Source organism: Musa acuminata, chromosome BXJ3-6 (assembly GCF_036884655.1).
Source record: "Musa acuminata AAA Group cultivar baxijiao chromosome BXJ3-6, Cavendish_Baxijiao_AAA, whole genome shotgun sequence".
Lineage (NCBI taxonomy): Eukaryota > Viridiplantae > Streptophyta > Magnoliopsida > Zingiberales > Musaceae > Musa > Musa acuminata.
In genome coordinates this window covers 30,005,785-30,149,185 of record NC_088354.1, presented here as the reverse complement: position 1 = coordinate 30,149,185, position 143,401 = coordinate 30,005,785, and the positions used below count along the sequence as shown (strand labels likewise).

At 38.1% G+C, this 143,401-nt stretch overlaps 12 protein-coding genes, 1 long non-coding RNA gene, 1 other non-coding gene and 2 pseudogenes across 20 annotated transcripts; 4 read left to right on the top strand and 12 right to left on the bottom strand.

The window, feature by feature from the left end:
• Window positions 1–264: 264 nt before the first annotated feature.
• On the bottom strand, window positions 265–2,187 carry LOC103974445 (protein PHYTOCHROME KINASE SUBSTRATE 4-like). Its single transcript, XM_009389284.3, has one exon. It carries the CDS (start codon window positions 1,801–1,803, stop codon window positions 406–408), a length of 1,398 nt encoding a protein of 465 aa, XP_009387559.2. The 5' UTR covers window positions 1,804–2,187; the 3' UTR covers window positions 265–405.
• Window positions 2,188–5,962: 3,775 nt separating this feature from the next.
• LOC135639837 (uncharacterized) lies at window positions 5,963–11,292 on the bottom strand. Of its 2 annotated transcripts, none has more exons than XM_065153793.1 (9): window positions 11,042–11,292; window positions 10,442–10,556; window positions 10,221–10,341; window positions 10,083–10,138; window positions 9,461–9,508; window positions 9,271–9,368; window positions 8,194–8,263; window positions 7,133–7,243; window positions 5,963–6,259 (listed from the first exon to the last, which is right to left on the bottom strand). In XM_065153793.1, the coding sequence occupies exons 1-9, from the start codon at window positions 11,275–11,277 to the stop codon at window positions 6,200–6,202; spliced, it is 915 nt and encodes a 304-aa protein (XP_065009865.1). In that variant the 5' UTR covers window positions 11,278–11,292; the 3' UTR covers window positions 5,963–6,199. The 2 variants fall into 2 exon arrangements, with proteins under 2 accessions (XP_065009865.1, XP_065009866.1); XM_065153794.1 differs by having other exon boundaries at window positions 11,060–11,292.
• A 553-nt stretch (window positions 11,293–11,845) lies between these two features.
• On the top strand, window positions 11,846–16,564 carry LOC135641533 (transcription factor Pur-alpha 1-like). Its single transcript, XM_065156928.1, has 5 exons — window positions 11,846–12,375; window positions 12,464–12,511; window positions 15,576–15,719; window positions 15,818–16,060; window positions 16,124–16,564. The coding sequence occupies exons 1-5, from the start codon at window positions 12,118–12,120 to the stop codon at window positions 16,274–16,276; spliced, it is 846 nt and encodes a 281-aa protein (XP_065013000.1). The 5' UTR covers window positions 11,846–12,117; the 3' UTR covers window positions 16,277–16,564.
• A 1,145-nt stretch (window positions 16,565–17,709) lies between these two features.
• Window positions 17,710–22,152, bottom strand: LOC135641534 (large ribosomal subunit protein uL16-like; annotated as a pseudogene).
• Window positions 22,153–24,806: 2,654 nt separating this feature from the next.
• LOC103974450 (uroporphyrinogen decarboxylase) lies at window positions 24,807–31,231 on the top strand. Its single transcript, XM_009389287.3, has 6 exons — window positions 24,807–25,039; window positions 25,849–25,970; window positions 27,915–28,025; window positions 28,472–28,660; window positions 28,768–28,893; window positions 30,564–31,231. Exons 1-6 carry the CDS (start codon window positions 24,925–24,927, stop codon window positions 31,077–31,079), a joined length of 1,179 nt encoding a protein of 392 aa, XP_009387562.2. The 5' UTR covers window positions 24,807–24,924; the 3' UTR covers window positions 31,080–31,231.
• Window positions 31,232–39,159: 7,928 nt separating this feature from the next.
• Window positions 39,160–45,873, bottom strand: LOC135641681 (uncharacterized). The gene is made up of 2 exons (XM_065157296.1): window positions 44,775–45,873; window positions 39,160–39,600 (listed from the first exon to the last, which is right to left on the bottom strand). Exons 1-2 carry the CDS (start codon window positions 45,528–45,530, stop codon window positions 39,403–39,405), a joined length of 954 nt encoding a protein of 317 aa, XP_065013368.1. The 5' UTR covers window positions 45,531–45,873; the 3' UTR covers window positions 39,160–39,402.
• Window positions 45,874–47,462: 1,589 nt separating this feature from the next.
• On the bottom strand, window positions 47,463–50,189 carry LOC108952006 (uncharacterized). Its single transcript, XR_001976602.2, has 2 exons — window positions 49,975–50,189; window positions 47,463–47,766 (listed from the first exon to the last, which is right to left on the bottom strand). It is a non-coding gene; the product is annotated as an uncharacterized LOC108952006 (long non-coding RNA).
• A 1,388-nt stretch (window positions 50,190–51,577) lies between these two features.
• On the top strand, window positions 51,578–52,598 carry LOC135640438 (uncharacterized protein At5g39865-like). Its single transcript, XM_065154867.1, has one exon. It carries the CDS (start codon window positions 51,741–51,743, stop codon window positions 52,536–52,538), a length of 798 nt encoding a protein of 265 aa, XP_065010939.1. The 5' UTR covers window positions 51,578–51,740; the 3' UTR covers window positions 52,539–52,598.
• A 432-nt stretch (window positions 52,599–53,030) lies between these two features.
• On the bottom strand, window positions 53,031–53,102 carry TRNAH-GUG (transfer RNA histidin (anticodon GUG)). The gene has a single exon. It is a non-coding gene; the product is annotated as a tRNA-His (tRNA).
• Window positions 53,103–53,922: 820 nt separating this feature from the next.
• On the bottom strand, window positions 53,923–56,151 carry LOC103988877 (large ribosomal subunit protein uL13w). Its single transcript, XM_009407547.3, has 4 exons — window positions 55,806–56,151; window positions 55,508–55,624; window positions 55,330–55,417; window positions 53,923–54,261 (listed from the first exon to the last, which is right to left on the bottom strand). The coding sequence occupies exons 1-4, from the start codon at window positions 56,075–56,077 to the stop codon at window positions 54,118–54,120; spliced, it is 621 nt and encodes a 206-aa protein (XP_009405822.2). The 5' UTR covers window positions 56,078–56,151; the 3' UTR covers window positions 53,923–54,117.
• Window positions 56,152–60,061: 3,910 nt separating this feature from the next.
• LOC103988878 (uncharacterized) lies at window positions 60,062–73,238 on the bottom strand. 2 transcript variants are annotated; one of them, XM_009407548.3, is made up of 11 exons: window positions 72,735–73,238; window positions 70,580–70,620; window positions 68,916–69,021; window positions 67,735–67,802; window positions 67,569–67,646; window positions 66,654–66,718; window positions 65,085–65,151; window positions 64,776–64,958; window positions 62,288–62,344; window positions 62,035–62,130; window positions 60,062–60,487 (listed from the first exon to the last, which is right to left on the bottom strand). In XM_009407548.3, exons 1-11 carry the CDS (start codon window positions 73,153–73,155, stop codon window positions 60,314–60,316), a joined length of 1,356 nt encoding a protein of 451 aa, XP_009405823.1. In that variant the 5' UTR covers window positions 73,156–73,238; the 3' UTR covers window positions 60,062–60,313. The 2 variants fall into 2 exon arrangements, with proteins under 2 accessions (XP_009405823.1, XP_065011537.1); XM_065155465.1 differs by having other exon boundaries at window positions 60,062–60,409; window positions 72,735–73,235.
• A 696-nt stretch (window positions 73,239–73,934) lies between these two features.
• LOC135640393 (small ribosomal subunit protein eS26y-like) lies at window positions 73,935–76,714 on the bottom strand. The gene is made up of 5 exons (XM_065154781.1): window positions 76,636–76,714; window positions 76,441–76,533; window positions 76,101–76,185; window positions 75,884–76,014; window positions 73,935–74,216 (listed from the first exon to the last, which is right to left on the bottom strand). Exons 1-5 carry the CDS (start codon window positions 76,636–76,638, stop codon window positions 74,151–74,153), a joined length of 378 nt encoding a protein of 125 aa, XP_065010853.1. The 5' UTR covers window positions 76,639–76,714; the 3' UTR covers window positions 73,935–74,150.
• A 26,161-nt stretch (window positions 76,715–102,875) lies between these two features.
• On the bottom strand, window positions 102,876–106,657 carry LOC135640915 (elongation factor 1-alpha-like). 3 transcript variants are annotated; one of them, XM_065155786.1, is made up of 4 exons: window positions 106,547–106,591; window positions 105,367–105,467; window positions 104,273–104,761; window positions 102,876–104,011 (listed from the first exon to the last, which is right to left on the bottom strand). In XM_065155786.1, exons 3-4 carry the CDS (start codon window positions 104,732–104,734, stop codon window positions 103,130–103,132), a joined length of 1,344 nt encoding a protein of 447 aa, XP_065011858.1. In that variant the 5' UTR covers window positions 104,735–104,761; window positions 105,367–105,467; window positions 106,547–106,591; the 3' UTR covers window positions 102,876–103,129. The 3 variants fall into 3 exon arrangements, with proteins under 3 accessions (XP_065011858.1, XP_065011859.1, XP_065011857.1); XM_065155787.1 differs by having other exon boundaries at window positions 105,373–105,467; XM_065155785.1 differs by lacking the exon at window positions 105,367–105,467 and having other exon boundaries at window positions 106,547–106,657.
• A 1,323-nt stretch (window positions 106,658–107,980) lies between these two features.
• LOC135641417 (uncharacterized) lies at window positions 107,981–111,665 on the top strand (annotated as a pseudogene).
• A 1,638-nt stretch (window positions 111,666–113,303) lies between these two features.
• LOC108953188 (tetraspanin-3-like) lies at window positions 113,304–117,968 on the bottom strand. Its single transcript, XM_065155928.1, has 5 exons — window positions 117,830–117,968; window positions 117,435–117,758; window positions 116,799–116,919; window positions 116,010–116,597; window positions 113,304–113,931 (listed from the first exon to the last, which is right to left on the bottom strand). The coding sequence occupies exons 4-5, from the start codon at window positions 116,541–116,543 to the stop codon at window positions 113,587–113,589; spliced, it is 879 nt and encodes a 292-aa protein (XP_065012000.1). The 5' UTR covers window positions 116,544–116,597; window positions 116,799–116,919; window positions 117,435–117,758; window positions 117,830–117,968; the 3' UTR covers window positions 113,304–113,586.
• Window positions 117,969–118,042: 74 nt separating this feature from the next.
• On the bottom strand, window positions 118,043–125,571 carry LOC103988883 (protein RETARDED ROOT GROWTH-LIKE). 3 transcript variants are annotated; one of them, XR_010497515.1, is made up of 8 exons: window positions 125,030–125,571; window positions 124,818–124,929; window positions 124,016–124,178; window positions 121,657–121,805; window positions 121,425–121,576; window positions 119,057–119,171; window positions 118,312–118,970; window positions 118,043–118,071 (listed from the first exon to the last, which is right to left on the bottom strand). XR_010497515.1 is itself a non-coding variant. In XM_009407553.3 (7 exons), exons 1-7 carry the CDS (start codon window positions 125,464–125,466, stop codon window positions 118,773–118,775), a joined length of 1,326 nt encoding a protein of 441 aa, XP_009405828.1. In that variant the 5' UTR covers window positions 125,467–125,571; the 3' UTR covers window positions 118,117–118,772. The 3 variants fall into 3 exon arrangements, 1 of the variants encoding a protein (XP_009405828.1); XR_001978717.2 differs by lacking the exon at window positions 118,043–118,071 and having other exon boundaries at window positions 118,117–118,599; window positions 118,687–118,970; window positions 125,030–125,559; XM_009407553.3 differs by lacking the exon at window positions 118,043–118,071 and having other exon boundaries at window positions 118,117–118,970.
• Between the last annotated feature and the right edge of the window lie 17,830 nt (window positions 125,572–143,401).

Here is a 143,401-nt window from a genome sequence, read left to right as displayed (position 1 = left end):
CGAGGAATATGATACGAGAACTAATAATGAGATTATTTCGATATGTATTAGTTTGTAATCCATAATAATAATAATAGATCTTGATAAAATAATATATATATATATATATATATATATATATATATATATTCTTTTACGATTAAAATCACTAACATAAGAAGGATATGTCCACATATATATATATATATATATATATATATATATATATATATATATATATATTCATGATGAGCGGATATTGCTTGAGTACAAACAAAAATAACCTGCAGGTAAATATTTTAGATATAATATAAATATAAATATATAAAATCAAAATGTTTGACACAGAAACGAACAACAAATTATTTTCTAGAGCACAAAAAAACACAGGAGACGTTAAAGACTTCTGAACCAACCATAACCTGTCTATTTCGTCCGAACCGCGTGGCTCATCGCCCGACGAACGTGGTGGGGTCGAACCGATGGTGCTAACCGGACCGGGTTTGGCCCGACGCTCACCGCTTTCTCGTTCCCGCAGCTGAGAAGACCGTTACACTTCCGCCTCCTGCCGCCTGCGGGTGCTCCGCCCGTCGCCGCCGAGAAGCGGAGCTCCCCGAAGTCGGATGCGGAGGTCGAGAAGTTGGCGAGGCTCGCGCGGTCGAACCCTTCCGCGGTGGTGACGCTCCACTCCACGCTCACCTCGCTCGGGGGGTAGCACTCGCTCGGCGCGATGGACGGCGGCAGCGGCATCTCCTCGAGGTCCCGCCGTAGCCGCTCGTGCGGGTCGAGCGAGTCACCACCAGGGCGGTACGTCGTCTGGGTGGAGAAGCTCTCGATCTCGAAAAGGTCCGAGCTTGCGTCGCTGGCCGCGTCGTCCTCGGGCGGGGACTTCAAGATTGCCCGATATGCGAATCCCGGGGGGTCTCCGGCAGTCTCCTTCGTCGGCCGGAAGACCTCGAGAGATTCCCGTGGCGGCTCTTCGGCGGAGGTCAAAGAGGTTGGGTTCAAGATGGGGAAGGAGAACCCACCGGAATCGCCGAATAGGATCCCAGAGTTCAGCATTGGGCGACCGATCTCGGCTGGAAATCGCCTCTCTGGCAAGAATTGGATGGAATTACGGAAAAAGCTGGGATTTTTGTGGCGATTTCCAGGATTTATCTTCACCTTTATCATCTCCTCGACACCGAAACCGTTCTTGATCTCTTCCGGCATCGCGCTCTCTCTCTCCGGGTAGCTGCTTAGACCCACTTCCCCTGTCCTAAGGCGGAGACTCTTAGCAGTAGAAGAGGTGTTCATATCCAAACCGGAGCACTTGTCTTCGACGTCGACGGACTTCCCGCCGGAGCACGGGCACCTCCGCGCGAAGAAGCGGCGGGCGGCGGACGACGGCGACTTCCTGGGTTCCTTCGAAGGCAAGGCTCTCATCGCGACAGAAACAGAGCCCGGCGAACAGGATAGGAGGCCGCACTGGCTGTTCCAGCTGGCCTCCGACGAGGCGGTCAGCGTCGAGGAGGACGAGCCGACGGTCGAGGCGACGAAGGAGCCTATCCGGCGGGTCAAAAGGTCGCGCCTTTCGGCGGCGCCGTTGAGACTTGTGGTCCGATCGATGGGGTCGTGGCCATCGTTGAAGTAGCGCTCGGCGTCGAAGATGCTGATCTCGGTGTCGTCAACGCAGCGGCTGACGCGGCGGGCGATGCCGGCGGCAGCGGGGCGGAGGTAGGAGGAGGCGGGCGGGAGGGAGACGAAAGAGGGGGTTGTTTGGAAGCTGGTCGGTCTCTGAGGGAGATCTTCATGAAAACTTGCTGTTACTCTGTACCTCTCCATCAACACTGTATCTGTGAAGCTTCTCAGGGGGACGCAAGACGATAGTGAGTTCAGAAGAAGAGAGGAAGTGAAGAGAGTTCCATTGGATTGAAAGTGAAGCTACCGAAGATGAGGTATATGTAAGAGTCTCACAGTTTTCAGCACATTCCACTGAGCACACACAGGAGCTTAGAACTTTTCTTTTTTCTTTTATCTTTTATCTTTTTTTTTAAGGTGTATGATTGATGAATGCTGAGTTATTTCTACTTACCTTATCTGAATAGTGATTTAGATTAAGGATGTTCATACATTCAGAATATTAGTGTGGCTTTGAAACCTTATCTGATAAATTTGACAGCTGATGGTATATCAATGATAAATTTTTAATTTTGACTAGTGATATCAATATCTTATGATGGAATCTCCATTTTTGTAAAAAGAAAAAAGAAAAATCACTATGATAAAAGAAAATTATAAACTTTATAACTTTATATAGACATACTAACCTTTACATATTCTTTTACTAAGATTGCAGGTGGAGATTATGTCAGATCCTCATGTGGATGTGAATCAGTAAACCAGGATGGAGGTGAAGACAGGATCCAACTACATTGCTCTCAAGGGATTTTTGGTGACAGTGGTCTTAATTGTTAATGAGGCAAGTTTGTCTTCTTTGTCTTACAACAACAGTGAACCACTGGTCCCAAGTATCAAACATTGGATACATAAATCCTCATCTGATATTATGCTGAAATAATACTTATATCAATTCTTTTTTACTTAGCAAGTTTTATTAGTGTAAGTAAAGTTGATATAGTCAATCAATTTTCCGTATGTTATTGTGTGTGGAAGAAAAAAAAAAAAGTTTTATCGATTGGGGAGAATTTTATTTCACTTGTAGGTGAAAAATGTTCATATTTCATCACTAATATCTATGCTGATGTAATTCGAGGGTAAAGGATTTTCATATCTCATATCTTATTTTTTATTTTTATAAAAGACTACCCTAGGGATATTTTTGATAAGAAATTGTTAACGATCAAGTCTACTTTTGATTTGTTTATTATGATTAAATAGAGTATCAAATTTATAATCATCGTTTTAACAAATAATTATTCACTTTTAAGTATCATTGTATGTCAAATAGGCTCTTTGTTATCTTCGGAACCCGACATAGTATACCCGATTGATACCATATGTGACGTTTTGATTGATTGAAAATAATGATTATATCGAAAGTATTATGATGATTTTAAGAAAATTAACAGTTTTTTATTTATGACATTATCTAAATACAAGTTTTTCCTTACCTCAGCTTGTCTGACTTTATTCCTTAATTTCTGGCTACATTTCCTCCATGTAGACTGTGCCTTCACTTATTTGATTTGTCCCCCTGCCTTTCAGCACAAAATCTGAGCCTCTGTTTTGCTGGGCACTCACACAATGTTGTTGATGTTGCTTAAGCTGAACATGATAGTTACTGCACACACCTGTTGTCTTTTTTTTCTTGCCTACCTGAAAAATTGCAGATTATTTATTGTGGGCTCAGAAATACTCAAATTGCATGTTTCAAAAGTGTCAATTATCTTCCTTTTGATATGGAGAATCTAACACTTGAAGAACATTAGGAGGCCAAGTTATTGTCAGTCCAAAACCTAAGTCGAATAGCTTATCAGTCTTATGTGTCAACATTAAGTGAGAAACAATCTCAGCACACCACACTAATTGATGTGTCTTGACGGCTTATCCAATTATTGGATAATCGGATATGATCTCGACTTAATTTTTATCGATTATTCACTCGATCAAGTCAACTTTAAATCCGTTGACACTAAGCTTGTGTAGAACAACCAAGATCGATGTTGACATTTTTCAGTTTACTTTCTTGAAACCTTGCAAGTAGCATACCTGGTTTTATCTTTTTCACTAAATGTTCATATGAACCAGTGGACAAGTATCTGCCACAAGGAAACTACAGCCAGTGTGTTGTTCTCATCCACAAAACTGATAAGGGACTCACTTGAGCTCTTTATAAGATTACACTCAATCCTAGAATAATCTTATCTAATTGCTCAAAACAAATTCTTGGCCCCCTCCCCCTCTCTTAGCCAGAGTAGCACAGCTGTTCCTGGGTGTGCCATCAGAAAACTACAAGGCTTTACACTGTCTTATTCCAGTGTTTGCTTGCACTACTCTTCAATATCCCTCATGCCTGTGTAGGACCTAAAGAAGTAGCATGCATAGAGATTTGCTGATAAATATCATCTATAGCTTGTCTGAGTCAAGCCAACATGTAATGTCAGAGGATTTTATGCTTCAAGCAATGAACAACATGGAAAAGAGATTTCAAAACATCACATGCCTAAAATGTGAGGTTGCTGAAGCAGTCACCAGAATGCATACAAGCAAATCCCTTGATAAAAAGAACTACATTGTGTATATTCCAATAACCCAAATATTGCAACACAATGATTGATGGGTTAGGAAGAATAGGTTGGTATGTCATTGATGGCATCCACAATGCCATGATCAGCCTAACAACAGGAGTCTTTGTGGGATAATATAGAACAGAAGAATAAATGCATTCTCCTGCCTGTGATTTTTATTGCAACTTCTACTACAACATTTTGCTGAAAGCAAAAGGTAAAGCATCTAAAGTTCTCATTTATCCTACACACTGAGAAGCCCGGATTTTAGGACATGTATTGAGACACTCGAATCATCCAAAAGCAGATAAAAAATGAGAGAGAATTTGAGGTTTTTGTATAAAGCTTAAATTTGTTACACAAATATTAAGTAAAAATTGGATGAAAATGATGAAATAGAGAATGACATATAGATTTCCAAATCAGGATCTGCTCTGGTACCAAGATAAAGATGCTGATCTGATGATCAAGGATTCCAAAAAATTAAAACTATTAGGAAATATGTTTATGAGATTTTTAACATGCAGCAGGGGAGAAATTGATCAGCATAACTGCTGAGTTCAAACTTATTTTCTTCTTTAAAAGAACATGGTGGAGGAGGAGAATAGGTGGGCTATTTAGATCTGAAAGATAGCCTAAAGAATAAGATAAACCACCTCTCAGGGAAAGCAAAAAAAATATTTTGGAATTAGAGAGCAGTTTTGATATGTTGCAACCAAAAAAAACAAAAGTGAGGAACTATTGAATTCATAAATGTTGACTCAATAAAATAATTTTAATCTAATCCTATATCAGAAGTAAGGAACTATTGAATTCATATATGTTGACTCAATGAAATAATTTTATCGAATGATATTAGAACCAACTTAATAATGATGGGCTAAAAGAATAAACCAATAATCAATCTGATTCAGCCTCATATGCACAAGTTATATTAGTCCTTAATGAAGACAGATATTGAAAATGATATAAATACATCAGATTATTAGTTTAGTTATAATTATCTCATCCAACCGACTCATGACAACTACTCTTTGAGAAAGAACAAGTACATTTGTTCTTTGATAAAGATACTCTCAACCATATTCCTGGGAACCAAATTGCCCCATAGACCAAAGGCAGTATTTGCATGGCAGTTATAATTCTCCATGCATAATCCAAAGGCAATAAATGCTTTAGGTTCACATATACCATCACTACAGCAACACAGCACATTTAATTTGGCTTTCAGCCACTTGTGCTTCATCACCATTCTAGTATCAGAAAAAGGACATATACCCACAGTGGAACCACAATTTGCCACCTAAAACACAATGTTTCTAATTGGTAGCTGGACAAGCATTTCAATCAATTGCTATCATCAAAAACTGTTTGGGCAGATCCATGACAAGTAGTGGATGGTGGCAGCTACAAACATTCATCACAGATGAGTAACCAAAATAGCAGAAGCATTTGTTCTTGTCAATTGATCAAGTTAACATATTTGAAACACGAGGCTTCACAAGGACAAACAAAACACCACGAATTTTATTGGTCACATATCAGCTAACTGAATCCAAGCTTGCCATAATCATGAAATAAATGCCCAGCCCGCTAACTTCAACATGACCTGTTGATCCAATTCTTTTAGAATCAATGTCTAACCAGAAACAGTATGTGACAACTTCGATCAGTTAGTATATAAGCCAACTTGTGCCACTTGCCTGCTTCTCTCGAAAGGCATGGTTTCAATTCTCAAAAAAATGATACTGATATGATATCCATACTAAATGTTATTTCAGTCATAATACTGGATAGCTCAATCCAAGTCAAGTGTAATACAAAATCCAATTACACAGCACTTACATGATTATGATGTGAAGACCAAAATTCGAGATTAGCAAGCAGCTGCAAGCAACAAATTCATATCCAAAGCCATAAAGCAAACTTGGACAAAGTACTTAACACCGTCCTCAGGTAAGTTGATAGTCGCTGCCTTCCTACGTGTAAACTTACTCTTCTTCTTCTTCGTCAAACTTAATTTTCTTAGCAGCAGGCTGAATGAGACCAACCTGAAATGAAGGAAAAGAAAAACAAGATTCAAGAATAAGAAATTAAGTTGTTTACACTTCAAAAAAGAACCATGTAACTGACACCCTGAAAAGCCTGAATAAAATGCCATGGTTTCAGCTTGCACTAATGAAGGAAAACCATTTAAGATGGCATTGACATGCCTAAAGAACACCCTTTGTGATGGGAGGTGCAATAACAGGAAAAGGAAGACGTTGAGAAATTGTAAATGAAGAACAAAAAGAAATTTGATTCCTCTCATGAGCTAACTAGTAATATTTTCATCTTATAACGCAATGGAGGAAAATCAGGAAAAAATTAATTGGAGGAAAAGAACCATGTAACTGACACCCAAAAGTTGGGAGCTTAGAGGGATAATAACAATGCCAATACATAGACCTGCAGCAGAAATACAGTCAACACTAGACGACAAGTGAGCTGTTTTAAACAAAGAAGTTAATCCGAGTTATATGGAACAAGGTTTTCTTGGCAATCCAAATTTGTGATATATTTAATTGAAGACCATCTTTATCTAGAAGGCAAACTCCAAGTCAGCTGCAAGCTTGACCTTTGAATGTTTATAAAGCCACAAAAGAACACCAGCAAACAATAAGGGGTAGAAAAAACTTTAAATGAGACTCTGTGACGACAAGTGAAAATGCAGAGTACCTGGAAATGACTGAAACAAAACATTGTTTTACTATTGCTTTTAGGTAGAAGACATGGAAACTGATGGGTTAAGAATGCAAACTCTAGCATACAAAGAGAGTTGGAATAATTTTGCTTTCTTTACTTAACCTGCACTATTTGACTTATAAAAGATAGCATAAATTGAACTCAATCAACAAAGTTTGAAAAGAAACATTTTCACTTACGAAATCCGGGCACTCATAATCAATACCAGCAGCCTTGATTCTGTTACGCCGCTTCTTATCTCGTTTTTGAATCCCCTGAATCATCTGTTGTTGTTCTTCAACTGTTCTATCCTGAACATATATCAGAAGAAAAAATATCATGAAAAAAATTGAAACTTATCAGACAATTGATGTGATCTCGGCTGATCCCATCAAGAGGTCATTCCAATTAGGTCAAATTTGGATAAAAAGTTTGGTGTAAATTCAAGGTCTGATTAGATTAGCAATAGATGCCATAGACAATGATATATACAATCCTTTATAACCTGATCTGCAACTAGATGCAATTGAACTAAAGGTGGTTAATCTATACATGCATGGGTGGCTTTGGCCATCAATTATATTATCCTCTATGACTTGATCTGTGACTATATGTGACATACAGCACTTATGCCCAAAAAACATATGCACCATAACAACAACTAAGCAATTGACCCAAAGGTTGTCAGTCTATACAAACATTCACCCACACAATAGTCCCCCCTCCATCCCACTCATACAAAACAAAAAGAGAGATAAAGAAAAAGCAAAACACCTTTTATGCTTTCTATGCCCTTTTATACCTCGACTCTTACATCATCAATCAGCAAAAAAAATGCCTGGGCCATAGCATCCCGCATGTGCCAGGAACTACCATCCTGCCTGGCATCTTATTACCGATCATTATGAAGCTTGACATTTTTCTAGGATACAAGTTTGACAACATTAATACATAAACCATGATGATGGAATCTTTAAAAGCAGAATTTCCTTTTTTACAGACAATAAAACATCTGGAGATAAATGCATATAGGTTCAAAATTTAGCTAGATCAGTTTGGGCTCCCCCAAGGACATTGATATCCAATTTATCACAGATCCAAATATTGATGAAGCTTCTCGATCCATATATTCTCAGACAAAATAAGATCAGTTTTCTTCGTAAGGTAAGAATGGATTGAAACAGACCTTGAAACATCTCTTTACAGGCCTTACCTAGAAAAAATAAATAAATCGAGTGAAGAGCTATTTTCACAGGCTTACCTTGTTATGCTGCTTTCTTGCGATTTCTGTCCAATTCAATGGTTTGTATCTCCAATTTACACCTCTCCATCTGCAGCAAAAATTAAATATAGGGCAAAAAGAACATTTACATATAACTGCAGGTCCAAAAGTAATAAATAGAAACAGATTATATAATGACAAAGATGCAGCCAAATTTCACTTCCACGATATGTCACACATCCCTCATTTCAGGTATCAATCTTAAAGAAGACCAGGACACATGGACTGGAATTTTATTTAATAATTACATTAAATATCAGACACTACTACTACCTGCTGACTTTTCCAGATTTGCAGTCTTATTAAAATTATAAGCCTTTATCCAAAAGCCACCAAATATATGGTCACTAACAGAGATTATGTTGGAGGAACCTGACATATAATCAGGTATACTTGAAGATTCAAATTTACATATCTTTCAACAAAAAGATGCAAAATAATTTGACTATTGTCTGCACTGCTGAAAATGGAATGGTTAGAAACCTACACAACATCTTTTTCCATGTACCTAAGGCTTTATCATGCACAGTATATCTACCAAAATTGGATCCTAGTCACTATTCAATCGACCGTTATCTCTCTACATGTATCTATAACATGATTATCTAAGAACTTATCTATAATATGCACAATTAAGAGGAAACTAGCAAGAAATAGAGACAGGGAAGAGAAAGTTACCAAAAAACATGAACAACAATTTAATCTATGAAGCTGCCATATGTCAAAGGGACAGGTACCACTACTGGGAAAGAAAAGAAAACCTAAATAATGAAAGGAGGATTGACTTTAAATTGCAGCAAACAACAACATAAATATTCAGCCCATCCATTTTCTAGTCCTTGTTTGTGAATGATAAATTTCTCATATTTGTGCACCAACTTTAAGCAATTTATCCCATTTTTTTTCCCAAAATTAGACATCTATGACCATATAAAAAATCAAATAAATATATCATAATGTTCAAGGAAAAGAAGCTGTGATTACATATGGGGAGATTGTCTCCAACTTAAACCTAAACAATTGAAAAGATGCCATCAACTTGAGACAGAAGCTTACAACTTTGGATGAACACGCTCTGGTAGGATAAGATGAATCTGAAGGTTGTGTTCAAATAGTAGATAATTATGAATCTCATCAGCCACAACTTTGGCCACCTGCAATTATCAACATGTATTACGTGATATATACATATAGTTTGCCTGGCTGATGTAGAAAAGTTTGACAATTTTCAAGGAAAGAAAATCACCTCTGGGTTCTCAAATTCAAGGAATCCATAATGCTTAGATTTTCCTGTCTATAACATGTCACATTATAATTAAAACCAATAGATTAAATAGAGTGCTAGCTAAATGAAATATAAAAAGGTGGCCAATATAATCTAAATATGCTATCCATCAAAAAAAATAAAAGTCTAAAATGTCAAAATGAAAACAAGTGGTCTTCATAACCTAGAATATCGATCATACCAACAATCATCCTTAATGAGAAAAGAGAAGCTGCAAAACTGAAAAATGACTTAAGAATTCTTTTCTTCAGAAAATAATCAAGAAATAAAACGATGTAAAAGTACTTGGATCAAAATATAAATTTAAGATTCAACTACAGGAATTCTATTTAAAATGATTAGTTAATTAAATACACTGGCACCAGTTAAGTTTCTCCTTAAGGATGACCACAGTTCGAAGCACATTTTCTGTAACCGCTTTGCTCACAGAGATAATACTTCGTATATTCAGCCTTCCTAAACCCAATGAGGTATTTTCATGCACTAGGCACCATCCTTTAGTAGGTAAGATACTTAAAAAGAGAAAAAAATGCATTAAAATTCTTCACCAACTGAACAACAAGCAACTGAAGAAGAATTGAACCTTCCTGTTCCGAGCAATCCTCAACCGCTTGATTTTCCCAAATTGCTTAAAGAATCCTATCATGGTCAAAATTGCAAGTACTGTATCAATCTAAGTCGCAAACAAATTGACTCCTAGTAAAGCATAAAGGATCCTCACCTTCCATTTGTTCTTCATAAAATCCATGAGGAATATGGCCAATGTAAAGTACAGTTGCAATATTTTTTATGGGCTCATCTTCCTCTTGAGTAATTTTCATCCCTGGACCCCCTTCTAAAGGCTGTATGGTAAAAGTAACAAATTTGTCAATACAGGATGGCCAAAAAAACAAAAATACAACAACAAAAATGAGGCATCAACCACGAACATAAAAATCTCACCAAGAAATCAGAAGATTCATTTCTGCTACGAGAAATTGATAGCTGAGAAGAGTTCGTCTTCTTCAGCTTCTTTTTCAAAGCCTTCTTTGCCTTTACGCCCATTTCACTTGAATTCCTACGCATAAATCATCCAGGAGTTAAAAACAACGAATCCTTTTTCCCACCCTTTGATTAAGTACAGACAACTCAACGCTGAGGACCAGGAGGCAAGCTGCAGCAGCCTCGTGTAGATCCCCTGAAGTTTGGCTGGAAGTGGCGATAAGGTTGGCTAGGGATTTAAGAAAGGTAGAGACTAGCGTCACAGTAAATGGATCTCTCCAACTCGATTCAATCAAATTACATCCGATCAAACACGCCAAAAAACAATAAGCAATATACATCTAAGACCCAAACCCGAGCTCGAAAACCCCTTTTTTGGGTTCCAAGTACATCATCTCGTTCCAAAATCCGATTTTTGGGTACCAACATCCCCCGAAACAGCAAAAACCAATTCACAAATCAGAAAAAAAGAAAAATAGAGATCAAGATTCATCTATTCTGGCAACAACACAAAAAAGCCGACGTCAAGTTATCTTCCCTAACAAAATCTGAAGAACTTACAAAAGCGAAGATGAAAACCTTGACGATTCCTTCTCCTCGAATGCAGTCGGAAGAGTTGGCAATGTCGCGGCGGCCCGGCGGTGATGGTGCGAAGAAGATACCCGGATCGAGGAGGGACTCGAAGGGAGGCCGAGTAGAAGCGCACGGGGTGGGAGTATGGTATTATTTAGGTTTAGGGTATCTTTTATGGATTCGGGTGACGAATTAGCAAACGGGTAATCGGGTTCGATCAGCATAATGCATCGAAACTGACGGGTTCGGATCCACCGTACACGTGTTCAAGGGCCACGGACCAGCAGTCACAATCGTTTCGGATAAAACGATTTCGGATATAAAGACGTAACGGCCGTTTCCTGCCACCTTTTATGTTCTTCTCCCCCATGCAACAATCATTATGCTATTCGAATCAAATACTTATATAGATAATTGGATGTGATGATGCCTAGTCACGATCATTTATCGAGCTAAATTATTTGTGTAGAATACTAGTCAACAGCCAAATCAACGAAAAGATATATGAAGAATATATTATCGTTAACTTGGATTCAAACATTTTAATTTAGCACCCACCCACCCCAAACTCTTATCCGTTAGATCACATAGTTTGCTATTTATGAAGCATAACATTTAAATATTTTTAAAAGCTATAATAAATATTAAAGCAATTAATATATATTATAATAATTTATATAATGATATACCTAAATTGAATTTGATTAAAGATATAATAAAAATGTTATTTAGTCGATCCCGAATGATTGCGATATTATGTTTAATTTTGATTTGGTAACTGTGCTCGGCGAACAAACAACAGAGCCACGGTCAAGAAGAAGCGTGAAAGTGAAACAAACCCCCTTGCTCTCGACCTGTTCGAGGGCGAGGGCGAGGTCAAACCCCAAACCCTAATCTTACCCCACTTCCAACAATACCTCATCGCTCCCTACCCCTCCTTGCTTTCGATCCGGATTCCTTCCTGGATTAGGGTTCTTCCACCAGCCTGAGACCTCGATTCTTCGTCCACGGATAGTTAAATTGGGAGAGATTTGGGGTTTGGGGCGTTGGGGAGGTGCGGAGCGATGGAAGGGGGAGCGGGCGGTGGGAACGACGTGGAGTTGGTCTCCAAGACGCTGCAGTTCGAGCATAAGCTGTTCTACTTCGATCTGAAGGAGAATCCACGGGGGAGGTACCTCAAGATCTCCGAGAAGACGTCGGCCACCAGGTCCACCATCATCGTCCCCGTCGACGGCATCGTCTGGTTCCTCGAGTTGTTCGGCTACTACATCAGCACGGACGAGCAGGACGTGTTCAGCAAGGAGCTCAAGCTTGATTCCAAGGTGGCTGCTTTGATGACCTTTTCTCTTAGTTTTGTAAAGGTTGGGTCTTTGAATCTTTCTGCTGATGTTTTTGTTGTTTTTCCTAAAGGCGTTTTATTTTGACTTTGGTGAGAACAAAAGGGGGCGCTTTCTCAAGGTACACGTCATTACTACGAACTCAAAAAGTTTTGTTCATTTATTAGGCATAATTGAATGCATCATGCAAAAGAATCGACTTCTTGATCTTTTGTGGTCATTGGGGTTTGGAATTATTTCATATGTTGCAAGTATGATGATGAATACCTCAGCTTTTCTTATTGAAGACCTGGAGACCTGTGGTCAATTTGTTACTAGCTAGTAGTGGATTAGCTAGTTGGAGCTTAATATAAATTTGGAATTGGAAAGACAACAAACTTACGAATAGGTGCCAGACTTGGGTTGGAAGTAGTGCTTTTGGAGAACAAGCGAGCAAACCCACAAAACAAAAAAAGTCAAAAAGTACAGGTGCATCCGAAAACTTCAGCATTTGCTTTTGCGGCAACATATTAGTTTCTGTTACACAGTGATGGGAGGAATTGTGGTTCCCATGTTTTGGCTGGTGTACAATTTTCTTGCCTCTCCAGAATTTTTTTCCCTGGGTCATCCACTCAAGAGAAGTTACATTGAAGCTGTGTGATATGAAGCGGTGTCTTTTGGGCTTAGAGGATCATGCATGTCTATGACAGTATCATATGTTCCGTGGTGGTCATAAGCTAGTGCACCTAAACTATGAGGGGAAGAAGAAATTAAGAAGATACTAATAGTGACAGTGTTCAATATTAAAAACATATGATAGACTTCAGAAGCAGCACTACAGAGAACAGATAACTGGTAAATATGCAAAGGGTATATTATTTTCTAAATGATAGACTTCTATTTTTTGTGAAGCAAAAAAAATTAGTTTTTCACCTTTACATTGTACCCAAGGTGATATAAAAAATGGTTCGAACGATGAATTGAGTCACTGTATTAGAATTTACTAGGTAGTATGAAAGAATCTAAAGCCGAAAATACCCAAGGTGATATAGAGAATTTGATTCCATTAGTGTATTAGAATTTGCTGGAAAGTACTAAAGGACATAAAGGCACGAACTTGAATGATTGTGCAAAAAGTGGAAGATAAAAATTTATTGGATCCAAAATATTTGGTGATGCTCTAAGTTCTATTCTTCTGGTTGTGTATTACTTCTAGCATATTGACAGAAATTTTGGGCATGTTAATTTTACACTGACCATGCCATCAGAGAACTTATGTTGAGCAGCTATCCTACTGCACCTCTAACACTCATGATCACACTTTATCGCCTTCATGAAGCTTGCAGCATAAAACAAGAATCTTTGGTAGATGCAGTTTGATAGATATTAGATCAAGGTTTGAGCCAAGGGGGTGCAACAACTGCCTGATATGGATGTTATTTTGAAGTATCTTAATTCAGAGTAGTTATTCATCAATATTTTGAATATAATTATTCTAATATCTGTTTGTGGGTGTGGTAGATTAAATTAACTTAGACAAGCCTTGCAACTTTTAGTTTATCTATACCACTTTCTGTTGAGAATTTTGTTGTAACTTCTTTAAGATTTTTTCTTTCATGAGTGGATTGGGCCCAGGATCATTCAAGACTGGTACACCTTGTCCATTTTTGTCCATGATCTGTTGTTTCTTAGTTTTCTCTTATTTTGATGCAATCCAGCTTGCTTGAGTATGATGCTAGTTGAATTAACCAATATAAAATTTCAACAGGTTGATCTTGATTTTTGATGCTTTTTTCAAAGCCATTGTGTGTATTTCACTTTCAGAATGCAAAATAACATTTAATATTAATTAGTTACAAACTTTAGTAACTCAATATTATCAATTCAGCAAGTAAGTACTTGCTCATCATTCCCCATGTCTGTAGAAGAAAACGTGATAACTAAAGATTGATGTTATAACTTTTGTCTAGTTTCATCTTTTATTGATGCACCTTTTATGTGCTTATATCTATCATTTGTAATCAAGGTTTCTTTCAAATTAATTGTTGTAGTTTTGATAAAACTTCCAAATGGGTGCAAATATATGACTTGACATATGGGGGACCTAAACTAAAATATATTTATCCTTGTCACGACCTGGCCAGGTCAGCCCACTAACCTAGTAACTCATGTAGAATGGACCTTGACCATCCACGTCCATTGTGGTCCCGATTATGAGCGATTGCACTTCCCTTCTCAGCCCTGTTTATTAAATAGTTTATCCTTTGTTACATTCGTCAGCAATGTTAACTCTCTCTATTCTCTAACAACAAAGCATGCAATATATTCCGGAACATGCAAATAGACTATCCTGTTTCTCTGTAATCTCAGCATTACTGCTGTCAGCAATCAGCTTCTCCTACCACCTCCTCTCTATATATTTGATCTCTACTAGATTGTGTGTTAGATTGATAAACTATTTGAACTTGCTTTTAATGAAAAACTTATGAAAGTTGTAGAATTGCCTGGCATATCAGAATTTGATTGTGATTACCTGTTAGAGACTGTCAAAAAATCAACCAGAGACAACTAGGAAGATGGCTATATACTTAAGTTCCTACTATTTGGATGGTATAGATGTAAATACAAGCTTCTCAAATATATAAACACAAAAATACTTGATATTTTAGAGGCTACTTAGACAAATACAAATTTTTGAGGGGCATGTACATGAATAATCATATATCTCTAGGGGTATATATCCAAAAGCAGAGCTTTACCTTATCCTTGTTTTGCTAAATATTCTCAACTCAAGTATCATATACTCAACTATTAAATTCATTTTCTTATATGCCAATGTGGATATGGAAAACAAATGCATCTGCTTCATCGACAATTTTGTTTGCTTGCAGATACACTGTATATTAAGCTAGATAATGTGCCTGTACTTGAAGGACAGAGAAAGCACCTCAAGTTGCATTTGAATTATCATGTGGAACTCCTAGCTTTAGGTGTCATAAATGGTTCTCATTTTGTTCTTGACATGCTCATGTCAGGAACAAACAATTGTACTGTTCAATTTTTTCATGTTAACCACATAAAAATCTTTGTCCTCCTCAATGTCAATCTGCCAAGATCATGAGCAACAAATATATTATGCACCTTGAGCTTAAGTGGTTTTGCATGACGGTGTGTGTAATAACCGATGTAACTGTGTTTTTAAATAGATCTCAGAAGCATCTGTCAACAGAAACCGGAGTACAATCATTGTTCCTGCAGGAAATTCTGGCGAAGAAGGATGGACAGCATTTAGGAATGTTTTACAAGAGATACATGAAGAGGCTTCTCGACTGTTCATGGTACCCAATCAGGTAAAAGTTTGATGGACTGGTACACTAAGATTTGGTGGGTGATAGTTACCTTAAGCATGTCAATAATTTTTTTCCCTGCTGTGTTGTAACACAAACAGCAACACATGGAACCTCCGGAACATCTTCCAGGACTTTCAGATGATGTTGGGGCTGGATTCATATCTGGCCACAGTGCCCAATCAGCCTCTGGCACAGAATTGAATGCTGATAGAATGGTTGATATGCACACACATGATGATATGGGAGGCATGGGGATGTCTAAAGTAATCAGGGCAGATCAGAAGAGGTTTTTCTTTGATCTGGGAAGCAACAACAGGGGACACTTCTTGAGGATATCCGAGGTACATGGAGTACACGTAGTGTTATTAGTTTATTGTTAATCCCTAAGTGCATTCCATATGCAGGTTGCTGGAGCTGATCGTTCATCAATCATCCTCCCCCTGTCTGGTCTGAAACAGTTCCATGAGATGATTGGCCACTTTGTGGAGATAACCAAGGATAGGCTCGAAGGAATGGTTGGTGCAAATGTCCGGACACTGGAACCTGCTCAAAGATAATCAGTTTGGTGTGTCGTCATTCACGCTGTCTTTAGCTTTCAATTAGATCACCTCGCTGCGTGAATTTAGATCTTGCACTTGGCAGACGATGGTCTTTTTCTTATTCGTTTGTGGTGGACAATAATCTATGTCTGGTATTCCATGGTGGAGGGTTAGATGTGCTTCGAATCCTTCTTTGGGTGAATAACAACATGGACATGATTGTAGCTTGAGCATCCAGTGGCAAAACTGCTGCTTTGCATGTCTTTGAATTAATAATTAAGTTCTTGGTATTGTGCTTGCCTTGCAGTTCTGATCTCTGCAGTAGTTTGGTGTCTCGGAAGCCATGTAACGACTTAGTTGGGTGAAACTGATGCCTTTGTTAATTAGCATGAATGCCTGCATCCCTATCAGCCAATCTTGCTCGGTAACAGCCTCAGACTTTTGCCTCCCTTTTCTTTTCTTTTTTTTTCATCTTCTCAGATTGCAGATGTCTTGGTATCAATCAGTATTGGAAGTCTTCTGGATCATGCAGTCTATGAACAAAGAGTATGCATGACAAATTGCTACATCTACAGTGCATGGTGACTCTTCCTTTTGCTGTAATTTTCTTTTTTTTGGATTATACTGCGGTTGTTCCAATACTGCTGCTGAGAGAATCTTTCTGGCCAGATGTAAGAATGGATGTCGGATACAAGTGGGTGTGTTCTTTGTTGCACCAAGTTCTTAAAGAATAAAGAATAGATGTGAATATGAATATGAATATTGACTCAAATTTGTTCATTTGATTACTACAGCAATGTCGGAGTGGGACGATTATGCAAAACATCTCCTAACATTGATCATATCAATCTCACTTGGCAACAAAAGATACTAAAATGTGCAATGAGTCCATCAATGAACCAACTGGTCACCTCTACCTCTATATAAGAAACTCTACTACACCCCCAGAAGGAAAGCCATTGTTCTCTTTCTTCTGCCAGGATAAAGCAAATCTCCTCAAGTCCATCGGAGAGAGCCTACGAAGAATCTCCCAAATGGAATCGACTCCGAGAAGGTGGTGAACATGAAGAACCTTCAAGTCTATTTTACTACAAATATCTCTCTTTCTTTTTATGGGTAGCTCATGTTTCCCAGCGATATCCTTCGAACTTAGATCAGAAGAGGATTGCAAATCAACCCCCAACACCTCTTCTCTACCGTATTGTGGACAAATATCACGTTTGTGTGGAAGCAAGGCGAGATCAGAACCCCCCATTGTCGAGGCGGCTGTGGATTGATCAACAGAACCCGGAAACATCAGAATAGCCATGGCAGCTTCGTCCATAACATGGACAAACGACAGATAACGCATCCCTGACAAACTCTCAACATCCATCCATCCATCCATTCATCCATCAAATATGTAATGCAATAATTTGCTGCTGATTCCACACAAGTTCAACAAATTAATATGAAAACAGCATGAAGTCGGTGAATTGCCACATGATCGGAGTTATCACAAAGAAAACAATCGATGCAGATTATTGGGAGAATTATTCTGCAAAAACAGTCACACAGGTCTTCAAAACAGAAGCCACTAAATCGGCTGTTATGAACACTCTGTTGTATCATCCTTCAGACGACCAAATCCAAATCTACGCAGACTCTATTGTAGAGGATGGTAAAGAGCCTTCCCAGGTTGGCGATTTGCAAGCAGACCATGGCAGCCAAGCAACTGCACAATTAGACATGTTATTTCTTCATCAGCAATGTAAAAGTTTTAAGATACATGTGATGTGGTTCACAACAACTGTTGCTTCACACCAGCATTGTATGTCATTTATTACTGACAAATATCTTTTCTATTCCGCTATAATAGGCAGAACAATGTATTATACTGACAGTTCCCTTAGCTGAGATATAGAAGACAAAGAGAAAAGAAAAACAAGCAAAATTTGGCTGGATAATTATAAAAAAACTAATAATGATGTCATACAATCAACCAAGGGAGTAGTAGACCACTTTCCCTCTAGAGAAAACACTGCAACTTTAAACCTCCGAATGATTTCAACAACTATCACAGAACCAAAGGGATATTAAATTAATGGAATTTGAACATAGATAGAATATACTAAAATAGAGCCACTTTTTGGTTTACTATAACCATCAAAGTGTTTGTTTCTTAGGCATTCCATCTTCTGAAACCAACACTCTTGTACTTTCATGCACTATTTCCATACTCAGCACGGTTGATGATATCAGCCCAAATGTTAAACGACACACAGCCCTAACTGTCAACTACCAAATGGTTGAAATTGTAGGTGGTACTAGCAAATTTAAGGAACTCGGATGTTGCATCAAAGGACAAAAACATCATATTGGGTTACTTTTTTTATCCATATACAAGAATCTTTGATGCAACATCTGAGTTCCTTAAATTTGCCTTCCCAACCATCCCCTATTCATTTATTTTCAGGTCTGGATTAACATATGCATACAAGTAAAACTGTGTGATGCAAAGCCTGGAATGAGTGCTTATATAATGCTATCTGACACCTCCATTACTTAACACTAGCTGAGTACATGCCCCTTACCAGTAACAAAGTACAGTCGACGGTAACAGCAGATTGACAAGTTAAATATGTGTAGGAAAATTCAAATAGGACACAGGTAACACATGAAAGGTCATCCAAACAGTTAATTATTAGGCACTATAATAATATTTCTAAAACAGAACAAACCTTTGCCATTGACTCCATCTGTAATGATTCTGCCCTCACTCTTCCACTTCACATAGTCATTGTGGCTAAACTTGGTAAGGTAAAGCCCCTGAAATCAGTTTGTTGTGTCAGGAGCCATAGAAGCAAATAGGAGATAGGTCTCTAGTGACCAAATATCATATTATGCTCGTTGGGATCTTATTAAACTCAAGATGAGAAATAGTAATTTCTAGTAAGGTTGGATTTGGTAATAATAATGTTATGTAATGCATTTGGTTGATCTGTTAGACAATTTCCTTTTCTGGTGCTTACAATTTTCCACTAACAATAATCTTCTGGCGGCCGGGGAACTTGAATTTGGCTCGTCGTAAGGCTTCTTGGGCATGATTGCTATTGCTATCTTTGCAGCGAATTGACAGAAGGACCTGACCAATGCTTAACCTGGCTAGCACAAGTGGAGCCTATCTATCAGCTCCAGCACAAGAAAGCATCTTGTTGATACGTAAAACATGGAATGGGTGGACTCTCGCTCGTAGGTGGAAAGCATCCTTTCCAGCATACTTTGTCATGTACTTGTTGCAAGCTATACGAGCAGCCTCAAGAGCCTCACTGGAAACATTCTCCTTTTTCCCAGCTAACCAGATGAACATGAACACACAAGGGAAATTCATCCACTCCTTTTTTCTGCATTCCAACTTCATAGATCCTAATCTTAGGATCAGGAACACCACGGCAGTAACGTGATTTCGGATACGGCTTGTTCTTAATCTGACGATAACATCTTGCAGGTCCTGCAGGAAGCATAGCCAAATCACAATTCATCCAAAGCCTAATGAAGAAATTTTGAAAAATGCATAAATGGATTTTTAAATAAAATCAGAAAATAAGCAGAAGAAGTATGATCATAAGATAACCATGCTCTACGATCCAAAATTCTTTGTCCAGATACAAAAGTCCATTGCATTTACCTTTCTCAGAAAATGCACTTATTATGTGCAGAGCCAAAGAATTAGAATAATGGTCTTTAACCAACGAGAAATTCCATCTGAAGAGAATTATATAGCATTTCATTTGACAAGTTAGTTATCCCAGGACACTTATCACAAACAAGACTTTGAATTCAGGACTGGCTCCCTAAAATGGGTTTAAGTAGACCCTAACCCATATTAGATGAAAAATCAACAGTGACAGGGCTGTGATACAGTATCTCATGTTGGAGGAGCTTGTTTGTCCACTCAGTAATGGTTGGTTAGCATTTGACTGCATGCAAGGGCCTTGGCCATATAAGCTGTCTCATTTCCTTTGGTAAGAGCCCAAGGAAAGTTGAGTAGGAGCTACCAACCTCAGACTAAGAGTGATATGTTGTTGGTCATCATCAACCTTATGAACAAGAATATTATTAATTCCAACTGCTATGTCCTGTAAATTTCTTTTATTTTGCTAATGCATGTACATAAGCAAATCTAGTTGTGGGCTGCTCAGCCAAGTGGTGTTTATAAACCTTCTCTTCTCTTCTCTTCATCATAGCCGGTTGAGGTTCTTGATTTCTGTAACAGGGACTTCTTCTGCAAGCCGGTTCATTAAAAAAGAGTTGGGTGATCTGCCTCCACGCTACCTTTCATACCCCCAAAGTATCTACTCGACAGCCAAAAACAACATAAATCACAACATAAGAAGGCTAAGTGTCTGTTCTTCTCCTCATTATTTCAGCAAAGAATGACATGAAACACATGTGGTCGATCAAAAAAAGAAAAAAAAAAAAAAAAAGAGGAGGCAACATTGCTCGACTGGGTTTGTCAATCACGACTTATTCCAACCCCCCAAAACACCAAATAGCATATGCCACTATTTAATCAAAAACACTAATTTCAATTTCGACTTATTTTTGAGTTATCACAATCGCATACATATCCATAACATGTAGATGAGAAAAAGAACAATTTGCACAAGGAAAGCAAAGTACAAACTGGAACAACCCCAATCAACCAACGCAAACTTTGACCTATACGAATCCACCGAGTGCAAAGCGAAGAATCATCCAGATACATCCGATCTCACTCTAAGCAGGCTGAAAAAGATATCTTTACGCCAATCAAGCCTCATCAAATCCAACCAGATTCGGAACAGAAATGTCTTAGATCAAATCCAACCAATCACAAAGATATTATCACATCGATCGAACAAGAGAACGGCGATCTAAGACTACGATAATGATGCAGAAATGGAGCGACTTACGCCTCCCCATCGGTGAAACGAGGGCAGAGGACGAGATCTTCGCAGCCAGCCAACCCGAGAGAAGCGACCCCGACGTCGCGTCATGTGTGAAAGGAAGCCCTCGTGCCAAATTCGGCCGTTCTCTGTGGCCCAAAAACCCTGGAATGCTTGATGTATGATCTTCCTTTTGCAAAGAAATCTAAGAATTGATCCAATTCATTTTTTGGCTATAAGGAATCATATAAATATCAATTCTTCAGTTCAAATCTTATTCGAGTCCACCACATCAAAGATTCTACGGATTAATGAGTTTGACTTGGCCACTGCAGACAGGTGACGGGTTGACTTTGTTGACTTCCATGATACCAAAATACCACACAGTCAAAAGTATTCTCTGCCTATCCAAACAAATAGGCAGAAGGAACACCAAAATCCATGTATTTTATAGCATTTGATGCATATAAAGATGCATTCCAATCCATTTACCGGAAAGAAATTAGCACGAGTATGTACATGTTTATATCCCAAAGCATCAAGTACACACATCAAAATCAAACAGAAAACCTATCGATCTCTCGTCTTCTGACGTCTACATCTCTGAATTCTGCATCTGTATGTATGAAAACTGCATCAGGAAATGCCGATCAAACAAAAGAATACGTATATTTGTTCTTCTTCCACTTAATTCTTGTTGCCGTTGATGCCATCGCTCGGACCGGATGGCGGCGTAGGTCCTCTTGGAAGCATGACGAAGACCATCTTCTGCGTTGTCCTCGGGACAGAGACGGTCGCCGTCGTCTCCGTCGACCTAACGACGGAGCTTTCCTTCGAAGTCCCGAACTTAAGACCCCGCGCCGCAGCAGACTGGTGGAAGGAGAGGAGGAGGAGGAGGACGGAAAGAAGCATGACAGGTTTTGTGTTGACAGCCATGCCGGAGGAGGAGGAGGAGGAGGCGGCGGTAAGTCTGTGAAGGAAGGAAGAGAAAGCTTGGGTATGAGAGAGAAGAGAGGAAGAGCCGTGCGCTGGTTATATCGAGCACCGAGGCAGCCCATGGTTGATGGATTCATAAAGATACGTGGAATGTGTCTTCGTTTTGACTTCCGCGTTGAATTGATAGTGCGGTACGTATGTATGTATTGGATGCATGCAGAGTCAACTGAAAGATGTGCAAAGAGTTCAACGAATGATGGAGAAAGTTCAAAGTCGTGTGGTGATTTAGAGTCAGATGTAGTAGTAGTAGTAGGTTCATGGGAACGCATTGACGCATGTATTAATAATGCATATACAACATAAATATAATATAGTTTGGCGATCGTATACGTACGTGACTACTCACTACTTATCTCGAGAACCCTTAAGCCGAATACATATTTTAAATCCTGTGATTTTTTATTAGTTTAATTATCAAAAGTATTTTGTTGTTGGGTATATCATGATTCAGTTTTTATAAGGTCTCCTACGGATCGAATCTTTTAGCTTTCTAACAGCTTAACATAAGATAGATTTGGAGATGAATCTTGATTGATTTTGAACTTGATTTATGTAATTTCATAATTTTCAAACATCAAAATTAGGAGGGCGTAGAGCTCGACAAACAACATTTAACACTCCAAGTATATAAGTATTATAGGGGTGGTTGATGACGGTCAAAAACTCCAAGAAATCTGTGTTAGATTTGCACTTGCAAATGGGTACAACTATAATATCCAAATATTGATGGAGTGGAGTGGGTAGGTCAACGTAAGAGAAAGCAGCACACCAGCCAAATATTGACTCTTTGTGGGAATGCAAAGAGTCAAAGGTCGACGACTTGCGTTAAGCAGCCTCTTGACGAGTGAAGACTAATTCTTGGGGTGGCAAAGGTGGTTGACTTGTTGCGTTAAGCAGCCAGCCAGTTTGACGAGTTACGAGCCCATGGCCATGGCTACATGACTAATTAAAAGTACACTACATCGTGGATCACTACTATGTGAAGGGGGACATTATTCATCAAGCTAGATTTGAGAGTTGGATTTGGTCATAGATGATAGATCACTACTACTGCCTTTCCATATACCGTGTGATTGGTCAAACTCCATGTTAGGAGAAGAAGCATGCATGTTTTGAGGAAGACTAATATGTTGGCTGTGTAGCATTTAAAATTTGCATTAGAGGTGCAAGTTGTTATTGTCAACAAAAATATTTATATCTCATCGAAGGTAGTGAGTGAACGACTTGTGCAATTTGGTCTGCATCTTAAAGACTTACTTGGCTTTCAAGAGTTGCTTTTGTATTTGATTTCCAATCCATGACAGGGATGTTGAAGAACATGAGTTGGAAGACCCAAACGACTGTTGTTTTAGAAAGGAAACCAAGTATCAAGACTGTGTTCCTACTTTGAAAGGCAACTCATTTGGCTATTGTGAAAGATTAATTACCTGCCGAAATCATGTTTTTGCTTCTTTTTCCATCTTCCAAGCTGTTTCTCTCTCTCTCTCTCTTAATCATGTAAAGATTGATTCTAGTCAGTAACAGTTTGATTTAAGAGAAGAAGCATTCACAGGTTGTATTCATCCTCTATCATCACTTGCACATGTTCTTCAGCAATCTTGTAGCCTCGTAACATACTGTAAGAGATGATCTGTTCTTCAACTGTTTCTTCGAAAAACAAGTATTTGTTCCTCAAAAATCTGCTAAAAGTTTTGAACTTTTATCACAGAATTAGATCTACTTCTTTTTTGTGCACATGAATCATATATGATCTTTCAATAGTTCATGGAGTTTGGGGCATTACTGATACTGCATCTGCTGGTAGCTTTTTCTGTGCCTTGATTCAAGCTCAATGGATCTGATGCAAATTCTACTCTCTTTTGTTTTTTTTTCCAGATGAATAATGCACCCGAAATTAATCTATATAATCAATCAACCTGCTTTATATGACAACAATTATAATTTACATGGAACAGATCACAGGCCTGAATCTATGAATGCAAGTTTAAGTTGCTGCAGACAAATAAGCTTTTCTATCATCAGCTCAATGCTCAACACAAATATTTCCATCTCCAGAATTTACAATGAGATTTAGTCAAACAAAAAACAAATATTAATCTTGAAAAAAAAATAGTAACACAAAGCCAAAGGTCCTAAATTCAAAATTTATCTCTGCCACACCCAAATTAATATAAATCAAAAAAATAAATGAAAGTCATGTCTCATGTGATGATATTGATTAAAAAATAAATAAAGTGATCTATAAATTCTTGATTAATCCTGAATCAATTTGACTGTGGAGTGAAAAAAAAGTAGACAAATTGGTGAAGTAAATGGAGAGAATTATGTTTTACTTCCAAGAAGAAAGGAGGTGATAGCAACATTTGGAGATTTTTGCATTAAAATTAAAAGGAAAATATTTGTCAAAGGTTGTTAGTGGACAGCGTTATCCGCAACACTATACTCTCGAATCTAATTGGTCGTTTGGGAGGACGAGCTAGATAGAGCGATAACAAATTACCTATAATACCCTCGTTAAGATGAAGATTTCCGATCCTATGCGAGCTCGTTAATGCTTTCCCGCCGCTGCATGAAAGGGTATTTTAGGTATTTAATGAATAGAATTTATTTGGTCGTTAATGTCCTCTATTTATCCTCTCTCTCGTCGGCCAATTTTTGTTGCAGGCGAAGAGGTAAATGCGAGCGCGGGGGAGAGCAGCGGCTACCAAATCTTCTAGAGAAGAGACTTGAATCTTGTTTTTGGGTAATTTTAGTCTCCGGAAGATGTCGTGCATTAGTTGCCCGATTTCCCTTTACTCGCCAGCCTCTGTTGCTCGGAATTCGGCCATTAGTTCTCGGTCCAAATCGAAGCCCTTCGCGATCCGATGCACCGTCGGAGGTACCAAATTGCTCGTTCTTCCTTAATTCCATCTTTTTTCTGTCTTCCTTTTTACGTTAATTTGTACGAGCTCAGTCAACCAGTTGAGCTAGGGCTTCAAATTCCTTTGTCGTATTGTTATTGGCGATAGTTTTTCTGGAAAAAAAAGGAAGTTGTTTAGATTCTCATCTTGATGACCTCTAGAAATCGAGAAGACTATAGGGATTAAAAGGACTTGAAATGTTGGGGTTTTTTGCCTTGGTGGTAATCCCATGCCATCATTGCTGGTACCTAGTAGATTCATATGTATTTGTCAATGTCAATTCTTCAAACAATTATTTTCTTGATGTTGGGATTTGTTTTCTTTTTCGAAGAATTCAGCATCTGCGAATTGAATGTATTATCAAGCGTATTGTAGATCTCGGCAATGTTAAAGAGGCAGAGGAATTGTACAGATGGCTAGACATCCGTTGGCACGATGCTGTTAGCAGTTAGCAGCTAGCAGAAGGATGTCAAAAGAGAAAACATGGTGAGATTAAATAGAGAGTGAGTGATGGTGCTCATGACAGTTAGATGGCTATCGATGAGGATTATATATATTATGACAAATAGTGGCAACTAACTCGTCCATTGAGTCGGGGATCGAATCTAAGCATCTGGTTGTACCTCGTCGCAGTAAATTGACAATAAAATGTGATCCTTTAGAATTCAAAATTCTAGTTGCAAAAGGATTGAACAAAAAGATCCAAGATAATATGCTGATCTAAATTTATATTGTTGCTTCTTTGTCTTTCAGGTTTTAACTTTTCAGTTTTTATTCTATGTTTCAGAGTATATAGAAGCACCAAAAGTTGCTAGTGTAACTGAACCACTCCTATTGAATGCTGTTCGTGGTGAAAAAGTTGAAAGACCCCCAGTTTGGCTTATGAGGCAAGCCGGGAGGTACATGAAGGCAGGTCTAATGCATTCTTTGTTTCCAGCTGTGGCCTGCAGAGCTTGTGTTTAGTTCTCTCAAAGCCATTGAATTTATTTGTACATCTCAAACTTTAGATATCACGGTTTAATTTCATGTACACTTACAAATAGTCAATACAAATAAATTTTGATACACAAATTATGGAATTAAAATGCAGCAGAAAGTTTAGTATTTACAGGTTCTTGAATTACTATTCAGTGGCTGTACCAAATGTCAATATGCTTTTCTTTTTTTGTCGAACAATGGTAGGATGTTGCTACAACTAAGATGCTAGCATATAGATAGTCTAGATTGTGAGATGTTTCATTAATTTATTCACCTGTTATGAATTAATTGATATGGCAACTACATGACATGCATTTGAATATCATTTTCTGATTGGGTATGGCCTCAACCATGCTGCACACTTTTTTTAAAACTTATATGGAATCATGAGTCAATATCGTCTGCTATGATATAGTCTCCTCTAGGTCTTTGTTGGGTGAGACATCATAGAATGACTCGTTAAACTTGCAGTTAGTTTGGTAATTAATTGCTCATTCGAGTTCATTTTGGTGTTTTCAAAAGGTGCTCGGGCACCCACCTACGCGCTCGGGCAAGGCAAGGCCCGAGCGCCTCGCAAAACCTCTGGGCAAGACGTTTCGATGAAGCGCTCGCTTGAGCTAGACGCCGGGCACCTTGGGCGAGTGCCCAAGTGAAGTTGGGTTGGGACCCGACTCAATGGGACAAACCCGAAGTGAAACCTATGTCCGCCGCTATCGCCTTTGTCCATCCCTGCAGCTTCCTTTGTCGCCTTGGTTCATAGCTTCATCCACCTCCTCTACCTTTGTTCGTCGCCGGTGCCTTCGTCTGTAGCTTTGTCCACCACCACCGTCTTCGTACATAGCTTTGTTCGCTATCCTCTCCTTCCCTCACCTTCATCTATAGCCATCGGTTACTCCTCTTCTCAGTTCCCTCTTTAGAACTAGTTAACATTGGTTAGAACCGTTTACCACCATATTGATCCACTCTTTAGAACTGTTTGGCACCATATTGGTCTACTCTTTAGAACTATTTAGCACTGGTTAGAAACTTGTTTAACATAAGTCTCTATTAGTCGAAACCATATTGTATCATTTTATTTTTATGATCATATTAATCTATCGTAATATATATTTCTTTAATTTTAATATTATGTAGCTTGGGCGGGCACCTTGGCGAGTGCCTAGTACCTTGGGCGTTTTGAGACCTTGGCGCGTAACACTTTTAAAAACACTGGTTCATTTCAAGGATATAGTCGGTGCATGAGATTGACCAAGAACTTGATTGTGCAGAAAGCTTACATTTATGCTTTGCAACTTGTTATCTTGAGGTTCGCTTAATTAGTATAATGTGTAACTGAAAATGGATATCTGTGGCATAAGTTATATTTACTTAAACTAGTTTAGCATCTATTATAGACTCGAGATCATGTCATAGCTGTTCAGGTGTGTCTAACATGAATTCAATATATATGAAGGTGTTTGTCTACATATTTAATGTGCAATGACGTACTTATACAATCTTTGTTGGATGTGGCAAAACATTCAAATAAACATCCTGATGTTTAAATTCTAGCCTTGCCTATTAGTTTGTTTCAGTGAGAATATTTAATATTGCGGATCATTTTAAATAAAATGTTAAGACTTTCTTCCTCTTTCATTGACAATAATGTATTATAAGGATTCAATTGCAACTGTTAACTTACTTCATAAACTTAATGTATTTTTTAATCTTCTTGATGTGCTGCCCTTAATACTTTCCTGTCACCAGTAATGCACCAAAATTGATTACTTATATCAAATTAATTGCTGTTCATGCAGATCATATTGAAGTATCATGACTATAAATTGAGAGTGTTTGCAATATTACTTATTTCTTTACCTTTTCTCTTCCAAACAGAGTTATCAGCTGCTCTGTGAAAAATATCCTTCTTTTCGTGAAAGATCAGAAAACGTTGATCTTGTGGTTGAAATCTCTCTGCAACCTTGGAAGGTTTTCAGGCCTGATGGGGTAAGAGACTTTATGTGGAAAACTTTATCTTTCCTTTCTGCCCTTCTATTTGTAAGACCATATTAGATCTGTCTTATGACTGCTGGTTGAAATCTGTAGTGAAATCCTTAATTTATTTGCTCTGTGGGTTCTGATTTTTCTGTTCTACTTGCCTAATATATTTGTTGTACATTTATGCAACCATGGTGTATATGCTAAGGTGAACCATGGTCATTAAATGGTAAAATTAATTGTGTATTTTAGGCCAAAGTTGGAGGCTTTATGTTACTTATGAAATAGGATAAGAGCTTGTTTGAACAATGCTGTTATAATAATTCTTTTGTCATTTAACCATTACAAATTTGTAACTGGCTTTTCTTTACTGAATGCATGATGGGGTAAAATAACATTTCCATGTACTTGTTTAGTTCTTTCTGATTTCAGTTATTGCATTTGTTTTCTGGCAGGTTATATTGTTTTCAGATATCCTTACCCCACTTCCTGGGATGAATATACCATTTGACATTGTTAAAGGAAAAGGTCCAGTAATATACAGTCCTATTAGAACAGCTGATGATGTAGCTCAAGTCAGAGAGTTTGTTCCTGAGGAGTCGGCTCCATACGTTGGTGAAGCATTGACAACACTCCGGGAAGAGGTCAGTTTGCTATCTTTTCTAATTTTCTTCATGGTGTCATCAGTCCATGCTCGTAAACTGTTAATACTTTAGCATTTTGCATTATCAAAGTTTTGTTGCTTTTGCAGGTTAAAAGTGATGCAGCTGTTCTGGGCTTTGTTGGAGCTCCATTCACCCTGGCATCTTATGTCGTTGAAGGTGGTTCATCTAAGCATTTCACGAAGATAAAAAGGCTGGCTTTTTCTCAACCACAGGTATCTACGATCAAGTGATATAATTTGAAGCAAACAATAAGAGAAGTCTTTTCATCAATTTAATTAGATTAGTACTACTTTAATAGTCAATCGCTTTTCAATAGGTTGATATGCAGCCTGTCCATTGAAATAGTGGTATTCTTATGCATTATAAACCAGAAGAAGCTTCTGACACGTTGATTTTATATTTCTTTTTGAGGTGTACATTTTATTAGCGGAAAATATGTTTGAATTTTGTGCATCTAAGCACATTTTTTATTGGATATATTCTCAGAAAACAGTTTTTGACATTATTCTGAAGATTGTTTCTTGAAAGTAGTTGTCTTATTTGGATAGTTGTTTTCACAATGGGAGACAGGATATAATTAGAGAGGAGATAATATCATTATACTGTTATATAAAATTTATTATTTTTCATAGTTATTTTATGATAAATTAATTTTCTTTTGCTACTGTATTTATATTCTAAAATTATTAAGTTATTATATTGAATTAGTGATGATGTTATATCCCATGACATATTTGATGAGGTACTGTTAAATCATTTTGTATTTATGCACATATTTTATGATGTTATATCCCATGACATATTTTCAGGGATGTTGTTTAAGTCATCCATTTTATAGAACTCTATGTGTCAGGGTTTATGATGACAGTGATGGGCTTTCATCAGCTCTTAAGTGACTCAATTTCCAGATGTAGCACAAAGAGTAATTCCATAAGACAGAATTTGTCAAGTTAGTGGGGTTCAGTGCTAGATATGCTGTGAAAACTTGTAGCTCTTTGCCTAAGTATTATATTCTTAAACTGCATCCTACTTAAAGTGATTGGCCTTCACTTGGTGACTGACTTCTTTCAGCAAGCCATCACCGGAAACCTTTTCCAGAACATCGAGAGATAATGTTGAATATCACTAAGTAGTAAATACTGTCAGTTGCCATTTTGGGAATTATTATTTTAAATGCTTAACATGTTGAAGGAAATAAGTGCTAATAACTTTAAGAGTAACTTGTACCTGAATGCTCATTAGGCTATAATTAGGACATGGAGTCTTAGACAAAAGTCAAGTTACATGAAGTTGGGATGTCAAACATTTGGAGGCTCCATAGAGGTCATGAAATAAAATAGTCTTCAACTTAATTGACAATAGGACATTAATGAGGCATATTTTTAGCACCTGGAGGTCTTGGAAGTGCTGCTGGATGTGGCAGAATTGACGAGCAAGACAAGTATCCATGCAGTAGAATTGATACAATCTAACACTTTGTGGTGTCAATCAATGTGACCAGAAAGAAACCATCCTGAAAAGGAGGGGGTTGAGGTTGAAGTAGCCTAACGTCAAAGGCGTGATGCCATGTGATGTGGGTAGCAAAATATCGGATCACTAGAAACAATTTCACCAGTCCTTTGTTAGATCATAATAGCCTAACATAATTTGTCAGCGTTGTTGCATCTATCAAATAACTTGTAAAGTGAGTTTAAGGTGCTGGATATTTGCTTGCAAACTAAACAGTTGAGATAATTTTACCTTGTTAGTTCTTTATAAAAGATACTCGAAAACATGTTGAATAGCTACCTCTTGATCCATTAGTTCTTTGTTTCAGATGCTAGCTCCATAAGCATGTCTTTAATTTTAGTGGTCCTTATTGGACACCATGTTTCTTTTGTAGGTTCTACATTCACTGTTACAGAAATTTACAAATTCTATGGCCGAGTACATCAAGTATCAAGCTGACAATGGGGCACAAGCTGTCCAGATTTTTGATTCTTGGGCGACCGAACTAAGTCCCGTGGACTTTGAAGAATTTAGTTTGCCTTATTTGAAACAAATTGTGGATTCAGTGAAGAAGACACACCCTGATCTACCATTGATTCTTTATGCAAGTGGTTCAGGAGGCTTGCTCGAGAGACTTCCATCGACAGGCGTCGATGTTGTCAGCTTGGACTGGACAGTAGACATGGCTGAAGGTAGGAGAAGACTGGGATCCGATATCGCAGTCCAGGGAAATGTCGACCCTGGTGTTCTTTTTGGATCAACGGAGTTTATAACCGAGCGAATTAATGATACAGTAAGAAAGGCAGGTAGCAGCAAGCATATATTGAACCTCGGTCATGGCATTGTAGTGGGAACCCCCGAGGAAAATGTTGCGCACTTTTTTGAAGTGGCAAAAGGGATCAGATACTAAAATTTTTCGTCAATTAAATTCTCTCTTTGATTATCATTTTGATAAAATTGATGTCGAATGCAAGTGGAATTCCATAGGAGTGATGTTTTCAGTATAAGTTTGACTCATATAACTTGTATACTAATAAATTCTAGCTGTCATCCTTGTTGCTACTACCGTGTTGTTCTAGTGATTTCATCATAGGGGGTGGGGTGATTCTCTTCTCAATGAAATTTTTTTTGTTCTCGATTATATTGACAATCAAAATTTAAGATAGACATCAATCTAAGTGAAAGACTAGTTTGACAATCAAGATGTACACTTGTATAACCTATTTCATTATGATGGAAACAATGAAAGTGGTGATTTTGAAAATAAACGAGCCCAAGAAAGAGAAGTGACTGAATGTGATTTTAATCTAAATGTTTATTCCAAATACTGTTTATGAGTGATTTGTTTTCAACGAGGATATGGTATGATAAAAATATTGAAGAAACAAGCATGCTAGCTAGTTGAATTAATAGAGTAGTTTGATATATTAAATGTCTTTATTTATTATGTTGAAGATGATAAATTTACATTAAATTTGACCGAGTAAGGTTAATGCCATTATTCAATGATTTTTTCCTTGTTCATATATATATATATATATATATATAGTTTTTAAATAATATTAAAATTAATAAGTAGGTTATGTTGGTGAACCTGTACGCTGTGGTCGATGAGTCAACCCGGCTCAGTCTGACTACTGATGTCCAGTATCGTCTCGGTGATCAAGCCTTGGTCGGGAATTGGCTAAGCTCGTGATCAATTCCGAATGTGCCTCTTTAGTAGGTACGTTCTGTTTCGTTGCTATCGGGTTCTTGCATGTTGGGCTGATGGCCCATATTCAGCCCATGTGGGCTTTATCAGCCCACAGCACACACCCCCTCTTAACCTAACCCTAATTAAGATTAGGGGGGTGTGGTGGCTGCGTTTTAGATGCAGATTAAAGCTATAAAAAGGCAGCAACGAGGCAGATCTTGGTAGCCACGAGATTCCAAAGAGAAGAAGGAGAACAAGGCAGAAAAGGAAGAGAAAAAAAGGGAAGAAGACAAGGACAACGCAGAGAGACTGTTCTCAATCATCTAGCAGTGTTCTCATCTCAGGTTAGATCAAATCTATAGTAGGCTCTTGCTATGATTACTTGGGAGGTTTTAGATATTGTGGGCAGTGACGTGATCCTTGTATCCCAGTTATTCTCTTGTGGTTGTTGCTAGGGTTTTGGGCAAGAGATTAAGATTTGTATATTCATTATTCTCATAGTGGATTATCTCTAGTTTGCCCCGTGGTTTTTACCCTTCACATTGAAGGGGTTTTCCACGTATATCTTGGTGTTCTATTTGATTGTGTTTCCATTTTATTCCGCTGCGTATTTTGGTCTTCTAGTATTTGTTCCTATACAAAGGTTATTCCAGTTTATATCCCCATCAACTGGTATCAGAGCGGGGTTTTGGTGATTTAATTTTTGTATTTGAACATGGAGGCCAGTAATATTTCTCGCATGATTAGTTTGAATGGAAATAATTGGATGATATGGAAATCAAGAATGTAAAATCTCTTGTATTGCAAAGATTTGTATGGACCTTTGCAGGGGGATAGTGCAAAACCTACAACTATGACAAATGATGAGTGGAAGAGGTTAGATCGAAAAACAATTGGGTTTATTAGACAGTGGCTTGATGATAGTGTCTTTCACCATGTTTCTACTGAAATTTCTGCATATTCTCTTTGGAAAAAATTGGAAAGTCTCTATGAAAGAAAAACAACTGGCAACAAAGCTTTTTTGATCAGAAAACTTGTGAACCTAAAATATAGAGAGGGTGTTTCTATTGCTGAGCATTTGAATGAAATGCAGAGTATTACTAACCAGTTATCCTCTATGAAAATGTCTCTTGATAATGAGTTGCAGACATTGTTACTTCTCAGTTCATTACCAGAAAGTTGGGAGACACTGGTGATTTCCCTCAGTAATTCTGCACCAGATGGTATTGTCACTATGAGTCAAGTAACAAGCAGTTTGTTGAATGAGGAGTTGAGAAGAAAGAGTTCAGCAACATCTCAGAATGATTCACAGGCACTTATCTCAGAGAATAGAGGAAGGTCAAAGTCTAGAAGCAGTTCATGTATGGGTAGGAGCAAGTCAAGATCAAGAAAAGATATTGTTTGCTATAACTGTGATGAGAAAGGACATTACAAGAACCAATGTAAGCAACCTAAGAAGAACAAGAAAAAGGGAAAAGAAGTGGAGTCTACAAAGTCAAAGGATAATACTACAACTACAGTGTAGGGTGGTGATTATTTGATTTTGTCTCCTTCTGATGATATTTTTTCTTGTGTGTGTCAGGATCTTGAGTGGGTGATTGACACAGGTGCTTCTTATCATGCTACACCTCGGAGAGAGTTTTTTGCTACATACAGGTCTGGAAACTTTGGTGTTGTCAAGATGGGCAACTATGGCACAGCAGACATCATTGGCATGGGTGATATCCATTTAAAGACCAACCTTGGCTGCAAGTTGGTACTTAAGGATGTGAGGCATGTGATTGACTTGAAGCTGAATTTAATTTCAGTTGGAAGACTAGATGATGAAGACTATGAAAGCAGATTTCACAGAGGGCAATGGAAGCTCAGTAAGGGTTCTCTTGTTATAGCTAGTGGAAAGAAATGTCATACTTTGTACAGGTTGCAGGCTAAAGCTTATGGTGAGCAGTTAAATGCTACAGAGAAAGACTTCAGTATGGAGTTGTGGCATAGGCGATTGGGACACATGAGCGAGAAGGGGCTGCAAGCTCTTTCCAAGAGAGAGGTATTATCAGATCTCAGAGGTATACATCTGAACCCTTGTATTGATTGTTTGGCTGGTAAACAACATAGAGTTTCATTTGCTAGTGCTGCTTTGTCTAGAAAAATGCATGCCTTAGACCGTGTTTATACAGATGTATGTGGTCCTTTGAGGACAAAAACTCCTGGTGGATCTGTTGATGTTCTTGGTATAAGTGGTGCACTTTATTTTGTCACTTTTATAGATGATTTTTCCAGGAAAGTTTGGGCTTATGCTTTGAAAACCAAAGATCAGGTTATTAATGTCTTCAAAGAGTTTCATGCCAGGGTTGAAAGGGAGACAGAAAGGAAATTGAAATGCATAAGATCAGATAATGGTGGCGAGTATACGGGATTGTTTAATGACTATTGCAGGTCACATGGAATCCAACATGAGATGACAGTTCCTGGTACACCTCAGCATAATGCAATTGCAGAGAGGATGAACCGCACCATCATGGAAAAGATCAGATGTATGCTTTCACAGGCCAAGCTACCCAAAAGGTTTTGGGATGAGGCTTTGAGGACTGCAGTTGATGTGATCAACTTATCACCATGTACAACCCTAGATGGTGATGTTGCAGAGCATGTATGGTCAGGGAAAGATGTTTCCTACAGGCATTTAAGAGTGTTTGGTTGTCGCGCATTTGCACATATTCCAGACAATGAGAGGTCCAAGCTGGATGGTAAGTCTAAAGAATGTATTTTTCTTGGTTACTCACATGATTAGTTTGGTTACAGGCTTTGGGATCCAGAAAAGCAGAAGGTGTTCAGGAGCAGAGATGTGGTCTTCTTTGGGGATCAAACCTTTGAAGATTTGAAGAAGAAGGCACCAGCCAAGACTTCTGCAGAAGGATTAGCAGATTGTGACCCAGTTATTCCTCCAGTATATCATGGTGATGGGGGAGATGTGCAGGAAAATAGTGTAGAGCCTGATGTTGATTTACCTGTAGGACATGTTGAGCAAGAAGAAGTAGGAGAGCAAGTTCCGCAGAACCTCAGTTGAGAAGATCTTCTAGACAACGTCAACCTTCCAGAAGATACTCTACAGATGAGTATGTGATGCTTACTGATGCAGGTGAACCAGAGAGTTACCAGGAAGCAGTTGAGAGTGAGCAGAAAGAGAAGTGGTTAATTGCTATGCAGGAAGAGATGAATGCTCTTCAGAAGAACCACACTTATGATTTGGTGCTGCTACCAAATGGAATGAAGGCCTTGAAGAACAAGTGGGTTTTTAGGTTGAAGACTCAAGAATATTGTTCTCAACCAAAGTACAAAGCTAGATTGGTTGTGAAAGGCTTTGGTCAAAAGAAATGTATTAACTTTGAAGAGATATTTTCTCCTGTTGTTAAAATGTCTTCTATTTGTGTTGCTCTTGGTATTGCTGCTAGCCAGGACTTGGAGGTTGAGCAGTTAGATGTGAAGACAGCTTTCCTTCATGGTGATTTAGAGGAGGAAATTTATATGGAGCAACCAGAAGGCTTCAAAGTCAAAGGTAAAGATAATTTTGTCTGCAAGTTGAAGAAGAGCTTGTATGGGCTAAAGCAAGCTCCAAGACAGTGGTACAGAAAGTTTGATTCATTTATGACAGAAAATGGATACAAAAGAACGGCTTCAGATCATTGTGTGTACATCAAATGGTTTGGTGAGGATTTTATTATTCTCTTACTTTATGTTGATGACATGCTTATTTTTGGGAAAGATATGTCTAAAATTGACAGGTTGAAGAAGGAACTGAGTGAGTCTTTTGCAATGAAGGACATGGGGCCAGCAAAGCAAATACTAGGCATGCAGATTTCCCGTGACAGGAAAAACAAGAAGATTTGGTTGTCACAGGAGAAATACATCGAGAAGGTATTGGAAAGATTTAGTATGAGCAATGCTAAGCCAGTTGGATCTCCTCTTGCAGGTCACTTCAAGTTGTGCTCAGAACAGAGTCCGTCAAGTGATGAGGAGAAGGAGAAAATGCAAAAGGTTCCTTATGCTTCAGCAGTTGGAAGTTTAATGTATGCAATGGTATGTACGAGGCCAGACATCGCATATGCAGTGGGTGTTACTAGCAGATTTCTTGCAAATCCAGGCAAAGAGCACTGGGCAGCAGTGAAGTGGATTTTTAGATATCTCAGAGGGAGCTCTAAGGTTTGTTTAAGCTTTGGAGGTGGACCACCTGTGTTAACAGGTTACACAGATGCAGATATGGCAAGAGATATAGATACGAGGAAGTCTACTTCAGGTTATGTACTTACTTTTGCAGGGGGAGCTGTGTCATGGCAATCCAGGTTGCAAAGGTGTATTGCTCTCTCTACCACAGAAGCAGAATATATTGCTGCTACAGAGGTATGCAAAGAAATGTTATGGATGAAAGAATTCTTACAAGAATTGGGGCTGAAACAGGAAAATTATGTGGTGCATTGTGACAGCCAAAGTGCCATCCATTTGTGTAAGAACCCAATGTTTCATTCCAAGTCAAAGCATATAGATGTCAGATACCACTGGATTCGAAATGTATTTGAAGAGAAGTAGTTGCAGCTTCAGAAAATTCATACAGATGACAACGGAGCAGACATGTTGACGAAGACCTTACCAAAAGAAAGACAGGAGATATGTCGACAGCTGGTCGGCATGGCTTCACATTGAGAAGTCATGGGACAGCCTCCCTTGTGGGCTGAAGGGGGAGGTTGTTGGGCTGATGGCCCATATTCAGCCCATGTGGGCTTTATCAGCCCACAGCCCACACCCCCTCTTAACCTAACCCTAATTAAGATTAGGGGGGTATGGTGGCTGCGTTTTAGATGCAGATTAAAGCTATAAAAAGGCAGCAACGAGGCAGATCTTGGTAGCCACGAGATTCCAAAGAGAAGAAGGAGAACAAGGCAGAAAAGGAAGAGAAAGAAAGGGAAGAAGACAAGGACAACGCAGAGAGACTGTTCTCAATCATCTAGCAGTGTTCTCATCTCAGGTTAGATCAAATCTATAGTAGGCTCTTGCTGTGATTACTTGGGAGGTTTTAGATATTGTGGGCAGTGACGTGATCCTTGTATCCCAGTTATTGTCTTGTGGTTGTTGCTAGGGTTTTGGGCAAGAGATTGAGATTTGTATATTCATTATTCTCATAGTTCTAGTTTGCCCCGTGGTTTTTACCCTTCACATTGAAGGGGTTTTCCATATATATCTTGGTGTTCTATTTGATTGTGTTTCCATTTTATTCCGCTGCGTATTTTGGTCTTCTAGTATTTGTTCCTATACAAAGGTTATTCCAGTTTATATCCCCATCATTGCACACTGGCCTAGGTCAAGAGGGGATGAGTTTCTCGACTTAGGCCCCTCCAAAAATTAAGTCAGTGGACTTTTGTAGAAAGCTTGCGCCACCTTACCAGATGCTTGTTAAGGGCTTTTATTCTAGTACCCGAGGTTCGGCCATACACAATCTGCATGCGACGGTTGACTCTCCGAGTGACGAGTTCGTACTTTCAGGACGATCGCCACCCGATATGTGCGGAACGATGTCACGCGACATCGTCTCGAGCTTTCCGGAGCGGCCCTTGTTGGGACGACGCTAGCTCGTGTGGCTCTAGACAACGTGAGAGAGGGGGGCAACCATCATCCCGAGTCCGTGGTGACACGTGTGATGTGGGGGCGACCATGTTGCCCTGTCAGGCTATATTGAATATGCCCTATCAGGCTATTCAATATGCCCTATCATGCTATATTGAATATATTATAATATTTAGCACAATTTGAACTTTCTATAAGTATTTTTAGATAAAAATATTTTAAAAATCTCAAAAGGGTATGGTTTGAAGAAAACTAGAAGTTATAAGATGAAGGCCAATGTGTAGCTCCATATCACGGATCGATGATAGTAACTTGTAATAGAACCACCGGTAGTTTTAGAATTGCAAAGTTCTCTAAAGAACATCAACCTAGTTTGACAAAATTAAATGGCGATCATATAGAATGACTATACAGTGCTTTTATTGTTGAAGAAAAAAAAAATTAAAGATGATGTTTTGTTTTGATAAACGAAATATGATTCTTATATATATTCAAAAATTATTTCAATCCCTTTGTATCTTACATGAAAAGTTAATCTCATATGAGATTAACTTAACCAAGTTTGCGATGATCTTCAACACTCATATAGTTTCATTTATAAGGAAGTTAAAAGATCTATGACGCTACCATTCAGATGATAGGAATCCTTTTCGCCATGAAGAAGATCTTCCTGCAAGTAAATCATGATTAATCTTTCCAAAGTTCTTGTAACTGATGTGTGAGATACATCAGTTTTCTAAGATGCTGCTAAAGCTATTGCTATCTATAAGTTAAATGACTGAATGCAGAAGATTATTAAAAGGTTTTCAGATATTTGATGTTGAGAAGGAGAAATAGAGACTTGAAATTATTGGGTATAAAAATTATAATCTCTATTTATTTTGTAAAGAATATTATACGACTGTAAACTATAAAAGACTTGAAATTTTCTGATTGATATCTATAGACCAAAAGCCACAACTTCTCACTGTGTTCGGGTTGATATCAAAAGAATCAAAGACCTAAATATCCTGAGAGATCATAAATCCATTTTTCCCACAGGATTGAAGAAAATAAGGATGCATGAAATTTTCAGGTTTCTTGAAGATGGTAAATTAGATTGCCAATGGGATGTTGTCATCATGTCTTCTTTACACCCTAACTTTGTTTTTGTATGTCATTATTATACAAATTTTCCTACTATTGTTCTTGATCGACAAGAATTAATTATCGGAGACAAACAGACCTACAAAACGATCACAGATACAGTTCTCAATTTAAAAATTCAAAATTTATTCTCATAGTAAAAGATATTGGATTTCTATTCACAACATATTAGTCGAAACAAATTAAAATTATATGGAGCATCTCACTTGATTTCCTCTTCAGACTTACTTGGCAGAACTTTGAACCCACTTTGGATCACAGAGGAGAGGCGAGAGCAACGGTGCCACCAAATGGTTGTCCTCTTGAGAGTGTTGTCTCATGTTGGATTCTGAAATCACAAAAACAAACAAGTCAAATGTATCACAGGCTTGGGAAGCAAAGTAACATCATCTGTTAGCTCATGTTGGATTAGTCTGGCAGACAGATACAACAAAAACCCACGCTTCTTGCAAACATGCTTTCTCAACAAATTTAAGCCCTTCCTATTTGGCACAAGTTTATGAGATCATAAAACGATATTCCATATCGGATCCCCACCTTGAAACATGATTTGCACTTATTTTTAACAGCAAGAAAATTTATGCTGCAACAATTTTCAAACAGGATTGGGAATAAATCCACATCGATAGCAACAGCTACCATAGCATGCATTATGGATGATGGCTTTTATCGGGCGACGATGCATCTCTCTCTCTGTATAAGATTAAGAACTATCTGGAAGAAAAATTAACAAGACGAGAAAAAAAAAAAAGAAGCCCTGTGAGATCTTCAGATGATTTGATCACTTTTGGTCATTCCGCTTTTGAAAAAATGACTTTGTTGCTTCATATGTAGACCAGCAAATGGCTGCTGCTGGTGCATGAAATAGCATTCTAGGTTTCCAACCCCTCATCAGGCCAACATATCCATCGCGCCTTATTATAGCCCGTATAACCTCACTTGTAGAGCTGCTTGAGAATCGATCACAACCGCAAACACCCTGCTCAAGGAAAACAAAGGAACCAACTAGAACTTTAAATAACAAAAAACCAATGCTGAATATGTGAATGCATCATCCGCTACTTTTAAAATATCATAGAGCACTCGATGGAGTTGAAAAGAAGCACATAAAGGCAGTATCAGATGAGTCAAGAAAATCATCAGGACTTGAAACACAAGTCCAGAGGTACAGTATGCAAGAAAAGGACTGATAATAATATCCTGACAACTTTTCTTGTAAAAGAGCAAATGCAAGACATATCACATCAGAAAGATGGGGAATATCATTGGATAAAATCCCAAAGTGAAGCTTTGCCAATTTTCCTTTTTCCATGAATGAAGCTTCCTGTGATATATCTTTTGATATCATAGCAATCCAGCTAACAATAATCATCAGCTCTGCCAGGAACAGATACTCTTCAACCTTTAGGAGCTACAGAGCTCTGCATATGATGCAGAACCATAGATTGACCTAGTTTCAGATACAGATAAAAGTTATCCTCGAAATCAAGCTTTGCAAAGAAGGACAATGCTACAGTCATGCTTTGTGGCCCTTTTTAATCATATGCAATTAGTTATGAACATTAGGGAATTAGAGAAGTGCCGACCTGATTTAACAAGAAAAGTGATGAAATTTAACAAACAAGAATTTGGTGGTTTCTGCAGGATGAGAAAATTTGTAAGGATGTTTGGTTGAAGAGCTGAAGGGAAATAAGGAAAAGTGTGGACCCAGCTAAAAATTCCATTCAAGAGCAATCCATGAAGTTCCACATGTTGATTGGTCAAAAGCTGTACCACATATACCATATATGGTGGCAACATGCAGGTATCGGCACATTGGATGGGGTGGCATTAACTAGAAACAAAAACAAAAACAAAAAGTCACACCATGACGTACAAGAACTACTCGAAGTGTCAATACGACCCTCGTTGGATACAGTATGGCCAATATAAACAAGTTAAATTTTTTTCAAGGAACAAATTTGAAGCAAAATACAAGCCAAAACCCTAACTTTTACAACTCCCTAGATGCATCACCAAGGTTCTAAAAAACATATCAATAAAGCAAAAGATAAGCTAGTGTATCTCTAAGCACCAAAGTGTCACGGACTTAGCTGGAATTGCCTAAGTCGTGAGGCACCCTTGCGTTAACCGTCTGCAAAAGGTTAACATAGTTGCAACCTCACTTAAATTCCGAAGGACCTATCAAGAGCAAATTGATTAATTCTGAAAACGAACGATGTACAAGTCTCAATGTCTCGCAAAAGGGACAGTTTAACAAGCATTTCAACAAACAATTGGTGTACAAGAGAGAAAAGAGAAAACAAGGACTTTAGAAGGCAAACGAACAACCGCAAGTCCATAAATGGCTGCTCATCAGGTATCATGAACAATGGCAAGTCCTTGTAGACTTTACGTGCAAACTTGTAAATTCTATCAATGCCCTAATACTACCCCAAACCCCCATCCAGCCTTGTGCCACCTGGGTGATTCTAGGGTGCTGAGATGGCTGATGTTTTATACTATATCGTAGCCAGCAAAAAACAAGTCGAGACACACAAAATGTAGACCATTCTGGGGTAGTTTTGCCCAGTCTGGTGAGTGATTACTCTACCGCCCTACAAACTATTCTGGCTCATAGTTTTCAAATAAAAACACACAGAAACAAAACAAAACAAAACAAAACACACTGCCAAACATATGTACAAGTAAACAAAAGCGACAAACGGTCCGTTAAGGGTGTGCAACGATCGACAAGTTGTAGAAGAATTGGACTATGTCCAACAACTTCACCCAATCCTGTTGATTGACACTCATGTAGTACCAAAGATATTACTCAATGAACAAATTTATTATTTTAGTCTGGCCATCCATCTAAGGGTGGAGACTTGAGAAGCATAACTTAGACCCTAGCACTTTGAACAACTCAATCCAAAACCATCCCAAGAACCGTGAGTCTCGATCGCTGATGATATTATGTTGAACTCCTTAATACTTCACCACATTCTTCATTATCAACTTAGTCGCCTCCTCCGTTGAGCAGTGTATGGGTGCAACAATGAATGTTGTATACTTTGAAAACTGATCGACCACCATGAGTATTGATCTAAGTCCCCCGACTGCCGACAAGCTTGATATGAAGTCCAAGAAAATATCCTTCCATGATCTTTCTGGTATGAGCAATGGCTCCAAAAATCTCATTGGCTTCCGCTACCCTTATCTTGTTGGCAAGTAAGGAATGTTCGAACATATTCCTCCACATCAATCCTCATTTTCGGCCAATAGAAAGCCCTTTCTACGAGAGCCAACGTTCGGTAAATACCCGCATGTCCTGCTCAAGGGGAATTGTAATACTCTCTAAAGAGTTCATGCCTCAAATTGTCCACCTGGGGAGCCTAAACTCTATTCCCTTTGGTGTAGATGAATCCCTCCTGGAACCAAAGTCATCGTGCCTTACCTTCTTTGATTAGTTGCACCAGAGTTATTGCTTGGGGATCACTGTATAGTTCATCCCTGATCCTGGAAAGGAAGTTGGAGTGCAACTAACTTGCTTGGCCTCCGTCTTTCAGTTGCACGACATTCACCAGCTCTACTTTCTTACTCAATATATCGGCCATGACATTTGCTCTTCGAGGCTTGTACTTCACTACCATATCAAATTCATCCAGGAAGTCCTGCCACTATGCTTGCTTTAAGAAGAGCTTCATTTGAGTTTGGAAGTAACTCAATGCGATATTGTCCATCCTTAGCACAAATCGTGTTCCGAGAAGGTAGTACCGCCATACTCATAGACAGTGGACTACTGTTGTCATCTCCTTCTCGTGCACTGGATACCGTTGCTCAGTCTCGTTGTGTTTGCAACTATTATAAACCACCAGGTGACCCTCCTACATAAGTACTCCAATAGCGAAGTCGAAAACATCTGTGTGGACTTCGAAAGGCTTACCATAGTATAATTTAAGTACTAGTTCTTCTAATAATAGTCTTTAGGTCTTGGAATGTCGCTTCACATTTGTCTGACCATCGCCAAGGCTACTCCTTCAGCAACTCCGTTAGTGGAGCTACGCGCTTCAAGTATCCAACAATGAAGCACCGATAATAGTTGACAAAACCAATGAAGGATCTTAGCTCCAATACCTTCTTTGGTATTTGCTACACCGCCAAAGCCTGCACCTTCAATTTATCCATTTGAATGGATTCTCCATCGCAAGTCCACAAATAATTGCTCATTGGGTGTCGGGCATATTAGCAAGTCCTCATATATCTTACTTGTGAACTTGTGAATTTAATCAACACCCAACACTACCCAAAACCCTCATTTAGCCTTGTGCCACCCGGTGGGTTCTAGGGTGCTAAGATGGCTAACGTTTCACACCGCACCATAATATGCAAAAACAGGTCATGACACACAAAAATTAGGCCATTATGGGGCAATTTTACCCATTATGGTGAGTGGTCGCTCTGCAGCCTTGCAAATTATTTCTGCTCATATTTTTCAAGCAAAAACACACAAAAACAAGGGAAAACACGTCGCCAAACATGTGTACAAGTAAACAAAAGCGATAAATGGTCCGTTGACAAAGGTGTTGCAAGTGCACGACGACCGTCTGTGAGTGAAGGGACAAATACCTTTACATGACTATATTATACTAATAATACTAATGGAGCAACAAAATCTTTCCTTGTATTTTTTTTTCTATAGGACACTAGAAATTTTTAATATGATTGAGGATAAGAAAAGATCTAGGCTTGGCATCTCTTTGATCCACACTAGGAAACCCTTTAATCTCTTTATCATAGACAAAGATTATTGATCCAGGATATCAAATTGTACACAAAGATAGGATGTCAATCAACTCTTGCAGTTGCATGTAATGATCCTATTAAAAGAACAAGGACCTAAAGAAAATAATGGCCGAGAGTGTTATGTTGAAACCAAAACACTCCAGCATTATTTAACACTCATGCTTGTCCCAAAATCTCGATATATTTTTCTTTTAAAAGATTTATGAGTATTATAGTCCGTTTCTTGTTGCAAAAACTGATACTGCAGTTGTAATTCGAGCTCCAGCAAAGTGTTGTATACAAGGAACTACAATTTATATGTACTGGCTGCCGGCTGGCATACATTTCTTAGTCTGAACACCATTTAACTCCCTTTCTTTTCTATTGGGAGGTATTGCCAGTTAAACCTGCAGGGAAAGGGAAAGTTGTCATGAAATTCACTGTAGTGATTAATGGCATAGCCTTCTCATGTCAGAAACTGGCTAGTAAAGATTGGTGTAGTTATGCGGTGTGCGCTTTTTTCTGTTGACTTCCCCTATACTGCATACTTTGTTGCTGTTGTCTTTCCTACCGACATCCTCTTTTAACACATAATGCAATCATCACTTCATATCAGCTGACATAAAAATTCAGTTCTTCCTGTTTTAATTCAGAATTCTCTGTTGGTGGCACTAAAAAAGCATATTTGCTTTCAGGCTGAGAATAAGAATCTAGTCATCTTGTTCACTTCCATCTATAAAAATATCCATGAGAAGGATGCATTTACAATGACATATGGCATGGAAGGCATAACGGAAGCTCGTACTGAGATATTGCTTGCAACGATTAACTCCACATAATGTGTATCCTTAAGGCAGACGAAAATTTATGTAACACACTACATGACCCTTGAAGAGCCTATGATGCAACCAAATATAAGAAAATCTTTCACGAGCTAACATCGTCTTCCATAACTTTTTTTAAACCATAATCACAGCCAAAGACTTGTACAAGTCATAGACAATAATGCCTCCTTTTAGTGGCTGTCTCTGCAAGGAATCTTAAACTTTCATTAGTAATAATACAACACTTCTGCCCCTTGTATCTAATTTGTCATCTTACATGAAGATATAGTCAGTCTAAATGATTCCCAGAGCATTCTCATCCGATTATCTGCATAATCTAATGCATCAGGTGATATTTTGAATCTATGTGAAGTACAAGCAAAAACACAATGATATCAACTACTTTGTTGGCAAAATCAAGTGCCTCAGTATTGGGGACACAACAGTGGTTCAGAGATTAAGCACAACTAGATGGAACAAACAATCAAGATGAGAACTGCATATACTTAGAACCAAAATGCTACCTTTAAGATACTAATTACATAGATTGGCTTAGACGCTTTACCTGACACTGCAACTGTGTCTTGACCACATCAAGAGGTGTGGTGACAGCCGCTGCCAAGGCACCTGCAGCAGCGCCAGCAGTGGCATGCACCACCAGACGCTCGTCAGTCGCACTCTCAGGCGAGATCTCCATCAGCGCCCTCTTTGCCGCCTCATAAGTTGCAAAATGCACCGCAGTGTAGGGGGCGTTCATGATCACGGTAGTCTTATACGACGCGTAGAACGCCCTGATCCCCTCCTCCGTCAGAACCCTGGAGACGCAGTCCACGACCCCTTTGTACGGGCTACCCTTCAGCTGCAGCCGTTGCTTCACGGTGTCCATGGGCGTGAATACGGCGTCGCTTGCGATGGTAGCGAGAACCCCGGAGGCGGCGTGGACGGCCGGATTGTTGGGGTTCTCTCTGGACAGGGATTCCTTGGATAGCTCGTAGACGGAGAAGTAGACGGCGTGGGCGGGGCCGGCGCCAAGGCCCATGGCGCCGACGCCGCGGTAGAGACCGAGGGGACCCTCGGCGCTAACGACGGCGCGGAGTGTCTGGCGGAGGCCGACCAGCGGCTGGCAGGGGGGCGACCCCGCCTGCATCCGGGTCTTGAGTGTGTCGACGGGGAACATGGCGGTGTGCTCGACGAGACCGGCGACGGATCCGGCAACCATGAACTGCCAGAAGCGGAGGCCGTCGTGCTGCACGACGCCGAGGTCGCCGGCAGCAGGGAGGAGGTCCGACGAGCGGAACTTAGCGGGGGCGTCGGCGGCCATGGAGGGGAACGGGGGGGCAAACAAAGATCAAATTTTGGGGGCTAGGGTTGATTGAACGAGGAGGGAATCAAGATCAAAAGGGATTAGCGTTCGGGCAGGAGGAATCGTCACATCGAATCTAAAGGGGAGGAAGGGAAGAGGTATATGGGCGGCGCTGGCGCTGTCTTCGCCTCACTTGATGGAGATTTCGATTCGCTTTGGTTGTCCTCTCTCTCTCGATCGTATACGGTTTCCCTTTGAGTGTGTCGATTTTTCCTGTCTGTGCTATGGTTTCTCTTCCGCCGTGCGCTCCAAGTCGTCGGCGTCGTCTTCAATGGAAAGGGACAGCGAAACGGAGGAGAAAGGGGAAGTGCCGTCAGTTGCCGTTTGATGCTCAACAAAAGAAAGACAGCAGCCGTCTTTTCAGTGGTCAAACAGTTTGTATCCTGTCCGGCAAGAGACAGCCCGGACTCTAAGTCTCGGCCTCCCCGACTCCTTCGGTCAGGTTCACATCTCTCGCATCTTACACCGTTCATCCTTCCTCTACTAACATCCTAACCGTCCATTGAGATCGGTGAGAACCAAAGCAGGTTAAGGCTCCTGGAAATGGACGGTTAAGATGTAAGGTTAGAAGCGATAGACGGTCGTGATGTGAGAGTTGAACTCCAGCCTTTCCGTGACAGCCAAAGAATAATAAATAGAGTTGGTGTTGACAGCCCGGAGTCAGACTTGTATTTAATGATTAATGGTAAGATAACGAGAGAAGATGTCGTTTTATAAGATGGCACAATTCAATTTCGTTTTGTCCATCCAAGTAAACAATTAATATATATATATATATATATATATATATAATAATAATAATAATAATAATAATACAAATATCGATAATAGTAAATAGAAGAAGTAGAAGGTTCAAATCAGAATTGTACCGATATAATATAGTTACCAATGTTGAGACGCATATGATGAAAATTAACATATATAACCACAGGAACCATATCACATCAACACAAAATGATATAGTGGTGATTGCATACACTGTTCTCTAAGATCACCCTTGTTGAAGCTCTTTTCACCTTTTTTTTTTGCATTTATATATTTTTTATATCAAATCTACACATTAAAATATGAGCATGTGTGATTATTCAAAAACTAATATTTTGTGTAAAATTTCTATTAAAGAAAGTACATAGATAACCCAAGACATAAGCAAATGTTTTTATATATGTCCCACAAAAATAATTTATTAAATATCAATGTATTATAAAAAATGAATTACAAATCTGTGATTGCTAGGTAGAATCAGTAACAGATTTTGAAGAAGTATGTAAAAAAGGTGAAAGTTAGATGAAAGAAACATTGGAATATTCCATTTTGAGTGATTTGGAAAATCATTATCTCAATGAAATGTTCTATACATATGTTGTTTCTGTATTTCTTTTTCTTCTTTTCGAATGATAAATATTTGTCATGCAGGAAATAATCTAACTCAACAACAGGAAAAATATACACATAGTATAACAAGCTTTGGTTAAATAATACTAAAATATACTAATATAAAAGTTTAACAAACAGTTAACTGACCATCATAATAAACTTCTAAAAGAAACTTATATAAACTAAAGTTCTAACATTCAATTAACTTATGGTAACTGAAATAGAATAATCATACATATTGCATATTAAAAATTTTAGATTCAGAAGGCATATATATATATAACACTAAACTTTAATTTAGATAAAGAAAACTAAAATCAATAATTTTTTGGCACATAATGCAAATTTGCCAAAATATTTCTTGTTTAATTGTCAATAAACAAACACACCAAGAAGTCAGCCTCATGCCAAAGGAATGACCATTTGGTGGATGGATCACAAGTCCTTAGCATCTGCCTGACCAGATAAAGGTGAAGAAAACAAACACTAATGAAAAGTCGGCAAGAATCGATATCGACAACAAGAGAACACTTCATTTCACAAGATATTATTTCCACATCCATTAAAAAAAACTTAAGCTACATTAGCTCAAATGAAATCCAGTACAGTAGGCATGGAAAGAACTAAAAGTATTGAAACCAAGTAACCAAAGTAAACTTCTATGGCAAAAGACCATAGAAGAACTTACAGATTGGTGGCATATCATTGATTATTTGAGGATCATGGGGCAGCAATCTCCCACGGTTATTATGCCTCCTCAAATACTTCCTGCTCTTTGCTGCATAAGTCAAACTCATTGGCGTGGAACTCTTTCAGCCTACAAGAAATTGATCTTTAGTTGACTGAAGTTTAATTACCAACCAACTCATTAAAGAAAGTTGATGAAGAACAAGTTACAAGTTAATGGTTAGAGAGATAAAAGAACTTGTTGCGGGAACTTCATTTGACCACTTGTAAACTCCTAATATATAAATGACTAAATAGTAATGGAAAAGACATGTACAATACTTCAACTCATGAAGATATTTGATGCTAAATGATAGACAGCTAAAGTTTTCGCAACACATCTACAGTAGTTTATGTAAGCCAATTGTAAGCCAAAAATGAAGCAGGCCAAATTGCAAATAAAATTGCACAAGTGACTACAATTTTCTAGTATAAATGGAAACATGCGACCAACGTTGTGGAACATTTAGATCAATGAGGCTGACAGAACAACATTCCCTTTCAGCTTGTAGTTACAGAAGTCCTCTGCTTGGATAACAAAAAAGATGACAAAATCTTTCCTAGTACTAGCTCCTGACTCCTTGGATGGTGGGTCCATAGGATACACAAACCATGTTTCTCATGACTCTCTTCACCTCTTACATGGCTGTCTCCCTCCTTTTCTCTGTCTAGCATCATGTTAAGATCAGTTTTCAGCGAGTTTGTTGAAATTTTATAAAACTGTATAAGAAAATATATTTGTAGATAAGTTAATCACCCATATATATTTCAAAAACAGGAAATAGATAAGTTTTTTGGTTCTTTATTTCTTTTTTCTCTATTTTCTTTCTTAGTCTTTCTTTTCTTTTTCCCATATTTTTAACTTTTCCTTTTCCTTTTTCACCTTCCACTTTATTCTTCTTCATTTTTTTTCTTGTTCTTCTCTCTAATTTCCTTCTCTTCTGTGGTGATGGTGGGCCTAGGTGGGGCATCTATCAACACAGTCGAGCATTAACATTTTTAGATTCCTCCTTCCTCTTCTCCTCCTCTCCTATTTTCTATGTCAGCTTCCATTTTTTCGACAGTGGGCAAAGCACCAATAACAGTATGATCAAAGTGAGGACTCGCGATTGAGAGCATTAGAGACTAGAGAGGATGATCACAGAGCGAATTGGCCAGTCTGGTTTGCATGGTTCAACAAAAGGCAACGCAGATCACATCATCCTGTCTGGTTTCATTGCATATGCAATTGAAAACAAGTACTGAATTAGATAGTGGTCTGTTTCCCGGTTTTTCCTATCAAGCAAGACCAGTTTGATACTGGTGGCCATGTTGGTGAATATTTGTAACTATTATCCACATGCCCAAAGGCAGTCAGTTGTTTCCAGACATAAGTTGACTCACATCACTTGACCATCCAAACCACTTCATCACCCATGCAATAATTACTTCATATAGGTCGAGTGAGATCTAAGGTAACAATTTACATTCACGAGTTTATCACACATGCACAAAAAACAATAGCAAGTAAAACTCCCAAAGTGAAGAATAGACCAGTCACAACTGTATCAAAAAATTCACAAGGACTTTTGATTAATATATGCATGGATACCCTTCTTTAAAGCATCATCCAAAGCTAACATTGCCCTTACATGGTAGTACAACAGCATGGCAAGATACTAGAACCCCTTTACTTCAAAGAAAGGGCATTTGCCTAAGGAACACTGCTAGCTTGCAAAGTATCTCAAATACTGCTCCAGAATTGCAAATATCCCATATATTCCTCTAGAGTTTAAAGTCCATGCAAGTAACTCAATCATGATCAATATAGGAGTTAATTGTTGTCTCCAACATCCATTTATCGATCACTGTGTCCAAGATTAGTTTTTCTCTGAATAGTTGAAAAGTAAAACAAGATGTCAAAATGACAACATCTGTACAAGATTAATCACTCATTTTGCCCAATTGGCCTAGGTGGAATAGTTGCAGAAAGTATGTATTTCGTCCACTGATGGTAATAAAATCGTGAAAAGTCTATTGATCACAAGTCCTCGTGAAAAGTTTATGCATTGGAGTGATCTGTATTTTAGAATGTAGAGAGGGTATAAACACTTGAAGATTATTAAATCGTATTGAGGTAGAATGAAGCTGGCAATTTAACCTAATCTGTTCTTGTACATGCATCAAAATCCCCCCCCATTTTTTTTCTGCATATCGCTCCCACAAATTAGTCCTCCAAGAGAGAACACAAATGCAGATAGACTGACAAATAAATGTACTAGAAAGGCAGATTATTGTACTTAACGCATGGAATCCTTACAGGCTTAGGACGAAGCTCGTGACCAGGCGGTCCTTATCGAGGCATTTCTCCGGGAACGGGTCCTTCTTGCACCTAATGAAGCAACTTCCTCGGCCCGGCAGCGCACGGCGATGTGCTTGGCGGCCGACGTCGGGATCGCCGCCTATCACCGCCCAGTCGACCTCCGAACCCGGGGATGGAGCCGGTCCGAATCGTGGCTCTCGCCGCGGGTCAACTTCATTTGATCCCAAAAAAGAAGTCTTCCATCTTGGATCATAGAATAGATTGAAGGCCCTAATCACCGTTCATTTGCCCTTTTTCCAATACAAAAGTAGATATCACTTTATTTTGTATCCAATTGGAACTATTGGCATGACACACAAATTAATATTATTTAAAATCAAATTTTGGCTGAAAATTTTAATTATTTATCATGCAACAGTTACTTAAATTTAATTTTTTTAAAATTTATAAATGAATTATTGATTCTTATATTCTCCATGCAATGCTACTCATAAAAACTTATGATTAGCTTGAAATATATATATATATATATATATATATATATATATATATATATATATATATGTATATGCATATATATATATATATATATATATATATATGTATATGCATATATATATATATATATATATATATATATATATATATATATATATATATGCATATACATATATATATATATATGCATATACATATATATATGTATATATATATACATATATACATATATATATATATACATATATATATATATACATACATATATATATATATATGTATATATACATATATATATATATACATATATATATATATATACATATATATATATATACATATATATATATACATATATATACATATATATATATATATATATATATGTATATATATATATATGTATATATATACATATGTATATATATATATATATATGTATATATATATATATGTATATATATATATATGTATATATATATATATATATATGTATATATATATATATGTATATATATATATATGTATATATATATATATGTATATATATATATATGTATATATATATATATGTATATATATATATATGTATATATATATATATGTATATATATATATATATGTATATATATATATATGTATATATATATATATGTATATATATATGTATATATATATATGTATATATATATATATATGTATATATATATATATATACATATATATATATACATATATATATATATATACATATATATATATATATATATATATATATATATGTATATATATATATATATATATATATATATATATATATATATAAAGAAGGGGAGTAATGCAAACTTATGTATATGCCCCTGCAAATACACACCTATTAGCACCCATTCATAGAAATTGATTCAACTTAGATATGATGAGAGAAATAATAAATCATTCAAAATATATTATATAATTATCTAATTCCTGAAATGGATTGTGTATTAGATGCTATTCTAAGAACAGCCTTTGGATCGAACTAAAATTAGCAGCCCTCTCATTACTTCACATATAACCTCAACTCCAACCTTCTAAACTTAACCATCATTGTAGAGAACTTTAATTAAGTTTGCTTTGCATCTCCCCCTTCTCCATCTTTTCCTCCGCTTCCCTCGTTTCCCAACTCGCCCAATTAAATGCCATGACTTCTTCCGCCTCCTCCTCCCATTCCTCCTCTTCTTCCTCTTTCTCCATCGTTCTCCTCGGTCTATCGCCACCCTCGCTTCATGTGGTCTCCATGGAGAAAGCTCCGCCTCCCTCGTCGCGGAGCCGCCTCCCCCACGCCCCCGCCCCCGCTGCTGCCGCCGCCCCCTTCCTCCTTCTTGCGCTCCTCCTCCTCCTTCAAGGACGTCCGCTCCCTCCTCGGCGATGACGACACCGACGACCCATCCACGACACCCTACTGGGCGTCTCTGTCCCCATCCCCGTCACCATCCCCATCACCGTCTCCGATGCTATCGCCGGCGCCGGTATTTCACCGCGTGCGGTCTGCCTCCTCCGCCTTCCGCACGTGGTGCACCCCGCCGGAGGACCTCTTCGGCCTGCCCCCCGGCGAGGAGAAGCGGATCGTCCTCTACTACACCTCCCTCCGCGTCGTCCGCCAGACCTTCGACGACTGCGCCGACGTCCGGACCATCCTCCGCGGGCTCCGCGTCGCCGTCGACGAGCGCGACGTCTCCCTCGACGCCGCGTTCATGCGGGAGCTAAAGGGCATCCTCGGCGGCCGCCGCAAGCCGCTCGGCCTCCCTCAGGTGTTCATCGGGGGGCGCCACTTCGGCGGGGCCGAGGAGATCCGGCGGCTTTACGAGACCGGGGAGCTGAAGCGGTATGTGGAGGGGGCGGCGCCGGCGGTCGTAGGGGTATGCGAGGGCTGCGGCGACTTCCGCTTCGTACTCTGTCGGAGCTGCAGCGGATCCCGCCGGTGCTACTCCGAGAAGGGCGGCAGGGGATTCCGGACATGCACCGCCTGCAACGAGAACGGCCTCGTGAGGTGCCCACTCTGCTGCGCCCATACCGCCGTCTGATCACGATCGGAGGGTCCAGAAGAAGAGGGCTTGGTTCTTTACCATGCAATCGTTAGTATACATAGCTTTTCCTTTTATTGTTTTTTGTGTCAAACAAATTCGTTACATTTTCTTATATATATAAATATATATAAAGGGAAAACGAGGGATAGAGAGAGAGAGAGAGAGGTGGGAAAGGGATTTCCGATTCCTATTTCTCTTATTCCGATGATGGAATGAGAGGAATCCTCAAAATTTTTATTTTGGTGCTGTTAATTGTAATGATACATGGAGGAGGAATAATGTTTTAGGTAAAATATAAATAAAGATTAATGGTGATTATATATTTGACTTTTCATTCATTCGACTATGAATAATTTTCATATTTCATATATACCTAAAATTCATTTCACTGGTCAATATTATGTGTATTTCGACATGATCGATGCTAATTGCGGATAAAAAAATTAGTTTATTTTAGCCAAAATGTGGAAACTAAATTTGTTCTCCTTTTGTGGCTGCTGGGATTCGAGCCCAGGTCTCTACGGCCACAACGTAGAATTCTAACCACTAAACTACAGCCACGTTGTTATTACTTATCCTGAAAATATAATTTATTTATTTAAACTTTCACTATGATGTCAATTCATTTCACGAAGCAAGAAAATGATGATAGATTCTCACACGGTCAAAGGTGATACTGTCAAGTACTTTGACCTAATTGATAATCTATAAATCTTCACTTGTTGAATTGGTGATATTTGACTTCTCCACTGTAGTTGTTGACTGCCCACCATGATCAATGCTCAACGTCCTAATACTTGTCGAGTGTTATGAATGAGGAACTTTGCTCAAACAATCTTAGTGACTTGGGCCTAGTTGAATGAATTGTGTTGATCAAGCTCGAGGATAACAAATCAATGCTCGCATATTATTTACATATTCACTTGTCAACAATTAAAGATTCAAAGTCTCATCTGAAATTTTCGGATATGTCGACCAATTTTGACTAATGATAACGAAATCCGAAATCTCCTCCTCATCATTTATTCTTTGAAAAAGAATGTTAATTTGAGATCAGCTCAAATCATAATCTCACACAAAGCACAGAATACCACTAATAAGAATGTAATCATTGAACCAAGGATTAGAAAAGCCATGATCTTAGTGGAATCTACAATGGTGTTCCACCATTCACCAAGCAAGTCCAGGAACAAAGTAGACAATCTGCTATTTATCAACACCTGAACCTGGTTAGATTCTCTTGTAGTAATATTTCAAATTTGTTTCACAACAAAAAAGTAAAACTATAGACTCATAAAGCTTTCTTAATTACTGATCCTCGACAACAAGTACAATACTTATCATAAGGGAATTAAAGAGAATATTTTCTTCATCTTCTGTATGCAACAATTAAGACCTGTTATCGCATAATAAACCATAATGCTTGATGTTTTTAACAATGTCTTCCATAATAAGCTTAATTTCAAGAAATCCCATGTTGCATGTTTCACAAACAAACAACGGTAAACTCGGTCTGGCAACAAACATGACAAAAAGGCCTAACCATATCGTTCTGGCAAAAGCAATGAAATCGAACTCAGTAATTCAACGGCGATAGGATGTCAAGCTGGGAACCAAGCTTCTCCTCTGCAGCCTTTTCTGCCTTCAACCTAAGCTTTGTGAGCTGCTTTCTCCTTTCATAAGCCACCTTGGCCCTCTCTTTCCTCTTTGCCTCCAGCTCCTGAGAAGGCAGCATTTACATGTTTCATCAGTTAAAAGCACCATATCCTATCTCGTTTTAGCACATTAATCAAACAAATGATAGCTCAGCACATGACAAGTTCAAACATGAAAGTGAATCACTTGACAAACTGAAAAAATAGAAGAAACAGATCACAGAAGACTATGTACAGGAATGGAGAAGGCTTGTGATACTCTCAATTCACTATTGGAAGCAATAACTTCTTGATTAGTCTTGCCATACAGAGTCAGAGAAAAAGTTTTATGTTTGCTAGAGTACGCAGGAAAATGGAAAAAGCAGCTCATGCTCTATCTATGACACCATTCAATTGCTGACCTTGAAAGAAGACACAAATCACAAAAGAATATGTTAAGGGATAGAGAAGACATGGTATACTGTAATCAATGTCAACAAAACCATACAAAGGTTGTGGAGATGAAAATACATAAAAACACAATGATGTGGATAACAATGAACTAGAGAAATTGTTCAATTATGCTATTTGTTGGCAATGCGCTCGCGAAATAAACAAACAAAATATTCCTAATGAAACAAATTCAGTATGCAAATATTTGCACCCAACAACTAGTACAAATTATTCAAAGCAATAATATACTCTCAATTATTTCTTGATTGCTCTTGCCATGATGACAGAGAAAAAGTTGAAGTATGGAAAAGATCCAGGAAAGAAGAAAAAGCAGCCAATACCCCATCTATGAGAACCTTCAATGTTGACATTGAAAAAAGATACACATTGATGTGTGTAATTGATGACAGAGAAGGAATGTGGTCCTGTAATTGATGTCTAGAAAACAGTGCAAGCGATGTGCAGATTAAAATGCAAAAGAACACAATAATATGGATAACGATGACCCAGAAAAACTGTTCAACTGTGTTAATTGTTAGCATTGCACCAGCAAAGCAAATAACTCCAATATACCTAACAAACAAATTCAGTACGCAGGTAATTATTACTGAAGAACTAGTATAAATGATTCAAAGCAGCTAAGAGACAATATATATCATACGTTTGAAATTGGACTAAACATAGAGCTACCGTGATCTCACCTTAACAGTATCATAGTAATTCCATCCAACCTCCGATGACAGCCGACCCAGCAAGCAGTATCTATGCCCGGGCTGAAGCCTCAGGACCCTAAAAAAGACACGTCCAGCAGTTCATCAAACAAACTAGACAACATTTAACACAACTGTACCTGAAATCATTTGGGCAAGAACCCCATACTTGAGTGCATCAGGAATAACCATCCTCTTAATCTTATCATAAGGTGGTGGAACGCCCTCGTACGCCTTGAGCCTTGCCAGCGCCGCCGCCCCACGTTTCGTCTTGTGAGGTATCATCCTTGAGGAGGAAAAAAAATCAAGAAAATAGATCCATTTCTTAACTACCGAGACCATCAAACCAAATGCTTTTGCAAGATTGGAATTTTTATCATACTACTATCATATTTAGATCTCTTCTAACCAAGATTTGATCTCTAGCATGGCATGGCACTGTGGAGCTAAGGTGACAGATTGATTACCCACGGATGGTGCGCCAGAGGATCTTGGCGGGGGCACGGAAGTGGATGGGGCCGTGGGAAGGCTTGGTGTTCATGCGCTTGCGGAGGAAGCGTAGGTACTTCATCTTCTGGCGGACGAGCCCGCCGGAGAGGCAGATCTCCTCGCAGCGGACGACCACCACGCGCTGCCCGTTGAGGAGCTCCTTGGCCAGGATGGACGCCAGCCGGCCCAGCATGTGGTGGCGTGCGTCCACCACCACACACCTCGCGCAAAGCCCCGACCCCGACACCATGGCTGCACTCCTCGATCGATCCTTCGTCCGTGCTTCGGAGAGCCGACGGCGTTCGCTTATATATGGATTGGCGGCTAGGGTTTTCCTCCACTTCTCACTGCATTACGGTCGGGACGGACGGGATCGAATCTAACCCGTTCGGTTCGGTTTGGATCGGACAAAATTAACTCCCATAAGACAATCGTATAACAATTGACCCACTATGACTCTTTATCGGATCGGATCCCATCGTGTAACAGTTAACCCAATACGACTCGGCTTGGTTCAGTCAAACGAGTTTAAATACGAGTGTGGAGAGCAGGTAAAGCACTACGGGAAGATCCAAAGGTGCTCTCCATTTGGTACTCCGTCGTCGTCTCGTGGAAATACGTCGTCGCTTCCTTCCTCGATATTGTCCTCCGGAGATCAGATTCGAGTGCGGTGAGTGCAGATCTACTTTGTTTCCCCCTTTTCCGATCGGATTAGGGCTTCCTTTCTGTGGAATTCTTACGAATTGTTGCGTCCAGGGAACGGAACCAGGCGCCTTCTGGTAGGATCGATCGCCATGGACGAACAGTTTCCGGATGCAGCTGTAAGACTCCGTTTGCTTCTTCTCTCTTTCACTTCTAATTCCAAATTGGTGCGCAGATTTCATCGGGGCGTCGTTTCATGTATAATTAATCACCAGATCTGACATGAGGCATTTAAGAGAATAGCCTTTTTTCCTTGTATCATCTCGTTAGGGCGAATGATCAGACCAATATGATCGATTCGAGATGTGATTCAACGTTTGATTTCGTTGGATGGCTAACCGGACTTGTGGCTCGCGCCTATGTCACCGATATCAATCCATCGTACTCCCAGTTGTGCACGATGGTTGGATACTATCCTTGGTTGCCGTGCAGAAACTGCTACTGTGTACTCCTCTACATTTGATATGTTTGCCAGGAGGAGTCCTTTTTCTCCTCTTGTTTGATCAGATGATATAGTGGCAGTTGTTTCCATCTGTGCACATTTACTACCTATGCTTCTTCCTGCATAGATGTAATGGACAACCAAACATATTAAGATGTCTGTTTTAATATTTGGACAGTAACATTAAGATGATTGTATGTAAGATTATTTGGTTATGATGAACCATGCTAGAACCTCAAAGTGCGCATTCGGGCTACATATCATTTTTCTCCGTCTTGGGTTTTTTATATAAAAATTAGAGTTACTTGTAGGTGGGATTTTCTTGGAATTCGATTGTAATTCTAATAGTAATATTGTGTTACTGTAGTATTTTTTGCTGAAGAACTGAAGCTAATGTATTAAGAAAAAACACGTGCCACTGCTAGCTTTCTTAATTTAGTGATCAAGTCTATGGCATCAAACTGCAACTTAGTAATTTTGCTGAAGAACTGAAGCTAATGTATTAAGAAAAAACACGTGCCACTGCTAGCTTTCTTAATTTAGTGATAAAGTCTATGGCATCAAACTGCAACTTAGTAATTTTGCTGAAGAACTGAAGCTAATGTATTAAGAAAAAACACCTGCCACTGCTAGCTTTCTTAATTTATTGATCAAGTCTATGGCATCAAACTACAACTTAGTATTTTTGCTGAAGAACTGAAGCTAATGTATTAAGAAAAAACACATGCCACTACTAGCTTTCTTAATTTATTGATCAAGTCTATGGCATCAAACTGCAACATTCTTGATCATTCCACAATGTTAATATATTGGTAGTTTGTTAATTTATTGATCAAGTCTATGGCATCAAATTGCAACATTCTTGATCATTCCACAATGATATATATTGTTAGTTTGGAACACCCTTCGTAGATCTGTTAAACTCTATTGTTTTTTAAACCATTCTAATTCCCTGTTTTGTACTAACTGGATATCAGTGCATAATGATGACTAGTTCTGTGTTAGCACTCCAATGAATAACATAGGTGTCCTTTTTTTTTGTCTTTAATGACTACCGTAAATGTGAGAGTGAGATTGTATTGGCTTTGTTGGAGTTTTCCATATAAAATTTTATCAAGGTCATTTCTTTCTCTGATGTATACTCTGCATCTGTAACTAACAAAAGAGCTGGTAAGTTTCATCAAAGCACTCTGAGAAGTTTGCAACAAACTTGAATGCAACAACAGCAATGTAATCTGCAAAGTTCATTTTCTTCATATGGTTTATGAGCCTGATGGGTACATTTCTCTTTTAGCAAGAAAACCTTGTGAAGATTGCGTTTGGATTCACTGAAGCATTTTCTACTAAGAACCATTATTTATGCGTAGATGTTATGTAAAAGAGGCTGAACACATGTTGACTTGCTAACAAAGTTTATAAGGATCTAATGACATGAAGGTTTAGGATCGTAAAGTTGCCAAAACATGTTAGCAGCCAAATTTCTGTTTAACTGATTTTCTCAATAGATATGCCCATTCACTAGTCCTATGGATGTGTATGATTATGAGGTCTTGTTATCGCTAGAGCTCAATCGAAGATCAGAAAAACAGACTGATTAAGGTTTTTTGATTGACCAACTTCTGACACTGCATCCTAGAATTTTCTATTTGAACAGTAGATCTACAGTTACACTTTGAATTATTAAATATTGTGTCAATTGTGTAGAATGTCAAAAGTTTCTATTCCTTTGTTTCACATTTGCACCCAAAGTGGTGCTGGTTGTGTTCCGTGAATCGGATATGTCGAGATGCTTTAAAGATTTTCCATATGAATTGGGGTTGTACTGATTCAACAATAGCACCGACCTACCATGATGATATTTGAATATGGCTTAATACTTAATTCCAATGGTCCCTCTATTTGAAGTGGGCTAACTTTTGATATCAACAGGGAAACGTGATTAAGGAGGAGACACCTAAAGGGTTCAACCCAGGTTTGGTGGTTTTGATTGTTGTGGGGGGACTCTTACTGCTCTTCCTCATCGGAAACTATGCTCTCTATACGTATGCACAAAAGACGGTTCCACCAAAAAAGAAGAAGCCAGTCTCCAAAAAGAAGATGAAAAGGGAAAGGCTCAAGCAAGGAATTTCTGCACCGGGAGAGTAAACACGGAGCTCCTACCAAAACAAATAAAAGAATCTTGATGGTAAGTTTGCTTCTTATATATTTTGTATCTCAGGATGACAACAAATATTGCTTTGCAGTTGTGGTTATTGGGGTCTTTTGGTATGCAGAAGACTGAGAGTTAGGAAGTCAAGGATGGTCGAAGTTCCTAAAAGAGCTAATTGGATGATGTGCAGTGGTATCCATGCATTTGGGTGATCAAATCTACTCAATACACCTCTAGCGGGTTGCTTCAGGCTACTGAACATCACATTATAGGTCAGACTTTGCTAGTTCTTCAGCTAAATTTTGTAGATTGATGGTGACCTTGGTCCTGATCTTTTTTATGTGTTTTGGATGTGTGAATGAACTTTGTAAGAATCCTCGCTCGGTCTTAATCTGGTTCTTGTTATTATATTTCCTTTTTCGCCTTTTACTTTTTTGTGTGTTTTGCTGAATGTGCTCAGGCAATGCTGTTTTTACCTATTGAATTTTCTGATATATTGTCGTCTCTTCTAAAGTTGGTTGCTGATGCTAAAGAAGGTTGAGGTGTTGAGGAGGATCCAAACTGGAAAGACGGTTGTCGATGTGAAAAATGAAGCTTCCAAGTGAAGTGATAAAAAAGGGTTCCAAGAGTGAGGAGAGAAATAGTCGTCGAGATTAAGGTTCCAAGTGAAGTGATAAATAAGGGTTCCAAGAGTGAGGAGAGAAATAGTCGAGAGTTTCTACGGCTGTTAACATGATGAATCGGGTGGTTGATTGATATGTTATAATGAACATGATGAAGCCAGTGGGTTTACTTCACAATCTTATCAATCTCTGCCGATGCTAGTAAGCATTAGCCTATCCACCAGTCAAACAACAACAAGAAACAACCAATGCAGAGGTAAAAGAAAGAGAGGTTGTAATGCAATGCACTGACAACAAAGACAACACAGTTAATCAAGATACATAATCCAAACCCCCTCAGGTTTACCTTTCATATAACTTGAAAGATTTACCACATGCAGTTCGAAGATGTTAAAGGAAGCAACAATTCACCAATGGCAATTGCTTGCTTCGTTCCGACATAACATAACAGTAACATTTCAAGCGCAAAAAAGACAAATACAACAGGGAGAAAAGGGGTGTGGTAAGTGGTACCCTCTTTTCTCACCTTTGTAATCTTGAGAGTGGGAATGATCAAGATTTCTTCACTTGTCAGGAGGAGTCTTCGTTCGACAGAGTTACTTGGAGAGCAGCAGCAACAGCAACAGGATCCGAGGTGGCCTTAACCAAGTTGTGTTTTCTCTCCGCCTGCAGAGATCGGCATAGAGATTCAAGCTTTTCCTTTTGATTCTTCACCTTTTCTAGCTGTTTCTTCATCACCTCACGCTTTCATAACAGTAGGGCAAAGGAAATTAATAATGAGAACAACATGTCCATAAACAGAAGAGTTGGATAAACAATAACAAAGAACTTCTGGTAAACACATCGCAGAGTTTGGACATGATGATAGGTCATGACACTAAATTAACATCAATTTTGATTGATGAAAAGGCAGATATGATTCATATATGTTGATGACTGGCTCCAACAATAATCACCAAAGGATAAACTTAGTGGTTACCTTAAAACTGCAAAAGAATGATCCTCCTAATAAACAATAAAACTTTGAAGTTATAAAATCTCTATTGTAAAAGACGAGTGATAATTCTGCAATAATATGCTGCATTTTTTTTATAATCATATCTTGATTAACCTGTGTCATTGTGGGGGACCTTACGGTGGTTTCTTCAGCTTGACAATTTGTTGCATTATTCAATATAAAAATTTTCATGAGTGGAAGCTGTCAAAACATAAAGGGCTTTCTCTTGTCATAACTTGCAAATCATAACCGGAGTTGTTTTCCTAAATTACCAAAATTATTATTATCTGCCAGTACCAAAATTATTATTATCTGAGTTTGGTCAAATATGCAAGAAGTTTATTATGATTTAAAATCATAACAAAAAGAACAGAAATATTGAGGTGTGTCATGACCAAGGATTTAAGCTTCAGCTGAAAGAGGGATTCTCATGCTGAGTCATTAAAATCCTGTTGTTGTGGTATCAAATACTAATCAGTATTCACTAGAGATAAGTAAACTTTTAAACATGTTTTGGCTAGTAAAGAAGACATGCCAAACCACATGCTAGCAACATGCCAAAACCCATTATCATCAATATTTATGACCTTGCTCATATCAACTGATTTCATATGGTAGATAGAGCCAAGGATAATTAAACCCTTATAAAGCAGCAAAACAAGCCACTTAAGTTCAGCCAATCCTACAGTTCTACGACACTATCTAATGCATCAGTTTGCTCAATCATAAAATCTGTAGATAATGTACTAGAAGAGACCAGCATATAAACACAAGAAGCCTGTGAGACACCATGAGTTAAATACTGAGATACTTTAAGTAGTAAAAGGATCTAGAATATCTGCCCCAAGTAAGAAACTTAAAATTGAGGAAATCAAATTCAGATTTTTATCAAATGGACAGATGTCGTTTTGGAGTTCTTCACATGTTTAAAACATCTGATAACTGGAAGATTGTTCTCATCTAAAAGAGTTTGCTGGAAAAATAACAAAAAGCAGCATTTGTTCAGCAATAAGGTATGGGAATGATGACAGTCAAGATGACTCGTATAGGAGTCCCAGTGATATGTAGTAATAAATAGTTTAGGCTTTTGCTTATGATCTTACATTCAGGAAGAACTAGTATGACCAAAAGAATGGCTTCATCTCAAGGCATGCTATCAACAAGAATAAAAAAAACTTTTTAACAGTTTGTTAACTTGGAACTTATGATACTGATCAACAAAACAATACGACCTTGTAAAGAACATTGGTGTAAGTCTAGCGAAATGTTGATATAATTTGCCTGCTCAGCTTACCTCCTCAATGAGCTTCACGAGTGCAATATCAGACTTCTCACACTTGCTCTTCAAAAATTCATTTTCTTTCTTAAGTTCCTTTACCAATTTTGCCATCTGATTAAAATTCAAGTCACAAAGAGTAAATTATAATGAATTTACTTAATTCATATATGAAGATAACAAGAGTAAATATACTGTAAAATCATATATTCAGAAAAGCAGAGGGTTCATGTTCCATATCAACATGCAATGCCTACGAAGTCATTCTTACCTTTTCCATGTCCTGCTTAAATGCTTCAAAGACCTCGTTACTTTTTGACAAAGCATCCTGAGGCAGCGTTAAGTAACTTATTACTGTATAATACTGTCGACTATCATCTACGTAAAATTTATATTAAGTGAACAAGAAACGAGAATTGAAAGATAAAGGCCTTAGATATAAAAATAAACCTGAACTCGAAGAAAATTCAATCTGTTGACTAACAAAGGAAGAGCAAGAGCTACAATAATCCCTTGTCCCATAAAAAATCCAATAAGAAGAAGCTGTCATTCTTTAACACTCATTCAGTCATTGCCTCTCATGGTGAGGACATAATTTATCACACTACCAAACTTTATAAATCCTACCTTTCTCAGATAAAATCTTAGCAACAAAAAATTTTAGATCCATAACATAAGAAACAGGTAGATGAGAATGCTAGGTGATACATACAATAAGTACTAGGGAATTCAGACATGAAGGTAAGCAACCTACATTTTAATAGAATATAAAAAATGAATATCTAGTTGAGGTGTTTTGCTATTGCATTGTTGAAAGAAGATAAAGCTGTGAGGTTCTGGTGAGGACATAACTTATTACACTACCAAACTTTATAAATCCTACCTTTCTCAGATAAAATCTTAGCAACAAAAAAATTTAGGTCCACAACATAAGAAACAGGTAGATGAGAATGCTAGGTGATAGATACAATAAGTACTAGGGAATTCAGACGTGAAGGTAAGCAACCTACATTTTAATAGAATATAAAAAATGAATATCTAGTTGTGGTGTTTTGCTATTGCATTGTCGAAAGAAGATAAAGCTACGAGGTTCTGGTTGGAACATAGAGATGGCATGTCCTGTGCTGTAAACAATACACCATTATACCAATGGGAAAGACATCTACCAAATGTCTTATGGAGGCAGAGGTAATTAGTTCAAGTCACTAATCATGTAAATTATGACATTCACCATCACAATGGGAAACATCCCATGATTATGACCACATGAATTTGATCAAATCTATTGCTATCCAATTTTACATGCTGCACAAAGTATGTCAACATCTAAAACTATTGTTCTGAAAAGAAAGAAAAGAATTATTATCCACTTAAACAAAACAAATATGTAAACAGTTTATTCAACTCCCAGTGATAGATGAAAAGGTGGATAACTGGCACAAAAAGAAAAACTGAAGCAACAGAAACAAATCTGAATGAGGGGGAGAGGCTAAATGTTGAAACAAAGTTTGATGTTGCAATTTTTGAAAAGCTATAAAAGGTTTGACATTCCATAAATGATGGTCTTGAGTTTTGGTGAGTTTTACACTTACAATTATGACATACCACCTCAACATGAAAATAGAAACATCAGCCCTTGTCATGACAAGGATGTGCCAAAACACCTTTTTACACGTCAGTGGCTTGTGTCATGTACCATGTATTGTATACAGCTCATCACCATCATGACTCATGAGATGCTGGACAAAGTTAAATCCATTCTACCAATATGGATTATTCAGTTAAGCCTGATTATTAATGTCTCAGGCTCTCAGCTTCTCTTGCAGTATCCATGGTGACCAGATGTAACAGTGTACAGGGACACCATACACAGAAGAACAATAAGAGGATTAGGATCTTAAATTTGGTCAGAATAATGACAAATCTGACAGAAAGCAGTAAGGTTTGATGGTGGGTTAAGAGAAAACAATCAGACTAATGCTTTATTCTGGAAATGACATCAGAAGATCAAGTTGCTATAGACACAGAGAGAAAGAAAATGATGTACTAAAAATAGAGAAAAATGAGAAAGTAAAGAGATGTAAACTGATAGCTCAAACCTAACAGAATCAATAGTAGAAACAGAAGAAAATATGACAAACAAGATCACAGAAGGGGCAGAGAGAGAGATGTCTGCTCATTGATAAAAATACATGTATCTATCAATCATGCATTACAAGACCAATCACAAATAGTTGCATGGCCCATTATGTATAAACCTTTGCGAACTCTCTAAACGTAGAAAAAAAGTGAAAACAAAAATCCACATAAAAATATGCAAAAGTCTCTGTTGAGACCTCTGGATTGGTTATTACTGCAATATTCCACTAGTGATAGGTTTCTGCTTCGAGTCCAAGTATGAGTGTCATGTATGTTATTTGATGTAATAAAAATTTCTTCTAGTTTTGCATGAAAAAAGAAAAGCTAAACCTCAGACTTGACTTACTCTCAGACTAGGCTCAACTAAGATAGTAAGCAAAATCCTGCATTAAAAAAACATGGCATGAGTATGTCTCTTGCTATTTCGAGACATTATTTATGATCTCTAAGACATTATACCAGTTCAGGTACTAATACTATTATGTAGATTTTTCTTGGGCAGTGTCCTTTGCCAAAATCGAAACTAAGTTTGACCTTAACAGATAATTAACAATTGATTTATGCCTAACACATTATTATTTAAACACTTTCTACATAAACTTCAAATTTAATTCAGATACTTGGAATTGCTGAAATCTCTCTTCATCAGCTGCTAGCTGTAGACGCAAACTCTTCTCAGTGGCCAAAAGCTGTGAAACCTGTTCAGCATACAATTGCATCTGGGTTTGTTCCTTAGCAGACTTCCGTTCCTGTTGCTGAAGTTTTAGATCAGCAAGCTGAAGTTCTAGCGTCTTCTGCTGTAACTGTAGACACAGTTTATATGGAAAGGGCAAAACACTAGTGAGCCTCAAAGTCAAAGTTATGGTTTATCTAAAATCAGAACTTGCATCACAGAAATTCAGAAGATACAAAATCCTTGAAGACCTTACCTTTTGGGCAAAATGTTGTTCAGAGAGAGAGTATTGGTCAGCAAGGAGTTTTATCTTATTTCTCAACCTAAAAGAAAGCAAGTAATTTGTCTGTAAAGAATAGTAGCTCAATAATATAAAAGAGAAAGGGCCATCATCTGACATCAGGAAAGAATAAGCAACATAATGCTATGTAAGTTGAATATAACATATCATTATTACATTACCTAGGAACACTTCTTAGGTGCATAACCAAAAACTTAGCAGCTGTAACATACCCATGCTTATTTGGAACATAATATTTGTCACATAAATTAATGAAAATTAATGAAAACCAAGTGATCATCAGCAATCATTAGTAATCATAAACATCAGGAACAACAACATATTAACAAACACAGAGATGAACATGTAAGTTTCAACATCGTGTAAAAATTCCATTTAAGAAAGATAATAGCCTAAATAAAGGGTGAACTAACATATATCTTTTTGCACATAACAGGAAGAAAATTTCTAACAGATGTGATGACGTGGACAATGGGCATCAAGACTTTCATCTGATAAGTAAGATATTTGTGAAATGGTAAACATCTCATACCAGTCACCCCAACTTCGGAGGTTATTCTTACTGCTGAGAGCAGATACTGCATGTGTGCATGTTTGCACAAATATCATCATCATGTTTAGATAGAAAGCCAAATGAAAGGTAAGGGAAGTTACAATGTTTCATGTATTTCACAAGCACAACTTGGAAAAACATGTAATCTTTAAGAAGGTTGGCTCCAGACTTCCAGATATGCACTCCAATGTTTTAATTAATGAAGAACTTATGAATAAAGAAACCAATTGTCATCTCCCTTTCCACAAAAAAAAAAGAGTTGGTAAAACAATATTCATGTTCAAGTATCTTGTTCCAGTGATAATCTACACTATCTAGGTTTCCGTAAGATATGTAAAACAGTAGATGAGGGACAATGAATTCATCACACATGCAGAGTCATTACAGCATGTGCCAACACCTGCCAACAAAGAGCAGGCTGTGGTTATTGGTACAGCTCTATATAATCCAGAAAACCTGCATTTAATGGCTAGCATTGTTTGGCATGTGATTCAATATGTGATTGGCAACTGATTTAAAAAAGACAAGGCAAAAATGAAGTCATAACAAATGCAAGTACACGGACAAGCTATAAAGGCTATTAATAACACTGCTTATAGAAGAATATTCATGACCTATGCCATCCCTGTAACTTGCTCCTAAATGTATTTAACATCTTGTAAGAAAGCATTATATGGCAGTTTGACTGATATCTTTGTTGCATAATTACTATGCCTTCATATTGAGCCTTATCTACAACTGCCTGATGGAGTGTTATCTATCATGTCATTCTTAATTCCTCTTTATCTTGATAATTCCTCTTTATCTTGATATAAGTATCAGTTTAATCAAGAAATTTTCAAATATCATACTCACAATTGGCGGAAATTAGATGATAAGGATATAATCCAGAAAAATAAACCTATTTTAAAGTTTCTTCGTGTAAAGATATCTTGTTGCAATCAATATAAAAAGAACTCCAGGAACCCTACATCTCATTTTCATTGAGCTGAGAAAGGCATTCATCTTTTTGCACCTCAAGTTTATTGGTGATATCCTACAACACAAAAGCCATTGATTAACAAATTTTAGTAGTGGAAACAGAAAAAGGGACACACCCCACTACAAAACCAATAACCATAAGACATGTAAAAGGAATAATTCTAGAAACAAATTTTGGGATACAGTAAAAAATCGTGGAAGGAATATGATGTATTTAATGTGTCAACACATAAACAAGTACCTGTCTCGTGATATGGCCACACATAGACAAGTAGATTCCCATGCGTCACTGTCCTATTTAATGTAGTTTTATGACTAATCCTAGCCTTAATATAATTTACTTATTGTGCAGCCCATCCATCATATCTCCAATTTGTCTCAAAGGTCATTTCAGTTGGTCCAAGAAACTTTCAATTCTCGGTTTCTGGAAACACATGCACTCTGTTGCATGGTTTTCCAACAGTTCCTTTTTGCTGCTTTATAATTCATATCCAGTAAATTCGGTGCTGTACTTTGCTCTTCATCATAACACTAGGCCAATGATGCCATGTTCAACCAGTTCACTGTTTCAGGGCACTAAAAAAAATTCAAGCAAAAAAGTGTGAAGAGATGTAGAAACGTCAAAGAAAATCTATATACTATACAACTATAGTTCACCATGGATTTCTCTATACATTCTCATCATTTAAGTCTTAGTCTTGGAGTGTGGCATAGATCATCAGTATAAATCACTAGTAGAACAGAAATTAGTTACTTCACAAGCAGATGTTTGATAGAAGTTATGTTCTTAATGTCTTAACTTTAAGATAACAACTTGATTTTAAAAATATTAAAAAAAAATTGTATATGTATTAGAGGACAAGAAAAAAAACCAAACACTTAAGATATATTGTCTTAGTTCTTACCTTAATTACATCATTAAACTTTGTAGACAAATCGAGTCTCATATTTTGTCCTTCTGTAGATACTCTTTGACATTCATCCTGCACAAGTCATATCAGGCTGAAGCAAGGTTGCATATGTCAACATAGCAATAAAGATACATTCAACCTCTCAATTTGGAAAATGTACCATAAGCATTTTATTCTGACGTTGCAGCTCCCTGCAAAGTGACTCAAGTTTCTCACGAACAGCAACAGCTTCCAGAAGCAAGCAAATTCACAGGAAATTATAAGCAACATGAGGAGAATCAGAAAAAAAAAATTGCTATTTATAAGTATGAACAATGAGGTCATAAAAGTATTCTACTGCTTCAAAGACCTACTCGATATCTGTTTTATTGGCCATCCCTAATATATGATTAACCTTTAAAATTCAAAACTAAAATTGGCTAGAAGGAGAAAAACTTGTTTTAAGTTGGCTGATGAATGTGACGTTTCAAAACACAATTGGAGATTATACTGGCTCCTCCCTTTGATAAAAATAAATTACACAGCCATGGAGGACAGAAGTGGACGTAAATGCAAGAGCAAGCTACCATCAAGCAGGCAAATAAACAAATGGATCTCACATAAATCAGGAAAGATTGACAAAGCAGCATAGGTGAGCATCTCGAAGCTTAGATCCAATTCATGTGAGACATTAACTTATTCACCAACCTATCCAGAATGGACAAATATTTTTTGTTACCATCTATTTATGATTAAATTTTTCTATGAGACGCTGTCTTTAAAGTGGAAAATTTTACCACACAAGTTGCTCCTATTTCCCAACTTAACATATGAAATTAATTTGCTAGCCTACTATTTAGGTTCATTTACAACTTAAATCAATTTTATAAAATTTCATTTTAGCCATTCACCTAGATGAGCACCCTAGTTAGTTCAAGAACCCATTATATTTCAGTAATTTTGAGTGCTCTATCCACATCATAAAGCATCATTATTTGTATTGCTTCTAATAAATGCAATTTTCAAAAATTTCCATCTCCTCAATTTTTTCCCTTAACCGAGTCCAACATTGATCCATATCACAGTAAAAGAATCTCTTTATGCAATTTTGCTCAAGTTCTTTATTTTCACATTCCTTACAAGAAATATATAGATGACTCATACAAATTGGTATAAAACAGATTATAGCTAGTAAAAGTTTTGATGTGAATTAAAAGACAAAACAAACATACATCAAAGTGCATTCTAGTTTAAGAATTGATAGCCAACCTTTTCATGGCAGTTTCAAAGTGGCGAACAACCACAATGCACATTGTATGAATCTAAACATTCCATTGTATACAATTAATTTTTATCACTAACCTGCATCTCTCTCTAACATTACTTTTTGATATTTCAAAGTATATTCTAGCAGCTCCTCTGACTTTGTGTTGCGCTTTGTAACTTTTTGTTTTGCTTCAACTCCTTCCTGAAAGACCATTAAATAATAGAAGCTATTTAATATTTTACACGATCAAAGAAGTGCTTAAAATGCTTAGAAAAATCCACTTAAATTATCAAAAGCAAAAAAATAATTTAGTTCTGCAAGCTAAATTATGCAGGATACATGTTGCAAGTAATGGAGTGTAGCTGATTTTTGTAATTCAATACAATCTTGTTTGCAAGCTACAGATATCTATGGAATTTGCTAAAATCACCAGATGACACAATGAACCAACTAAAGAAGTTTGATCATCATACCTACATAACTAGAAGCATGTGGGAACATAGAATATTGAACCATTAGACAAACTACAAGAAGTATAAGACTACATATTATCACAGAAACAGAAATGAACTCTAAAAGTAATTAAATTTAATTTTTAAAAATATGTATTTTCTAGATGATCTCAAATTATAATGTGATTCCATACAATGTTCCAGAACACCATGGAGCAAAACTTTGACCATTAAATAAGAGAAGATATTTAATATTTTACATGATCAAAGAAGTGTTTAAAACGCTTAGAATAAATCCACTTAAATTATCAAAAGCAAAAATATAATCTTTCTTATAGTTCTGCAAGCTAAATTATGCAAGATACATGTTGCAAGTAATGAAGTGTAGCTGATTTTTGTAATTCAATACAATCTTGTTTGCAAGCTACAGATATCTATGGAATTTGCTCAAATCACAAGATGACATAATGAACCAACTAAAGAAGTATGTTTGATCATCATACCTACATAACTAGAAGCATGTGGGAACATAGAATATTGAACTATTAGACAAACTACAAAAAGTATAAGACTACATATTCTCACAGAAACAGAAATGAACTCTAAAAGTAATTAAATTTAATTTTAAAAAATATGTATTCTCTGGATGATCTCAAATTATAATGTGATTCCATACAATGTTACAGAACACCATAGAGCAAAACTTTGATAAGGATGACTTTACAGAATAAAGATTGATTTTTAAGTCCTTTTGACCATTGATAAATAGAAGTTACAGCAAAAAATATATATATTATTTTAAACAAGTTGGACTGAGATTATTTACAAAGCTGCAAAACATTTGATCAGAAAACTAACAAAGCAACTTAAGATTCATTTATAGATCGACCATATTAATATATGTGTCATTCCTTTTCCTGTAAGAATTATTGTTACTCTTTAAAGAAACAATTGAAAGGAGCAACACAGTAGGATGGTAGAGGACCCAACCAGCTTCATTGTGACAAGAGAAATCACATGCACATAAAAATGGTTCGAGTGAAAAGGAGCCAAACAAATTTTCCAATGATAAAGAAAGCCTTATAAAAGTAGCACATCTGAAAGCCAAAAATAAATAAAAGAACTGTGTTTATCACAAATAGATCCCTGAACAAAAGGTAAATTATCTGTGAGATCAACCTGAACAAGCTGAAGATATGGAGAATTGATGTGCGGGTAGTTAACATGATAATTGACTTAATGCGTCAAGCTTTTTGTAATCCACAAATCACTTTGAACATTCAGCATATCCTGCGGTACAATCTTACCTTTAGATTGATGGCATTTAATTCCAACTGGCCTTTTGTTTCTGCAAAATCCATAGGGAAAATTAATTCATCGTCATTTTCTTTATATTGCCAGGACTACTTGCTTTCAGAATATTAAAGACAACAAGTGTATATGTGGCATGCATGACCAGGCAGCAGAGACAACAAGGAAATTCACAAAGCCATTATTGTGGACATCACTACTGCAAATATGCAGCTTGCAGCATTCAACTCCAAATATTGTCACTAAAGATTTTAGGGAGGTCCTTGTCTCACATAACATCCTTAAATTTGAACTAAAGGCTATAGTTGAAGCAAAAACAATTTTTATGTCAATCATATTATGGACAATGTTCACAGATACCATCAAAATGCAAACTAAGCATTAGCACAATTTCTTTCACTTGTCCGCTATATATTTGTGTTTCGAAGTACTTGGATATCTTCACGCAAGGTCACAGTCTCTAGTTCTCTTTTGAAACTATGTTAAAGCACCTTCTTCAGGACCTTCTCATGCTTAGGTACATCAGGTAAAAGCTTAAATGATAATATCAAGGTTCGTAATTTCATACCATACCGGAATATCGAGCTCAGCTCGATACGGTACGGTACGAGTATACCGAGCAATACGCTTTGGTGTATCGCTCGATATATATATATATATATATATATATATATATATATATCACCAAAGCTTCTTCTTCCCGCACGGATGAGGAGAAGTCACCAACAACGTCGAGGCCTCGTCGCCTCAAATGAGGAGGAGGCGACATCTCATCTGCAATGTCCGACGAGGGAGGACGGCGACGGATCGGGATCGTCGAAGGAGAGCAATGTCGGATCTCCAGGTTCTCCCGTTTCATCTCCCTCTTATTCCTTCTCCCTCAGCTAATACCGTCCCGTAGCGAGCAGCGACGGTCGAAATCGATCGTCATCGACCGATTTCACGTGGTAACGAGGCGAAAATAGTCTCAATCAATGGTAGCGAACGGTCTGCATACTGGTCTGCTGGCGAACCGATACGTAACGCCCGGTATGGACGATATCATTCGAAATTAAAAACCTTATGAAATTGATTGCTCACTAGTTGGTTTCCAATAATAAAAATATCTAATCATATTGAAGGCTTGTTTAAGCAATCTTTATCATCATGATAATATAATATATTTGTATCCTAATTGATTGCTTTTGCATCATTATATACATGTGGTGGCTTATGAAATTTCTTGGTATCAAAAAGATTTACTATCACAATTTGTTAATGCACATTACATGGCAGTCAAGATACCATCTTAATTACATTTAGTTTATGCAAATTTATTTTTCATTCACTGATTCAATTCATTTGTGATCACCTCCAAAGATGAAACACTTAGTAAAATTAGTAGATTAAAGTGGTAACTAGTCCTGCTGGTCCATCCACCCAACAACCAGGCCCCTCACAAAAAAGAGCATAAAATAAACTAAGTACATCAAAAAATCATCTGGTTTCACTAAATTAACCTGAACATCAGGATTCACCTGAAAATTCCCATCACTTCTTGCAGGCTATATTCACAATTGTAAATCCTAAAAAACACAACAAATGCCGGAGAAACAATCCTATAACAGGGAATGACTAGGATAGACCTCACTCATATCCACTTAAGGTAGTTAGTTTTTTCAGAACTAAAATTATAGTAAAAAATTTGTCAATTTTGCACCCAACTACATCATAATGCGGACACTACCTTAAGCTCCTTTTCTTAAATAAAGATTGTATATTTTCTTTTTTGTTGTGCACTCCAATTACTATATGTTCATTCATGTCACTGCAGCTTATTCATTAGAATTCATTTTCTTCTTGTTGCATGTTTCAATGATCTCCTTGTTCGAAAATATTATGTAATTGACTATGATGTGCCCTTTTCCATCAACTGTTGGCCCTCAACGGGATATTCTTTTAGCTACCGCTGATTACTACAAGCTTCTCATGTAACCTGACTAGATTTCTTTCAACTGCAATAGTTATATGTTTTGATCCCGACATCACAAACATTATCTCTCATATTTGCACGAAACGTGATAACGAGAAGAACTAGCAAGGCAACCTAACGTAAACAGGAAGATAGATACCGTAGACAGATGACAAGGGGAAAAAAGAAAGATCTTTAACCTGTTTCGGAACTCTGGCAGTCTCCTTGGCTACTTCGTCCCGCAGATGAACCTATCAAGATCTCATTCGGGGTTCTACTCATCTCCTTCGAGGCATCATCACCAGGCTTCGACTCCGAGATGCCATCTCGCGCCACCGAGTCGGAGCAATCGCCGACGCCATCCTCTCTCGTCAAGAAGTCGGTCGAGAAAACAAACTTCTCCGTCCCATCCACCAGACAATCCGGAGTTAGGGTCCCCTCCGCTGCTTCCGAGGGCGGGGGCGACGGGTCGACGAGCCGTTGGCCCGAGAAATGAAGATCGAGCAAGGCGTCCTTGTAGTCGGACGACGCCGGCCGAGGCGGGGGGTCGGCAGACACCTCGACGAACCCATCGGGCAAGGAGTCGGCTTCCGGGAGACAGTTCGCCGGGGAAGTCGCCATTGGTAAAGCGAAGAGGAGGAGGAGGAGAAGGTGGGGGCGGGAGGGAGAAGGGCGAGTCGTAGGCTGCAACGGAGAGTGAGGAAGGGTTGGGCGTTTGATGGGCAGACGTACACACTGCCATCTTTTATATTGTTTTAGGGATTCATCATTATTAAATCAAAGATAAGATAAATAAATAAGAAGAAAAATAATTGTTAATCATTTTAAATTCTCAATAATTAAAAGTAATTTTATATTTAATAATCTCCTGACACTTTTTTGGTTTTTTCAGGGCCGAGCAATTTAGAATCTTTTACACATATTGATAAAAACCAAAGTATAGATAAATAGATATAAAAGAAATGGGAAAAAAAATATGTTGCATACAAACAAAAAATAAAATTTTTCAATGACTTCAATTTTATTATTAGTGTAACATTTAACTAAGTATTATCTTGGCTTTCTAAAATCAATTGATAATTTATTTTTAAAATCATACCATTTGATACGCCTTTGGAATCTCATTAATGATATAAATAGTTCTAATGGTATTTTAAATCTTTTCAGAAATGGCGGTGATTTAATTGGAACATACTTAGATATTATGAGACTCACGTAACTAAGTATTATAAACACTCTATCAAGTTATCCTAATTATATTAAATATGTAGTCCTCGTAATGATTATAACATCTTATCAAAGTTCAATTGTTTAATTGACGTAAGCTCATCAGAAATTAATTCAAATTTAATGATATTTTAGTAACAGTACTAAAATCATACATAATATATGAACACCTATTGAAAAGAGTGCTAGCAAAGCACATACTTGGATAACATCATTAATAACTAGTTTGCCAATAACATATTTCTATTCGAAACAAGAAAATGAAACCATTACTACAAATTAAGGTTCTAATTGATTTCCCATAAACAAGTCACTTGGTACTTGATACTAGTCGTAGGATCTAGTCTAAAAGAAAAACTACTTTAATGTCGCATAAGATAATTCTTGCATCATGGCCGAGGTGGATTTCCAGCTCCGGCCGGACGAGGTCCTTGCCCAGGCCTCGGCAGATCATCCTGCATCACAAGTAATAATGAAATCAATCCATCAATCAGAAGCAGGTAAATTCAAAACATCAGAAGCAGGTAAATTCAAAACATGGTTTCTGTTCGATGGCAATACAAACAAATGCATACTATCTGAAACATATCAGCAACAAACTATAAAAATAGGCCATATCCCTAGAACACCTACTGCAATGGTTCATCGCTCTATTCCTATATACTTACTGGTTGCTGTTAATATTCCTTCCAACATTTTCCCAAAGGCAAAACCCATAAAGCAGATGGATGCAATCGATTAACACAAACTCTAGATTACCACTCTTAATCTAGTTAACATGTCTTGCTTGGTAAATTACGATTAATTCTTCCAGCTTAGTGAATTTCCATCACATCGACCAGATAAGGTTTTTCTTGGATACAAAGGTGACAAGATGCACCAAGACAATTGACAGTTTTTGTGAAACAATATATGATGAATAACACTTGCCACTAGAAAGTTAAACAGAATTGTAGAATCTTCTGATACACTATCCTCCTTAGGCTCCCTATTGATGGGAGCCTTCTGCGCCACCCTCTTCATCCTTTTCTTTTTTTAATCAGGGGCTTGTGAATCCTTTTTTTTTCCGAAACAATCCATCCCATTAGTAGAATTCTCAGGCTATAGTAAGACTCCACAGTAATGCCATCTAGGTGATCCAATTAAACAGCTAATTGAAATCATCATTGGACTTCAGATCTTCTGACATTACAAGAACAAGGCATCATCAAAACCTCAATTCAGACTACATAATGATATATAACCCCATTTTCTGATGCAATTCAATCCACTGACTCAAGAAAAATGGACAGAATTGATTTCACAAGTAAACCATGATACCTGACTTGTAGGTCCATCCCTTTGTTACCACCAAAACATAAATTATATATATCAAATATTATGAGAAATTGATATTTCAAAATCACTTGATTCCATGGATATCTGCTTTTGCCTAATACAAATTATACCATTGAGACTTATAATCACAATAAATGATAGCAAAAAGTTCACTTTAATCTGATAATTCTAAAGAAAAATACTGTTGCTGCAAAAGATTCAACAGTTGAAGCACTATCAAGAGTATGATCAAGCAAGCCAAGTTAACAATAAAAAGTTTGACAGCCATAAGCTCGACATGGAGAATTTATGTACTTTTTAGTCATAATAAATGCTAATTTGTTATAGAACAGATGTCCTAAAGTTGTCACCTATGGTGAGAATTAATCAGATTGTACAAAAAATATCATTTACAAAAGGTTACAGATTAGATCTGCAACATGGTACCATAAACAACCAAAACAACTAGCAGTCTTGACAATAAAAGAAGCTCCTCAGCTTCAAAAGTTATTTACACTAGGATTATCAACTTCAAAAGTTAACAACATCAGTGCAAAACATCAACAAAATATCAAGTTGATCCAACTTCTTTTTTGTCCTTCCAAATTTCAAATTTTAACATACTAGCATTGCACAAATTAACAATCTGCAATCTCTTGTTCTAAGCAGGAACTAAGCCATTCACATATACAAGAAACACAAAACTGGGAAAAAATAGCAAAACAAAATGAATAGCATTACAAACATATTCACCAAGATACACTAGACAAGACTTGAAGATAAGTGTAAAATCTGGGACAAGTACCCGGCGTCTGAAGCGCTGTGGTGGCTCACGGTTTCTCCTGTCAGTGCGAGACCTCACCCTCACAACCTTGGAGTGGATTGCACAAGAGACACAGTGCTGCATCTTGATATATAGCTTTGGCAGAGTGTACCCTTAAGTATTTGAAAGTTTTGAGTATATTCCAACAAACAACCAAGTTTCAATTAAGACAAGAACTAGCAACAAGTTTGGGGCTCACCATCATAGGCACAGGCCTCCTGCACATCCCTCACGGCAGCCTGCTCCACTATATTCCTCACAAGAAACCTCTTGATGGCCTTGTCCTTCAAGATAAAATTAATATAGGTAAGTTGCATTATTGACCGTAAGAATACATGGAAAGAGATCGAACTAGAGATATAAATAGGGAAAAAAGGAAGAAAGATCAATATTTTTCTTGTGTAACGGAATGTGATTCAGAAACTGCAATCGGACCAAGACCGAGAGATAAATCCAAGTTCCAAATATTTTAGTACAGAAACTCTCAAGCAAAATGCTAAATCAAATATAATTAATCGTTCAATCTCAAAAGGTGGTACCTTGGGGCAGCACTTGCCGCAGTTGGAGCAGCGGATGAAGTTAACGTGGCCGCGGCCATGCTTGTTGCGTCCACCATTCCTGCGCTTGAAAGTCTGCAACGCAGACGAACAAATCGAGGTCAGACCTGTGCAGGAGAAGAAAGACAGAAGATAGAAAAAAGGGAAGGAGGAGGAGAGATAGAGTTCGATCGCCACCATCGTCGCCGCCCACTCGGACCTCGTTAGGGTTTGGGAGAATGCGAGACGGGGCACGTCGCAAGGAGGAGAATATATATATTGCTGCCGTGTTGACATATCGACCGTCCATCATACATCGGACGAAAGATAGCATAATTCTCGAGGTTATGAGCAACGTCATGTTCGAAGATCCTGTCCAATTTTACTTTTAATCTGAACATCCGATTCTCGCATCAGAACCGTCTATTACGAGAACCCGCGGAATTCAATGGGTCTTATTATTACAACAATAGAATATGTTCTTACTATTTAGAGTTGGGTAAATAGATATTTTGCTAAGCTTAAAAAAAAGATATATCTTAAATTAAATCAAAAACATTTAAATTTATATTTGTAGTTTCGAATAATTTTTTAATATCTATCTCTACTTTTTTTAATCACTAATATTAATAATTTTACATTATCTAATTACACCATAAGTCTAATTAATTAATAAAAAAGGCATATTTGATATACCAAATATTCTTCTTCATTTAGTTGTTGATCTTGTCACCTAAAATGACAATGAGTCAACCATGATTCGAATAAAAAATTTTCAAAAGATATTTTTTGTTTCAAGAAATATTTTCCTAAGTTAAGAACTTATTGATTATAAAAATAAACATATACACAATTTTAAAGATCAAATTCTTTCATTCTATCCTCTCCTACTCATTTCGAGATACAAACTTAAATGTTGGATGAATAATGTTAAGAATTGCTTTGGACATTGATTTTCATATAGTTATGTGATTTATAAGGTTAACTTACGTAGAAATATATTTAACATTATGCAACTATTCTTATCTCGAATCGAATGCAAGACCAGAAGAAAGGAGACATAAAAATAAGATGATAATAAGAATCGGATCCAACCTGATTCTTGTTGTCACTTTATTTTTATTCTATAGGAATTCAACTTAGAGATTTCTTATTGAGCCATTGCTAGTATTAGTCATTTATTCTATAATAAATGGGCACATTTATTATTAGTGGAAGATGCATTCAAGGATACTTTATTGATCCATATTCAATGTTAACGATACTGTTGTTGATATGCAGCTCAGTACTTTAACGTTGATACTTTTATACATTTATTAAAACATGTTTTTTCTGTAAATAATATTTCGATTGTATTGTTGTTGACCTTTTGATCTGTTCCTTCTCCCCTATAAATCACAATTCCTTGTGGCTTTCTGTTGTATATATTTGATCTTCTATGCACTTTATGTTTCAGTTATATTGTTTTGACCTTTTGATCCGTTCCTCTCCATGAAAGCATATTTTCTTTTGAATTTTAGACGAAGCAGTATACGAAAAAACTTTGCTGTTTTGATCAGTGTTCTTACAAAGTATCTCTTTCTTATGATAGGAGGACGGAAACACTATACTGAAGAGGATAAGTTGAGTTTTTGATTTTATATGATTAACGATGATGAATTATTTGATCGATCGATCGTTGGTGCAGCTCATAGGTTCGTGAAAAAATTATTCACTTACTCGTTGGTGCAACTCATAGTTTCGTAAAGAAATTATACAATTTTATCCTTTCGAAACTTATGAGCTTCTTTATTTTGATCATTTACGAAATGATCTTTATATGTTTGCCATATTAAATCATTGTGTGAGTACTTATATGTAGTCGATAAGAGGAGTTTCGAGTGTGGCTATTCCAGCACGTGAATGCTCATATCTTTGAACTTACCTGTGTTGCAATTAGCCGATGATCTGACCGATTACCAAGTGTAGCCAATACCTCTAAGCAAGTCAGGTTGATGATACCAATGCGGATGCTTCGTTTCTGTCTTCATCATGCCGTCCCCTCCCCACCCCTCGTACGATGCGAACATAATCTCATGGCCGTCGCTGCTGCTGCGCTGGTGGCTTCGTCTTCCTCGTCAACCCACCCTTGCTTGGGTCTGAATCCTCCATCCCCACCCTTTTCAGTAAAATCCAGCATCTTTTTCCTTCTGCTCCACCTTGAACTTGGTCCGGAACCGCTTCTTCTGGCTGCTCGCCGGCGTCGGCAACCAGGCATTCATCCGTTCCCCGCTGGACGACAAGTTCTCAGCTGCGGCGGTCGCTTTGGAATCACTCGGCGCAGTTCCACCGGTGACTGTAGAAGCTGGATCTGAGTTCCTTACACAAGACTGATAATAAAAGGTGTGAGTAAACAGTGACTGAGCTCAATTACTGTGATATAATCGATTTAAAAATATTCTATGTTTTGAGATAAATATTTCCTGACATTTTATATTTGGGGAGATGCTGACATGGCATGGTTGCTGATTGGGATCCTCAGTCTCCATGTGTTGAATGCATCATCAAGTGTTAGAGGTCTAATTGGTGGTAAGCGTTCCCCTATCAATTGATTCTTGTATTCCAGAAATCCAAACCTCTCTCAATCTCTTCAGAACCAATAAACTCTTTAATTTTTGAAAGAATTTTTATTATCTTCCGAACTTGGATCTTTTGATTCTGCTACGAATAGAATTATCTCCTATCGATTTCACCGCTAAAATACTTTAAATTTTCTTTTAAGAAAAAAATTAGAGAGAGAGAGAGAGAGAGAGGAACGAGGAATCGCAAGGGAATAAGAGGGAGTCGTCTCGGTATTTGGTTTCTTGCCATCCACTCTAATACAGGATTTAAATATTTATTTGATGGCTATATAATTATCCTTTCGAACATCAAAGTCTTCCTTAATTGCTTACGAGGTTAATTGATCATCCGTCGACTAAATTATGACCACGTAATATAGATCCATATATTTTTAAGCTTATCTAACTTTATTTAATCGACGCATCAACATTCTCTAACCTGGATTAACTAATTAAGATAGTTTTTCTCGTCAAACACTTCATGCACCATGTAAAATTAGTGGGTCCGAATGTGATGGACCGTGTAAAATTAATGGGTCTGAATGTCAGCTTTATCATAGCTTTCGGAATTGTTAGTCATATGTGTTTCGTAAATCAATCATGTGAGTGATGACACATGTGACTTAATACAATCTTTTTTTTTATTATATTTTGATATTTATTATTTTATATTAATTGTTACATATATAAATATATATTGTGATATCCTTGGGATTTGTGCAATGAGAATCAAATCATGATGAGATCACGATAATGAAGATCGATTCACTTTTAAACACATATCTTGAATAATCCCAATCATAGGTTACTCAAGAGGAACATCGAGATAACCGAACAGACTAGTGTATTGTATACCCGTCTAAATGATGGATGCAGTTAGTCTCATAGATGCTCGTGTGGGGACACTAGCGATACAATACAGGTGCTCATTAGGGAATGAGTTCATTGATTAACCCACTTACGAAATGCTAAATGATTGATGATACCTTATTGTTAGACAACGATTCCGTAGTCTCAGTGGTGTTTCTGGTCCTTAGACTTGAAACACTAAGGATGTTCTGTATGAATACTCCACTCTTTGATACCAGACTTATAAGTTTGGATGTCCCAGATCTAGCACAACCGGTCATCGAGAGTGGTAGTCAACCTTACGAGAGTTATTGAGTGTCGATAGAGGATCATCCACTCTCGGTGTCATGAGAGAAATTATTAGGATCAAGAGCGGCACTAAGAGGGGGGGGGGATGAATTAGTGCAGCGAAAAACTTTCTCGATTTCAAAAATCTTTGTTTCGATTAAAATCGATTCCGACGAAAATGGTTTCGATTCAATCCGTTTCGAAGAGAATTTGAACTTAAAAGCTTTCGTAAAATTACAAGAGAAGATTAAGGAGATTTGTAGTAATGTAAATTGCATAAATGAAAAGCAAACCAGAATTTACAATGGTTCGGTTAATGTGACCTACATCCATTTTCGGATTCCTCCTCCGACGAGATCACCAGCATCCATTAAAGGTCTTCCTTCAACAAGCGAAGGCCAATCACCTTTTACAACTCTTTCTCCTTTTGCCAGGTTTAGGAGACAACTCTTACAAGTCTCACTCCTCTTTCTTGGATGGTTATAAGACTAAGATATGAAGGAGGAGAACTCTTCTCACTTTTACAATACTTTAAGACTTAAGAACTTAAGATTATACCAATGCTTTCATATCCTTTCATGCAAAAAATTGTGGGGTTTTTGTAGGCCTCAATGGCTTCAAAATTGAAGTAAAAAAATGTCTCATCCCAGATTTTCGGGGTACTAGTGGTACCATCGCCATTATTGGGTGGTACCACTGCTTGACACCTGACACTAGGTGGTACCACCGCTTGACAAGGGTGGTACCATCGCTGGCAGCATTAACTGCCAATGGTACCATCACCCAGATAACCTGGGGCATAGCTTTCCAAGCAGTGCCACCGTCGGCCAAGAATTTAGGGGTTGAATGGGCTGCTCAATTCAGCCCAATTCAATCCTGTTAAGGGCCTAATTGGCCCCTAATTAAGTTAGTGGGATTACCTCCCAATCTTAACTTAATTTATGATCTAACTATGATAATTAAGATATAATCATAGCACTTTTTGTTCCGGTGCGTCAATTGCTTTTCTAGCGTGCTTCCAGCGAACATCCGACGAACTCTAGGCAATGCTCCGACGGACTCCCGGTAAGATCCTGGACTTTACGACGATCTTCTTGGCGAGTTCTGATGAGCTTCTTTGGCAAGTTCCTGGACTTTACGATTGGTTCTGGTAGAACCTCCGACGAACTCTTAAACTCCCAACGAGATCTTAATCTTAATTCTGGCACAACACTTGCTTTATGTCTTACTACTATCGTAGTTAATCCTACACACTTTTCTCAACATATAAATTGGATTAAATAATTTACAATTGACTTCATCATCAAAATCCGAGATTCAACAATCTTCCCCTTTTTGATGATGACAATCAATTGATGACGGAGTTAACCTTAACTCTCCCTATCTATATGCCATACTTGAGAAAAGACATTCTTGAATTCAAGGCATTTGAATTCAAGAAACAAACTGATAAGATAAGCTCACTAAACTTATCAACATGCATATCATGATTCCTATCATGGTCTAATATACGATTCCAAGTTTTTATCAAAATGATGTCAAGGCATGACATCCATTTTCAAGCATGATATCTCAAATATAAAAGTTGACAAAGATAGCAATTCATCATTATATGGCAAGATATTAATTGTAAAATAGCAAGTTAAGCTCTCGATATCTTATCATAATGAAAGAAATTTATCAAGCAAATATTTTAAGTATATATGATGAAATACATTGCATACATTTGTCATCAATTTATCATATTTTGGAATTATTTCTCCCCCTTTATCATCAACAACAAGAAGAACAATTCAACAATGCAAGTGTGGTAAAAAACATTCAAACAAGTTTTACACTCAAAAGTTCTCATTATTAAATATTATCAATATTAAAGCGATAGATTCCAACAACTTCTCCCCCTTTGTCATCACAATTTTGCATGAAAAAGAGAAAAGAAGATAAGGAGGGAATCCATTAGGAACTAAATTTATGAAATGATTTAAATTAAGTCAAAAATGATAAATAAGTTTTCGTTAAAATATGCTTTTATTTTGACAAAGAGAATGGATTCATGAAATGGATCGAGATATTTATATAAAATCAAATCTCCAATCTTGCAAATAATTATCACACACGAAAATTCATCTTTCAAGGATTAAGATATCTATTAGAATTCATAAAATTCATCTTTCATGAGAAGAATAAGGAAGAATTCATGGGAAAGGAGTATCACATGAAGGAGAAATTCACTAATAAAACTTCATAGTGAGAAGAGCATTGCATCAAATCCATTTCTCATTAAAAATTCACAAAAGTGAAATCCGTTAGAGATACATTTCTCAGTGATTTCCATGTATCAAACATAAAGAAATTTAAATGCACAATCACTTTATGCATGATAAAATATTTCGACATAGCCTTTTATCACTATTTGCATGAAATATCATTATTATTGCATTATAGCATTCAAAAGTTCATAATATTAAGAATTCGATAATACATCATTTGTATGATAAAGAGATCACAACATCATAAAATTTCCAGTATAGAGTTTTGACATCAAAGTAAGAGTTATAACATCTAAGTAAGCATCTTATTCACATCATAAGAGGAGAAGATTCATACTCAAATATCATATAAAACTTATATAGGAAAATGCATATGGCTCATTGCGCATATTATAAGATCACGATTTAAGTGAGTGATCCAAGGAATTAAGAAAGTCCGAAAATAAAATTTAATAAATTCATGCATTCAGACAAATTAACATTCCTAGTTCTCTTCTAATAAAATCAAATTGTTCTTCACTTAAAGGCTTTGTAAAATATCAGCTAATTAATGTTTCGTATCAATAAACTCTAAAATTACATCATGATTATTAACATGATCTCATATAAAGTGATGCATAATATCAATATGTTTAGTTCTAGAGTGTTGAATGAGATTTTTTGTTAAACATATTACACTTGTGTTATCACATTTTATGGGAATGTTTTAAGATAAATCTTATAATCCTCTAAAGTGTTTTTCATCCACACAACTTGTGCACAACATTCACTAGCTGCAATGTACTCAGTTTCGGTTGTAGATAGTGCAACTGAGTTTTGTTTCTTGGAAGATCAAGAAACAAGTGCGTGTCCTAAAAATTGACATATTCTGGATGTGCTTTTTCTATCTAATCTACATCTAGCAAAATCCGCATCAGCATAAGTAATTAGTTCAAAGTTCTCAGATTTTGGATACCATAATACTAGATTAGTGGTACCTTAAAGATATCTAAGAATTCTCTTAATTACTTTAAGATGAGATATCTTATTATTAAATTGAAACCTATCATAAAGTCGTACACTAAACATGATATCCGGTCTAATTACGGTAAGGTATAGTAAACTTCCTATCATACCCCTATAAGCTTTTTGATCAAATCTTTCTCCACTTTCATCAATGTCTAACTTAGTGGAGGTACTCATAGGAGTATTGATAGTATTTGAGTTATCCATATTAAACCTTTTTAGCAAATCTAAAGTATATTTTGTTTGACTAAGAAATATACCATTACTTAGTTGTTTGATTTGTAAGCCTAAAAAGAAAGTTAATTCCCCCATCAAACTCATTTCAAATTCAAGACTTATACTTTTAGCAAATGATTCACATAGAGATTCATTCGTAGAACCAAAAATAATATTATCAAAATAAATTTGAACAATAAGAAAATTATTTTTAAATTTTTTGATAAACAATGTAATATCGACCTTGCCTTTAGAGAAATTATTTTCGATAAGAAATGAGCTAAGTCTCTTATACCATGCCCTTGGGATTTGTTTCAATCTATAAAGAGCTTTAGTCAATTTAAATACATGATTAGGGAGATTATCATTCTCAAATACAGGAGGTTGTTCAACATAAACTTCTTCGGAAATAAAGTCACTAAGAAAAGCACTTTTAACATTCATTTAAAATAACTTAAAATAATTACTACTAGCATAGACAATGAGCATCCTTATGGCTTCTAATCGTGCCACAAGAGCGAAGGTCTCTTGATAATCGATACATTCTTCTTAGTTGAAACATATAGCCACTGATCTAGTATTGTTTCTAACCACGAATCCAAGTTTATCTTGCTTATTTCTAGTGACCCATTTAGTACCAATAACTAAATAGTTATTTGGCCTCGGAACAAGCTTCCACACCTCATTTCTCTCAAATTGATTTAACTCATCTTGCATTACGATCACCCATGAATCAACTTTCAATGTCTTGTCAATGCATTTAGGTTCAATTTGGGAGATAAAAGTGGCGTTTGCATAAAAATTCTTAAGAGAGGAACGAGTTTGAACCCCTTTAGATGTGTTTCCTATGATTAGCTCCTTAGGATGAGCATCTACATACTTCCATTCCTTATGTAAGGATGTTTCGGAAGAAGATGCATCTAAGTTATTATGGAATTCATTTAAATTTAAAGTATCAAAATTAATATCACCATCGAAATTATTTTTCTTAACTTTGGAAACTTCATTAAAAACCACATGAATTGATTCTTCTATAACCAAAGTTCTTTTGTTAAAGATACGAAAAGCTTTAGAAATGAAAGAATAATTAAGAAAAATTTCTTCATCGGATTTTGCATCAAACTTTCCTAAGGTATCTTTTTCATTCAATATAAAGCATTTACATCCGAAAACTTTAAAATATGAAACATTGGGTTTTTTGTTGTTCCACAACTCATAAATAGTTTTGGAAAGTAATGGTCTTACTAGAACCCCATTCATGACATAGCATGTCATATTTACGGCTTCGACCCAAAAATATTTGGGGAGGCTATGTTAATTTAATATAGTTCAGCCATTTCTTGTAAGTTTCTATTCTTTCTTTCTACTACTTCATTTTGTTAAGGATTTCTTAGAGTAGAGAAGTTGGGGTTGTATCCATTAGATTCGCAAAATTCTTGAAAATCACGGTTTTGAAATTCACCACCATTATCACTTCGTATTGACGAAATCATAAAACCCTTTTCATTTTGAACTAGTTTACAAAACATAGAGAAATACCTAAAGCAATCACTTTTGTATGCCAAAAAGTAAGTCCATGTGTATCTACCAAAATCATCTACAATGACGAATGCGTATTCGCTACCTCTAAGGCTTGATGTAGCAATTAGTCCGAACAAGTCCATATGGATCAATTGTAAAGGTCTAAATGTTCTTATTTGGTTCTTAGGTTTGAAGCTACCTTTTATTTGTTTTTCTAGTTGACATGCATGAAATATATTATCTTTGACAAACTTGATATGAAGAATTCCTCTTATAAGTTCTTTAGATTAAATTTAAGAGATTAGTTTCATGCTAGCATGATCTAATCTCCTATGCCAAAGCCAAGTATCGTCATTCAAAACCGAAAAGCATATTTCATAACATAGATCATTAATGTCGATAGTGTATACATAATTTTATTTTAAGGCAATCGTAGATGTATTTTTGTGTCATTTTTCAATAATGTAAGTATTGGATTCAAATTTAATGCTTAAGAGATTATGCTTTAAGCCATCAACCAATAACACATCTTCAATAAAGATGTTGGATTTGTTACCTATGGTTCCTTTGCCAATAATTTTACTCTTGTTATTGTCTCCGAAGGTAACATATCCTTCGTCTATGCTAGTGAGCTTAGAGAATTGAGATGGATCTCCGGTCATATGTCTTGAGCATCCACTATCAAGGTACCTTCTCTTGCTCCTAGCTTGTGATAATACATTTTTCTACAAATGGTGATTTTTAGGTACCCATTTGACCTTGGGTGCCTTAGAAATCGATCTACATAGCTTATCATGTTGCATTGAGTCATTTGAGGTTCATTTAGGAACCCAAATCAATTTATATGGACTACATTTCTTGAATGGACAATGATAAGCTACATGCCCAAATTTGTAATAAAAGTTGTATTTGTTTCGGGATGAAACATGCAAAGTAGGGCATTTAACAAAGGTGGTTGGATTTTGATGAGAGCTACTCACAAATCCGATTCCGCTTTTTCTATGAACGTGACTCTTGTTGGCAAGGATCATGTTCAAGGACTTGCTACCAACCTCAAATTTTTCTAAGGTTTCTTTGAGTAGCAAGTTTTCCTTTCTAAGTGTTTCTAGCTCATCACATTTTGTACATGGAGCTAAACTATCATTGTGCTCAACTTTTAATCTATCAAAATCACTAACAAGATAAGCATGCTTCTTTTTTAATAATTTATATTTTTTACTAATTAATTTGTATTCATCAAATAAATCATGAAAAACATTTAATAGTTTATCAAAAGATAAATTTGCATCAAATGAACTACTCACCTCATCTCCAATGGCCATTAGTGCATAGTGAGAAACATGCTCGGTGATAGTAGGCTCCTCTTCTTCGGATGTACTTGAGTCATCTCATGTTACTTTAAGAGCCTTCTTATTTGGTTGCCTCTTCTTGGCTAGGGGACATTCGCTCTTGTGATGTTCCGGCTTCTTACATTCGTAGCATATTACTTGATCTTTTTTGGGTTCAAATTTATTTTTAGTGTCATTTTTAAATTTATTTATTTTTATAAATTTTTTGAATTTCCTTATTAAGAGTGCCAAGTCTTCATCAAGGTCCTTATCACTTGAGTTTTCTTTCAAGTGGTCTTCTAGGGTTTTTAATGTCATATCCTTCCTGTTCTTTGGATCTAATGAACTTGTTACCTCATCTCCAATAGCCATTAGTGCACTAAAAAGCTCATCGAAAGATAAATTTGCATCTAATGAACTTGTTACCTCATCTCTAATAGCCATTAGTGCGTAGTGAGCAACTTGCTCAGTGTTAATTGGCTCCTCTTCTTCAGATGCACTTGAGTCATCCCATGTTGCTTTAAGAGTCTTCTTCTTCTTTGGTTACTTATTCTTTGCTAGGGGAAATTCGCTCTTGTAATGTCCCGGCTTCTTGCATTCGTAACATATCACTTGATTTTTCTTGGGTTCAAATTTATTTTTAGTATCATTTTTAAATTTATTCCTTTTTATAAATTTTTTAAACTTTCTTGTCAAGAGTGCCAAGTCATCATCAAATTCCTCAATCACTTGAATTTTCTTTCTAAGTGGTCTTCTTGAGTTCTTAGTGTCATATCTTTCCTATTCTTTGGAAGGTTGTTATCAAGCCCTTCATGAGCATTACAAGTCATCTCATAGGTCATTAGTGACCTGATTAGTTATTCAAGAGGAAAGTTATTTAAGTCCTTGACCTCTTGAATGACCGTTATTTTAGGGTCCCAACTCTTTGGAAGAGATCTTAAAATTTTATTAACAAGTTCAAAATTTGAGAAACTTTTATCAGTCCTTTTAGACCATTGACGACATTCGTAAATTGGGTATACATGTCTCTTATGATCTCACTCGGTTTCATCCGAAACAACTCATAAGTGTGCACTAAAAGATTAATTTTTGACTCATTCACTCTACTAGTGTTTTCATGAGTCACTTCAAGTGTGTGCCAAATATCAAAAGCATTTTTACAAATAGACACATAATTGAACTCGTTTTTATCTAAAGTACAAAACAAGGCATTTATAGCCTTGGTGTTTAAAGCAAAAGTCTTATTCTCCAACTCATTGCAATCATTCATTGGAAGAGAAAACTTTTGAAACCTATTTTCTATAATATTTCATAATTCGAAATCCATTGAAATTAGGAAGATTCTCATTCTAGACTTCCAATATGTGTAATCCGTCCCATTGAACATGGGCGGACATATGATTGAATGACCCTCTAGATTGTCGGCAAATGTCATCTCTCTTGGGTTTTAAACCAAATGAGAGTGAATCTTGCTCTGATACTAATTGTTAGGATCAAGAGCGGCATTAAGAGGGGGTGTGAATTACTGTAGCAGAAACTTTCTCGATTTCAAAAGTCTTTGTTTCGATTAAAACCGATTCCGATGAAAATGGTTTCGATTCAATCCGTTTCGAAGAGAATTTGAACTTGAAAGCTTTCGTAAAAGTACAAGAGAAGATTAAGGAGATTTGTAGTAATGTAAATTGCACAAATGAAAAGCAAACCAGAATTTAGAGTGGTTCGGTTAATATGACCTACATCCACTTTCGGATTCATCCTCTAACGAGATTACCGACGTCCACTAAAGGTCTTCCTTCAACAGGCGAAGGCTAACCACCTTTTATAGCTCTATCTCCTTTTGTCGAGTTTAGGAGACAACCCTTATAAGTCTCACTCCTCTTTCTTGGATGGTTATAAGGTTAAGAGATGAATGGGGAGAATCACTTTTACAATACTTTAAGACACAAGAACTCAAGATTATGCCAATGCTTTCATGTCCTTTCATGCAGAAAATGGTGGGGTTTTTATAGGCCCCAATGACTTCAAAATTGGAGCAAAAAAGTATCTCATCCTGGATTTCCGGGATACTGGCGGTACCACCACCATTACTGGGCTGTACCACCACCTGACACCTGACACTGGGCGGTACCACCGCCTAGTCTAGGCAGTACCACCGCCTAACAAAGCTCGGAGACCGAGCTCTGGCGGTACCACCACTTGATAGGGGCGATACCATCGATGGCAGCATTAATTGCCAACGATACCACCACCGGCCAAGAATTTAGAGGCTAAATAGGCTGCTCAATTCAGCCCAATTCAGCCCTGTTAAGGGCCCAGTTGACTCCTAATTAAGTTATTGGGATTACCTCCAAAGCAGTGCCCCAGATAACATAGGGCACTGCTTTCTAGGCGGTACCACCACCGGCCAAGAATTCAAGGGCTGAATGGGCTGCTCAATTCAGCTCAATTCAACCCTATTAAGGGCCTAGTTGGCCCCTAATTAAGTTAGTGGGATTAACTCCAAATCTTAATTTAATTTATGATCTAACTATGACAATTAAGATATAATTATAGCACTTTTTGTTCCAATGCGTCAATTGCTCTTCCGACGAGCTTCCAGTGAATTTTCGGCGAACATCCGATGAACTCTCGGCAATGCTCCGGCAGACTCCCGGTAAGCTCTTGGACTTTATGATGATGTTCTTAGTGAGTTATAATGAGTTTCTTTGGCAAGCTCTTGGTCTTCTCAGTTGGTTCTGATAGAACTTCCAATGAACATCCGGACTTCCGACGAACTCTTGAACTCCCAACAAGATCTCGATCTTGATTCCAGCACAACACCTGCTTTATGTCTTACTGCTATAGTAGTTAATCCTGCACACTTTTCTCAACATATAGATTAGATCAAACAATTTACAATTGATTTCATCATCAAAATCTGAGATTCAATAGGAATATCCAATGTGTTCTTGCTCAAACAAATCTCTGGCCAGGGTCATTCGGATTGAGAGATAAAGGGTTCTCTGGGAGAATCCGATTAGAGTAAGACTCGAGTATAAATCGTATAAGTCTAACAACACCATGCTCGGTATATGGTCTTTGGAATATTAGATAGATGAGAGACTATAGGTACATGGTAACTGAGGACAGACATATCCAATAGATTAGATTTCTTTGTATCGTTTGGAGACTGCGACGTAGTAGCCTAGTACATCCATAGTTGATGAGTCGAGTGAATTATTATGGAGATAATAATTCACTGAGCTAGAAGGAGTTTTGATAGGTATGACTCATGGCCAGCTCGATATTGGGTATAGATGGTCACATACATATGGTAGGCATTACGATGATTAGAGGTACGGATATAAGATATCCGTCGGAGCCCCTATCTTATTGGATATCCAATAAGCCCCTGAATTATTGGATCCTATGAATGAGATCCAATAAGAGCCCATGATAAATTATTAAATAGAGATATACTAATTTAAAGAGGCTTAGGTAGTTAGATGGAGATCCAATACCCAATAGGGTAGGATCCATTATGGTTAAGTTGACAAAGGACCTCTATAAATAGGAGAGAACTAGTGGTTCATAGGCTAAAGCTTTTTGCTTCCTCTCCTATTCTCCTCCCTCTCTCCACTTCAGAGCAGGTCTAGAGTTTTGAGGAGCATTAGCATAGCCTTGATGTGTGGATCACCGCTAAAGAGGAGGACGCTTGACCTCCTTCACCCTCTCCTAGAGATCTGTATGGATTCAAGGATACATGATCTCCCTATGTAACACAATCTATCTCACACGTGGTTTTCTATTTCACGAATTTTTATGCACTAATCTTCGCAAGACAACGAACATATCTTTGGGAATTAGGGATTTTATTTTTTGTTCTTCCACTACGTATGTGATGTCACCCCCAATATTTCCCAATAGTGGTATCAGAGTCAGGTTATTCGTCCGAAAATTGGTTTTGAACTACATGTGTTGTGTTTTGGAGAAGTTTTAGACGTTAAAATCGTTGACGCAAAAGCGAGAAAGGGCTACAACTATTGCTGCCCTCGTTGCCATCTGCATGCAGCAAGATTGCTACTGGTGGTCGGTAGCTTGCGAGGGCCAACAGTCCGCGTGCAAAGGCGCTGTGGGACAACGACGCATGTGGCCGCTGCGCCTGCAAAGCAATGGGGCCTACGATCGTTGCGCCCGTAGGGTGAGGCATCGTAGGGTAGCGGTGCTTGCAGTTCTGTCCTTTGTCCTCGGATTTTTCGTAGGGCAACGGCGCCCGCAGGGTTTTTTAGCTAAAAGATAGTTTTGCTCCTTAGATTTTCAGAAATTCCAAGTTCTGTCCTTTGTCCAAATTATGAAAATACCCCTCAAATCAAAAAATTTTCTATATGTCCCTGATTTCAAAAAATATTAATTAATTAATATTTTTAATTAATTAGTATTTTTATTATTATCTAGTAGTCTTACATGATGATGTTTTATATATGTGATATATGCTATGTGGACGGATGATCTTGGACCGTATGATATGTGTACTTGTGATTATTATTATTGGGGCTTACGAGCCTCCATTTTATTTCTCGTTTATTATCGGACATGTGTACCTATGATTAAGTTGTAATCACATGAGGAGGCACAGCGAGAACGTGGAAGCGATAGTGGGACCCACAAGACGAATGATCACGATGCATAGAGATGCGTCGAGATGCTGACGAAACCGATGAGGACGAAATGGACGATCACAGGGCATGGAGATGCACCGTTGTACACATAAATCTTGATGTGAGTGATTAGGCCCACTAGTTCAGGCCTGATCACATTAGGTTATGGTATATGATCATCTAGTGTAATTACTCATGTGATGTATGATTGTTTATACACCTACTAGATATGTATATATATATGTATATATGTATATATGTATATATGTATATATATATATGTATATATATATATATATGTATATATGTATATATGTATATATATACATATATATGTATATATATATACATATATATATATATATTTGCATGTGATGTAGATATATATTAAATATGAATGTGTGCGACATATCATATTAGAAGACTAAATCAAAGAAACCCCTCTCTCGACAATATTAAGTTGGTAAATGTGAGGCAATTAGATTAACCCACGTGGCCTTCCATCGTTATAGGTAGAGATCGATTCTCGGTGTAGGTTGAGTTGGTCGAGTCCCTCGAGGCTCACTTATATTACGATTCGCTACCTTGCTTACGACATAGAGATGTCATCGGTAACTTAAGGACATGGTATGCTTGGCCGAGTCCCTCGAGGGTATATCATCGAATCAGACTCATCTTGTAACGATGGTGTTGACTTAACCAAACATCATGGTTGGTCGAGTCTCTTGAGAATATGGTGATTTGGAGGCCGAATAGGATGAGAATCACAATGAGTTATGATCGGCAAGAGTTGCCTACCTTTCGGGCTTAGTGTGATTGGTCGAGTCCCTCGAGGTTACACTAAGATGTTGATTGGATCCTAATCCCCACTAAAAGTATGTCGAAGACTTTCATTTCATGTACTGAGGGTGTCGCATGACTCGCTAGTAAAATAGTGAGAGCATATTAAGATAGAAGTTCATATCTTGATTGTTTATTTTTTACAAAATCTGTATGTTATTTATTTCTGCTACATCTTTATTTTAAGAAAATATCGCTTTCAAATCCCTTATGTGGCATATATGATGTCAACCGCCTCACTGGTCCAAATTATACGGATTGACTCCACAACTTAAGAATTGTTCTCACGGTGGAGAAAATCGCGTACGTCCTTAATACAGTGATGCCTACGCCCGAGGAAAGGGCTAGCGAGGATGAGATCGCTCGCTACGTGAAGTACATTGATGACTCCACTCTTACTCAGTGTTACATGTTGGGCTCTATGACTCCTAAGTTATAAAGATAGTATGAAAAGATGGATGTCAGATCCATTCTCCTATATGTCTATAAACTATTTGAGGAATAGGGAAGGACTCAACGATATGAGATATCCAAGAGCCTCTTCTGCGTTAGAATGACTGAGGGAACACCGGTTCAGAACCATGTCTTAAAGATGATTGAGTGGATAGAGAAACTTACAGGTCTAGGAATGGTCCTAGAGGATAACTTGTGTGTGGATTTTATGCTTAAGTCCCTACCAGATTCCTTTTCACAATTCATAATAAATTTTAATATGAACAAGCTTGAGGTGACTCTCTCGTAGCTCCTCAATATGTTGAGGGAGGCAGAGAGCACTATCAAGAAAGAGAAGTCAGTTCTCAACAATGGTGAGACTAGAAAGAAAAGGAAAGCAAAAAAGTCCCTTAAGAAGGGCAAGGGTAAGGGCAGACCAGGTAAAGCAAAGGTTGCTAAGAAAGACCCGGTAAAGGACAAAGGTTAGTGCTTCCACTACGGAAAAGATGGGCACTAGAAGAGGAACTACAAAGAGTACATTGCAGAGGGGGCGAAACAAAAGCTTGGAGAAGCTTCATGTATATTTATGATCAGTCTCCATTTGTCAAACTCTTATGATAACACATGAGTATTGGATACCGGTAGTGCTTATCATATTTGTAATTCATTGTAGGTTTTGGCAAGGCCTAGGAGACTGGCGAGAGGCGAGATGGACCTTAAGATGGGCAATGAAGCAAAAGTTACTAAGGGTTGAATGTTAATGATATTTTACTAGTATATAGAGATAGTAGCCTCAGGGTTGAAGGCTACACGGACTCGAATTTTCAGTCTAATGTCGATGATAACAAGTCAAATTTAGGATATGTGTATACTTTGAATGGTGGAGCAGTATACTGGAAGAGTTCCAAGGAAGATACTACTGTTGACTCGACCACAGAGGTAGAGTACATTGCTACAACTGAGGTAGCAAAAGTGAGAGTCTGGATAAAGAAGTTTATCACAGATCTAAGAGTCATGCTAGGCAACAAGGAGCTAATTCTCTTATATTGCAACAACAACAGGGCAATTGCTCAAGCGAAGGGACCTAGGTCTCATCAGAAATCTAAGCATGTTCTGAGGAGATTCCACCTGATTAAAGAGATCATGACTCGAAGAGATGTAGCAATGGAAAGAGTTCCATCTGAAGATAACATTGTAGATCCACTGATAAAGTCGTTGTCTCAGATTGTCTTTGTTAGGAAAAGAATTGACACTAAGAGAGGGGTGAATTAGTGCAATGGATAAAAACGTCGGTTTCGAAAAATCCTTTTATACGATAAAATCGAACTCGGAAATGCTTTGCTTTGAAAGTGAAATAAGAGCGTATTAAAGGCAGTTTGTAGTTAATGTAAATTGTAGGAAGTAAATGCAAACTAGAGAACACGCTAATTTTATAGTGGTTCAGTCGTCGTGACCTACATCCACTCCGCTGATTCCTTTTCTGTCGAGGCCACCGACATCCACTATCGGTCTTCCTTCAATAGGTGAAGACCAACCACCTTTTACACCCCTCTTGTCCTTTTACCGGGTTTAGGAGACAACCTTTACAAGCACTCACTGCTCCTAAACAGAATTCTAAACTTAGACTATAGGAGGGGATTTCTCTAGTGATTGCAACAGCGTTTTCTCACTTTTAAATACTTTGTGCTTGTGTCTTTTAACCAGGGATGAGAGGAGTATTTATAGGCTTCAAGTTGATACAAACTTGGAGACTAAAAACTTCTCATCTTGGGTTTCCTAGGTCCGAGCGGTACCACCACTTGTGTTGGGTGGTACCACCGCTAGTGTCACTCTGACACTGACACTGCACTGGGCGGTACCATCGCCCAAGCTAGCGGTACCATCGCTTGCAGCCTCTCGGAAGCTGTGTTTCGGCGGTACCACCGCCTAACACAGTCTCGGAGACTGTGCTACGACGGTATCACCTCTTGGGGCACTATTTGGGCCTTTTATTGGGCCCAACACAATTCTTACATGGGCTCAACTGACCCATAATTGGGTTGGCCCAAATCCAAACCCAATTACGTCTAACTACGATTCTTAAGACATTTCCTAAGCTAAACAAGTCCGTAAGTCTAGTTTCTTCCGGCGAGCTTCCGATGATCTTCCGGTGAACTTCCGACGATCTCTCGGTAATATTCTAGCGGACTCCCAGCAAGCTCTTGGACTTCACGACAATCTTCTTGGCAAGTTCCAATGAGCTTCTTCTGGCAAGCTCCTGGACTTCTCGACTGGTTCCTGCAGAACTTCCGACGAACTCTCGAACTCCCAACGAAATCACGTCCTTGACTCCGGGACTTCATTTTGTTTCATGCCTTGCTATCATAGTTAATCTAGCATATGTAAAACATACTTCGATCTAAATAATTAATACTACGCATTAATCATATTGTCTGGCATGTCATTGGTCCCTCGACGCTTCATTCGATTCTTCGGCGCATCGTCCTCTTTTACGGCCTATTGCCCAATTGGCCAGTTGACTCCGTAACTCCGATATCCTTGGCACAACATCCACTCTTCTTGGCCTGATGCCCGACTCTATGGCCTGAAGCCTTCTGTCGATACATCGATCGATCCTCCCGTCCGACGTCCAATCTTCTGACATATTTTCCTTCGACCCAACATAATTCTTTTTACTTTAATTGTCTTATCCTGATCGAAGCATCCTACGTCACTCAAAATGCAGATCAAATCATAAATACTTATCAATTGGTTTCATCATCAAAATTCGAGATTCAATAGTCTTTGAGTGTCATAGGAGTCTGATGGGGATTAAACACATAGGTGATTGGCTTTAGATCAAGTAGGAGATTGCTAGTCATATGTGTCATATAAGCCAATCATGTGAGTGATGACATATGCGACTTGACACATAATCTTTTTGCTTATTATATTTTGATATTTATCACTTTATTTTGCTTGTTACATATATGCATATATATATATTGTGATGTCCTTGGATCTATGCAATGGGAATCAGATCGTGATGAGATCATCTACTCTCGATGTCATGAGAAGAATGTCTCATGTATTCTTGCTTAGACAAATCCCTAACCATGGTCATTCAGATTGAGAGAGAAAGGGTTATTTGAGAGAATCCGATTAGAGCAAGACTCGAGTAGAAATCGTATGGGTCTGACAGCACCATGCTCAGTATACAATCTTTAGGATATTAGATAGATGAGGCACTATAGGTACATGGTAACTGAGGACAGACATGTCCAATGGATTGGATTCCCCTGTATCGTCTAGGGACTTCGACGTAGTGGCCTAGTACGTCCGTAATCGATGAGTCGAGTGAATTATTATGAAGATAATAATTCACTAAGTCAGAAGTGGTTATAATAGGTATGACTCACGGCCAACTCGATATTGGGCCTAGAGGGTCACACACATATGGTAGGCGTTACGATGAGTAGAGGTTCATATATGAGATATCCGTCGGAGCTCCTATCTTATTTGATATCCAATAAGCCAATAAATTATTGGATCCTATGGATGAGATCCAATAAGAGCTCATGAGAGATTATTAGATAGAGATCTACTAATCTAAGAGGCTTATATAGTTGGATGGAGATCCAATACCCAATAGGGGATGATCCATTAGGGTTAAGTTGATAGGGGACCTCTATAAATAGGAGGGATTCAGTAGTTTATGGGCTAGAGTCTTTGTTTGTCTCTCATATTCTCCTTCCCCTCTCCACCTTAGAGCTGGCTTGGAGTTTTGAGGAGCATCGTCGTAGCCCTACTGTGTGGATCACCGCTAGAGAGGAGAGCGCTTGACCTCCTTCACCCTCTCTTAGAGATTTACAGGGATTTAGAGATATATGATCTCCCTAGGTAACACAATCTATGTCATACGTGATTTTCTATTTTGCAGATTTTTACGCACTAATCTTCGCATGACGACGAACATATCTTTGGGAATTATGGATTTTGTTTTCTATTCTTCTACTACGCATGTGATGTTGCCCCCAAGATTTCCCAACAAAAGCCACATACGTCAATGTTTGGATCAACATCAGTAAGATCAATCATTATTATTATCATTGATCACCACTACGCTAACCTCATGAGATGTCACTATCCGTCATTACTATTGTAATCATCTTTTTACTCATCGTTTTCACGTATTCATACACGAGCTATCACATGTTGCATCTTCTATCGGTAAAATCAATGATGTTAAGATAAATGAGATTAAGTATTTTACTTTCATAAATATAAAAATTTTAATATAATTTTTTTAAATTTAAGAACAAAGATAATCCTGTGACATACTTCTTTCATTTTTTTTGCTAATAAAAATACTTAATCTACTAGCGACGATGCCTCATTTGAAAGTCCGACTAGGACCCGTTTCTTTCTCCATCCATAAGACGTAGCTGACCAGGTAAAGTATGGTCGGGTGGAGTTACATATCGCCCATAAAAATTGTTGATAACTTGATCAAACACAACACGACCCACCCACCCAATTTAATTAATTGGAAGCACGACACTTATGCATTATGTGAGATAAATTTCATGTAATCTTTTGGAGTCTACAAATTGTGCTTTAGTGATAGTTACGGTAAATCACGAGATAACTATGGAATCATCCGTCAAAAGTTGAGTCATCAATCATATGTCGTTGAGATGTCTTTAACGTGTCGTTGAAGTGTCACCACGTATTGCTGAGTTATCGATAGCTCGTTAGGTTTCAATCTACTCATGTCATCTGCTCCCCTCCAACATGCATAGTAGTAGCGTTGGGCACAATATAATTATTTGAGTTGTCGATACTATTTACATGAAGGTCAGGGTTTGTGATCAATTTAGTCATACAAAAGTCGTAGATGGAGCAATTCTAGCCAAATCAGTCATGCTGGTGTTGATGGTAATGCTTCATGATCATTTCGATTTCATAAATCATTGCATCGATTTATGAAAATATGCAATGATTATCTTATGTAGAGTTATCTTCTTTCATTTAGGTTATCTTATGTAGAGTTAAATTGATAGGGATTCAAAGAAATTATAATCCATGCTATGGATAATCTTCTTTCATAAAGGTGATCACATGTTGTTGATCTAGGTTGATAATTGGGTAATCGAATAGTCATACGGGGTAGCCCAAGAGTCACTTAACCCCTGTAAATAAGACTCTTCCTTTACTTGTGCTCCCTTCGCTTTCAATTGCGTTCAGAGCATATGAGGCTTCAGAAATCAAACTTCTAAATCTTAGTTTTCTTCGCAAAGCTTGGTAAAATGTCTGTGATGTATTTCAGCTAATAATCCTTTTTACCTTCTTCCTTCAAGCCGTGCTTGGGCGAGTCACTAGTCTCATGACCTCCTTTGGTGGTGGCAAGACAAGCTTCCTCTTCCTCTGAAGAAAGGGTCGAGGTTGCTAGAGGGAGATCGCTCTTTCATAGACGAATCCCTTTGGTGGTAAGATCTCGTAATTTCTGACTTGTGCATTTGTATAGTAAACTAGTTTTCATATTTCTATCGAGTTCAAGCTAATTACTGCTTGGTCTTATGATCGATTTCAGGAGATTTGGAGACAAGAGAGCAATATAATTGATAAGGGACCATTGGTACCGATTGGCTATCGGGGTGATCCTCCCTCCCGTAGCATGGCTTAGGAGCGAATTTGCTCGGTCGAGGTGCAGGCCTCGTTTGCTCGGTCGAGATGCAGGCGGTGCAGGCCTCATACTCTTCAATCAATGTGGGACTAAATGACATTATCAGTGCTCCCTCCCGTAGGGGAGCTAAGGTGCACAGCTCGGGAGTGAGTTTGCTCGGCCAAGGTGCAGGCCTCGGGCCCTCCTTCTAACGTCAATCTGATAAGGGACAATTTGGTCGACCGGCCATTGATGCGGCCTGTAGGCTCGCGAGGAATTATCCGTTTTGGGCGATGGATATACCTGTACGGTTTTATTCTTTCAGAATATGTGAACTCCAAAAGGCACCTCTAAGGGTAAGGGAGACATGGCGAACATATGAGTCATTGGTTCTTATACTCTTCAACCAATGTTAGACTAAATGATATTATCATGCTCCCTCCCATAGGGGAGCCAAGGTGCATGGCTCGAGAGTGAGTTTGCTCGGTCGAGGTGCAGGCATCGGGCCCTCCTTCTAGCGCCAATCTGATAAGGGACAATTTGATCGACCGACCATTAATGCGGCTCGTAGCTCGCGAGGAATTATCCGCTTTGGATGATGGGCGTACCCACACAGTTTTATCGTTTAAGAGCAAATGAACTCCAAAAGGCACCTCTAAAGGTAAGAGAGGCGAACTTATGAGCCCTTGGTTTTGTTCTTTCAGAGCATGTGAACTCCAAAAAATAACTCTAAAGGTAAGGAAGACCTGGCGAACTAATGAACTATTGGTTCTCATACTCCTTGATTCTCATACTCCTTAATCAATGTGAAATTAAATGACGTTGGCCAAAGTGCGAGGTGCAGGGCTCAGGCCTTCCTTCTAACGCACCAGTACGATTTTATCCTTTCGAAATATGTGAACTCCAAAAAGCATATTTAAGGATAAGAGAGACCTGACGGACTTATGAACCCTAAGGACCTAATCGTGAATATGATAAAAACAAGGACTAAACTGCAAAATGCACCAAATGACAAATTCCACCGCTTAAGCCTCTCTGCCTTCGTTCTTAAGGAAGCAGAGGAGGCAGCTCGTGGGTGATCAGGGAAAGAAAGGAAGAAGAAGAAGAAGAAGAAGAAGAAGAAGAAGAAGAAGAAGAGAAAAAAAAAATTTGGGGCTTTTAGGGTTTTTGCTTTAATCTGGTCACTTCGGGTCAAAATTTTCAAAGGCAAGTGTTCTAACCTTTTCTATTGCAAGCTTTCTAATCTTTTCTCTTGCAAGTTCCCTGATCGTTTCTCCTATAATTGCTCTGATATGTCTTATTGCAAGTTCCCTGATCGTTTCTCCTATAATTACTCTAATTTGTTCAAAACTGATTTCATTGGAAACTAGACTCGTAGATTTTTCTTTTGACATACGGATCGAAAGATTTGGAATCCAAACACCTGCCCAGTTATCTGTTGAATCTGACATTATGAATTCTGCCAAACAGAGATTTTGTTCTACGACACTTGCTTACCAAATTATTTGTAACTCTCTCTGTTGGACAGTTCAATTCATATGAAGCCTGTCTTATCTGAAAGTATTATCCAATGATTATTTCTAAGTAAATTGGAGCATGATTGATAGTTTGAATCATTTGTTCAATGTGCCTTCTGTATTCTGCCAGAAATCGAGCTTTGGTCGATTTCTCATATTCTGGTTTCATTCCTTTGGAAATTGATATCCTTTAGCTTTCTTATTCAATTGAGCTTTATATTACTGCTTTGAATTCTTGTATGCTCTTGTCCTTAAAATTATTGCATTCTTGAAAACTGTTGTGTAACGTTTATGCTATATCGTATTGACTCATATAGGCACATGTATATCCTATTGTTCCGCATTTGCTTTCGATATGTGCCTATTCCAGTTTCATTCCTTTGGACATTGAATTCATCAAATCTTCATATTGAATTGAGTTATATGTGATTGCTTGGATTCCATATGTGCCCTTGCTTTCAATTCCTTTCAAATCTGAATATACTTGTGAAAGATTATTGCTTACTTCGGATTGACTCGTAAAGGCACATGTACGCTTTGTTGTTCCGCGTGTGCTTCCGATATATGCTACTTATTGTTAAAACTACCCTCTTGTACTCTGGTGTGTGGGATTGTCTGGACCTTTGCCAGAAATGGTAAAGGGTATGCGCTTATTGCCCGCTATGTGGGGTCCCGCTACGTGGGATATTCTGGACCTTTGCCAGAAATGGTAAAGGGTATGCGCTTATTGCCCGCTATGTGGGATATTCTGGATGAATCACATTCTGACTGAGATCCCACTACACCTTCTATATGTTTGATATGACATCCAGAGTTTTGGTGAGTTGTTTCTGTTCATGCTCTGGATAAGTATGATATTATTGCAACGTCAAGGACGACGTTTGAGTTTCTGTATGATATTTGTTTCTGATATGCTCTGAAATGCTTCATTCACTGATGATTTTTGCTTCGAAATGTTCCATATGCCGTTGATATGCTCCGGAACATTTCATACGCCATTGATATGCTCCAATTACTCTGTGCTCCATTTGCTATGAACTGATATGTTCTTATATGTCCTATCTGCCATTGATATGCTCCAATTACTCTGTGCTCCGTTTGCTATGAACTGATATATTCTGAAATGTCCTATCTGCCATTGATATGCTCCCATTACTCTGTGCTCCATTTGCTATGAACTGATATGTTCTGAAATGTCCTATCTGCCATTGATATGCTCCTATTACTCTATGCTCCATTTGTTATGAATCAAATATGTTTTGAATGACATGATACATATGATTTTGTATCTAATGAGATGGTATCCTTGAGAATTCTTGTATTCTGCCTTACATTATGATACCTTACTCGTTTGAAACCGTTCTTTTTGTTCTGAATATGTTTTGTCACTTGCTGAGCCGTTTTTGGCTCACTCCGTTGTTATATAAATCTTTCAGGTCAGCTTGTCACTCTTCGAGATGTTTGATTTGGGCTGAGGCAGTGGATAGCTATTCAGAATTATGGGCAAGTCTTGTCGATTGTTATGCGATTGTTGTATAAGCATATTTTGTATGTAATGAATTGTTCTGACGATCGAAATGGATATACTGTGTAAAAGTGTTAGAAGATCTCTCTTATTTGAAATTTCGGAATGTTAAGTCTAATTTATGACGATATGAACTTGTGGTGAATAGTTGGAGTTCTGATTGTATAATTTATTTAGCTTGTGGATTTAAAAATGTTATTCATGTTTGTCAAGTTTGCTTGGATTGTCATAAATGTGAAATTATCGAGTGATGTGATATATGATTTTAAAATACACAGGTTTTATGAATGTGAATTTGATTGAATGTTTTTCAGTGTCCTCAAACGTTAGTTTGGATCCTGGATTGGTCTGATGATGAAAAATTTTAAAAATCATGGATATATTTGAGGGGTCGTGACAAAGGTGGTATCAGAGCAATTATAGGAGAAACGATCAGGGAACTTGCAAGAGAAAAGATTAGAAAGCTTGCAATAGAAAAGGTTAGAACACTTGCCTTTGAAAATTTTGACCCGAAGTGACCAGATTAAAACAAAAACCCTAAAAGCCCCAATTTTTTTTTTTCTCTTCTTCTTCTTCTTCTTCTTCTTCTTCTTCTTCTTCTTCTTCTTCTTCTTCTTCCTTTCTTTCCCTGATCACCCACGAGCTGCCTCCTCTGCTTCCTTAAGAACGAGGGATTTTCATACTACTGAACAAATATGAGACTAAATAACCATATGCTCCCTTCAGAAGAAATTATTTGTTTCCTTTCAAACTATAATGATTAATCTAATATATATATATTTGGAGAGAATTTTGAAGATTGTCTAGAAACATTATATAGCCATCAAGCAGATTCTATATCTGGAAGTCCTGCATATAAAAATTATATAGATTGTCTAGAAACATTATATAGCCATCAAGCAGATTCTATATACTTAGGTTCATTTATTGCTTTGCTCCGAAAACATGATTTTTTAATATATTAATTTTTAAATTGGTAGAGTAAGTTGCATGCTTTAGTCAAGCATGTAGGAGCACAATCAGTACTGTGTTTCGAATATTCAAATCACTTGCATGAAATCGATGCTCTTTTACGCATTGCATGTCTGTATTTCTTGAATGAATTTATGAAATTTGTTTTATTGTTTATGAGCCCTCACTCTTATGTTATTGCATGCATTGGCATTGTGTCATTTATATATTGCATATATGATAGTATATGTGTTTTGCATCTTTGAGTTATTTATAAATGCTGTAAGCATTTTGTGACTTGTGGTCTTTTGCAGAACATTGTAGCTTAGGAAGACCAATCATATCAACAAATGAACTGGACATAATGAAAGATGAGGTGTGAACTGTTTATGTATTTAATGTATGCTTCATTTTTTTTTATTGTTTGCAACTGCTTTTGTAGGATTTTTCAAAATTGAATAAGAAAATTTGGTTATGAATGTGAATTTGTGAAACATATTTTTTTGGATCTATTAAGTCGGCATGCTTCAGTATTCACCTTGAGTTTTATTTTTGTAGTTACAAGAAAACATTGTAGCTGATGGAACTGCTAGGAGAAGCATTGTGGATCCCGTCATAAGCAGACAATGCTGTGATGAATCACTGAAGGTTGTCATGGAGATCTGCTTACGATGCCTTTCAGAGGAACCAACACAGAGACCTTCGGTTGAGGATGTGCTTTGGAACTTACAATTTTAAATCTGTTTTTTAAAACAATTTTCTGGTATTCCAGGAAGACAGAAAACATAAAAACACTTCAAAACAAAAACCAAACAGATTTAAAAGCAGGCAATTCTTACTGAAAACATAATGTCATAACATTATTTAAAGGCAAAGAAATATAGGTATCAGAACCGCTCAGCCCAGAAGTAGAAAGCCTAAAAATCTTCCCAGGCAGCAAAAAGCATAGTTCGGACTCATTTGAAGCCACCAGTAAAAACCCTTCCATGAGTTCCACAACCATTAAGCACCCAAAACCTATAGCACATCGGATAAATACCACTAAGGTCTCAAGTTGCTGCAGATTTGCTCACTTCTTCTTGGCAGCAGCCTTGGTGATCTTAGCACCGGTAGGATCCTTCTTCTCGACACTCTTGATGACTCCTACAGCCACGGTCTGCCGCATGTCCCTCACAGCAAAACGTCCGAGGGGAGGATACTCTGAGAATGTTTCCACAACCATTGGCTTGGTAGGAATCATTTTAACGAAGCCAGCATCACCATTTTTGAGGAACTTAGGCTCCTTCTCGAGCTCCTTTCCAGATCGCCTATCAATCTTGGTGAGCAGCTCGGCGAACTTGACGGCAATGTGGGATGTGTGGCAGTCGAGCACAGGGGCATAACCATTGCCAATCTGGCCAGGATGGTTCATGATGATGACCTGAGAAGTGAAGCTAGCAGCCTCTTTTGTGGGATCTTCCTTGGAATTAGATGCAACAAAACCTCTCTTTAGATCCTTAACAGCAACATTCTTCACGTTAAAGCCCACATTATCACCAGGGAAAGCTTCCTGGAGTGCTTCATGGTGCATCTCGACAGACTTTACTTCAGTTGTCAGACCTGTCGGACCAAATGTAACAACCATACCAGGCTTGAGTACTCCGGTCTCGACACGTCCAACAGGGACAGTACCAATGCCTCCAATCTTGTACACATCCTGAAGAGGAAGGCGAAGGGGCTTGTCCGTGGGCCTCTTTGGCTCCTGGATCAAGTCAAGGGCTTCAAGAAGAGTTGGGCCCTTGTACCAGTCCAGGTTGGTAGACCTCTCGATCATGTTGTCACCCTCAAATCCAGAGATTGGAACAAAGGGAATCTTCTCAGGGTTGTAACCGACCTTCTTGAGGTAAGAAGAAACCTCCTTCACAATTTCATCATACCTGGCCTTGGAATATTTGGGGGTGGTTGCATCCATCTGCAATGAGACAGCCACGGAAACTCATGAGAAAAAGGAGAAAAATTATACAAATCACAAATGATCAGGTACGAGGAGCGCATGATGAAGACAAACTATTATACTGGATCCTCCAAGACAAAAAAAAAGACTTATGCAAAAGCTAAATAAAAAAAAAGAAGAGTTTTAACTATTTTAAATTTGCAAGAATTTCATAGAAAAAACATGCCAACCAAATAAACACCAGGTCAACCTTTTCTCAAGGAATTGAACAATGTTTACCTTGTTGCAACAGCAAATCATCTGTTTAACTCCAAGAGTAAAAGCAAGCAAGGCATGCTCCCGTGTCTGTCCATCCTTTGAGATACCAGCTTCAAAACCACCAGTGGTTGAGTCAATGATAAGAACAGCACAGTCCGCCTGGGAGGTTCCAGTGATCATATTCTTGATGAAGTCACGATGTCCAGGAGCATCAATGACCGTACAGTAGTACTTGGTGGTCTCAAACTTCCAAAGGGCAATATCAATGGTAATCCCTCTCTCACGCTCAGCCTTAAGCTTGTCAAGAACCCAGGCATACTTGAACGACCTCTTGTTCATTTCTGCAGCCTCCTTTTCAAACCTCTCGATCACACGCTTGTCAATACCTCCCAACTTGTAGATGAGATGACCAGTGGTGGTCGACTTCCCAGAGTCGACATGACCAATGACCACAATGTTAATGTGAACCTTCTCCTTCCCCATGGTAACAGTAACTTAAAGCAAAAGAAACTACCAATAAAAAAAATTTCAGAAATAATATCAGACATCAAGCTTGTAATAGTACATTAAAAGTAAGATAGAACCAAAACAGTAAAGTGGAAGCATCAGAAATATATTATTTCATATAAATTACCACTGAGTGATAGATCACAGAAGTTCCCAGATGATAATCACAGATCCAGATTTCATCAAAATACTAAAATGAAAGATGGAAAAGGCCACATAAATGGTCAAATTACATTACTCGAGACATGGGCCTGTAACAACAAATTTCATTGAAACCATAGAAGGAATAATTTTTAGTCAAGAACATGGGCCAATGATACAGATAAAAGCAAAATGATCACACAATATCTACATGGAACCATCCTCAATGTTGTAACTCAGGTGGTAACTGCACGATTGCAACAGCAAAACAAAATCTATGACAGTCCTCAAAGGGAGATGTCTCTACCAATTTGGATACTGAAATGAGACAAAGTGAATGCAGCCTACAGAAATGAAATGCATTGAAATAAATACGAACACATCAACTTCAGTACCAAATGACCAACCAAAAGTAACATTTCCATAATTCAAATATTAAGACATGGTTCACAGAATTATTATATTACCACCACCTCAAGTTGGCTCCAATTAAATGAGAAGATTTTTAGCGCAAAGCAACATCAAGGTATTCCAACTCATTCATGGACTCATCAAGTCTTCTAAGTCCCTATTAAATATGCATCAAGAAGAAGAAAATCATTCAAATGAATGCATGTTGGTTTATGGATCGTACCAATAAACTTTTGAGCAAAGAAAATCAAATTTTGACTGAATTTGTTACCAAAAATATGATGCCATATTAAGAAATGAGAACAGCAAACAACTATCCTTAAGTATCTCCATTCACATGCCACTAGAGTTGCTAATTATGCAAGCTTAGAATAGTCCATCCAACACATAACCTTACAGCAAGCACAAAATCTTATTTAATTAATGCAAAGTATCTGTCATGAATTGGTGATCCATAAATCACTGGCCCAATACTTGGCAAATGTAACAATTAACAAATCACGAACAGATAAAGACAGGCTCATGCCAGTAACAGTGCACAATGAGATATGCCCGTTAAGGCCATTAGCCCTTCTAAAATACCTCATCGTCAGGCATATCAGAAGCATATCTCTAATATATGTCAAACGCACTGGCATTAAAACCAAATCCGGGGGATGTAATAAGCTTAATAGCGTCCAATAGGATTTGAACCTATACCGAAGGTCCACAGAACCTTCGTCCTTTCCATTAGACAATAGACGCTTTTTCTCAACCCCAATTACTTAAGAACACAATTCAACTTTTCAGATTCTACAACAAACATATGCATGATCGATTCAAAAATCAAATCAAGATCTCACATGAGCAGAACAATATCCAACAAAATCAAATTTTAAATCCAGGACAATCATTAAGCAACCATAAACCCAAGAACAAAAGGATCTTCACTCGACAGTAACATCTAAGTCACAGAGAATATATATATAAAAAAAAGCCTTTGAATAAGACCAAATCCGAAGAATTAAAGTACATGATTCTCATGATCTCCAATATAAAATACACAGACTAAAACGATTAATACTGTAAATGAACATTAATCACCACAGATTCTAATAGAGACCCAAATCGCTTATTTTTTGCTTGATGGAAAAGAACGAGATCAAGTAAAACCACGTATCAAACGATTGAATCGCACACACTTTATCTAAAACTTGAATTTACTACACGAACGAAGATCTAGGGATTGGATCGCACCTAGAGGGCTGCTCCCACGAGAGAGCGGAGAGAGATGGCCGAGAGAAGTGTTCTGGTGCTGCGAGTCACTCGGGGTCATTATATAGAGGTCCATCGTTTGTGTAACGTCACTTAGGGTTTCTTTCTCCGCCGCACGATTTTTCGATCTGACCGTCACAAATGCACCATTCTTTCTCCGCCGCACGATTTTTCGATCTGACCGTCACATATGCACCATTCTTTCTCCGCCCATTTCTAATCCAACGGCCAGTGAGGTTTCCTTGAGGGGCACGATATATCCGGTCCAAAGACCTCTTTAAGATTGTTGGATTGAGATCATCGGACGGTCGAAATTGTCAGCTGCTGGTTAATTATACTTACATGGATATATTATCTCAATTGAGTTAAAACCCACCTTTTAATTTTCAGTTACCCTTTTTCATATTTTCCAATCGGTTTATTATTTTAATTATATTCTTCAATCCTGTGGTTTTTATGGAATAGATGTGAATCTATCCAATTCTTCAATTATAATATTTTTAAAAAAATATATCATAAATCTATTCAAAGTCTCTATCTTAGTTGTTTTCATTGTTAAACCAAAAAGAATACTTGTCTAAAACCATATATTTGCATTTTCATTAAGTTTTGAGTTAATTTATTTTAGTTAGAATATTTTTTAATAAACTTATAATATTTCAGTGAAGGTATTGAAAATATTATGTCTGTTCAAAAACATTATAATTAATGGTGTAAATCATATATATATATATATATATATATATATATATATATATATATATATATATATATATATAGGGAGATTGGATCATTTTACCTGATTCATAATTTCAATTACTTTGCCAAGTAAATATTTAATGATTATCATAAATAGATAATACTCTTTGAGAAATATAAAAAAAAAAAACCCTTAAATTCACACTACAAGCACAAGATTGAATCGATTTAACTAAGAAAGTCAATTATGCTATTTTTAGAAAATAGCATAAACAAAAATTTTAAAGATTTTTTGGGAACTCCAAAATCACTTGAAGAGGTCTATAGATAATCTCAAATTATTTTTTTCAAAAAAATAATATATTTTATAGAGGATAACCAAAGGTGAGAGGCCATTTTCTTTCTCTTGTTAATCATAATTTTAAAATTGACATAAATATTTTTTTAAAAAAAATAAATAATAAATAATAAAAACATATTTAAGTTAAAGGCATTTAAGCAATCTTAATTACATTTACGAAACTGGATCGATCGAATGAGGTCAGTCCATGTGGGTTATTGGCCGTTCAATTGGATTCCAATAACTATGATGTGACCTTACTTCCTTGAAACCATCAAGCTTTAAGATTCACATACTGTGCATGCAACAGTACACAGCTATTTAATTGAACCACCACCATCAAAGGACGAGAAGTGATGAGGATGAAAGAGGCTCTGTTAGGTCGGTGATGGACTCCTAGTTGAGACGATGGTCGACCAGTAGTTGGCTTCTTCTTTCCGATGAGAGAAGAGCATCAGTTGGACATCGTTTGTTTCTTCTTCATCCTCATCAGACCATACGTCAAACCTAAAAACTTCAGATGCCAAATTCCAGTAGAATATTTGCAAAGGCAGTCCGCGACTTCACGCTTTATCACTGAGTAGGCCAAATCCTGTGGACCGTCTTCGCTGCACCACGGTTGGCCACGAGCTCCAAAGCATCCTGTTTGGTCCATCCGATCATCGACGGACGGTCCTGATGCCCTTTGGCAAGCTCATCCATGTGCTGATGGAAGCAAAAGCTGATCCCGACTCCTTTCGTGCCTTCCGGAGAACAAATAGGGGGTCGCGGCTTTGCTTCGGCAAAGGAGAGTTTCCAGCTTCGTCAAACATGGTTCAGATCAGAGAATTGTATCCTTTGATGACAGATTCATGTTCGAGCAGTTGGTTTCATGCAAAGATTTCCATGCATCCAGAAAAAAGATGGAGGTTTTCTACGGTTGATCTTCGAGTATTTAAAATATTCGATCTTTGTCTTTGTTTGATCTTTCTTCCTTGACCTGGTTTTCTTCAGACGGATCGTCATGCCCATCTCGTTGGAAGAGGTAGGAGTGGATTTGCTTACTGCATCTTGCAAACATGTTTTATGGAGTCAAATTCATGTCATGCAGTATGAGATTGCTATGATGTATACCATCATGAAGATGAAGCAACAGAACACCACTAGCGGACAAGGGGTGCAGACATTGCGGAGCATAGCTTTCGAGAACGAAGAGCTTGGGAAGGGGCAGCATCAGACAAAGATTTATCATTTTGAGAGGTTAGATTTGACGGATCGAATGCACTCATTTCCCTCATAGATTTCATCTCAACTTCATCAATCGATCTGCAGCGTGATTCCTCCCTGGCTCAAAACTTTTACACCAGCCGAAGTCCTGACCTTGGAAGAAGAATCCTGGAATGCGTACCCCAAAAGCAAAACAGGTTCATGCGGTTCATTTTTCATCCTCGAGCATATACATCATTTCAATTTAAGCCATCAAACTTGCACTAAATTCTTTTTTGTTTTTTTGCTGTCATGAATATGAACATCATGCGATCCAGTGATAAAGGTAATCAATCGTATTGCTTTATCTATGTGGAACAGAAATATCCATATCCATATATACGTATGTATATATATATAAATAATTTGAAATTTTATTGAATTGCTTGTCGGCAGTGCCCATACCTCAAGCAGTGCTGCCTGACGATTGAAACCATGAACAAGGCTGACAACGGCTGTTCTGAGAATGTAAGAAGACCTCCTCCTTCAGCTTCATCAGATAGATATATTTTCCATCATGAAGTTTTCCTTACCAAAGAAACATGTCAAAAGCATTACAAATGGTAGTCAGAGGCTAAGATCTCTGGGAAATAACTGCATATGTGACAACAACTAGGTTCATGGCTTGAGCAAAGAATTAGTAGCCAAAAGAAAAGTGGAGATCATCGACATAGCTTCTGTTTCGAGAGACTACTGGAGTAAGGTCGCCGGTACTTCCAAACTAGACTTGTCTGAATTCAAGTCACACAAGAGCGGTCGAGGTCCACTTCTGAGAGGATGGCAGGTAAAATCCTCTCGTATTTGTTATGATTTCTGTATTGGTTTATAGATCATAAGAAAGAGTTTGAGAATTGCATTTTCCCTATCTCACATACGCCCAACCTACACGGCAGCAATATGAAGTTGAGCTTCTTGTTTCTCTCATGCAAATGTCGACAAGGTTTTCTATGAGAACCTAAACTATCGTCGATGACTCTAATCAACTTTGGCAAAGCATCCTACGCTTGTTTATCACATACACCTCTTTCACACCAAAAATCCAAAACAAAACTCACCTATGGAATTCTTTGGTGAGAGCGTCCCAAATGGCTCAGCATTCGTAGTAGATGATGGTCCCTTGCTGGTCTGGTCTACACAGAAAACAGTGGCTGAGGGTTGAGAGTATTCTGATTGGAGAGGGCTGTGAACAAGGTCAACGTTGCTGCCCTCGTGGATGCTAGTTCCATGGTGATCTGCTCGGCAATGTCTTGATCCTGCACACACAATAGCATTAGAAAGAGGAGCATTATAAGGTCCATCCAGTATGTCTGTTGTTGTAGCGAATGAGATGAGGAAGGAGTGTCCTCAGGTAGCTGGGACTGGAACTGGAAGTCGCATGAGTTTGGGGTAGCTCTAATTATATCAAGATAGAGAGAAAGTTGTTCCCTTCCTCTTTTCATTCCCTGTCCTCACTGAAAAATCTCATCATGTACATAAAATCACCTGAATATAGGATTCATTTCATTTATGACATCGATCAACATTGACTCCAGAAGAATCCATATTTACATTTCGAGTATGTGGCAACGACGACTTGCCATGAGAGGACTGGATGAAGCCATGATGGAATCCAGATATCAAGAAGAAGCATAGGACTCTACAAAATCACATTGTTTCTTCTATTCCTACTGTCTGATATAATCAGCATAGCATTCAACTCATGTTTCGGTGATATTTTTCTATAGGCTTCATGTCAACCAGTCATGACAACATACAAATTATTGACCATGGATGCTCCTATTTGGGGCCTTGGCTTTTGTATGGAGGAAGCCATAATTGCGGTATGTTCTGATTCACTTCTCTTTGTCACAAACATAAGATATAGATAAGAAGTCATCCATCTCAAGAATGCTTTCTTATGCTCAAACAACATTTTTCTTTAGAAGCTTATCTTCCTACAACTAAACATTCATCAATTTACTTGAATAAAAGAAACATGTAATTGCTATCTATTATCTTCTAGTATGGAAGTTAAAAGAGGGAGATACAAAACTCTGTCTGACTTCGAATTTTAGCACTCAAATTGTAGTTTCTGTAATCAAATATCCCAAGCTTGAAAATTTTGCTCATCACTAGAAGAAAAACTATAGCAAGATTTAAGCAGCATGTTCAATGCAGTCTACTTTGTTTCTAGCATATGTAGATAACCATGTTATGAAACTCACAGATTAATCTTGTGAAATCATTTTTCACAATGTTGATATGAGAAGATTGAACATGTATTCATGATAAGTAAAACAAAAACTGTACTGAACCACGGCACACTTATGGCTGAGAAAGCCTAAAACTATATACACCAAAAACATTTGATTCCATTGTTGAGTCAGGTTTTTGTTTCCTCTTGCCAGATCAATTACCTCATCTCTTCCTTTAGAATATCGTTGATGTAAACCTTTTACCTGACAGAGTCAGAAGGCAGTTCTTTTGGAATTTCACAAGCTTTGTTTTGCTTGGATTGATGAGTGGTTTGGGATGACTCTGGAACAAATCAGTGAAATGGAGAAACAAAATGAATTGTTACTCAAGAAGGTAAGCAGTCTGTAACTTTCCGCAAAACAAAATGGTCAGAACTTTTAGATCTGCACCAGTTTTGAGTAGAGGCACCATTATGGATGTGCTTATCATACATTATTGGTGACTGTTGTCCTTATGTTTCATTTCAGAGGTTCCAAATTTCATCTTTTGGTTCAAGCAAGCAAGATGTCAAAAGCAAAAAACAAGCATGGCAATAAAAAGATTGTTGCAGTTTCAAACAATCCATCAAGCTGTAAACAATGATTGCAAGATACAAAGTCCCTGCCAGAACAGAAACCCAAACACGATACTGCAAATTGCAACCGTTATTTGATATGGTCAAAAGAAAATGGAATAAGACATTTTGATGCAATGGCTGTGAAGGCTGTTTGGTTCAATTCATCTAGATGACGTAAATATTCGGTATTTGCTTAACTGTTCTTGCAATTATTTCCTCTTGATATTTCAAGTATACCGCAGCAAATGCATTAACATGATTCATCTAGGCATACTGTCAACGTTTTAAAAGCATTCTAAAAGCATAGCCAATCAGTTGCACCAAGTTACAAAATACAATTTTCACCTAATATGTGATAATTTATAACACTAATTGAGATGGAAACAGGAGTAAAAGAATGCTTCAAAGAAGTTGCGACTAATCCACATTTCTTAAGTACTCAGGCGATAAAGTTTGCAGAAGACAAACTAAGGGCATAACTATGTTTTACTTTTAACAGGATCTAGAAGGAACCAGTAGAGGTAAATACTACATTAGTACATAGAAAACAATGGAGAAATGGAAAAGAACAGATGCTTACTAGCATATTAGAAACTGATACACACACCACAGAAAACAATAGCTGGTAGATTAAGAGGTTCTTTGAACTACAACTAATGCCTCATTATTACATAGGATGGCTAGTCAGAGATGTAGATATATTTGCCAACAGGGACTTTGTTGAACTTGCAAATGCCAACTGTGTATCAATGAGGTTCATATATCATGGTCAAAATTAAGCGAAAAATTCTCCTTGAATTAAAACCTAGCTAACCACTATGTTTACCAATAGGAGGTAGACGAGCATGGAACTTGGTTGCTGTTTCCACTGTAGACGACTGAGAGACTTGCTAATCACCAGCATGTCTAATACATCAGTAAATTTTTGTAGTTCCAATGTTAGGGGCCTAATGACTAATGTCCATCATCGTGAAGCATAATCTAAAGCAACAAATATGCATAAAGGAGCAAATGCAATAGTGACAATGCAATGCCAATGCAAATATACACTGGCAGTCATGGTTCAAGATATATAACGCTCAAGTCTTCAGAAAAAAATGTCACTGGTACAGTAAAGATGAAAATAATTATCTATTAATGGATTCAAGAAATATATTTTTTCAAGAAAATGAGCATCAAACAGACAGGCAAGATGATTTGGTAAGAATGACGTAATTTACACATAAAACCAATAAGAGCAACTGTAGAATAGCTTAAATGTGACTTATGTACCTGATCCTGTGAGATGCCTGCCTCTGAGTGATTCAACTATAAGTATGAATTGACAAGATACTCTTCAAGTTAAAAGCTCAAGGGAGTACTATGTTCTCCTGCTTGTGATGGCTTTCCTTTCTGGTTTCAAATGCTGAATCATCCCACATTCAAGAAGCTGTAGCCACTTGATGCTAGCTCATACCGAAGGACCACCAACTAACAACCACGAAGGATAAATACAATGTTGACATTTAGAAGAAAAACATTTATAATAGTTTATGCAAACTTCACTGGATTCCTAGAGAACTCAGATATGCAGGTCATACACACAGGTGATATATTGTCCATGTAAACAAAGTTTGATAAAAGCAACACACAAACAAGGCATTCTCCATGTATACGAAGTTCGATACAAGCAACAGAAGAAATCCTACATTCTGGTAAAACAAAACACCATTTGGACTAAGGTACAATGAGGATCAGCCAGTGTCGTTTGTTTGACTGTGTTGAACACAAAAGAAAACTGAGACACACACAACTATTATATGAACAAAACAAGCCAAATGGAATTTGATGAAGCCTTTTTGTCCTTAGGCCCTTAAGGCCAAACAACCAATTTCCAGTACATGAACTAGATTCCTCAAATTCCAATATGTTTGTATTGTACAGAATAGTTCTATTCCACAGAACTTCCTAAAACTGGAACCTGCTAGGTCTTGCTTTAGTAATTCTGTTCTCTCCAAAGGGCTCATCATTGTCGACCCTTTTCGCATTTCTGAATGCTGCACAACCAATGACATAGACAATGACGAGGATTACGAGCACAACAATGTTAATCACTGAGACCTTCCTCCAGCTATGCCTGATGCTTGCAAGAACCCCAGCCTTACATGAGTCACACTGGTAGCACAGCAACTGCTGATCATTGCTCCACCTGGTGCAGTCCATGTCATTAACCATCATTCCTGCCCCTGAGGTCCAGAATGTCTCATTTGCGTATGCATAGCCACATGTAGTTGGAGGCTTACAGCATCCAGACTGCATTGTTTGAGAAACAAAACAATTAAGCAAATAAATGTTAGCATAAAAAATCCAGTTAACTATTAAAATAAAAACAATATGGACATTTTACCAGAAAAAATCTCTACTATTGGCTTGTTACCAGATGGTGCCCCCCATATTCAGTTTAACCTGAGGGCACCTATTTTTACTATTTGGAAGAAAATATACTCATGCTTTTACTAAAATGATCTAGCACATATGTTATTAAAAAAAAAAAAATCTAATTTTGATAATTAATTATCATAGAATTTTAAAAATATATAAAAAATGATACTGATCATCTTAAAATTATTAAGGCATGATTATGAGATTATTAGAATCATTTTTTATTTTTTGATAATTATTATGAGATTATTATGAGATTATCAAAATCAGAGATTTTTTGAATAACATATATGTTCAAGTTATTTAGTAAAAATATAAGGGTATTTTGGTCCAAATAGAAAAAAAGGGTCACACCTAGGTAGAAACGAACATGGGGGGCGTCATTCAGTGAAAAGCCAATAGTAGGAGCTTTTTCCGATAAAATTCCCAAACAATATTGATGTATCTGGTAGATATAAGGATTTCTCATATAACAGTTAAGGCGGCTCATATACAAAAATCGCATCACATACTTAATGTATAATTTTGACAGCTGCAATAGTTCACTACTACAATTGTTGGATAAAAAGCCAGATAACTCCTTAGAAAGAAAAGATTATTAATGTATCTGGTAAACAGAAATTTCCACATATTTAGGCCATAGAGATTCTCTACAACCTCAAATCTAAAGGAACTCTACTTTTAAACCAGAATGAGCTCTCTTCATGCTATATTCTGGCTAAGGTAAACATATGATAGACAATTGGAGAACAAGCCAAGTATTCAACTAAGGTGGTGTGGGCCAGGAGATGAGGGAGGATTCAAAGACACAATTGGTCCTCCACCCTAAAAAGAACATGTGCTTTTGTATCTATATAAGAATAGCGCACTTCCACTGTACCTATCTGATCTTTTTCAATCTCTCATGTGATGTTGTATCATTGCTTGATCATGCAGCAGTGGTGAAGGTCCTTTTCTTTTGCTGGTAAGAATGAAGAGTAATGATCTCTCTTAAGTAGTTTTGTCATATGGTGCAGCTGTAGTAATTCCTGAGGATGTTTATGCTGGACAAGACTTTTCAAACATCACGGTCACAGAGTTGAAGAAAAAAATGTTGCCCTTGTTTACTTTGTTTCTTAAAAAAATCAATCAAGAAGTTAAAAAGCAGCTTATTCTGTTTGTTGTTAGGTCTTGTCATGATTCCCTGACTTTTTAATGAAGATAAGCATCTACCCTTTTTTATTTTAAAATCTTAAAGGTAGGATGGAGATTATGGTCTGTGTGTTAGGTCTTGATATAATTTCCCAACTTTTTGATGAAGATAAGCATCAACCTTTTTTTTACTTTGTACTATTAAGAATCAGTCAAGAAGATAGGATAGAGCTTATAGTATTTCCCCAAAGAAAGAATGAATATTCTTCCATGGAACTTCTAATTACTTAGCCTTTACAATCCGGAAGGCCAATCTTCCATCTACATATTGCCCGGGAGTTCTTTTTTTTTTTTTACACAAGCAAAAACAAAGAGAAGATTTTAGTTGGAAGCGGAGAAGCAGATATATTCATAAATAAAAAGAAAATCAACACCTCCTCTCCATATTCCTCATACTTGCTCTAGTAAGTAATCGATAGTGAGAGGACGTGCTTCTAGAGAAGAACTAAACAATAACATTAAAAAGCAGATGAAGATACAAATAAGAACTACTTGACTGAAAATATTGTTTAAATTCACATGAAAGCCCAAGATCTAATCTTCCAAGATCAAATTTCACCAAATCCGCAATCAAAGATATCCCACTACCAAAAATTAACACTGCTCTAATTATTTCGCCAAAAGATGGCGTCTTTTAGCTTCACTACTCCTAAAAATCCAATCTTGCACCTAGAGATGCCCCTTTTAAGGAAACCTCCTTGAAGAATTCGAATAAGGCCAACAAACAGAGGAAAATGAAGATGGATCCAAGAACCAACCTCGATAGGGGAGAGATTTCTCCGGTAGAACATATCCGGGGACTCAGGTACGAGCACTCCTGTGGTTGGATCTCGGGCGTATCTTGCCATTTTGGAGCACGCATGACCTTCGCGGAGGCAGGCGCTGATCTTGGCCCAGTAACCGGGGTCGGAGACACGGTCCTTGAGCCAACCGGAGTAATCCGAGAGCTGGTACTCGAGGAAGGCGCGGTTCATGACGACCTGGCCGTGCCCGCGGTCAGTGACGGCGAAGGCGAAGACGACGAAGCCAAGGAGCGCCACGACGACGAAGAACATGGCGAAGAGGTAGAGGCGGAGCAGCCACGCCAGGCGGTAGCAGGCGCCGGCAAAGCCCATGAGGGAGATGACCATGATGGCAACGCCGATGATGATGAGCGGCCACTGGAGGAAGCGGAGGCAGTCGGTGGAGTTGGCCTTGGCGCTCAGCCATATGCCACCGCCCAGGATAGGGATCGATATCAAAAACGTCACAAAGTTCACAGCCCCTATCAGGCTGTTGGCACCTCGGATCATCTCTCTGGTTTACTGCTGGTGGCACTCTGCTTCGTTGCTTACTCTGTTCATTCTCTGCAGATTGGGAGAGGGGGGGTGGGCTTTGTTAGCCTTTGGATGAAGAGAGCTCCGGAGATGGCAGGTGAGTTATAATAGATTAATGGCAGTATGTATCAGTAGAGTGACGACGGCCGTACACGTGCAGTTAAATTTAAAGAAGCGTGTGGGGACTAATGTTGCTTGGACTGTGGAGCAGGTTGTAGCAGTTACAGTTACCTCAGTGGAAATTGCCACGCTGGGTGAGTCACATTCCTCAAATCTCTGAAAGCACAAATCCCGGAAAGACGACTCACAGTAGCTTATTATCGGGTGGATGAGAACACCTATCTTGCTTGACCTAAGAGAGAATAACAAGTAAGCTACAGAAATAACTTGATAGAAGACAGGAATCTTATGAAATAATCATCATCACCTAATATCTGATTGGATGTCCTCAAGAAAAAGCTTTGCATGCAGAAAGATGTGTCAAAAACAGTTTTTTTTTTAATGTCAAACATTTCCAAGGATGATTAGACACCATTGGACAACAATAAAGAATTGAAAGATGCCATATCAGATTCTGAATGCTTGGTTCCTGGGAAACAGAGACTTAAGAAAAAACATGCTTGGAACAACCACTAGCTTACTGGAGTTCAAGAATGTAATCTGTTTTCGAGAACAAATTCTTTGGTTTTAATTTTGGCATTAAGTACAGCTCAAAAGAATTAATGATGAGACTTGGATGACATAAGATGACACGTGTTTTCGGTAAAGAAAGCCAGCTATGACTTAGATTTTGGTATTATTTCATGACAATAGAGATGAGTGAGATGCATCGAGATTAAAGCGCTGAGCTTACAACTGGCAACTTACAGGTGGCCGCCTTCTTTTTGTCGATCTTTTCCCGTAGCTCTCGGTAACGAATCATCTGACAAAAAAGTACACAAGTCCATAAGAATCCAGATCAGGATGAATCATAAAACAAAGTGGTCGGTGTTTGATAAGGGAGAGATGCAGTCTCATCAGACGATGTTTCGCGTCGAAACCGAGTGTGCTTGCCGTGGGTGGGGGATGAGTCCCCCCGAATAAAGAAAGGGCGGCAGCGCAATCGACGGCTGGGGCGGCGTAGCGGGACCACGTGGGCAGTCCTTCTCGGCCGCGAAAATGTCGGGTCACATGCACTAGGGTCGTACCCACCTGATTGCCCATATCAGAGTCCACATCAGAAAGAGAGAGAGAGAGAGAGAGAGAGAGAGATTGAAGCATACCAGAGAGTATCGCAAATGGGTCATTTCCATGTACAATACAAGTATATTTGTCCTATTTTATGCAGCTTTACCTAGCTTCCATCATCTTCACATGGGCTTCTGCACTAAGAAAAAAAAGAAAAAGGAAAAACGAATGATATTTTACAGTAGCATTTATGTTCAGCAAGGAAAACAAGTAAAATAGGAAGATGTGCTCAGCACTTACCAGATAGCTTCACTAAGAGATCCGCTTATTACATTCTCTAGAAGTGAACATTAAGGTCAAGTCAAAGTACACCGAAAACTCATAAAGGAACAGCAAAATGGTGAGTGATGATGATTATTAATGCTAAAAATTGAACATTGTAATGCCTAGCCAAGAATACACAAATAATGTGATTTGTTCTGGACTTGCTGACACGAAATTGTTTTAAATCACTCCCACAGGAAAGAATAAAGGGTGCTCAGAAGGTACGAACAACCACTTAACAGAGACCTCTCACCTGTGCTCTCACCAGTAGAACAGGAAAACAGAGACAAATGTGATCCAGAAGCTTCGTATCTTCCAAACGACAGCCATTTGCAATTCTTCATTGTCCGATTGGTTTTTCTGGATAGCACTTGAGTTGCAGCTGAAGCTCAACTGTGATCCAAGCTTTTGAGACTTGGCTCTACGAGAAAGAGTTCAGAGTCTTGGAAATAAGTAAACCATCATTTGTCTGAATAGTATTTTTTTGATAGCACTTGCGTTCACAGCTGAAGCTCCAGATTCTGGACTGCAGCAATACTGACTGCAAACGAAATGCAATTCTTTTTTGCTTCTGATCATTTCATTAAAGATAACATGTGAAATAATTTATCTAGAGAAATGATCTTACAGATTGTAGCAACTTTACAAAAAGATCTGAGGAAGATTAACAAAAATTAAAGACTATTGGATATAATAGAATCCATATCCGCAAATTTAGCCATCATAGTCGACAGATCCTTCTTGAGAAATTTTCTGGTTGTTTGTTTTTTGTTGGATAACTACTGGTGTTGGATGAAAAAAGATGTTATAAAGAGAGATGAGGATCTCCACAGCAATCAAAACAATGATTAGCCATTCGAGGAAAACAGACTTCCTATTCTGAAGAATTTCCTGGAGGAAGCGAATATTGTGCTGCACAAGAGAAATATTGGAAAATTTAACTTGGGAGTGAGAAAGAACAAAAGAAATTTTAGAACAGTCTAGGCATATTGGTTTACCTCAACAAACTTCAACTTAAAATCAAGATTTCCAAATCTCTGTGTTAGCTCATATTCATCCCTGAGATACTCCCATATCTGTGCATATTTAGCATTCTTCCAAGCAATATCTGACCTGTAGGTTATTGTACAGAGCATGAATCAGGAACATCAGCAGTAAAGGTCATATAAAAAGCTTTCATGGCAAACGTTGAATGAACATGAAATTACAAGATTCTAAATTACAACAAATCAGCTCCTAGAAATCAAAGACTACCAAGTAACAACAAGACTCTCTTTTCAAATCACAGCTGACAATACTATATTTGCTTTAGCTTAATGAACCTAATTATGTGATAGCTCATAAGCTAGTTCTATAAAAATATTTTAATTATCATTATATTCCACCTATAACAAAGTAAAATATGGCTGATATTGCACCCATTTCATTTGATATGGGATCAAGTAAAACCGTAGTATACAATCTAGTCTCACATCTTCAAAAAAACAACAAAGCAACAACAAGCCCTTCGTCCCAACTCCATTGATGAATAGTGAGATCCTCTCCTCCCAATTCAGCTCATTACATGCAACATCCTCCTAAGGATCTAGAGCCATCATATCCTCCATCTCTACACAGATCTATGTGTTGTTTTATTCCCTATCAGTATACCAGCAATTTGAATTGATTCACCAATCATTACGACTGGAGTTGATAAAATTGTTTGGACATGTTAAGAAAACATAACTTCCTCTCAACTTCCACTATATGAAAACTACTTCAACAAGAACACCCACATATAGCTTACCATGGCATTTATGCATTCGTCTTAACTTATCATGTTCATCTATCTCAACCTACTTGTCTTGTCAACATGAATGCACACACATATATCTTCTCGAATATCTAATACTAACCCATAAGCACAGATGGCCTATATAATAGTGATAACTTCAAGTGATAATGTCCCAAATATTTAAGGGATGCTACATGGATCTTCTACCACCATTTAGTTTTGTGTAAGACATCTTTGGTTAAATTAAAAGCATTCAGGTATCTCTTTATTGTTCATTATAAAAGCTTCTTAGGTTTTCGTTTACCTCTTAGTGCACCACTAAATATATTAACTCAACTACCCACAATGTCACAAGATTTCTTTTTAACGTGTTTATATCATCTTAAATGATCTCTCGTCATTTTATTTTCTAAGAGGGCTATATCTAATCGTTCGCAAATGAGTACGTTTCTATTTTATTTTTCCTAGTAAAATCACACATTCACTTCAATACTCTCATCTCGACTACTATACTAAATTTATACAGGCATTATCAACAAAAAATTACCTTTTATAATATCAAAATGTAGTATATGTCATTCGCACAATGCAATGGATTCGGCAAGTACCACAGCAGAACAATCTTATCTACTAAAAGATAATTAAGCATTAAGCTTGACCACAAATTGGAAGAATTTATTTGAGACAAATAATAGACAAGTGAATATTTTCAGTAATTCTTCAACCGTATGAAGAATTACATTAGCGGAGAATGGAAAAACACATTCAGCTTACAGTACCATATAATGGAAGACCTTAGGCATAACTTTAAGAGAAACGTATTATTGTACAAAGAAAGATAGGCCAAAAAGGACATACACTAGCTGCAAAAAATTCAGCACAAGATGGCAAGAAACCGACATGGTTAAGGTGTATATACAGAGCTAGTCATGTTGTAGCTTCTGTTGAGCATAAACCAAGATTTTGTCTTCACAGTTCATTTACATGCATATTGTCTACATAGCCCCTCCTAGGCATCCACCAAAGTGCCTGGTCAGCTACAATCCATCCACCACACCAGGACCATGAATCTGTAAACCTGTGTTTTAGGTCACTCTAGGACCACCTCCAACCCTTTCTGGCTGTGACTGAACTTGTAAAGAATTAAAATATTTGATCAGGCATTAACTGATTAGTCAATAATACTCGAACACTTGTACTAACACTATTAATCAGTTATGAGGATGACTGGTCAATAATAACATCAAAAGTCAGTACAGTGTTTTAAGATAACATTTGATGGTCATAGAGCATCCATTTTATAATTATCTGACCCTACTTTCATATTCACCTATTCAAGTAAATAATTAATGGGCACAGAAGAAACTAAACTGTCCGCATATGATAATAGCAAAATAGTAATTATCAAGATACTACTCTGAGACCTTTTTCTAGTACCAGTTTGATCCACAATTAAACTAGTTCAAACACTTGCCTTCAGAAATCCCAAAAGCAAAAACTTGACCAAGTGATAACTACAGTCATGTGCGGATATTAAAACTATTTTACAATTTACATGTTATAAGCATTAATTATTTCAACATCAAGATTACCTCTCAAAAAGACCAAGTTTGAGAATGACATCAGCCAGATTTGAATTTGCTTTCCCCACTAACTGAAAAAGCTTTTTCCTTTTCATGGTAAAGGTTCCAGTTTTCTCCAAACCCCGGTTGATACCTGTGAACTCAGCTACCATTCCATCAACCTAAACAGAAGCAAGCATATGTCTTCCATCAGTGCTCAGGATTAACACATTTTATAGTTGATAAATATCTTAAAACATACTTGCCGGATGTAGTAATCCAAAGCAATGCTTTGACCAAGAACACTTCCAATGGTCCGAATACCATCTATGTTCAAAGTTTTAAGCACTATGTAGTCAAGTCCACCTTCCATCCAAGTCTCCAGAGTTGGTTTTTCGACTACAGCATAATCTAGAGTTCCAATAATTCAAACCACTGTCAGGAAAAGTTTCAGCAAGTATTATTTACATTCATCAAAATTAGCAAAATTGAGATCAAATGAAAGAACAGGTTGTTAAAAACCTGTCCATGAAATAAAAAAAAAGAACTGTAAGTTTGTAGTATTGCTTCCTTCAGAACAATAACTAAATAGCATATACATATTATCACTGTACCAAGCATATCAGTATATTCTATAGGCACATACCATAAGGTTGCATCTCACAGATAAATGAGCTATTAGGAAGAAGAAAAGGGAAATACATATGTAAACATGGATGGAAAGAATAGTTGAGAGTTATTGGTAAAATTGTCAAACTCAGCAGTGCATGGACCTATGTCAAGTATCATAACAATAGGATCCTGAATCTAGATATTGCAGAAGCTAAAATGTACCAGTTTATCATCATTCAAGTTGTGGATTGTTGTAGATCATCATCAAAGTGCATCAAATGTAACATGCATGAGAACATAGAGTTCATTTTGTCCATAACCTCTATATCATACCAATACTATACGATTCCACTTAAGACAAAACAGCTTGTATTTATTTTACTTCATGAGAGACATGGCAAGTTTGTACTTCAGTGATTGAAAAATAAAGATTATATCTTCTGACTCAGTAATTATGGATTTGGATGAAGGTTATTATGCACAGCACAACATTCTCATTCTGTGAGTGGTCTTTTTCTACCAATCAAGACTCTCCCCTCAGCGCCCCCATAGGAATGGTCTCCAGAGTTCATTACTGCTCTTACTATAGGACACTTAACTAGCCGGATCTGGTTCTACCCATAACAATATTTCAACATAAAAACCAGCAGTAGGATCCATGTTGGAAAAATAAAAAGCTAACGAATTGTTGTGTATTGATAAACAACTGAAACAAAACATAAGGTTAAAAAATAGAGGATTAGAAGGAAAAAAACGCTTGAGGGCTAAATGGCATCTCTATTTGTTGGAAAAAGAACAGTATACAAACTGATTTGTTCAGATCAGTCCTAACTTCTAAAAAACATAAACAGCTTGTTCAAAATAAGATGACTTAATCATCAGTCATCCAACAAGGAAAAGGTGACTAAATGCTTTTTTCTTTTTCAGCCAACAGCACCTAATCTCCACCTACAATAACCCAACTGGCTAAGTATCTTCTACAGTTCGACTTCATATAAAACTGTTACTATTGTATCTGATTTGCACAAATAAGCATGTAAAATACGTGGTCATTGGCATCTGGAAAAAAAAAAAAAAAAACCAACCAAAGCTAAATTATACAACTCATGGACCAAGTTATACTCAATCCAGTTGGGCCACATAATGTATGGCACTGCCAGATCTGCTGCAAACTAACATACTAACCAAATTCAACTTGAATTTAAGACTATTTTTGGAGGATTTTGATTAAGTTACATGACCTTGTTGCCATCCAAAATAACAACTTCTGCTTGAATTTGAAGGATCCCAAACTTGGAAAGAACCAATTCACAGTTGCTGCATATGAACTCATCCCTGAAGTAGATGTTTTTAATGAACCAACTTCCAACCACACAAGAACTTTAAATTACACCTCCTGTACAGAGCTTTCTGTGAATCTTAGTTCCAACATTTTTCTTATATATTTTTTCAATGTTTAATGTGTGGTAGATCCAAAGTACATATTAGAGATCTGCATCTTGACCTAGTTTCCCAGAGCTTCTTTGCCTTCCAATTGCCAATATCCCACACTAAAATCACAAGTGTGAAACTTTCTTCAAGTACTTACACCTAAACATATTGACTTTGATCTTTGTATTTAGTCTACTTCTATCTTAAATCTTAATGAGATTCAAAGCATATCAGGATTAGAACTTGTTGAGAAATCAAGAAGACTCTGACTGACCCAAAGGAACATCTAGAGTGAAACTAAGTCATTTGTTCATTCTGTTGTCATTATTTAATCCAATGTATCCCTATCACATACTTCAATCCCACATATATGCCATTGTGAAATGTGAATAATAAAAGGTTAATCATATTAACCATTCTGAAGCACACCACCATCTCTGCACCAAGTCGCATCCAACATATTTGCATGAATCTAAGAAGTTCATATAAGTTCACACAAACACACACACACACACACACACACACACACATATATATATGAAAAGTATATTTCTTTCAGGCAACTTTGACATACTTACCATCCTTTCTCATCTCTGGTAGCAAACCTGATGCATGTTTTTCAACAATCTTCAGGTACCCATCAGCTTCATGGTCAGTGACATTGAACAAAACAACAGAACCATAGTGAAAAACTACCATATAGTGACAAACACTCTCATTTGGAAAACCAGACTCCATAACCTGAAATATGAAAGGCACTATGTTAGTTTGCATGTTTTATATTTGTAATTAATTAGCATTAAGATGCCCATGAAGTGTAAAGAAATCATATGAACTCTAGCACAAAGATCACAGCAACAGAATAAAATAAAACTAGTGGGCAGACAAACTACATGTGTTTAACTAGTCCAATCACAGTCAATAACATTGGAGCATAGACGATGGGATGGGATCACTCTACAACCTTGCCACAGTGATCCAGGTTCCTCTTCCAATATGTGTACGTCTTGTACCATATAACTGCAATGTGAGATTTAGAATGCCAAAGATGAGGACCCAATCTCACCAGCATCGTTCAAATTTAGACATCAATAAACTAAAGATAAACAAAATCCTCACTTATTCCCACCCTATAAGTCTTCAATGAAATTCAAAACAACAAAAACAAAATTTAAACACGAAAACTAACCAATTATGTTATTCTTATCAAGTCTTCTACTACTATCGTTGTTCATCAATTAGTTATAGTTAACTACTTAGACAAAATATCTTAACTAATATAATAATCAATGTAAATGATTTAACATTTAACATAGCAAAAACCTCAATGAACTACTTTGTAATTATTCAAGAATAAAGGAAAGAGAAACAGTAACTTACATGAGGGTCGTTCTTAACATCATAGTATCGAAGGACAACGTAATTGGTGGCGCGGGATGTAGGTGGAATAACGTTGAACGCATTCTGAGCCTGCAAGCTCCTCAAATCAATACTGCGATACATCCCAGCACCATGAAGATCACGATCATCAACGAACTAGCCAAATGCAAACCACAATGACGAGCACATAAACGGGAGGAGAATGAGAGCACCTGGTGCACAAGAAGTAGGCCTTAACGGGGACGAACCGGCTCTGCTTCTCCTGCTGGACCTGCAAGAGGTGGTCCTGGTACTCGCCGTCCGCGGAGCAGGACGATGTGGGCTGCTGCCGCTCCTCCCGTCGCTCGAACACCGGGTCGGAAGAGATGGAGGAGAAGGGCCGGGGGAAGCGATCGACGGTCGGGTGGCAGAGGAAGCCAGGGAGGGGGAGGCGGATCTGGCGGTGGCACCGGCGGGGGAGGAGGCAGGCGACGGCGGAGAGACGGATTCGGCCGGAAAGAAGGAGAGGGATTAGGGTTCGGGAAGGGCCAAGGTGCAGGGCTTTATAGGGAGAGGAGAGAGGAGGAGGAGGAGGAAAGGGATAAGAGGAGGTGGAGGAGAGCATGGTCTTGAGGTGCTTCGCCAGAGAGCGGAGTCCCGAGATCTCCATGGCCGTTACATGGGCTGCCGATATAAAGGGAAGTGGGAGCGGAGGGGGGCACGATGAGAGGGCGGCTGCGGAGGAACACAAGCAATGAGAAGATAAAGCGGAGAGAGAAAGAGATGTTAGCGTTCGTAAAAATAAGCGACGGGCTAAAATTGAATCGAATTGGTTCGTCGCGCTCAATTTCCTGTCATTTTGGTGAGCTAAGAACTCAAATTGGCTCATGAGATTCGATTTTCCACTCTTCCATAGGTTAAATAGATGGATTGAATCGAATTGGTTCGTAACCCTTAATTTCTTGCCATTTTAGTGAGCCCAATGAACTCAAATTGGCTCACGAGACTCGATTTTCCCACTTTTCCATTGGTTAACCATATAGATTGAATTGAATTGGTTCGTTAGCCCTAAATTTCTTACTATTTTGGTGAGCCCGATGAACTCAAATTGGCTCACGAGACTCGATTTTCCACTCTTCCATGATTGATTATTTAAGTACGAATTTTAATTTTTTATTTTATTTTATTCGTTTATATATGGTCACACTTTTACGCTTAATAGTGATGCATTCTTATGATGATGTTCACTTGATTGGATCACCATCCATCCTCATGGGCTACATTTGATTTGATCATGGTATGCTTGCATGACAGTGCGCATGTCAATAAGACAATGATTCAGTAAGATTGAGTGCCGACTTCTACAATCTATATTCTCATGCCTCGATTGCTAGCACAAGAACTAAGATCGATGCATAATACCAAAAAGATTAATCATCCCTTTCTGATCGGAGTTCAGTTTGCCACCACGACTATTACAAATCAAAGCATCAAAAGGCATGTCACATCGAGCAATATCTTTGTATGTTAATGTTTTTTTTGACTCACCATAAGTTTTGGTACAACCAGAGGTCAAGCGGATAGGCGAAGAAAATAAAAAGAAGAGCCACCATAAGATCTAGGGTTGAGCCACCGTGGGACCTAAGACCTAATTACTCTATGTACACATCATATTCTTCTCGATAGTAACAACAATGACAAAAATAGCTAAACAAAACGATGAATCACGTGAGATGAATGACGCATCTTATAGTAATATCTTGTTTAGTATTCATGATCAATCATAAGACTTAATGGATTTAATAGTGGATATGATTTATATCGTATTAATGTTTTAGATATAAAAATTTATTGGATGAGACTTTCCAACTTCAACCTTTGTAATAAATTATTTTAGTAAGTGATTTTCAACGTGATAAAATCATGATAATTTTTTAAGGGTGAATTTCTAAAAAAAAAATCTCTAACTTTGAGAATTTTATACATGAAAAATATGAAAAATATTATTTTACCCCTATCTCCATCAGACCCATCTCCATCTCTATCCTACACCATCGCTCACAACTCTCACCACAAGGATCATTGTCACTTCCACTGGCCTCATCCCTGCATGCCTCACCCACAACCCTCATATAGGGAAATCTACGGTCTACATCACATGTGCAGCAGAAAAATAGAAAACAAAAATCTCCAAATTTTTCAATGATGTATTCATCGTCGTGCGAAGATTGGTGTACAAAATCCGTGAAATCAAAAACCATGCGTGAGTAAGTTGTGTTACCTAGGGAGATCATATATCCTTGAATCTCTGTAAATTTGTGGGAGAGGATGAAGGAGGTCAAACGTCTTCTCTCTAGTAGTGACTCACACAGTAAAGCTATGACGATGCTCTTTCAATCGTTACCCCAAAACTCTACACTTGCTACTTGAGAAAGAGAAGGGGAGAGAAGAATAGAAGGTGACAACCAAACACCTCTAGCCTATGAGCCTTTGGTTTCCTCCTATTTATAGAGGTCCCCTATCAACTTAACTATAATGGATTCCATGTGAGTTGAAAAACTCAAAAAACCTGATCTTTAAGACTGTAAGGCGATGGTACCGCCTAGTGATAGTATGTCAAGCGATGGTACCACCCAGTATCAGACTATAGGCGGTGGTACTGCCCAATGTAGGTGGTGTTACTACTCATACCCGAAAGAATAAAAAAAAATTAAATTTTTGGTTCCATTTTTGAAACTATTTGGGGCCTATAAATACCCCACTTGGGTAGCAAGAAAGGAACAAGAATTCTTGAGAAAAAAACTGATTAAACTCTTCCAAAACTTTGAGTTCCCTCCTCTTAGTACTTAAAGTTAGTCCTAAGGGAGGTGTGTGAGGGAATACTTGTAAAAGAGTGATTTATAAATGTTATCTCCCAAACTTGTGAAAACGAGAAAGTATTGTAAGAGGGTAGTTGGTCTTCACCCATTGAAAGAAGATCATTAGTGAATGTCGATGGCCTCGACGAAGGAGGAATCAGGAGTGTGTTGGGTCCAGCCCATATGTGGGCTTGGACAAATTTGGACCATGAGCCCAAATCAAAGAAATCAAGAGAGAAAGGGCAAAATTAGAGAGGGCAACGTGAGAGTGCACAGTGGCAGCGTGCGGCGGCGTGCAGAGAAAAGAGGAGAGAGAAAGATTAGGTTTCTAAGCTTTCTGCTTGACGATCGATGGCCAAACGTTATCAGTTTCGGTCCAAATTTTATGTGGAGAATCCTTGCAGCAAACTCTACAATCCTAACGGTGTTGATCTGCAGTTTACCCTCTCTAAAGTATTTTCCTGTGATATCCACTTTGTGAGACCTATAATTCTATTTTGAGGAGATCCATCCTTATGATATGCTAGAGCCAAGATTTATATTCTTGACGTTATACTGATCCTCTAGTTATTCTAGAGAAGACATATTGTAAACCTGTTATCATTATTATTGATAGTGGAAGTTTGAGGTGGACTACGGTCCCGTGATTTTTTCCACATTGGGTTTTCCACGTTAAAAAGATTTGGTCTCACTATGTGGTTGATTATTTGCTCTATTGTTTATGCTGTGCTGGTTGATATTTACATTTGGATATCAAGTTGGTATTTTGATTAGGAACCCATTTTGATACACAAAGAGGGAAAAGAATATTCTGCTTTAACAGGTTTTTCCCAACAAGTGGTATCAGAGAAACAGGTTATTTGGTGCTAGTTTTTCTTGTGTGATTGAAATGGAGCAGTCAGATGGTATGATTAAATTGAACTCATCAAATTATTCCACTTAGAGGCGTCTGATGGAAGATTTGCTCTATTGCAAAGATTTGTATAAGCCTATAAAGGTTAAAGATAAACCTTCTACTAAGGACGATGAAGAATAGGAAGTTCAACATAGAAAAGCTTGATAAGATCCTAAAGTCTTATCGTCGAAGAAAGGGGAGAAATGGGGATGATAATGATCACTTCGAGGGGATCGGCCCACCTTGATCACTTCGAGGGGATCGACCTCCTAGGATTTGTCCAAAGATAGAATAATATTTTTCATAGATTACTGAAAAGAAGCAATTACATCCCTATTTATAGAATTCCACCCAGAGTTAATCAGGACTTGAACTCTAATAATAAATAAATATTAAATAAACCTCTACTTGACTCTAACTGAACCAAACCGACTAAATAAACAACTGGACCAGACTCAATAAACATTATACAAAAACTTAGAAAAAGGGTCCTAACAGTTCCTCCCTCTTCAAATCAGCCTTGTCCTCAAGGCTGAGCAGCATCAATCTCTGGGAGCTTCTCTTTTAGGACTTTAGCCATAGACTATCTATAATGCATCACAACCCATTGATCAAGTAAGTATGATCTCCACTTTTTGATAGTGTAAGCAACAAGTCGGCCTTTCAATGTAGCAATCATTGCATGAAACTTCTGGCCCTGTATAATCAATTTTATCTTTGAACCTTTGTTATCACAAGTGAAAATCCTTCCATTAACGATCTTTACTTCGAATCTGTCATAGTCTTCAATGTGGTGGGCCAATCAGTCAACAGTCTCACTGTCCATAAAATTGTTAGTGCTACCAGTATCAATCAAAACTATAACAGGCTGATGTTCCAGAGTTTCGCCAACTTCCATAGTTTGCGGGTTAGAATAGTCGGCTAATGCATGCATTGTATATATGGTAGGTCCAACATCTTCATTAGAATTTATACCTTCATGATCGGAGTCCACATTCTTAGCTTTCGGTTCCTCTCCAATTGGTTCAATCATCAGAAGTTGCCCTTGTTTACATTGGTGCTCCATACTCCATTTTTCATCATAATACAAACCCCTTGCTGATCTTTCCTTGCTAATTTTTTTCTCATGTAGATTTGCAAATGAGATCGCAGCTATCATAGTACGAGGTTGACGAGCCTTAACTTCACACCGGATCTCTGGAATAAGCTCTTCAATAAATGTATTCAGAAGTTATCGGTTCGACCAATCTCTAGCTTGATTTGATAATCTTTCAAACCTACTCTGATATTCTAACATTGTAGAAGTTTGATGAATTTTGGCGAGCTGGCAATCAACATTCTCATATTCGGATGGGCCAAAGCGAACAAGAAGCCCTCTTTTGAACTGCTCCCACGAAGGAACTCCGTGGAAAGTTTCATACCAATCGTACCACTGGAGTGCATCTCCCTCGAGTTGGATTAAGGCCACTTCTACCTTGGATTCTTCTGGGGTTTTGTGAAACAAGAAAAAATTTTCTGCCTTAGCGATCCAATTGGTCGGATCTCCATCTTTCCATCTCGTAAATTTCATCTTCATGTGTGAGTAATTTGTGTCATAATCTTGAGGCATTTTTCCTGTATTTTCAGATCTGTGCAATGTAGAACTTGAGCTCCCACCTTGTTGAAATTTACTAAGGCTCTCCAGTAGGCTCTTTTTGAAATCATTAAGTGTTTCTTGCAGTCGGTTCTCAATTATGATTTCCAATGCTTCCATTTATGCTTTCATCGAGTTATCAGTGGCTATTGTGTAAGACTGCAAATCTGTAATCTCAACTCCTGTTTTTGGTGTCGGTCAAGGGCATCAATACTGTCGATGCGAAGTTGCCGATGAGGTGGACGAGAAGGGCAGTGCTGCAGTCGCTGCGTTGGAGGAAGAGTAGCTGCCCTGTTTCTATCGTTGCGTGAGGTAAGAGCGCCGGGGTTGGAAGGCGACTGCGTTGATGTGGTTGCAGTTGCTGCGACCCAAGGGGTGATCGCCGAGCAACGGGGTTAAGGCTGAGGCTGCAGTGATGACAACATGTGGTTGTGGCAGAATATGCTAAGCAAGGGGGAGGCGACGTTGATGCGGCCGAGGTTGAAAAGAGGAATTAATGTTGCGTGCGCTGCTGGGGTTGAGGCAAGGCAGCATACTTGCTGCGGTTGCTGCGTTCGGTGTTGGAGGGAGGGGTTGGTCGTTGGCCGGGAGTGACGACGGTGGTTACAATCGGCGACTGCAGCAGCAAAGGGTGCCACTGTTTTTGTTGCTGCGTGGTGGTTGCTGCGTACTCTGTTGTTGTCGCACCACCGAAGGAGTTGGCCGGAAGGATCACGAGCGGTTGAGGAGAAGGCTGCGGTGGCGGGCAGCAGCGGTGGTCGCTGGCCGGAGCGCAGCGTTGTCGGAGGAGGAGGCAGCGAGGGTCGCGGCCGGGATCGACGGGGGCTGCAGCAACAGAGGAAGCTCTGTTTCTGCAACCGTTGCAACGAGGGCTGCGGCTGCAATCGTGCGGCCGAGAAGCAGCGACAGCGGTGGAGAAGGAGGAGCCGGCGGTGTCACGGTTGGGAACAAGGGCAACCGGTGAGTTGCCCTGTTTCTGGCACTACGGATGCAGAGCAAGGAGGATCGGCTGCTGGGAGGCGTGCGGCGGTCGTCGCACGGTGGCCCGCAGCGGTGATGGGTCGGCTGCGCGGCGACCGCGCTGGAGGCGGCGCGGCTGGTGGAGGCGCGGCTGCGATCGACGAGGGGCTGCGGCAACAGAGGAACTCTGTTTCTGCAACCGTTGCAACGAGGGGCTGAGGCAACCGGCGGCTGCGGCTGCGACCCAAGGGGGGGGGCACGGCTAGGGTTGCGGCTGGGAGGCGGCCGGCAGTGATCGATCGGCCGGGAAGCAGCGGCGGCAGTGGAGAAGGAGTTGCCCTGCAGCGGCGGTAGAGAAGAGAAGCAGGGCTTCGGCGGAGTGGGACGCTGGCAGCGTCGTCTCCTGGCAGCGGTGGTGACTCGAGTGGGAGGCGACGGCCACGGTGGACTCTGGCCGGAAGCGGGGCAGGGTCGGTCGCTGGCCGGAGAACAGCGACGGGCGGCGGTGTGCTGGCCGTAAGCGAGAGAAGCAGGGGTGCGTGGTTGCGGCTTCTTTTCTTCTCTCTCTTCTTTCTCTTCTTTCTTTCTTTTTTTTTTCTTTTTTTTTTTTTCTTCCTAAGATGAAGATAACTGCAGCAAGGGGTGGTGGCTGCTGGCTGGGCAGCAGCGACGACGGTGGAGAAGGGGCAACGATGGTCGCTGATGACGCAGAGGTTCCTTCTCGATTGAGAAGGATCGGCGTTCGTGGCTGTCGGCTTCACCCTTCCTCACACAATTTTTTTATGGCAACACTGCAGCGAGAACGCCAAGGGTCACCGCTCTGATACCAAATGATAAGACCCTAAAGTCTTATCGTCGCTCTGATACCAAATGATAAGATCCTAAAGTCTTATCATCGAAGAAAAGGGAGAAATGAGGATGATAATGATCACTTCGAGGGGATCGACCTCCTTGATCGCTTCGAGGAGATCGGCCCTCCTTGATCACTTAGAGGGGATCGGCCTCCTAGGGTTTGTCCAAAGACAGAATAATATTTTTCATAGATTACTGAAAAGAAGCTGTTGCATCTCTATTTATAGAGTTCCACCCAGAGTTAATAAGGACTTGAACTCTAATAATAAATAAATATTAAATAAACCTCTACTTGACTCTAACTGAACCAAACCGACTAAATAAACAACTGGACCAAACATACTCAATAAACATTATACAAAAGCTTAGAAAAAGGGTCATAACAAAGCTATTGCCTATATTAGAATATGGATGAATATAAACTTGCATGAGCATATTTCATATGAAATCAAAGCTGATGTTGTTTGGCAAAGGTTAGAAAATCTCTTTACGAAAAAGACAGTGGGAAATAGATTTTCTCTCCTCAGAAGGCTTGTAAATTTAAAGTATAAAGATGGTGGTAACATTATTGAGCACATAAACCTATTTCAGAGTCTTGCAAATAAGTTGGTTGCTATGAAAATGAATATAGATGATGAGATGCAATGATTATTACTTCTCAACTCTTTACCAAAAAGTTGGGAAACGTATGTGGTGACTATTTGTAACTCCACGCCAGAGGGGACTCTAACTATAGATATGGTTAAAGACAGTTTGCTAAATGAAGATGCTAGAAGGAAAGAACAGGGTGAATCTTCTTCTAGGGCATTTGTTACTGAAAAACAAGAAAGACGTAGAAGAAGTCATAGCAGAAATCTACATGGATATAGAGGAAGATCTAAGTCTAGAAGAGATATCAAATGTTTTCACTGTAATAGGTCAGGTCATATGAAGAAGGAGTATAGGTTTTGGAAGCAAGAACAAAATGAAATGAAGAAAAATGAGAAAGAGACCAATACAGTTGCTGCTGAAGGTAATATCACTATTGTCTATGATAAAGGTTGTGTTAGCCTTGTAGCTCAGGATAATAATTGGGTAATTGACTCTGGTGCTTCATTTCATGTCACTTCTCATGGTGATTTCTTTAGATCTTACACTACTGGTGATTTTGGTAATGTCAGAATGGGAAACAGTGGTACATCTAAGATTGTGGGTATTGGAGATATTTGCTTGGAGACCAATATTGGGAGCAAATTAATACTCAAAGATTTAAGGCATGTTCCAGATATTCGTCTTAACTTGATATCTGCAGGTAGACTTGATGATGAGGGCTTTGCACATTATTTTGGTGAAAGTAAATGAAAACTCACTAAAGGTTCTCTAATTGTGGCAAAAGAAAAGAAGATTAACTCTTTTTATGTCATGGAAGCTAAGCTATATAAAGGAGAGATTAATGCAATTCAAAAAGGTGAAAGTATAGATCTTTGGCATAAGAGGCTTGGACATATCAGCGAGAAGAGACTTCAAACTCTTGTTAGAAAGCAGTTCTTACCAGAGTTGCAAGGTACATCTCTTAAATCTTGTGATCATTGCTTAGTTGGAAAAACACATAGAGTTGCATTTTAGACATATCCATCATCTAGAAGATCAGATGTTATTGATTTAGTTCATACTGATGTTTGTACTATGAAAACTAGAACTCTTAGAGGTGCTCTTTATTTTGTTACTTTTATCGATGACTATTCTAGAAAAGTGTGGGCTTTTGCTTTGAAATCTAAAGACCAGGTACTCGATGTTTTCAAGGAGTTTCATGTCAGTGTTGAAAGAGAAACTGGTAGAAAACTAAAGTGTATTCGATCAGATAACGGTGGCGAGTACAGGGGTCCTTTTGAGAATTATTGTAGGTTCCATAGTATCAGGCTTGAGAAAACAGTTCCTAAAACTCCTCAACAGAACGGTGTGGCAGAAAGGATGAACAGAACCATTGAAGAAAGGATTAGGTATATGCTTTCTCATGCCAAGTTACCAAAGTCATTTTGGGGGGAGGCTAAGAGAACTACAGTTGATCTGATAAATCTTTCTCCATTAGTTCCTCTGAAAGGTGATGTTCCAGAGAGAGTATGGAGAGGAAAAGATATATCTTATAATCACTTAAGAGTCTTTGGGTGTAAAGCATTTGTTCATATTCCCAAAGATGAGAGGTCCAAGCTTGATAGTAAAGCAAAAGCATGTATCTTCTTGGGATATGGTCATGAAGAGTTTGGTTACAGATTATAGGATCCAATGAACAAGAAGATTATTAGAAGCAGAAATGTTGTGTTTCTTGAAGACCAATTGTTTGATGATGGTGATAATATTAAGAAGCCAGAAACCTCTGTTTATATTCCTTGGAGTTTGAGTCTAGTTCCTTCACCTGTAGTTCATGATGATCATGGGGGAGATGAACAAGAAGATTGTGATGAGAATACCAGTGATGATACACCTACAGTTGATGATGCTGAACCAACTGAATAGTTACCTCCACCATCAGTTGAGATTCCATTGAGAAGATCCACTAGAGAGCGACAACCCTCTACCAGATATCCTCCACATGAGTATGTTATGCTTACTGATGGGGGAGAGCCAGAAACTTACCAAGAAGCTATTCTACGTGAGAATAAGAATGAGTGGGTTAAAGCCATGCAAGAAGAGATGAGATCCTTACTTGAGAACCACACCTATGACTTGGTAAAATTGCCTAAAGAGAAGAAAGCTCTCAAGAATAAGTGGGTTTATAAATTGAAGACTAAAAATAATAGCTCACAATAAATATACAAGGCACGACTAGTTGTGAAAGGATTCAGTCATAAGAAAGGTATTGACTTTGAAGAAATATTTTTTTCTAGTTGTGAAAATGTCCTCTATCCGAGTTGTTCTTGGTTTAGCTGCCCGCTTGAATTTAGAAGTTGAGCAACTTGATGTAAAAACATCATTTCTTCATGGTGACTTAGAAGAAGAAATTTACATGGAGCAACCAGAAGGTTTCAAAGTCAAGGGAAAAGAAAATATGGTGTGTAAGCTTAGGAAAAGCTTATATGGACTCAAACAGGCACCTAGACAGTGGTATAAGAAGTTTGATTCCTTTATGATGAGCCAAGGGTATGATAGAACCACATCTGATCATTGTGTGTTTATGAAAAAATTTTTAGATGATGATTTTATTATTTTACTGCTATATGTTGATGATATGTTGATTGTTGACCATGATATTGGAAAAATTGGAAAGCTTAAAATAGAGCTAAGTAAGTGTTTTGCCATGAAAGACTTAGGATCGGTGAAACAAATACTTGGCATGAAGATTCTTCGTGATAGGAAGAAAAGGAAGATTTGGCTATCTCAGGAGACTTATATTGAAAAGGTTCTTGAAAGATTCAACATGAGTAAAGCCAAAGCAGTTTGTTCTCCACTTGCAGGTCATTTCAAGCTGAGTTCGAAACAATGTCCTATAAGTGAGAAAGAAAAAGAAGAAATGTCCAGAGTGCCTTACTCATCTGTAGTAGGTAGTTTGATGTATGCGATGGTTTGTACTAGGCCAGATATAGCTCATGCAGTTGGAGTTGTCAGTCGATTTCTCTCAAATCCTGGAAAGGAACATTGGGCAGCAGTGAAATGGATATTAAGATATCTAAGAGGTACTTCCAGGTTATGTTTATATTTTGGTAATGATGAACCTGTGTTAGAAGGTTACACAGATGCAGACATGGCAGGTGATACTGATTCCAGGTAGTCCACTTCGGGATTCTTGATGACATTTGCAGGAGGAGCAGTCTTTTGGCAGTCTAAGTTACAGAAGTGTGTTGCTCTATCAACCACAGAAGCAGAATATATAGCAATTACTGAAGCCTGTAAGGAAGCTTTATGGATGAAAAAGTTTCTACAGGAATTGGGCTTGAAATAGGAAGGATATACTATTTACTGTGACAGTCAGAGTGTCATTCACCTCTCCAAGAATTCAACATACCATTCTAGATCCAAGCATATTGATGTGAGATATCACTGGATTCGTGATGTGCTTGAGATGAAAGAATTACAGTTGGAAAAAGTACATACTAATGAGAATGGATCAGATATGTTGACAAAGTCTTTGCCTAAGGAGAAGCTTGAAGCATGTAGGCGAAGAGCGGGCTTGGTACAGCCCACCATATGAGCTGGAGGGGGAGAATTGTTAGGTCCAGCCCATATGTGGGCTTGGACAAATTTGGGCCATGAGCCCAAATCAAAGAAATCAAGAGAGAAAGGGCAAAATTAGAGAGGGCAACGTGGGAGTGCACATTGGCAGCGTGCGGCGGCGTGTAGAGAAAAGAGGAGAGAGAAATAGAGAGAGAGAAAGATTAGGTTTCTAAGCTTTCTGCTTGACGATCGGTGGCCAAACGTTGTCAGTTTCGGCCCAAATTTAATGTGGAGAATCCTTGCAGCAAACTCTACAATCCTAACGGTGTTGATATATAGTTTACCCTCTCTAAGGTATTTTCCTATGATATCCACTCTGTGAGACCTAGAATTCTCTTTTGAGGAGATCCATCGTGATGATATGCTAGAGCCAAGATTTATATTCTTGATGTTATATTGATCCTCTAGTTATTCTAGAGAAGACATACTGTAAACCTGTTATCATTATTATTGATAGTGAAAGTTTGAGGTGGACTACGGTCCCATGGTTTTTCCCACATTGGGTTTTCCACGTTAAAAAGATTTGGTCTCACTGTGTGGTTGATTATTTGCTCTATTGTTTATGCTGTGCTGGTTGATATTTACATTTGGATATCAAGTTGGTATTTTGATGAGGAACCCATTTTGATACACAAAAAGGGAAAAGAATATTCCGCTTTAACAGGTTTTTCCCAACAGAGTGGACGTAGGTCACGAAAACCAAAACACTATAAATTTGGTGTGCATTCTCTTCTTCTCTTTTTTGCTATTTAGTTATATTGCATACTCCTGAACCACTATAAATTGGGAGTGCTTTTAATGCTTTTTGATATGATTTTACCGTATGAGTTTTTTAAACCAACGTAATTTTATGTACATACTAATTCACCACCCCTCTTAGTGCCAACTCGATCCTAACAATTAGTATCAGAGTCAGTTTTTCTCATTTAGTTTAACACATAAGAGAAATGACTTTTATCGAATTTCAAGAGGGTCACTCTTATGATTCTTTTATTTTCTAAGCTTTTGAATAATGTTTATTGAGTCTGTTTAGTTCAGTAAGAGTCGGGTAGATATTTATTTATTATTTATTTATTATTAAGAGTCAAAGTCCTGGTGAACTCTAGGTGAAACTCTATAAATAGTGATGTAATCATTTCTTTTGGTAAAAAAATAAATATTATTTAGTCTTTTGACAAACCCTAGGAGGTCGATCCCCTCAAAGTGATTATTCCCCATCTCTTTTCTTTTCTTTCTTCCATGATAAAACCCTAGGGTCTTACCATTTGGTATCAGAGCGGTGATCCTTAGCATTCTTACTGCAGTGTTGTCGTAGCTATTAAAAAAAAAAAAAATGAAGAGAGGAAGAAGAAGCTATAGCCACGCACCCCTACGTCCCTTGCTTCCAGCCAGCCCACCCGTCGCTGCTGCTCTCCGGCCAACTACCGACTCCGCCCCACTTCTCGGCCAGAGTCCACCACCGCCCATCGCCTCCCACCCGAGCTACCACCACTACCAGGAGACGACATTGCCAACGTCCCATCCCGCCGCAGCCCTGCTCCCCGGCCAGAGTCCACTACCGCTCGTCGCCTTCTCCTCAACCGCTCGCGATCCTTCAAAATTACCAGCGACTCTTGCTATTGGGAAAATCTTTGGGGGCGATATCACATGCATAGCGAAAGAACAAGAAAACACAATCCTCGATTCCCAAAGAGATGTTCGTCGTCGTGCGAAGATTAGTGCGCAAAATCCTCGAAACTGAAAAACTGCATATATAGTATATTGTGTTACATAGGGAGATCGTATATCCCTGTTTCCTTGCAGATCCTTAGGAGATGGTGAAGAAGGTCAAGCATCCTTCTCTCTAGCGGTGATCCACACAATAGGGCTGCGACGACGCTCCTCAAAACTCCAGGCCTGCTCTGAGGTGGAGAAGGGAAGGAGAATAGGAGAGGCAAGCAAAAGTTCTAGCCTATGAGGCTCTGAATACCTCCTATTTATAGAGGTCCCCTATCAAACCCTAATGGATCCTCCCCTAGTGGGTATTAGATCTACATCCAATAACCCAAGCCTTTTAGATTAGTAGATCTCTATCCAATAATCTCTCATGGGCTCTTATTGTATCTCATCCATGGGATCCAATCATTCAGGGGCTTATTGGATATCCAATAAGACAAGGGCTCCGTCGGATATCTCATATCCGAACCTCTACTCATCGCAATGCCTACCATATGTGTGTGACCCTCTAGGCCCAATATCGAGCTGGCCATGAGTCATACCTGTTAGAACTCCTTCTAACTCAATGAATTATTATCTCTGTAATAATTCACTTGACTTATCGACTACGAACGTACTAGGCCACTACGCGGTAGTCCCTAGACGATACATGAGAATCCAATCCATTGGACCTGTCTGTCCTTAATTACCGTGTACCTATAGTCCCTCATCCATCTAATATCCCAGAGACCGTATATCGAGTATGATGCTGTCAGACCCATACGGTTTCTACTTGAGTCTCGCTCTAATCGGATTCTCCCGGAGAACTCTTTCTCTCTCAACCCGAATGACCCTGGCCAGGGATTTGTCTGAGCAAGAACACGTGAGATATTCCTCTCATAACGCCGAGAGTGGATGATCCTCTATCGACACTCAATAGCTCTCATAAGGTCGACTACCACTCTCAATGGCCAGCTATACTAGATCTGGGACAACCAAACCTATAAGTCCGGTATCAAAGAGTGGAGCACTCATATAAGACATCCTTGGTGTCTCAAGTCTAAGGACCAGATATACCACTAGGACTATGGAATCGTTGTCTGACAATAAGGCATCATCAACCATCCAGCATTCTGTAAGCGGATCAATTAGTGAACTCATTCTCCAATGAGCACCTGTACTGTATCCTTAGTGTCCCTACACGAGCAGCTATGAGACCAGCTGCATCCATCATATGGACGGGTATACAGCACACCAGTCTGTCCGGTTATCACGATATCCCTCTCGAGTAACCTATGACTGAGATTATTTAGGATATATGTTTAAAGGTGAATCGATCTCATTTTCGTGATCTCATCACGGTCCGATTCCCATTGCACAAATCCAAGGACATCACAATATATATATATATATATATATATATGTAAAGTGATATATGCCAAAATATAATAAGCAAAAAGATTATGTATCAAGTCACACGTGCCATCACTCACGTGATTGGCTTGCTGGGCACCTATGACTAGTAATCTCCCACTTGACCTAAAGCCAATCACCTATATGTCTGATCCCCATTAGACCCCTGTGACGCTCAAAGACAATATGAGACAACGACTTTATTAGTGGATCTGCAATGTTATCTTCGGATGGAACTCTTTCCACTACTACATCTCCTCGGGTTACGATCTCTCTAATAAGGTGGAACCTCCTCTGCTTAGATTTTTGATGAGACCTAGGTTCCTTCGCTTGAGCAATCGGCCCATTGTTATCGCAATATAAGGAGATCGGCTCCTCGCTACCCGGCACAACTCCCAAATCTGTGATGAACTTCTTCACCCAGACTCCCTCCTTTACTGCATCTGATGCAGAAATGTACTCTGCCTTTGTGATCGAGTCAGCAGTAGTGTGTTGCTTGGAACTCTTCCAATACACTACTCCTCCATTCAAGGTGTACATGTACCCCAAATTTGATTTGCTATCATCGACATCAGACTGAAAACTTGAGTCTGTGTAGCCTTCAACCTTAAGGCTACTACCTCCATATACTAGTAAAAGATCCTTAGTCCTTCTCAAGTACTTAAGGATACACTTTACTGCTTTCTAGTGCTCCAAGCCTAGATCCGCCTGATACCTGCTTGTGACACTCAAAGCATGCGCTATATCAGGCCTAGTACATAGCATGGTATACATGATAGACCCTATTGCTGAGGCATAAGGTATCATATCCATGTTTGCCCTTTCATCTGGAGTCTTTTGGGGATATACTCGTAGAAAGCGATATCCCATGTCTCATTGATATGAGACCTCTCTTGGAATTTTTCATGCCAAACCTTTTAATAATGGTTTCTATGTACCTGGACCGGGACAAGCCAAGCATCCTCTTGGATCTATCTCTATATATTATAATCCCCAAGATATAGAATACTTCCCCTAAGTCCTTCATGGAGAAGTATCTAGATAACCAAGTCTTTACTGTGGATAGCATTCCTACATCATTCCCAATGATCAGGATGTCATCCACATATAACACCAAAAAGGTAATAGCGCTCTCACTTACCTTCCTATACACACTAGGCACATCTTCATTCTTAACGAAGTCATAAGATCTGATTGCCTCATCAAATCTTATGTTTCAACTTCGGGAAGCTTGCTTTAGTCCATAAATGGATCTAAGCAACCTACACACCTTATCTAGGCAGTTCTTGGACACGAATCCCTTAAGTTGCATCATATACACCTCCTCGGCGAGGTTCCTATTGAGGAATGCGATTTTCACATCCATCTACCAGATCTCATAATCATAGTGTGCTGCAATAGCCAATAGAATTCTGATGGATTTTAGCATTGCTACGGGTGAGAAGGTTTCGTCGTAATCAACACCTTGCCTTTGACGATACCCCTTAGCCACTAGCCTTGCTTTATAGGTCTCTACCTTTCCATCTACTCTGACCTTTTTCTTAAAGATCCACTTGCAATCGATGGGTACAATACCTTCGGGTGCATCAACTAGGTTCCAAACCTTGTTGGAGTACATAGAATCCATCTCAGAATTCATGGCTTCTTGCCACTTCCCGGAGTCTATACTCATAATAGCCTCCTCGTGGGTCTAAGGATCAATATCCTCAACATCTTCTCCTCTAATATGTCTCACATATCTCTCAGGAGGATGAGATACTCTATCAGACCTACGTAAAGTTGAAACTTGTGTATTAGGTACCTAAACAAACTCGGGCTGTAGAGTGGTGCTTGAGCTTGCTTGGTTCTCCAACCTCGCTCAACTCTATCATTCTCCCACTATCTCCGCTAAGAATGTGTTCCTTCTCAAGGAACACTACTCTCTTAGCTACAAAGACCTTTTGGTCCTCGAGATGATAGAAATAATACCCACAAGTTTCCTTGGGGTATCCCACAAATTTGCATCGCTCTGTCCTTGATTCTAACTTATCGGGGTTGTGTCTTTTAACGTTGGCAGGGTAGCCCCAAATCTTAACAACCTTAAGATCAGGCTTCTTCCCTTTTCATATCTCATATGGTGTAGACACTACCGACTTAGTTGGAACTCTGTTCAGAAGGTAAGCTGTGGTTTCTAGGGCATATCCCCAGAATGAGATGGATAGGTCAGCGAAACTCATCATGGACCGTACCATATCTAATAGCATACGATTTCTCCTTTCAGAGACACCATTGAGCTGAGGTGTATAAGGAGGTGTCCATTGGGATAATATCCCATGGTCCTTGAGAAACTGAGTAAACTCTGTACTTAAGTACTCACCTCCTCGATCTGATCGAAGAGTTATGATACTCTTTCCAGTCTGGTCCTCCACCTCATTCTTATAGTCTTTGAATTTCTCAAAGGCCTCGGACTTATACTTCATTAAGTATACATATTCATACCTTGAGAAATCATCAATAAAGATATTAAAGTAGGAGTAACCACCAATGGCATGAGTTGACATGGGTCCACATACATCACTATGTACAAGTTCCAACAGCTCAGTGGCTCTCTCTCCAGTTCCACTAAATAGAGAGTTAGTTAGTTTTCCACGAAGTTAAGGCTCGCAAGTTGCATAAGACACATAGTCGAATGGATCTAGATATGCATCATTTAGCAACTTTTGAATCTTTCTTTCATGGTTGTGACCTAGCCTACAATGCCACAGGTATGCACTGTTCATCTCATCTCGTTTCCTCTTGGACACATTTACATTCATGATATGTACCTGAAGCTTCATCAAGCTTTTGTTTCGCCCTTTCTGTAAGGTACTCTTTGCAGTTCCTCTTCCAGTGCCCATCTTTACCACAGTGGAAGCACTGACCTTTGTTCTTTGCTGGGTCTTTCTTAACAACCTTTGCTTTACCTGGTCTGCCCTTGCCCTTTCCCTTCTTATGGGACCTTTCTGCTTTCCTTTTCTTTATGGTCTCACCAGTGTAGAGAACTGGCTTCTCTTTCTTAATAGTACTCTCTACCTCCCTCAACATATTGAGGAGCTCTGGGAGAGTCACCTCAAACTTGTTCATATTAAAATTCATTATGAACTGTGAAAAGGAATCTGGTAGGGACTGAAGCACAATGTCCACACACAAGTTATCCTCTAGGACCATTTCTAGACCTGTGAGTTTCTCTATCCACTCAATCATCTTTAGGACATGGTTCTGAACTTGTGTCCCCTTAGTCATCGTAGCACGGAAGAGGCTCTTGTATATCTCATATCGCTGAGTCCTTCCCTGTTCCTCAAACAATTTACGGACATGTAGGAGAATGGATCTGGCATCCATCTTTTCATGTTGTCTCTGTAACTCAAGAGTCATAGAGCCCAACATATAGCATTGAGCAAGAGTGGAGTCATCAATGTACTTCACGTAGCGAGCGATCTCATCCTCGCTTACCCCTTCTTCGGGTGTAGGCATCACTATATTAAGGACGTACACGATTTCTCCATAGTGAGAACAATTCTCAAGTTATGGAGCCAATCTATATAATTTGGACTAGTGAGGCGGTTGACATCAAGTATGCCACGTAAGAGATTTGAAAGCGACATTTTCTGAAAATAAAGATGCAGCAGAAATGAATAACATGCAGATTTTGCAAGAAATAAACTATCAAGATATTGACTTCTATCTTAATATGCTCCCACTATTTTACTAACGAGTCACGCGACACCCTCAGCACGTGAAACGGAAGTCTTCGGCAGACTTCTAGTGGGGATCAGGATCCAATCAGCGTCTTAGTGTAACCTCGAGGGACTCGATCAATCACACTAAGCCTAAAAGGTAGGCAACTCTTGCCGATCACAACTCCTTTTGATTCCCGTCCTGTTCGGCCTCCGAATCACCATGGTCTCGAGGGACTCGACCAACCACGATGCTCGGTTAAGTCAACAACTTTGTTACAAGATGAGTCTGATTTGATGATATACCCTCGAGGGACTCGACCAAGCATACTATGTCCTCAGTTCACCGGTGACATCTCTATGTCATAAGCAAGATAGCGAATCGCGATATAGGTGAGTCTCGAGGGACTCGACCA

Bases quoted from the DNA above. Each gene is read 5' to 3' on its own strand.
- LOC103974445 (XM_009389284.3), bottom strand. From the start codon at position 1,803: ATGGAGAGGTACAGAGTAACAGCAAGTTTTCATGAAGATCTCCCTCAG.
- LOC135639837 (XM_065153793.1), bottom strand. From the start codon at position 11,277: ATGCTGATCGAACCCGATTACCCGTTTGCTAATTCGTCACCCGAATCC. The intron at 8,264-9,270 runs GTAAGCTTCTGT...TTTTTGCTGCAG, and splicing joins GAGCGTGTTCATCCAAAGTT to ATGGAGAGGTGTAAATTGGA. The intron at 7,244-8,193 runs GTAAGCCTGTGA...ATATATGTTCAG, and splicing joins CAAGAAAGCAGCATAACAAG to GATAGAACAGTTGAAGAACA.
- LOC135641533 (XM_065156928.1), top strand. From the start codon at position 12,118: ATGGAAGGGGGAGCGGGCGGTGGGAACGACGTGGAGTTGGTCTCCAAG. The intron at 12,376-12,463 runs GTGGCTGCTTTG...TTTTTCCTAAAG, and splicing joins AGCTCAAGCTTGATTCCAAG to GCGTTTTATTTTGACTTTGG. The intron at 12,512-15,575 runs GTACACGTCATT...GTTTTTAAATAG, and splicing joins AAAGGGGGCGCTTTCTCAAG to ATCTCAGAAGCATCTGTCAA.
- LOC103974450 (XM_009389287.3), top strand. From the start codon at position 24,925: ATGTCGTGCATTAGTTGCCCGATTTCCCTTTACTCGCCAGCCTCTGTT. The intron at 28,661-28,767 runs GTCAGTTTGCTA...TTGCTTTTGCAG, and splicing joins TGACAACACTCCGGGAAGAG to GTTAAAAGTGATGCAGCTGT. The intron at 28,894-30,563 runs GTATCTACGATC...TTTCTTTTGTAG, and splicing joins TGGCTTTTTCTCAACCACAG to GTTCTACATTCACTGTTACA.
- LOC135641681 (XM_065157296.1), bottom strand. From the start codon at position 45,530: ATGGCCGCCGACGCCCCCGCTAAGTTCCGCTCGTCGGACCTCCTCCCT. The intron at 39,601-44,774 runs GTAAAGCGTCTA...TTCCTTGAGCAG, and splicing joins AGACACAGTTGCAGTGTCAG to GGTGTTTGCGGTTGTGATCG.
- LOC135640438 (XM_065154867.1), top strand. From the start codon at position 51,741: ATGTGGTCTCCATGGAGAAAGCTCCGCCTCCCTCGTCGCGGAGCCGCC.
- LOC103988877 (XM_009407547.3), bottom strand. From the start codon at position 56,077: ATGGTGTCGGGGTCGGGGCTTTGCGCGAGGTGTGTGGTGGTGGACGCA. The intron at 55,625-55,805 runs GTAATCAATCTG...TTCCTCCTCAAG, and splicing joins CTCTGGCGCACCATCCGTGG to GATGATACCTCACAAGACGA. The intron at 54,262-55,329 runs GTGAGATCACGG...CTGCCTTCTCAG, and splicing joins ATTACTATGATACTGTTAAG to GAGCTGGAGGCAAAGAGGAA.
- LOC103988878 (XM_009407548.3), bottom strand. From the start codon at position 73,155: ATGGCGACTTCCCCGGCGAACTGTCTCCCGGAAGCCGACTCCTTGCCC. The intron at 67,647-67,734 runs GTACATTTTCCA...TGACTTGTGCAG, and splicing joins GTCAGAATAAAATGCTTATG to GATGAATGTCAAAGAGTATC. The intron at 60,488-62,034 runs GTAAGCTGAGCA...CTGTTATGAAAG, and splicing joins TCGTGAAGCTCATTGAGGAG to CGTGAGGTGATGAAGAAACA.
- LOC135640393 (XM_065154781.1), bottom strand. The intron at 76,186-76,440 runs GTACCACCTTTT...TTTATCTTGAAG, and splicing joins GCGGCAAGTGCTGCCCCAAG to GACAAGGCCATCAAGAGGTT. The intron at 76,015-76,100 runs GTGAGCCCCAAA...CAAATACTTAAG, and splicing joins GGAGGCCTGTGCCTATGATG to GGTACACTCTGCCAAAGCTA.
- LOC135640915 (XM_065155785.1), bottom strand. From the start codon at position 104,734: ATGGGGAAGGAGAAGGTTCACATTAACATTGTGGTCATTGGTCATGTC. The intron at 104,012-104,272 runs GTAAACATTGTT...GTCTCATTGCAG, and splicing joins TGATTTGCTGTTGCAACAAG to ATGGATGCAACCACCCCCAA.
- LOC108953188 (XM_065155928.1), bottom strand. From the start codon at position 116,543: ATGATCCGAGGTGCCAACAGCCTGATAGGGGCTGTGAACTTTGTGACG. The intron at 113,932-116,009 runs GTTGGTTCTTGG...CAAACAATGCAG, and splicing joins GAAATCTCTCCCCTATCGAG to TCTGGATGCTGTAAGCCTCC.
- LOC103988883 (XM_009407553.3), bottom strand. From the start codon at position 125,466: ATGGAGATCTCGGGACTCCGCTCTCTGGCGAAGCACCTCAAGACCATG. The intron at 119,172-121,424 runs GTAATCTTGATG...AATAACCTACAG, and splicing joins AAACTTGGTCTTTTTGAGAG to GTCAGATATTGCTTGGAAGA. The intron at 118,971-119,056 runs GTAAACCAATAT...TCTCTTGTGCAG, and splicing joins TTAAGTTGAAGTTTGTTGAG to CACAATATTCGCTTCCTCCA.